The sequence below is a fragment of the Hyperoodon ampullatus genome, assembly GCF_949752795.1.
Source record: "Hyperoodon ampullatus genome assembly, chromosome: 2".
Lineage (NCBI taxonomy): Eukaryota > Metazoa > Chordata > Mammalia > Artiodactyla > Ziphiidae > Hyperoodon > Hyperoodon ampullatus.
The window spans coordinates 75,141,218-75,285,396 of NC_136915.1; the positions used below are offsets into that span (position 1 = coordinate 75,141,218).

General features: G+C 38.1%; 4 protein-coding genes and 1 pseudogene across 6 annotated transcripts; 3 read left to right on the forward strand and 2 right to left on the reverse strand.

Annotated features, from left to right (window-relative positions):
* Window positions 1-18,811: 18,811 nt before the first annotated feature.
* On the forward strand, window positions 18,812-37,529 carry RPF1 (ribosome production factor 1 homolog; the record flags this gene model as incomplete). 2 transcript variants are annotated; one of them, XM_079725321.1, is made up of 9 exons in its annotated part: window positions 18,812-19,039; window positions 19,855-19,911; window positions 21,988-22,068; window positions 29,979-30,074; window positions 30,656-30,809; window positions 35,656-35,738; window positions 36,121-36,302; window positions 36,476-36,602; window positions 37,297-37,529. In XM_079725321.1, the coding sequence occupies 9 exons, from the start codon at window positions 18,812-18,814 to the stop codon at window positions 37,336-37,338; spliced, it is 1,050 nt and encodes a 349-aa protein (XP_079581447.1). In that variant the 3' UTR covers window positions 37,339-37,529. The 2 variants fall into 2 exon arrangements, 1 of the variants encoding a protein (XP_079581447.1); XR_013811423.1 differs by lacking the exons at window positions 35,656-35,738; window positions 36,476-36,602; window positions 37,297-37,529 and having other exon boundaries at window positions 30,656-31,333; window positions 36,121-36,253.
* A 774-nt stretch (window positions 37,530-38,303) lies between these two features.
* Window positions 38,304-46,255, reverse strand: GNG5 (G protein subunit gamma 5). The gene is made up of 3 exons (XM_079696936.1): window positions 46,070-46,255; window positions 42,286-42,430; window positions 38,304-38,560 (listed from the first exon to the last, which is right to left on the reverse strand). The coding sequence occupies exons 1-2, from the start codon at window positions 46,148-46,150 to the stop codon at window positions 42,305-42,307; spliced, it is 207 nt and encodes a 68-aa protein (XP_079553062.1). The 5' UTR covers window positions 46,151-46,255; the 3' UTR covers window positions 38,304-38,560; window positions 42,286-42,304.
* Window positions 46,256-53,051: 6,796 nt separating this feature from the next.
* SPATA1 (spermatogenesis associated 1) lies at window positions 53,052-77,375 on the forward strand. The gene is given in 11 exon segments (XM_079721188.1): window positions 53,052-53,102; window positions 57,181-57,261; window positions 57,263-57,294; window positions 58,823-58,940; window positions 61,817-61,870; window positions 61,962-62,193; window positions 70,447-70,560; window positions 75,504-75,565; window positions 76,273-76,317; window positions 76,321-76,381; window positions 77,071-77,375. Coding segments are annotated over 11 exon segments (1,032 nt in total). The 5' UTR covers window positions 53,052-53,066; the 3' UTR covers window positions 77,268-77,375.
* Window positions 77,376-77,635: 260 nt separating this feature from the next.
* On the reverse strand, window positions 77,636-88,887 carry CTBS (chitobiase; the record flags this gene model as incomplete). Its single annotated transcript, XM_079721201.1, is given in 6 exon segments — window positions 77,636-77,664; window positions 80,723-80,894; window positions 82,205-82,278; window positions 85,756-85,933; window positions 88,707-88,724; window positions 88,726-88,887. Coding segments are annotated over 6 exon segments (633 nt in total).
* A 5,673-nt stretch (window positions 88,888-94,560) lies between these two features.
* LOC307048079 (dolichyl-diphosphooligosaccharide--protein glycosyltransferase subunit TMEM258-like) lies at window positions 94,561-95,361 on the forward strand (annotated as a pseudogene). Its single transcript has one exon. The product of its transcript is annotated as a dolichyl-diphosphooligosaccharide--protein glycosyltransferase subunit TMEM258-like (transcript).
* Window positions 95,362-144,179: the final 48,818 nt, after the last annotated feature.

The window sequence follows — 144,179 nt, forward strand, 5'->3', positions numbered from 1 at the left end:
TGTAAAGACAAGAAACGTGTGGAAGAAGGAAACACAAGCATCTTCTTGCTGGGTTGGACATCTACTTAGGCAGTGGACTCGTTAATTTGCTCTCAGCACCACCCTGAGCAGCAGAAAAACAAAACTGGAGAATAAAGGAAGGTGACATCAGTTCGAGTGGCACAGTGGTTGGATTTCCCAGAATACACTGAAGAAGAAAGCCACACTTGAAGGGAATTGCTGGTAGGTGTCCAAAAGGTCCACAGCCCAAGTGAGCGTGCCCCAACACCAAGAGGTTGTGGTGTACATTGCTAAAGTAGGGTGGCAAAAGAGGTGGCCCCTCCCACATCAGAGATCTATGCAGAGGACCTTGCAGAACCCTGTGAAGAATGCCTCATCAGACAGAGGCAGCATTGAATGCCTACCAAACAGAGTATATCATCAGCAGCTCCAATTAAGTGGGAGACATTTGCAACCTTTCCCCAGCTCTACACTCAGGCCCCATAGGCCAGGGAACAGAGAAAACCAATAATAGAGAAGGTAAGAAAACAGACCACATGGCAACACAACTTCCAGAGACATCTCTCAGCCCTTGGGTTATAACTGGACTGAGTGGGGGTGGGTGGAGAAAGGTTTGAATTGGGTATAAGATTGGACTAGGCCAGACAGGACTTTTTTTTATTTTTATTTTTTTTTTTTTTGCGGAACGCGGGCCTCTCACTGTTGTGGCCTCTCCCATTGCGGAGCACAGGCTCCGGACGCGCAGGCCCAGCAGCCATGGCTCACAGGCCTAGCTGCTCCGTGGCATATGGGATCTTCCCGGACTGGGGCACGAACCCGTGTCCCCTGCATCGGCGGGCAGACTCTCAACCACTGCACCACCAGGGAAGCCCCAGGACTTTTAATAACAGTAAATGATCTGCAAACTATGATAATCTGCTAGAGATGTCATTAAGGAATTTGAAAGGAAACGGGATCAGCACATGTGAAGACAGTGGTTAGCAACAAAAGTAGAATCTTTTCACATTTATATCCCACTGAATTCAGTCCCTTCAATCACCTGGTACACAAGCAATCATAGAGACTCCTCTCTGTTTCCAGCACTCTTGGCCCTCTCCACAGAGCAGCCACAGTGCTCTGCAAAACACAGATCTGGTCACATAACACTCCTGGTTAAACTCTTTAGTGGCTTATCATTAACACACTTGGGATAAAGATCTAACTAACTCCTTAACACTGCCCACAAAGCCCTGATTCCAGTCTCACCTGCCCCACCTCCCTGCTCTGTACTCCACCCACTCTGGTCTGTCCAGGCCTAAGGCACACCAAGATCAGCCTTCACATATGCTGTTCCTCTGGCCCAAACACCCTTCCCCACCCCTCCTTTCCCACTTGCCACTCGTCTAGAGTTCCATTCATTTGTCACTTCCTCAGGAAACTTTTCCTTAAACTAGGCAGGTATTCCCTTGTTACACATTCTCAGAGCACAGTATACATCTTCATAACACTTATTGTAATAATTATATATATTTATGTATTTGTTCAATGAAAAAAGAGACTGAGTAGTTTTATTTACCTTTGTACTCCTGACACTTAGCACAGTAGCTAGCAATGAGAAGGCACACAAGAAATATTTGATGAATAAATGAATGAATGAGTGAATGAATGAATGAATTTCCATGCATTTACCAATGTCATTGAGTACATCTCCAACTAGGCATCACTGATCATATTTTATCCTCAGTAACAGTAACAAATGAGGTGGGGCTTACCCTCAACACAAACATTGAGCAAGTCCACCTTAGCTCTTGTCCTCTCTGGGAAATCTTCTCTGATTACAATAATAGACTACTAGTAGTAATATGAGGTACTTAGTGAGAGCACACTGAGTGCCAGACAGATTGTGCTAAAGTTTCTTTATCGATCTTACCTAATCATCACAAAAATACCACAGGCTAGTTGCTTTTATTATCCACTTTTTTTAAAAAGAGAAGGAAATAGAGGCTTAGAGAAGTTAAGGGACTTGCCCCAAACCACACAGCTAATGTGCATTAAGATGGGACTGGAACCCAGATATGGCTGACTCTAAGACCTATGTTCCTCAATAGTCAAGATATGGAAACAATCCAAATGCCCACCAATAGATGAATGCATAAAAAAAAGATGCAGAAGGAGCTTCAAGATGGCAGAACAGCAAGGCGTGGAGATCACCTCTGCCCAACAAATACATCAGAAACACAACTACATGTGGAACAACTCCTACAGAATACCTACTGAACACTGGCAGAAGACCTCACACCTCCCAAAAGGCAAGAAACTCCCCCACGTACCTGGGTAGGGCAAAAGAAAAAAGAAAAAACACAGACAAAAGAATAGGGACAGGACCTGCACCAGTGGGAGGGAGCTTTTAAGGAGGAAAGGTTTCCACACACTAGGAGCCCCTTCGCGGGTGGAGACTGCGGGTGGCGGAGGGGGAAAGCTTCGGAGCCACAGAGGAGAGCAACAGGGGTGCGGAGGGCAAAGCGGAGAGATTCCCGCACAGAGGATCGGTGCTGACCAGCACTCACCAGCCCGAGAGGCATGTCTGCTCACCCGCCAGGGCGGGTGGGGGCTGGGAGCTGAGGCTCCGGGTTCGGCTTCCGTCGGATCCCAGGGAGAGGACTGGAGTTGGCTGCGTGAACACAGCCTGAAGGGGGCTAGTGCACCACGGCTAGCCGGGAGGGAGTCTGGGAGAAAGTCTGGAGCTGCCGAAGATGCAAGAGACTTCTTCTTGTCCCCTTGTTTTGCGGTGCGCGAGGAGGGGGGTTTAAGGGCGCCACTTAAAGGAGCTCCAGAGATGGGCGCGAGCCGTGGCTATCAGCGCAGACCGCAGAGACGGGCATGAGACACTAAGGCTGCTGCAGCAGCCACCAAGAAGCCTGTGTGCAAGCACAGGTCACTCTCCACACCGGCCCTCCTGGGAGCCTGTGCAGCCCGCCATTGCCAGGGTCCCGTGATCCAGGGACAACTTCCCCGGGAGAACGCACGGTGCGCCTCAGGCTGGTGCAACGTCATGCCAACCTCTGCTGCCGCAGGCTCGCCCCGCACTCCGTACCCCTCCCTCCCTCCAGCCTGAGTGAGCCAGAGAACCCGAATCAGCTGCTCCTTTAACCCCGTCCTGTCTGAGCAAAGAACAGACACCCTCAGGCGACCTACACGCAGAGGCGGGGCCAAATGCAAAGCTAAACCCCAAGAGCTGTGCTAACAAAGAAGAGAAAGGGAAATCTCTCCCAGCAGCCTCAGGAGCAGTGGATTATATCTCCACAATCAATTTGATGTACCCTGCATCTGTTGAATGCCTTAATAGACAACAAACCATCCCAATTTGAGGAGGTGCACTTTGGGAGCAACAATATATATATATATATTTTTTCCCTTTTTCTCTTTTTATGATTGTGTATGTGTATGTTTCTGTGTGTGACTTTGTCTGTATAGCTTTGCTTTTGCCATTTGTCCTAGGGTACGATCTGTCCTTTTCTTTGTTTTTCATTTTTTTTAGTATACCTTCTGGCGCTTGTTATCATTGGTGGATTTGTTTTTTGGTTTGGTTGCTTTCTTCTTTCTTTCCTTCTTTTTTTATTACTTAAAATTTTTTTTAATAATTATTGTTTATTTTAAATAACTTTATTTTATTTTCTTGTATCCCTTTCTTTCTTTCTTTCTTTCTTTTTTTCTCCCTTTTATTCTGAGCCATGTGGATGACAGGCTCTTGGTGCTCTGGCCAGGCATCAGGGAAGTACCTCTGAGGTGGGAGAGCCAAGTTCAGGAAATTTGTCCACCAGAGACCTCCCAACTCCACATAATATCAAACAGTGAAAATCTCCCAAAGATATCCATCTCAATGCCAAGACACAGCTCCACTCAGTGACCAGCAAGCTACACCCTATGCCAAACAACTGGCAAGACAGGAACACAACCCCACCCATTAGCAGAGAGGCTGCCTAAAAGCATAATAAGGTCACAGACACCCCAAAACACAGCACCAGACATGGACCTGCCTACCAGAAAGACAAGATGCAGCCTCATCCACCAAACACAGGCACTAGTCCCCTCCACCAGGAAGCCTACACAACCCACTGCACCAACCTTAGCCACTGGGGAGAGACACCAAAAAAAACGGGAACTATGAACATGCAGCCTGCGAAAAAGAGACCCCAAACACAGTAAGTTAAGCAAAATAAGAAGACAGAGAAACACACAGCACATGAAGGAGCAAGGTAAAAACCCACCAGACCTAACAAATGAAGAAGAACTAGGCAGTTTACCTGAAAAAGAATTCAGAATAATGATAGTAAAGATGATCCAAAATCTTGGAAATAAAATGGAGAAAATACAAGAAACGTTTAACAAGGACCTAGAAGAACTAAAGAGCAAACAAACAATGATGAACAACACAATAAATGAAATTAAAAATTCTCCAGAAGGGATCAATAGCAGAATAACTCAGGCAGAAAAATGGATAACTGACTGGAAGATAAAATAGTGGAAATAACTACTGCAGAGCAGAATAAAGAAAAAACAATGAAAAGAATTGAGGACAGTCTCGGAGACCTCTGGGACAATATTAACTACACCAACATTCAAATTGTAGGGGTCCCAGAAGAAGAAGAGAAAAAAAAAGGGGCTGAGGAAATATTTGAAGAGATTATAGTTGAAAACTTCCCTAATATGGGAAAGGAAACAGTTAATCAAGTCCAGGAAGGACAGAGCGTCCCATACAGGATAAATCCAAGGAGAAACACACCAAGACACATATTAATCAAACTATCAAAAATTAAATACAAAGAAAAAATATTAAAAGCAGTAAGGGAAAAACAGTACATAACATACAAGGGAATCCCCATAAGGTTAACAGTTGACCTTTCAGCAGAAACTCTGCAAGCCAGAAGGGAGTGGCAGGACATATTTAAAGTGATGAAAGGGAAAAACATAAAACCAAGATTACTCTACCCAGCAAGGATCTCATTCAGATTTGACAGATAAATTAAAACCTTTACAAATAAGCAAAAGCTAAGAGAATTCAGCACCACCAAACAACCTTTACAACAAACGCTAAAGGCATTTCTCTAGGCAGGCAACACAAGAGAAGGAAAAGACCTCCGATAACAAACCCAAAACAATTAAGAAAATGGTAATAGGAACATACATATCGATAATTACCTTAAATGTAAATGGATTAAAGGCTCCAAACAAAAGACATAGACTGGCTGAATGGATACAAAAACAAGACACGTATATATGCTATCTACAAGAGACTCATTTCAGCCATAGGGACACATACAAACTGAAAGTGAAAGGATGGAAAAAGATATTCCATGCAAACGGAAATCAAAAGATAGCTAGAGTAGCAATTCTCATATCAGACAAAATAGACTTTAAAATAAAGACTATTACAAGAGACAAAGAAGGGCACTACATAATGACCAAGGGATCAATCCAAGAAGAAGATATAACAATGGTAAATATTTATGCACCCAATATAGGAGCACCTCACTATGTAAGGCAAATACTAAGAGCCAAAAGGGGAAATCGACAGTAACACAATCATAGTAGGGGACTTTAACACCCCACTTTCACCAATGGACAGATCATCCCAAATGAAAATAAATAAGGAAACACAAGCTTTAAATGATATATTAAACAAGATAGACTTAATTGATATTTATAGGACATTCCATCCAAAAACTACAGAATACACTTTCTTCTCAAGTGCTTATGGAACATTCTCCAGGATAGATCATATCTTGGGTCACAAATCTAGCCTTGGAAAATTTAAGAAAATTGAGATCGTATCAAGTATCTTTTCTGACCACAATGCTATGAGACTAGATATCAATTACAGGAAAAGATCTGTAAAAAATACAAACACATTGAGGCTGAACAATACAATACTTAATAACCAAGAGATCACTGAAAGACTCAAAGAGGAAATGATAAAATACCTAGGAACAAATGACAATGAAAATACGATGACACAAAACCTATGGGATGCAGCAAAAGCAGTTCTAAGGTGGAAGTTTATAGCAGTACAATCCTACCTTAAGAAACAAGAAACATCTCAAATAAACAACCTAACCTTACACCTAAAGCAATTAGAGAGAGAAGAACAAAAGAGGCCCAAAGTTAGCAGAGGGAAAGAAATCATAAAGATCATATCAGAAATAAATGAAAAAGAAATGAAGGAAATGATAGCAAAGATCAATAAAACTAAAAGCTGGTTCTTTGAGAAGATAAACAAAACTGATAAACCATTAGCCAGACTCATCAAGAAAAAAAGGGAGAAGACTCAAATTAATAGAATTAGAAATGAAAAACGTGAAGTAACAACTGACACTACAGAAATACAAAAGATCATGAGAGATTACTACAAGCAACTCTATGCCAATAAAATGGACAACCTGGAAGAAATGGACAAATTCTTAAAAATGCACAACATTCCGAAACTGAACCAGGAAGAAATAGAAAATATAAACAGACCGATCACAAGCACTGAAATTGAAACTGTGATTAAAAATCTTCCAACAGGGCCTCCCTGGTGGTGCAGTGGTTGAGAGTCCGCCTGTTGATGCAGGGGACATGGGTTCGTGCCCAGGTCCGGGAAGATCCCACATGCCATGGAGCAACTGGGCCCATGCGCCATGGCCGCTGATCCTGCGTGTCCGGAGCCTGTGCTCCGCAACGGGAGAGGCCACAACAGTGAGAGGCCCATGTACCGCAAAAAAAAAAAAAAAAAAAAATCTTCCAACAAACAAAAGCCCAAGACCAGATGGCTTCACAGGCGAATTCTATCAAACATTTAGAGAAGAGCTAACACCTATCCTTCTCAAACTCTTCCAAAATATAGCAGAGGGAGGAACACTCCCAAACTCATTCTACAAGGCCACCATCACCCTGGCTACCAAACAGACAAAAATTTCACAAAGAAAGATAACTACAGGCCTACATTACTGAGGAACACAGACGCAAAAATCCTTAACAAAATACTAGCAAACAGAATCCAACAGCACATTAAAAGGATCATACACCATGATCAAGTGGGGTTTATCCCAGATTGCAAGGATTCTTCAATATACACAAATCAATCAATGTGATACACCATATTAACAAATTGAAGGAGAAAAACCATATGATCATCTCAACAGATGCAGAGAAAGCTTTTGACAAAATTCAACACTTATTTATGATAAAAACCCTCCAGAAAGTAGGCATAGAGGGAACTTACCTCAACATAATAAAGGCCATATATGACAAACCCACAGCCAACATCATCCTCAATGGTGAAAAACTGAAACCATTTCCACTAAGATCAGGAACAAGACAAGGTTGCCCACTCTCACCACTATTATTCAACATAGTTTTGGAATTTTTAGCCACACCAATCAGAGAAGAAAAAGAAATAAAAGGAATCCAAATTGGAAAATTAGAAGTAAAGTTGTCACTGTTTGCAGATGACATACTATATACAGAGAATCCTAAAGATGCTACCAGAAAACTACTAGAGCTAATCAATGAATCTGGTAAAGTAGCAGGATACAAAATTAATGCACAGAAATCTCTTGCATTCCTGTACACTAATGATGAAAAATCTGAAAGTGAAGTTACGGAAACATTCCCATTTACCATTGCAACAAAAAGAATAAAATACCTAGGAATAAACCTACCTAAGGAGACAAAAGACCTGTATGCATAAAATTATGAGACACTGATGAAAGAAATCAAAGATGATACAAATAGATGGAGAGATATACCATGTTCTTGGATTGGAAGAATCAACATTGGGAAAATGACTATACTATCCAAAGCAATCTACAGATTCAATGCAATCCCTATCAAACTACCACTAGCATTTTTCACAGAACTAGAACAAAAAAATTCACAATTTGTATGGAAACAGAAAAGACCCCGAATAGCCAAAGCAATCTTGAGAAAGAAAAATGGAGCTGGAGGAATCAGGTTCCCTGACTTCAGACTATACTACAAAGCTACAGTAATCAAGACAGTATTGTACTGGCACAAAAACAGAAAGATAGATCAATGGAACAGGATAGAAAGCCCAGAGATAAACCCATGCACCTATGGTCACCTTATCTTTGATAAAGGAGGCAAGAATATGCAGTGGAGAAAAGACAGCCTCTTAAGTAAGTGGTGCTGGGAAAACTGGACAGCTACATGTAAAAGAATGAAATTAGAACACTCCCTAACACCATACACAAAAATAAACTCAAATTGGATTAAAGATCTAAATGTAAGGCCAGAAACTATCAATCTCTTAGAGGAAAACATAGGCAGAGCACTCTATGACATAAATCACAGCAAGATGCTTTTTGACCCACCTCCTAGAGAAATGGAAATAAAAACAAAGATAAACAAATGGGACCTAATAAAACTTAAAAGCTTTTGCACAGCAAAGGAAACCATAAACAAGATGAAAAGACGACCCTCAGAATGGGAGAAAATATTTGCAAATGAAGCAGGCGACAAAGGATTAATCTGCAAAATTTACAAGCAGCTCATGCAGCTCAATATCAGAAAAACAAACAACCCAATCCAAAAATGGGTAGAAGACTAAATAGACATTTCTCCAAAGAAGATACACAGATTGCCAACAAACACATGAAAGAATGCTCAACATCATTAATCATTAGAGAAATGCAAATCAAAACTACAATGAGATATCATCCCACACCAGTCAGAATGGCCAACGTCAAAAAATCTACAAACAATAAATGCTGGAGAGGGTGTGGAGAAAAGGGAACCCTCTTGCACTGTTGGTGGGAATGTAAATTGATACAGCCGCTATGGAGAACAGTATGGAGGTTCCTTAAAAAACTTCAAATAGAACTACCATATGACCCAGCAATCCCACTACTAGGCATATACCCTGAGAAAACCATAATTCAAAAAGAGACATGTACCAAAATGTTCATTGCAGCTCTATTCACAATAGCCCGGAGCTGGAAACAACCTAAGTGTCCATCATCGGATGAATGGATAAAGAAGATGTGGCACATATATACAATGGAATATTACTCAGCCATAAAAAGAAATGAAATTTAGTTATTTGTAGTGAGGTGGATGGACATAGAGTCTGTCATACAGAGTGAAGTAAGTTGGAAAGAGAAAAACAAATACCATATGCTAACACATATATATGGAATCTAAAAAAAAAAAAAAAATGGTCATGAAGAACCTAGGGGCACGATAGGAATAAAGACACAGACGTACTAGAGAATGGACTTGAGGATATGTTAAGGGGGAAGAGTAAGCTGGGAGAAAGTAAGAGAGTAGCATGGACATATATACACTACCAAACGTAAAATAGATAGCTAGTGGGAAGCAGCCGCATAGCACAGGGAGATCAGTTTGGTGCTTTGTGACCAACTAGAGGGGTGGGATAGGGAGGATGGGAGGGAGGGAGATGCAAGAGGGAAGAGATATGGGGATATATATATATATATATATATATATATATATATATATGTATAGCTGATTCACTTTGTTATAAAGCAGAAACTAACACACCATTGTAAAGCAATTATACTCCAATAAAGATATTAAAAAAAAAGGTGTGGTACATATACACAATGGAATATTATTCAGCCATGAGAAAGGAGGATATCCTCCCATTTATGACAACATGGATAGACCTTGAGCACATTATGCTATGGGAGATAAGTCAGAAAGAAAGACAAGTACTGTATGGTACCACTTGTTTGTGGAATCTAAAAAAGTTACACCTATTAAAAACAGAGAGTAAAATGGTGGTTACCAGGGCATGGGGGGAGGAGCTGCTGTTAAGAGAGATGGTGTTCAAGGGTACAAACTTACAATGAGTAGTAAATAAGCCTCAGAGATCTAAGCACAGTAGAATGATTTTAGGTAATAATGTTTTCCAAAAAATTTTTTTAGAAATTTATGTTCCTAACCACTGTAATACATTGTTTCCAAAGCACAGGGCTTTCCCCTCATTTAATATTTGAGAATGTATCTGGAGATATAATCTTCTAATCCTTACAGTACTGTTCTTTTCCAGTGCTATTTAACACCTGGATTGAGATATAAGACTTCATGTTTCTATGTTTTGATTTTTCATTAAATTTTAAGTTACTGGCAGAGAGGGGCCTTTTATTGTGTTTTGCTTCTCTGCCTTCCTCATATGGCCCATGCTTGGTTGTGAGGGCTGAGAAATATTTATATAGAATGAATGAATAAATGAGTACTGGAACCACCTTACTTAATAGTTTATATGGACTAAATGTGCTATGTTCATTAAACACAATTCCAAGTTTTGGGAGACATATTTTTAATAAAGATGCCTATGGATCAATGCCATGACTCCTATTTAAGTGTTTGATATAACAATATAATGTTCCTCTGGAAAAGTTAACACACCGTATTTTCTTATCTAGAATATCAAACCTGACCACTTTGTTAGATGTTAGTTTCAAAACAATTGCAGAAATGTTTATGTTAATTTGAGATAAAAATATTAAATAGACAATACCTTTTTATCACCTATGTAAAGTACATTAGGTGCATCTTCATTTTGTATGAGGCTAGAAGGCACCATTCAGATAGTAAACCTCAATTTACCTGCTCAAATATTAAATCTCCCCATGAATGGTGTGAATGTAAAATCTTATTCAGGTATTTGAAAACTATTTTGTTACTGAGAAAGAAACCTGGAAGAGAAATCAACAATTCTCCTGGCTTCTGACCAACAATTCTGTAATTGTGTCAACCAAATAATTTTCAATTTATTACCTCACATCAGGAAATCATAAAGATAATTCTTTCCCACTTACTACAACTGGGAACCCCTGAGGTAAATCTCCCTATTTAGTCATAGATATGGGAAACTATACATCAAATATATATATTCTTGCTTAAATTCATTTTGCCAAAATTGTATGAAGCTCTATCATCTCCACAATAGGGAACATGGGTTGAAATAATTAAATGAAAAACAAATACTGCTCTCACATTCACTGCTTCAAACTTCATGCATCTGCTTCTTTTAAAGGATCCACACTTTACTTCATCAAGTGCTTTGCTCCTGAACATTCACTGCAGAGTCAAGAAAAGAAAATGAGTTATATGCAGCTATATGAGGTTGTGTTCACTTAGTCATTTACTCTAAGTAATATGGACCTAAGGGCATGACACATTGTAAGTTAAACGAGCAATGGCCTAAGAACTACGATTTGTAGTTTAATCTGGATGCTGTTCTAAGACTCTTTGAATTTCCGTTTTCCCACTGGAAAAATGGTGAAATTCCTGCCTTGCATCTACTTATAGGAATTTTAGGAGGACTGAAATGATATATCAGAAACACTTTGAGAATATCTAAGGTTAGCTGTATCATAATTCTTGGTATTTTTAAGTAGCTTTGGCTTTATTTTACATAGATACTACTGAGGAAGACTGGAGAGATAAATGGTTCCTTCTATTTCAAGCCTTTTTCAGAATTTCTCAACACATATCAACAACCAGAGCAAAATAATATTTGTGATCCTTGATTACTTTAAAAAACAAAATACAGTTTTTAAAAAGCACGAAAGAAGTAAGACTGGTAACTTTCTATTCAGCTCAAAATTTATTTTAGAAATGTTAACTTCACCATGAACTATTCACCTTCAGTCTTAAGTGTATTTCATAGGGATGATTTAAATTTCTGATATTCTGGTTTCCACTGATGAATTCTGCATTTTGACAAGTTTTGATGAAGTCTATTCACTCTAGACAATTAATACAAACCTAACTTGAATAGTTGATTCTGACTTTATCCCCTTGAGTTCCTAGAACTGCCTTGATTAAATTTTAAAATATAATTACAGGTAGCACATTGAGTCAGTCAGTTAGTCAGAGAAATCTGAGCTCTGAATGCCGACTTCCTGCAGCACATTGCATTAAGTGCTCTGGAGGAGGGTGGCGGTAGATGGGAACAGTCATCATGAAATGATTTAAGGATTATTATTAACACAACATATCACCAAGTACAAAGTACTCAAGTGGAAACTGTATACACAAAAGTTCAAGAAATGGAGAATAAAGGAAGCACCTTTCCTGCTTTAACTGCCTGTCCTATATATTTAGTAAATGTGTTTTGTGACTGCTAGTAGATTTGCTGGCATCCCAAGAAAACAAATTAAACAGTGTTGGTCTACTTACAAATGGGCAGCCTGGGTTGGTGCAGAGCAGTTCTTTAATTTATTTAACCTGGTAATACTGCAACAGTTTTGTTAAGTGAAGGGTCAGGGAGAGATTTTTTAAAGAAACTTTTTGTTTTGGAATAATTTTAGATTTACAGAAATGTTGCAAAAATAATACAGAGTTCCTATATACCCTTACCCAGTTTCCCCTAATGTTAACATTTTGTATTGCCATAGTACATTTTTCAAAACTTAGAACCAACATTGGTACATTACTATTGACTAAACTTTGGAATTTATTCTAATTTCATTCATTTTCCACTAATGTCTTTTTCTGTTTCAGGATTCAATCCATATATCGCATTGCATTTAGCAGGAGTGTCTAATGTCTTGCTGCTGCGATTTAAAAAATCAGCCATTTCTGGACAATGAGGCTAATCAGTCAAAATATTAATGTGAGCATTAATAAAAATGAATTGAGTGTCCAAGAGCCACCTAGGCACACCATAGTATCAGATTCTTAAATAACTTTGGAAAAAAATAAATATGATTTTGTAGGCAGTCATTAATCTCTTTTATTTACCTAAAGGTGTTGATTGTATCAATACAAGCTCTATCTTCATTTCTAGAGAGGTTTTTTTTGTTTGTTTTTTGTTCTGGGGGCTTTTTTTTTCTTTTTTTTTATATCCATGAGAACATTTTGATGTGATCATTCTTTTGGTATCACCTAGTGTAGGCACCTAGATTTTCCAAACGAAGACATGGGAAGAGGCTGATCTGGTTCTCAGTTAAGGAAGCTTACCTTAGACACTAGAGAAAAAAAACATTAAATGGTCGGCTTATATGTATCAGAAGATAATTATGGATCAAGACCAGTGGGTCTCCAGTTTGGGCATGCACCAGGATCACCTAGAGGGCTTATTAAAATACAGATTTCTGAGTTCCATCCCCAGAGCCTGACTCAGAGGGTCTTGGCTAGCCCAGGCATCTGCACTTCTAACAAGTTCCCAGGTGATGTGATGCTGCTGGTCCTGGTACTAAACTTTGGGAATCACATTTGTTGATAGTTGCATGAAAGAAAAATAAAGCAATTTTGTTCTGACGAGGTATAATCATAGGTCCCTGGATTTATCTGTTGCCTACCAGTCAGATAAGGGGTCTGTTAAATCTCATTTCATGTCTGTGCAAGGACTAAGTTAGAAAAATAAAACAAATATATTAGCTTTCCACAGTAGTTCCACCAGTCTGTCTTCCTTTCAAGCAATGTAATCATTTAAAAAATAATATTGTTTTTAACAATAATATTATAAACCAACCATAAATTTTTGGCCTGAAACAAGGCCTCTGACTGATCAATGGAAATTAATATGGGTGGGGGATGTAACGCACATCTTCTCAGTGTTTCTAAAGTGTTTCTCAGACTTTAATGTGTTTACGGATCACCTGGGGATCTTTCGGTTGGCCTGGGTGTGGACCCCGAGATTCTGCATTTCTGTCGAGCTTCCAGATAATGCCACTGCTACCGGGCCATGGATCATACTTCAAGTTAGCTCTATATGCCTTCTGAAGGTTTTAGCAAATACAAGATATTCTAGCATCTAGTGCTCCCTGGAGAACCCTGGAACTTCCTAGCATGTCTCTGTCATAGGAATAGTGCCTTTGACTAAGGCAAATTTTGGAATATGCTAATCTGCCTCTGAACTCTAGACTTTAAAATAATGAAGGGATAACTGTAGGGAAACTAAATCAACAAAATCTTCCTGGAGGGTACTGGTACATGGTGGAAACTTTTGGAACCTGGTCACTTACTGAGGGGTCCTTTATCTCTAATCTCCACTTTTTTACCCTAGTTAATCTAGTAAGTAGGAGTGACCTAGTGAAAATATAGAGAAGAGTATAATCCAGTTCTGCAGTTTCTGCCCACGTCACTGCTGTGAATGCTGATCTCATGAACACGTCTTCAGTTCCTCAAACTGTTCTTCCATCTCCTTACCTCTCTGTCCCAGAGGTCCTACTGGCTCTTATGATAGAAATTCCAGGAAAGCTACCGACTTTTGTTATTTCCCCTAAATGAAGCTTAGCTTTCTTTCAATTTTTGTGGAGCCAAAGGCCAACATTATGTAAGACCTTATCATCCCTATTAGAGTGTAAAGGGATAAAAGATAAGGAGTCTTTTATCTCTATTTCAACTGGTTGCTATAAGAAAAAAAAAAGGAAACTTCAGAAAAATTGAAAAGGTTTGTTGATTGCCTCAAGAAGAAGAGTGGCTATGAGAATGCATTCTTTTCCATCGTGGGTTGGAAAAGAAGAAAAACCTTAGTCAGAAACCACTAATAGTATAAACTTTGGCTCTCCCAAGATGCTGCCTAATGATGCATCATAGGGTGGGATGGTGGCGTGCATCTTGCACAAATGAACAGGGTAAAAGGACCCCCACAAAGCACCCTTCAGACTGTCTCTATAAGTAGACTCCCAAAATATTTTCAAGTTAATGATAAGGTGGCTCTAGCTAACTAATGGTGGCAATGGAAAAGTCAGGCAATTTTCAGGGGTCCATAGATGAAAAAGGTAACAGTGAGATGGCCTAGCCTGAGAAATAGCCATGGGAAATATATACCAACAAGAGGCCCTCACTACTCACAAATCTCCTAATTCCCTGCTTCCATCCCCTGAATTGCATTATAGGTACTACCATCAGTGACCTGGAGCCAAAGGAAGTCACTATTCAAGAAAATCAGAATTTCAGAAAACTTCTATCCCCCATTGTAAGCTTGGCAGCTTACTAGTACCTGAAGACTTTTCTGATGAGACTAGTAGTGATTTTAACAAATGTGATTTTTTGATATTGTAAAATATAGTGTGTCAACTTTTAGAAGAAATGCATAACTCAGTGAAACAATATTTTCCAGATGACCAATGAATGCATGATATTACAAAAATCATGCGTGGGTAAAAGATCCATTAAAAATGCAAAATGGACTATTAGATTTTAATGTAACAGAGCATAAAGAGCTGCTTAATATGAACTCAGATTGTACATTGCAACTAATCTTTAAAAAACTTACAACTAGTCAAATTTTAATGTAATATCAAAGACGAACATCCATGGCTATCTGAAGAAGTTCTTAAATACTCCTCCCTTTTCCAACCACGTACCTGTTTGAGGCCAGATTTTTCTTTATATACTTCAACCAAAATGGTATGTCACAACAGGTTAAACACAGAAGTAGATATAAACCCAGCTATCTCCTATTAAGCCAGACATAAAAGGGATTTGCAAAGCATGTAAAATAATGTCACTCTTCTCATTAGCTTTTTTGTTTGGAAAATTACAGTCATTTTCATAAAGTGTGTATGTTATCACATAATGGGTTTATTGTGATTATTTTTAAGTAAAATATATTTTTTCTCAGTTTTAATTTCTACATGGTAAATATTGATAGATAGAAACCACATAAATGAAAGTTCTTTGGGGTCCCCAATAATTTTTTTTTTTTTTTTTTTTTTTTTTTGCGGTACGCGGGCCTCTCACTGCTGTGGCCTCTCCCGTTGCAGAGCACAGGCTCCAGACACGCAGGCTCAGCGGCCATGGCTCACGGGCCTAGCCGCTCTGCGGCATGTGGGATCTTCCCGGACTGGGGCACGAACCCATGTCCCCTGGATCGGCAGGCGGACTCTCAACCACTGCGGCACCAGGGAAGCCCCCCAATAATTTTTAAGGACATAAAGTTCTAAAACAAAGTTTGAAAACTGCTAGCCTAAGCTAAGGACTATGCTTCATTAGCTTTCATTTTTAATATTGTGTCTCTGATAATTGTACAGAATGTTTGCTATATTTTATGCTCATGAAATGATATGGTAGAGAATATTTTATTTCGCATAGTAATTCTTTCTATGATTATGGAAAATTAAGACAAATATGGGGAAAATAAACAGTATCGGTTGAAAACAAATAAATGAATGAGTATCTGTGTCTCTGGTCTGAGTGATCTAATCACTACATGCAGGTTAATATCGATGGAAAATACATCCTGAGCTACCAACAAGGGACTTACAAACACACGTAATCTGGCTCTTTGAAGAAGACATGAGAAGAAACTTGGTCTTCATTATAAAACAAGATAGTGGTTATAGAACCTCTCATACTTTTGGGATTTGCTTCCTTACTTGGGCTCTCCCCACTGGAGTTCTTGGAAGGCAGGGAGTTAGGTTTGTTTGTTTTTTAATTCTATAGCCAGAGGTGTGTGTATTTCTTTAATGTACATTATCTCAACAACCTATGTGGTAATATAGTTAGCCCAGTTTACAGATGAAGAAAATGAGGCTCACAGAGATTATGTGATTTAACTGAGATTTTATAGCATCTGAGTCAAAATCTGAACACAGATCTGAATATAGAGCCCACTGTTTCCATCATACTTACTCACCCTATTCATTTATTGAGTAGCATTAAATACACATTTGCTGAATTGATCAATGCTTTTGTGATTTCTTCTGAATAAGAATTTTATTCTGATCATAGAAATCATCTTATTCAACCCACACAACTATTATTACCAGTAAGCCATGAAGGCGGTCTCTATAAACAGTTTTTGGTCTCATTTGTATGGCACCACTGAATAAATTTAAGACAGTTATCTAGTTCAGGATTATTTTCTATTCTTATAAGGAAAGAATGTATTATATGTAGGGAGATAAAATATTAAGGCTAGAAGAGACTTCCAAAATATTTTTTCAGTCTATGTTTTTTAGATAAAGGTTGGTTTGTCTCCTCCTGCTGCCCCTCCTCCTCCTCCTCCGCCTCCTCCTCCTCCTCCAACTCCTTGCTTTTGATCTGATTTTTCCTCTTTAAATAAACTGCATAATATTTTATAAATTATTGCAGCCAAACCTGTATGTCAGTGATTTTTTAGCTCAACACTATTTGTTCCTTTCTATTGTATTGTACAATTCAAATCCAGTTTTGGATCTAAACATGATAGGTTTTGTCTTCTAATCACAATTTTGCAGTTGTGGCTTGGTAGTAAGTTTTGATGGGACTCGTATTCTAAAAGACAGTTTTGATGTTTTTAATGTCCTGTTTAAAAGAATTTAAAAAGATGAAAATGCAGTATAGACACCAAAATGTTGGATTATCAAAACACCCAATGTCAATATTGAAATATATAACTTGGAATTAAGACAATTTCTGGAAAATCAAGTGCTGACCGTAAACCAAAAGGAATTCTGTTTGGAGGGCATTTTCATAAAAAATTAAAATGAGAAATACAGCAAAATTTAACCACTGGGGAAACACTTTCTTCACTTGGCTTCCATGACACTCTACTCTCTTGTTTTTCCCTTCTCATTCTCCTTTACTAGGTTCTCCTTTTCTCTCCAGCTCTTCATGTGGGACTGCTCCAGGGTTCAGTCCTTCATCCTCTTCTATTTTTCAGTTCTTTATCTACACTCATTATAATGGTTTGAAATACTATCCGTTTGCTGATGACTTCCTAGTTTTGCTCTCTAGCCCACAGCTCTCTCTCCTGCTGCAGAATCACACATCCCAACTGAAACATGATGACGAGTAAGCATCTCAAACTTAACATTCCGTTACTGAAGTCTTGATCTTACCCTTCAAACTTGCTCCACCTGATGTCTCTCCCATCTCAACCGATGGTAACTCCATCCTTCCAGTCACTCGGTTAAAAAATCTTGGAATCATCCAAGATTCTTCTCTTTCTCTCATGCCTTTTATTCAATCGTAGGAAGAATCTGATCACTTCTTACCACCTCCACTAGAATCACCCTGGTTCATGACATTCATTTCGCCCCTCCTTTCCCTCCCCTACAGTCCTTTCTCAAGAGAAGAGTCTGAGTGATGCTTTTAAAATGCGTCAGGTCACGCCATTCCTTTTCTCAAAACCCTCCAAGAAATCTTCACGTCACATAAAAGCCAAAGTCCTTACAAAACCCTACACAATCTGGTACCCTAACCCCCACCCCACCCCCGCCAGCACTTACTCTCCTCCTTTCTCTTTTGACTCCTGCCTTCCTTGGTGTTTCCTGAACAAGCTAGGCTTGCTACTGACTAGGAGCCTTGGAGCTGTAAGTTTCTTTTGCCTGGACAGCTTTTCTCAGATTAACAGATCTTCTCCCAGTTAACTGCATAGTATGCCCCCTTACCTCTTTCAAATCTCTGCTCAATAATGAAGCCCACTCTGAGAATCCTATTTAAGAGTTGTAATCTGCCCCTCTATCCCCTCATCTTCTTTTATCCTGTTCTAGTCTTTCCACACCGTGCACTACTTAATATTAATAGCTTACCACACTAATTATTTGGGTGCTCATTTTAGTCTCTAGTAGAATGTAAACTCTATATACTTCAAATATTGTTTTGTTCTTAGGTTTTAGGGGCTCAGCACATGGAAAACGCTCAATAACGGATTCCACCAACTCATAATTTCATTGTTCACACGGTTGGGCAAGCTCCCTAAACTCTCCTTAACCCTAAATTTCAGCACCTTCTTAAGCCGCTAAACTCACGAAACTATACATTTTCCTTTAAGAACTTTCCGACCCCGGAAGTAATACCTTAAGGACGGGGGTCGGAGGAGAAAGCTACTTCCGTTTCCGTACAGACCACAAGGAGCAGAAATACCATGGCGAAGGCCGGGCATAAGAGCGGCGGCAGCGGAAACAAAGGCTTGAAACGCAAAGCCGCCACTGAAGAACCTCAGGAGGCTGCAGTCGCTGAGGATGGGACGACGGAAAGTGGGGTCCAACCCTCGAAGGCGGCTGCCTTTCCTCCAGGTTTCAGCGTTTCGGAGATTAAGAACAAACAGCGGCGACACTTAATGTTCACGCGGTGGAAACAGCAGCAGCGGAAGGTATGAGGCGCGGAGGCGCCAGAGCGCATGAGCGATGTCCCTTTAGCTCCCCTGGGGTGGAAGTTGGGGGGTGGAGGGGATGTAGAAGGAGCATCTAACCCATTCTGGTGTGCAAGTATGGGGGAAGGGTGTCCTAGAAGACTTTTTGGGACTATAATTTCTAATCCGAGATCTGATGGATTGAGGATCAACAGGCGCTGGGGGGAAAAAAGCTATTTTATATTGTGTGTTAAGCATTCTGTTCAGAAGTCGCCAGAAGTTACAGATTTGAGGTACATCTTGCCGGTTCTTGATCATTTTAAAAGCATATTTTGTTTATAAAATATTTGAGTAACTAGTGATGGTTTTATTGGAAACAACCTGAAAACTCCTCTCTCATTACCATTTATTTTTAGTACTTTTCAAAACAAGCAACCAGCATGGCCACGGTTTTCTTTAGGATGCAACTTGCTAGGAATGCAAAACAAAACAACAAAAACTATTTAACTTGTTTAGATGTACATTTTGCACTTTCACTTAATTTGAGGCTTTATAGTAAAAGATAAAGCTAGTGAAATTTGAAACATTTAAACTTGTCAATTTAGATTAGTGTTTCAAAGGAGCAGAATCTTTGTTAGAGAAATCTTATTGATTGGCTAGCTCATTTGGTTTACAATAACAGCTATGAAAATCTAAGTCAGGATGTTTATTTTAATATATTTCTAAGATTGCTCAGTTTAAATATTCATAGCATTAGTAATTTGTAGCTTCAGTATGTGTTTGTGATATAACTGGTGGTTTCTCAATATTGTTCTTTTCTTTTTCAAATCCTTTAGGAAAAGTTGGCAGCTAAGAAGAAACTTAAAAAAGAGAGAGAGGCTCTTGGTGATAAGGTAAATGAGACTTTTAGTCCTCTGCTTTCTGTCTGGTATTAAGGAGTGCTCCGTGATACTTACATTGAATCACTTTCTTTTAAAATTTATTATGAAATATTTTGAATATATAAAATGCTATAAAAATAATGCAGCATACCCCTTTCTATCTTTTATTCAGCTTAAGAAATTATGCATTAGTAGATAGTGTTCAAGTTCTTGTGTACTTTTTTCTGATTGCTTTCCCCTCCAAAGAAACACTCATTGGGACTTCCCTGGTGGTCCAGTGGTTAAGAGGGTTAAGACACCGTGCTTCCACTGCAGGGGGCACCGGTTTCGAACTTAGATCCCTCTTGACATGTAGTATGGCCAAAAAAAAAGATAAGCACTCATGAAATTTCTCTTTATTGTTCCCATGCACTTCCTTTATTACCTTTACTATGTTTGTGTCCCTAAACAGTAAACCCAGTAGTGGTGTTTTGCATGTTTTCAAAATTTCAAAATGGTGTGTCTACTTCAACTTGCTTATTTTACTAAACTTTATGTGTTTGAGAGGCAGAGACACATCTCCCTGACTGGGAATGGGGAGCTCTTCTGACTTGATGCACTTTGTTATAGAAGGCTGGGGAATGGCTGGGCACAGCCTCTTCTGTTGTAGGGTTGGGGCCTGTAAGAATGAGAGCTGACTCTGAGGTTAGGAACCTGCGAAGAGTGAGAATGGGGAGTGGGAGGAAGGTGAGATACCTGAGTGGATTATGGCAAAGAAGAGAGCAGAGATAATGCATCAAGAAAGGATTTGGCTATTTTTGTGATATTAACAAAAAGTGAAATCTTTCTATTGAAAACTTTTAAAAGAACTACTAAATACTTCTGCATTATTGCACAGCTAAGTTATTTTCATTTTAGTTTCATTTTATTTGTAGTTAGTTCTAGGTTACAATTTATACTTGCAAAATTTTAAAAATGTTCAACTTTTCCCCCCTCCCATCTCTTTAAGATGAGGGACCAAGAAATGATAAGCATTTTTGAGAAAGGGAAAAATAATAGACTATATATATATATATATATATATACACACACAAACTAAATACTTCTTTTTCATGAATTCTCTTTATAGTATTAGGTTAAATCACAGGAAGTTGCCAATATTAGACTGTTTTGACCTGCGAAATCCTACAAGCAATGTTAGTCTTTTTTAAACTCTCAATAATCAGTCAGGTATAGCAAATTAATATGCTGATCACCATTTGAAAATATCACCTTTCTTGTTTTTTGGATTGAAAGATGACTTCCTAGAACTGCCTCTTTTAAAAAAATTACTTAAAATTTAATATTCATTTCATAGAATAATAATAAAATCCTAGTTTGTCAGTTCATATTCATCTCTGTTAGTGTACATATATTTTGGATTAGTTTTAGTCAGTATATGGTTACAGTTCTGTGTTCCTGCTCCTTAAAATTCCATTTACACAATATTTTGGTCTAAGCAAACAATATTGTGCATGATTGCTGATTCTCATGGTATTCCATTATGCTGGAAATGCTGTAGTCATTATCCTGTTGTTGGACATCTGCCCTATTTATCGTTCATTTTCACTAACCATACTGATAATACATATTTCTTTGTATAAATTGCTCCCCCTTTTCATTCCTTACCATAAATCCCCCAAACTAGAATTACTAGTTCAGCAGATGGAAACAGATTTATAGCTTTTCTTATATATTTCTGAATAGCTTTCTGAAAGTATTGAAACAAAGCTACATATATATGTACCTTTGTAATTTTTTCCCATTTGATATTTTTCTTCTTCATGAATAATGATTTTGATTCCAGTTTCTTCTCTCTGCTACTTCTGCCTGGTTTTAAGCCATTTTATTTAGTGTCAGCAATTCTTCCAGTATGTGCGTGTGTCTGCTCAGAGAATTAAAAAGCCTCTTACTCAATATTGTTATTAGGATTGATGTAGCAGTGGGTTGAAATGAGGAACAGATTGAGTTTTTGGATTATTTGCAGATTTCTGTTATTCTTCCCCAATCATAATTCAAAATTATTAATGTAAAATGCTCCTAAGACTTAACCCTTTTTCTTTTATTTAGGCTCCACCAAAGCCTATACCGAAGACCATTGACAACCAGCGAGTGTATGATGAAACCACAGTAGACCCTAATGATGAAGAGGTAATGTTAGAAGTCTTAAATGAATTTGGATGACCACACTTGATAAATTGTCTATTCGTATGTCAATGTTTAAATTAAAGTACTAGCTGGTGAAGATGTATAATGGACTGATTCAACTGTAATGTTGGCATATTATCATTATTTATTGTAGATTATTTCATAATTGAGTTTCCCAACAATGCTGTAGAAAAAGGGAGTAATTATTTATTTTCTAGAAAGGTATTGTATTTTATGCCTAGGTAAACTTATTTGTCATTTAATCTCTATAATAGTTCCAGTGTTTTTTAATGTCATTTGAAAAGCATTCCTCATACTATAGATTTTTGTAGTATTTGTTATACATTTTGACACCTAAGGATAACATTTGATGGTATTTTTGGGTCCTCATAAAACTCTTGGTTTCAAGATAATCTTCCACTTTTCACATTTTCCCTTTAAATAGTTTGCAACAGTACAGTGAGAGAATCAAGGTTTTAAAACTTTGTATATATATGTATTCTTTGATTTGTGTATGGGAAACTTGTTTTTGTTATATTTATTTGCTTTCAAACAATGCTGTTACCAACATTCTTTCACATATTTCCTGGTATAGCCATTCATTCATTCAGTTTGTCAGTCAGTTTTCCAGCAAATGCTTCTTGATTGCCTGCTATGTATGAAGATCTGTTTTAGGGACATGGGATTTATCAGTGCACAAAATACACATATACACACAAAATTTCTGCCCACCCAGAGCTTACTTTCTAGGAAGAGAGACAAACAATGAACATAATAAAATAAATTATCATAGGTTAGCAGATGGTAGGTTACTAAAGTTAAATAGGGTAAAGGAGATTCAGGACAACTTGGTGTAGAGCAAGTTTGCAATTTTACATATGGGGGTGTACATGAGAGAGAGTATCTCTGTGTGTGTGTGTGCCTGCATTTTATTTATTGTGACATAATTTCAGACTTAATAGAAAAGTAAGAATTCATGTATACACTTCACCTGGATTTCCTAAATGTTATATTGTATCACACTTCATTTTCATTTATGTTCTCTCTGAAATGCTTGAGAGTAAGTGGCAGACATAAGCCCCTTTACTCATACATGCTTAGTGTATTTTACCTATAAACTGTTCTTTTTAATAAGCACAGTGTAGTTTCCAAAATTAGACAATTAACATTGATATACATTATTATCTGATCTGTACAGCTTACTCAAGATGTCACAATGATGTCATTTTTCATAAAAGAAAAATCCCAGTTCTTGCATTTCATCCCATTACAATGACTCTAACCTTCTTTAGTTTGGAACAGTTCCTCAGAATTTGCTTTAAATGACATTGACATTTTTGAAGAGTACAGACCAGGTATACTTGTAGAATGTCACTTAATATGAGTTTGATGTTTGCTCATGATTATATTCAGCTTATGTACTTTTGACAGGAGTACCACAGTTGTGACGTTATGTTCTTTTCAGTGCTCTTAGCAGGAGTCACATATTGTTGATTTTCCCATTACTGGTTATATTAACTTTCATCACATGATTAAAATGCTGTCTGTCAGGTTTCTCTACTATAACTACTATTTTCCCCTTTGAATTTAATAAATATTTTGGGAGGGAGATACTTTGAGATTATATAAATAAATATATGTTACTCTTTAAACTCTCACTCAAGGTTTTGCAATTATAAATAATTTTTTCCAGTCTGATAGGTGAGAAATTGTATTTCCATGTAGTTTTAATTTGCTGTTCTTTCGTTATGAATGAGGTTGGACATCTTTTCATGTTTTCTTCCTAATCAATTGTTTGTTCATGTCTCTTGCCCAGTTTTCTGTTGGTTAGGGTTGCAATTTTTATACAATGGTTAGGGTAGGCTTCATTGAGGAGATGACCTTTTAGCAAAGACTTGAAGGATGTGAAGAAATTAGCCATCTTTGGGCAGAAAGTAATCCAGGATAAGGGGACACGGCCAGTGCAAAAGCTCTAAGGCAGGAACATGCTTAGTTTATTTTTGAGAATCAATAAGGAAGCCAGTATGCTGAAATTAAGTGAGCAAGAGGGAGGGTTGTAGAAGAGGTGCCAGGAAAATACAGGGAAGGGAAGAGGCCAGATCAGTGACTTTGCTGGCCATTGTGAGGACTTTGGCTTTTATACTTAGTGAAATGAAGAGCCATTGGATGGTTTTGAACCATGAACAATGATGGGGAATGATGTGATTTTTTTTAAGTAATTGGTTGCTTTACTGAGATAGCAGTCAGAGAGGTAAACAGACTAGTTAGGAAGCTAATCTAGGAAAGATGATGATAATGATGGTGTTGGTGGTGATGATGATGATGATGATTGGGACCACAGTGGTTACAGTGAATGTTGAGAATCAGTCTGATTCTGAGGTTTGAGTTTTTGGCTTTGGTGTATTTTGAAATTAGAGCCACTAAGAATTTCTTGATATGATGTGTTAGAGAAAGAGTATTCAAAGATGGCATTGAGGTTTTTAGCCTGAGCAATTAGAAGGATAGAATGATGGAATTATCATTGACAAGGTATGGAACAGGCCTTGGCTGGAGATAAATTGGGGATTAAAGACATGTAATGTAAAAGTTTCCCTAAATATTTACATGGGGGAGAATTTGTTAGGTCATGGGGTGTATAAATGTTCAACTTTACATGAAAGTGCCAAAATGTTTTCCAAAGTAGTGGTTGTATCATTTTGCACTCCCATGGTGTAAGAGCAATATTCCTGGTCATCCACGTTCTGACTATTGCTTGGTATATTCAGGTTAGTGATAAAGGGCTATCTCATTGTGGCTTGAGTTTGCACTTCCCTGATTCCTAAAGTGGTTGAGCATCTTTTTGTGCATGTCCTGTGGTTTTGGTAGAGATAAGCCAGCTCATGTCTTTTGCCCTATTTTCTTACCTGTAGTGTATTTTACTGATTTGTAGAATTTCTCTAATTTCTACTAATCCTTTACATGTATTACAAGTATCTTCCAATTTATGGATTCTCTTTTTACTTTCTTCTTTGGTGTCTTTTGATGAACAAAAGTCCTTAATATAGTTGGGTTTAATTTTTTTTTGTAGTGAATGCTTTTTTGTCATTTTTAAGAAATCTGTCTCTATCCTGTAATCATATGATACCATTTTTTTTTCCTAAAAGAACTGGAGAGCTACTTTTCACATTTATGTACTTAATTATCAGGAATGGATTTCTCTGTTTGGTGTGAGAAAGGAAAACAATTTCTTTCTTCCACTGCTCCTTCCTTCCCCCTCATACGTAACCAGTTTCCCCAGCACCATTTTTGGAGCAGTACAACCTTTTCCCATAGTAAATTGTAGTGCTGTGTCATATATTAGGTATCCATATATGCTTAGTCTTTTTCTGGGCTATTTTTTTGATGGTTTGTTGCTGGATCAGTTCTTTACTTTCCTAATTATTTAGCTTCATGATAAGTTTTGATACCTGTTAGGGCAAGATGCCCCTCCCCATTACCATCCTCAAATCCCTCTGTTCAGGAGTGTTCTCTTCCTGGACCTTTGGTCTTCCATATAAAATTATAAATTGTATTAAATCAGATCATTTTGAGGATATATATATATATATATATATATATATTGCTTAATTAGGTCTTGTTTAAATACTGAAAATGTATTTCAGTGAATTTAATTGTTTTCTTAATACAAGTTGTACACATGAATCTTGTTAGAGCTATTCCTGGGTATCTTACATTTTTTCTTATTAGTGTAAAGCACGTCTCTTTGAAAACTGTTTAAATTGCTGATTTACAAAAATGCAGTTGATTTTTTTAATACATTAAAAAAAATATCTATCTATCTTTGGCTCCGTTGGGTCTTTGTTGTTGCGTGTGGGCTTTCTCTAGTTGCTGTGCATGGGCTTTCTCTAGTTGCTGCAAGCGGAGGCTACTCTTCGTTGTAGTGCACAGGCTTCTCATCACGGTGGCTTCTCTTGCTGTGGAGCACAGGTTCTAGGCCTGCAGGCTTTAGTAGTTGTGGCACGCAGGCTCAGTAATTGTGGCTTGTGGGCTCCAGAGTGCAGGCTCAGTAGTTGTGGCGCACGAACTTAGTTGCTCCACGGCATGCGGGATCTTCCTGGACCAGGGATTGAACCTATGTCCCCTGCATTGGCAGGCGGATTCTTAACCACTGCACCATCAGGGAAGTCCCTGCAATTGATTTTTGGATCGTGATCTTCTAACAAGTAGTTTACCTAAATTCATTTCTAATAATGTCTGAATGTTGTTTTCATTTCATGTTTAATCATTTCTGCAAATAAGTTTTTGTTTCTTACTTTCAATCCATTAACAGTTTCTTTTGTTCTTACTTACTCCAGCATGTCAAATAAATTGAAAAAGCAATATTAGCATCTGTGCCATGTTACTGATTTTAAAGAGAATACTTCGTGTGTCGTTATTAATGTTTGTGTCATTAATGGTAGATTCTCCTTATGAGTTATGGAAATTCCATTTATTCTTTTTTTGCTGGGTTTTTTGTTTAATGAATGAATGTAGAAAGTTAGATGCTTTTCCTGCAAATATTAAGATAATTTATGCACTTTTTCTGCAGATATTGAGATGAATGTGCAGTTTTCTCCTTTATTGCACTAATGTAGTAAATGAAATAGATTTTCTAATCTTAAACCTCTTGTGTTCATGGGGTAAATCCGGTTTAGTTAAGATGACACAGACCTACTAGAGAATGGACTTGAGGATACGGGGAGGGGGAAGGGGAAGCTGGGACAAAGTGAGAGAGTGGCATGGACATGTTTACACAACCAAACATAAAATAGATAGCTAGTGGGAAGCAGCCACATAGCACAGGGAGATCTGTGACCACCTCGAGGGGTCGGATCGGGAGGGTGGGAGGGAGGGAGACGCAAGAGGGAAGAGATATGGGGACATATGTATATGTATAACTGATTCACTTTGTTATAAAGCAGAAACTAACACACCATTGTAAAGCAATTATACTCCAATAAAGATGTTTTAAAAAAAAAAGATGTTTTATCTTCTTAACATATTGTTTTGGTTTGTTAATACTTTGTTTAGAACATGTATATATGTGTTCATGAGTGAGACTACAGTAATGTCCTATTTTCATTTCTAATTTTATTTATTTGGACTTTTCACCAGAGATGTATCTGTTTTGTTTTTCTTTTCAAACTACTGTTTTCTTTAATCTTCTCTATTGAATCTTTGTTTTCTAATTCATTTATATCTCCTCTTACCTTTCTTTCTTTTACACTCTGAGTTTATTGTTTTTATTTTTTTGATTAGCTTATTTTCATCTTTTTTATTATGAGCAACTAAGGTCATAAAATTCACTTTTGCTATAGCCCCCAAGTTTTAAGATGCATTTCTTTCATTATTGTTTAAATCTGAGTACCTCTTTTAATGAAAGATGATTTCTTCTTGCTTGCTGTATTTTTAAATTTCATTAGTTTTCCCCTGATCCTTGTTATTTCTTTCCTTCTGCTTACCTGGAAGAGCAAATGAAAGCTCTTCCATTTGCTCTTTTTCTAGCTTCCTAAGATGGAAGCTTAGATTATTGATTTTATAGTTTTTTCCTAGTATAAGCATACAAAGCTCTGGTTTTCCCCTAAGTACTGCTTTAGCCACATCCCGTACATTTTGGTATGCTTGTTGTGTTTTCATTTTCATTCTGTTCAAGATATTTTCTAATTTCTCTTGTGATTTCTCCTTTGGCTTATGATTTTCAGGAAGTGTCCTGTTTAATTTCCAAATACTTGAGGATTTCCCAGATTCCTTTCTGCTGTTGATTTCTAATTCAATTTTATTGTGGTTTGGGACATATTTTGTTTGATTTCAGTCCTCTTCAATTAAAGAAATGTCCTAGCATTTATGTCCTAGCATAAATAAGATCTATTCTGAAGAATGATTTATCACAATCTACTTCAAGTAAATACTGACACGATTCTGGTAAAATACAGCAAGTTTGCACCAGTATAGCTTCATGACCCTCCACTCTTACTCATGCTATTATTGTCAGTACATGTTGTTATATATTACATCTGTCTGTGTTGTAAACCCAGTGTTGTAATTACTGCTTTAAACATCCTCATTTTTTTTTAAAGAAATTAAGAGCATACACACACAGCACACCCACAAAGTCTTTTATGTTTACCTTCATCGTTACCTATTTACAGTGCTCTTCTTTCCTGCCTCTGGATCAGAGTTACCATCTGGTATCATTCTCTTTCAGCTTCTAGGACTTTCTTAAGCCTTTGTTTTTATAGCGGTCTGATGGCTAATTATCTCAGTTTTTGTTTACCTGAAAGTGTGCTTATTTTGCCTTCATTTTTGAAAGAATTTTATGGGACGTAGAATCCTTGGTTGACTTTTTCTTTCTTCTGGTACTTTGAACTTGTTCCATTGCATTTTGACCTTCATTATTTCTCTTGAGAAAGCAGCCATTAATAATCATTGTTCCCATGTACATGATTTATTTTTTTCTTCTTTCAAAATTTTCTGTTTTTTGGCTCTTACCAGTTTGACACTGATGTGTTTAGGTGTTCTTTCTTTTTATTCTACTTAAGGTTTTCTGAGTTTGGACCTTAAGTTAGAGTTTTTCATCCTTTATTTCTTCGAGTATTTTTTTTCTGCGCTCTTCTCTCCTTCAGGGACTTCCTTTTCACACACACTGTTGAAATGGTTAAGAGTGTTCTAAAAGTTTCTGCAGCTTTGCTCCTTTTGCGATGATTGTGTTCTCCATTCTTCGGATTGGATACTTATTAATCTATTTTCAAGTTTGTTGATTATTCTGTATCTTAGATCTGCTATTAAGCCTGTATTTTTCCTTAATTCCTTGAGTATATCTGTTATAGCTGCTTTGAAATTTTCACTAAATTCAACATCTGGGCCCACTCAGTCAGTTTTTATTGACTTCTCTTTTCCTGATTATAAGTCATACTTTTCTGTTTCTTTGTATATCTGATATTTTGGTTGAAAATTGGACATTTTAGAAAACATTGCAATAACTCTGGATTGTTTTATTTTTTTAAGGGTTATTGATTCTTTTTGTTTTAGTAACTTGTCTGGACTTAAACTGGAATCTGTCTGACAGCATTATGTTACTACTCAGTTTGTTATTTTTAACATGCCTCCCTAGGGACTGTCCCTGTGTTTGTGTGGCTTAATGGTCAGCCAGTGATTTGGGTAGAGGTTGTGGTGTGACACCATGAACCCCTAAGACATACATACCCTCTGCCAGCTGAGCTGTGTGTGGATTGAGGAATGCATTCAGAGTTGCAGCCATTTCTCAAGTCTCCCTTGCCTTTCAGGTGCACTGGATTCTCAGGTCTCTCTCATGTGTAGTTTAGCTGTCAGTCAGAGATTTTGGGAGAGATTATGTCACTCCCTCTATGATTTTTACTTCCAGAGCTCTCATTAAATTTTTGGCTGGTCCACATCTACCCTGAACTGGGCCTGTAACCTTGGGTTGGCAAAGCTAGGGTCTTCACACCTGCCCCTCCTTGAATCTGGTCCACCACCTCTGGATTCAGGATTGCTGGTTCTCGCCTACTATCAGTCCTGAAGTTGGCAAAGTTACTGTTTTCACCAACCAGGTTGATAGAGGAAATGGAATAGCTCTAGGCAAGATTCTTGATGTTCTTGCCCACAGATGTATCCATTTTTCAAGAATAAATCCATCTCAGTGTGTGTCTTGAAATTGTTTTTGACAGTTTTTTTTCCAGTTTTATATTAGTATTCTTCAGATAGAAAATTACCCAACCTCTTCATGTTGCCATTAATTAACCTAAGTCCCTCCTGGGCCTTCTTTAAATCACCAGTCAGCTAGGTAGTCAGTGTTATGGAATCCCTACTGTAACTACTTTTAAAATGCTGGCCCAGTAGAATGTTTGATGTAAAATTCTCTCTCTTTCTGTTTTCAGGTTGCTTATGATGAAGCTACGGATGAATTTGCTTCTTACTTCAACAGACAAACTTCTCCCAAGATTCTCATCACTACATCAGATAGACCTCATGGGGTAAACATATCAATTAGTTTAGCTCTTGGATTCTTAATTTTCTTACATTACTTAGAGTATTTAAAAGAACTGTGTTCAGAAGAGTTAAATTATTAGTAATTGCCTTAGATTATGCCTGTAAATAAGCTAAATAAAATGTAATGGTGATGTGATATAGGTTCACTAAGCATGATTCTTCAGAATAGGCTTTCTCAGCCTCAGCACTGTTAGTATTTTAGGCTGGATAATTTTTTATTATGCAGATTGTCCTGTTCATTATAGGATGTTCAGCAGCATCTCTGGTCTCTATGCACTAGGTATCAGTAGCAGCCAGACCCCACACTACCACCAGTCATAACCACCAAGAATGCTTCCAGATGTTGCCAAACATCCCTTGATGGCAAAATTGTCCCTAGTTGAGAACCACTGCTTTAGGTTGATCAGCCTTTGATGGATGAAACATTGTTTAGGTTTCACTCTTTCCCTAGCCTTGCTCTCTTTTAATAACATTATCTTATAATAATTACTTCTTTGCTTATAAATATATGCTACACAGATTTGTATTCTTTTTCACTTTTGAGGATTTTTGTTTTGTTTTATAGAGAACAGTACGACTCTGTGAACAGCTCTCCACAGTTATACCAAACTCACATGTTTATTACAGAAGAGGACTGGCTCTGAAAAAAATTATTCCACAGTGCATCTCAAGAGATTTCACAGACCTGATTGTTATTAATGAAGATCGTAAAATGCCAAGTATCCTTTGTTTTTTATGGAAGTTTTCCTGTCTAAACAAGAGACAGCTTCAGGGAATTCATAATCTAGTAGGAGAAAAGAAACATGTAAACAAACAAAAATATAGTGTGGATAGTACAATTAAAAGAGAAATACAGGAGACAGTGCAAACTCTGGTAAAATCTGCCCTGGGGATATCAGGGAGGAAGTACTTGATAGAAAAAAATGCTTAAACCCCATCAGGGTGGATATGGGTGAATGAGGTAAGGAAGAGGAAGAGTACCCACTGCAGAAATAACCATTTGGAAAGATAGAGGCGTGAAGGTGCTGACCCAGTTGGGGATCTGCAACTGTCATTTGATATGACTAGATTTTATGGTGCCAGAGGTGGTATCACAGGATTGCATTTTTGAAGTAGGTATTTGGGCCCATGTTATGTATTAACTAGTATATCAGATGCCAAGAATAATCTATCCTTTTACCATGAATCACAGATCTGAGGTGAATGTGTTCCCTAAACCCTAGGTGTTTCTTCCTGTTGTGAGGTAAGAGATCATATAAAGGATGCCTAGATTTTTTGTCATTGCTGTTGTTTTACTTACTCACCTCATGGTGGCCTGTGAACTCAGTAACTTTAAAGATGGCCAGTTGAATGAGTCAAAATTATTAAAACAAGATTATTGAGGACTTATAAACAATGGGGACAGTACTTCTCTGCTGCCAGGGTAACATTTTTTTTTCTTAAATCAATGAACACTTTTTAAAAAATAATGGTTTACAAGCTTTTTTTTTTATCTAAATAATTTTTATGGCTTTTATTGTTTTCAATATAAGTTAAAGACTTTACCCACTTGTACAGGTTGCTTTTCAGAGACTTTTAAGACTAAAACTAGCTTTGTATTGTGGTACATTGTTGGTCATTTTATAATTTGGCCGGATCGTGAGTTACTGTAACAAAGTAACAAAAATCTCTTGACTACTTAACTATTCCAGAAGAGATCTGTTTTAAGCTAGTTGTTGCCTTTTTAAAACTACCCTCCCAGCATAAGGTGGCAAGGTCTGCGTTCCTATATTTTTGGCAGTTAAAAACCCATCATCATTTCATTACTAGCAAGCCTGCTAGTAACTCTTTGCTAAGAAGCAAGCATTTATCAATTCAATAAACATTCCATCCATCTCTTGCCTTTAGAAAGCTTATATTCTCTTTATAATACTGTGTTGTCTTTTTACCCAAAATGTATTAATATTTTTCTGTTTACCATATTGGACACCCTAGAGGGTAAGTTAACCATCAGGTAATTAAGGTACCATCAGTACACAGACCTGATTTAAGGAAATAATTAGGCTACTTAAGTAATCCAAATGTGAAACTGCTTACTCCTATTCATATAAACATATATATACAGTCTGCCCTCCCTGTCCACGGGTTCTGCATCTGCGGATTCAACCAACCGTATTGAAAGTTGGAGGGCTTACTCTACTATGCCAATTTATATAAGGGACTTGAGCATCTTTGGATCTGCCCTCCATGGTGGGTCCCAGAACCAGTTCCCCACAGATACTGAGGGAAAATTACCCAAGACTTTAATTTTTAGATACAGAATCATGCAGCAGTTTCTAAAAGTCCTCATGATTGGAAGTTTTATAAGTATAATCCTGCCTGGATGTTAATTTTTATAATTTCAAAGATGTTTCATTTTCTTGTCTGATTAACATCTAGTAATGCGGCTGATGTCAGAGTATCAGTGAAAGACACTAGGAAAACAAATCTCTTGATTTGCTTGATCACATAGAATGATCTTCAGACTAATGCACATTGGTAAGCCGGACTGGAAGTCTATCTTGGATAAGAGATTGTAAGATAAGGCAAAGAATATCTGCAGAAACTTGTAAATGAGACTGTTGCTCTGAGGAAGATATGAGACAGGTAAATGGAGGAAGAACAGTGGCTAATCTTTGCCATGATCCCCCCCCCCCAAAATGTAGAATTAAAGGGAGAATAATTTGTAAGCACCTAATAGAAATGGTGATTCCTGGAGACTTAACATGGGCTCACAAATAACAAATCATGACTCCTAATGATGGCACTTGGAGAAAAGTTGAAAGAATTGAAGATATCCAGCCTGGAAATAAGAAAGTGGGAACATGACAGCTGTCTAAAAATATATTGACAGTAGGAAGGGCTGCTGTGTGCCATGTGGTGGAAATTTATAGGGGTATACATTTTTGACTTATTCTAGAAAAAAACTTTGTTATCCTACCAGTAGCCTTGTGGCTTTGGGTCAGGCAGATGTGATATCAAATTCAGAGTTCATTACTTGCTATTTTTGTGAATTTAGTCAAGTTTCTTAGTCAGTTTCCTCATATTTTAAATGTAGGAAATAATACCTATCTTTGGGGTTCCCACAAGGATCACATTAAATGTATTATGTTTCAGAGGCATAGTGCCTGGCCTGTACTAGGCATTTTACTAATTGTGGTGAAGTGGGAAGCATGAAGGCTTTTTCTGGAGAGAGACAGACTTCCTCTGTTCATTATTTCTAAATGGAAATTTGAGGTAGGATAAGTCTTTGTGCTTTTGGCAGCTTATAGGGTGTTTTACATTCTTAGCCTTTGTATCAATCGTAACAAAATGCCTCTATACATTTCTAAATGGAAATTACCAGTCAAGAGTTTGGGCTCAGGTGTAACACCACCCCAGTTGAGATCCACTGCCATGTAGCACTGAAACTTGGGTTGAATCTACCTGACCCTTCTCAAACTCTTCCTCATTGCTAAAATCAGTATGACTCCTATTTTACATGGTTTGGGTTGGAGATTAGCAATAACATAAATAAAGCCTTTTGTACAATGCAGGTACTCAGGAATTGAAACGTCTGGATTCTGTAGTTTCTTTTGACACAAACCACAATTTAGTGGGAATGTTCTGGAAAGGATTCAAGCCTTGATTTAGGTTGAAAGAAATGACTTCTACCTCTCTTAACCCCCTCAAGATTTTATGATTTTTTCAATGTGCAAATGATACAGAAATACTTTTGCCTGTACCTCGTGAGGTTGAACTTTTGGTGAGTCCTTGAAGGGAAGGAAAGAATTCAAACATTTACTGATAATCTGCTATGCAGTAGGCATTAGTATCTGTCAGAAATTAGTTATTAGATTTGTTGGGAAGAAAGGCATTTTACATGACTGTTAACTCAAATGACAAGTGCTGTAGTAAGTAACAGTGAGATCGAGACTATTTAGAGCTTAATTTTGACTGTAAAGAGGTGGCATTTGAAGTGGATCTTAATGGATGAGTAAAATATTGTAGATATTTGAAATAGCATGAGCAAAAATCCCATGATAGGATTAATGTGTATGGTGTGTGAGAGACTGTGTCAGTGTCTACCAGCTGGGAAGCAATATGGGGAGACAACAGGTTAGAAAGGTAGTTTGGAGCCACAGTATGACTGCTATGACGCTGTCTTAAATCTATAGATGAGTCTGGGGTGAGAGTAGTTTGAAATTAGCTACAGCTGTCAAACTCTCAACAGTATCCAGTTTTTCACATAGCACACGAGGAGCTATGGTACAGATACAGTGACACAGCCGAGTCCCATAGCTTAGTAACTGTAGAACCAAGGCCTGAATCCATCTTGATTTAGTCTATATTAGAAGATGTACTTGAAATGGTGAGAGAGGTCAAACCAAGCAAAATACTGTTTTCCTAATCTGGGTGGAAAATCTCAAGGACCTCAGTTAAGACAGTAACAATTGGGGTAAAGAGGAAGCTATAGAAGTGAGGAATTTAGGAAGGTAAAAGCAGTAGATAGGATTTGATGGGAGGAGGAAGGTGATGATGATAACCACCATAGTTTTTCAGTAGATGAATGGGATAATGTCGATGGCTTTTTTTTTAATCTTGAATTATTTTTATACAGCAGGTTCTTATTAGTCATCCATTTTATACACATCAGTGTATACATGTCAATCCCAGTCTCCCAATTCATCATGTTGATGGCTTTTAAATATGGCAACATGTTTTATAAAACTCATATTGTGTGCAGATAGACTTAAAACAGTTTAATTCTGACCTCCTTTTAAGGTTAAGTATTTGAAAGAATCAAGTTGTGCTACAAAGACTTGAGGTGTGTTGTGTAGTTTAGCCACATTCCAAACTTTTAAAGCTCTTGGGCTGCTAATCCTGCTGATTGTAGGTAGTTGTCTTATACTTCATTTGTAGTTTAGAGTGTCTAGCCTAATTCTGTTTGTGGTAGGGTCAGTAAGTGGTTAATTAATTGGTTGATTTTAAATTGTGGTACAGTAATCCCAAGAATTAAGACCATGTCTCTTGAGAACACTAATAACCTTGATTTCCAGAAGACAGTTTGTCTCTGGTCTTGTAGGATGATATTCAAAACTGCATATCCTGACCTTAACAAATGTGTAAGACATATATATATGTATGAAAGTGTGCCTTTTAAGGGTTATAAAGCCTCTGAACATAGAGGTAAACTTATATTCCATTTGCAGTGCTACAATTATGCTAGAATCTTATCCTTTTAGAGTATTAGAGTAGTGGATTTTAGCTCTTTTCACCTACTTCAGTTGAATGCCGAACATATCCTATAGCTATTTACCATATTGTGAAAAGAAAAAGTAGGACTGCTATAGGTTAGTCTATTTTTCTGAAAGATTTAGGTTGACTTCTGTGTCTTGAGTTTTGGGTATGGTAAGAAAATGTTAAGCCAGAGGAATACATGCACCCACCTGTTTACCTAGCTACAGATTTTAGGAGGCTTTGGGCATACAAAGGACTAGTTATTTAAACAATTTAAGACTTAGATTACAGAATGTAATCTAAATGTGTTCTTAGCTTTGTGAACAGATGGATTAATTCTGAGTCACTTGCCAAATGGCCCAACTGCTCATTTTAAAATGAGCAGTGTTCGTCTGCGTAAAGAAATTAAGGTAAGTTTTATGCATTCCTTGTTTGGCATTCGTCTCCTCACAGTATTTGATCAGTAAATGCTATAACCTATATAGATCTAATTGATTTTAATAATGGTATTTGCTCTTCTGGTTAAAGGGATAGTTTTGTGTACTGACCGTTTTCTTGTGAGATTATAACTGAGTTACGGCAGACAAGCAATAGCCTTCGTTACTATGAAACATGTCACTTTTTAGTAGAACTTTCTTTTTGGTGCATTCACTGCATATTAAATAATTTTAGATAAATCTTATTTCATGGGTTTGACTAAGCCATTAAGGTAACTAGAATGTTTCAACGTCATGTAAATTCCAAAACTTGAAATTGCAGTGAGATCGTTATTGTGACTTTTCATTTTTCTAGAGAAGAGGCAAGGACCCCACAGAACACATACCTGAAATAATTTTAAACAATTTTACAACACGGCTGGGTCATTCTGTTGGACGTATGTTTGCATCTCTCTTTCCCCATAATCCTCAATTCATTGGAAGGCAGGTTGCCACATTCCACAATCAACGGGATTATATCTTCTTCAGATTTCACAGGTGAGAAACTCCTTGGACTTCAATGATGAAATACATTTTACACACAAACCTGTTTTCTAATGTATTGTGACAAGTATTGTAGATGAGAAATTATCTTCCAAACTGTCATATTAAAGAAATAACAGTTTGGGTTCATTCACAGTAATTTCCTTAACTCTATTTTATCTTTGAAGATACATATTCAAGAGTGAAAAGAAAGTGGGAATTCAGGAACTTGGACCACGTTTTACCTTAAAATTAAGATCTCTTCAGAAAGGAACCTTTGATTCTAAATATGGAGAATATGAATGGGTCCATAAGGTATGTGCTTACTCTATGAAAAGCCATTTAGATAATTTTAAAAGGATGGAATGAGAATAAAACCACGTACTTTAAGCTTTGGGTGTTTACACCTTAAGTTAGGCTTCTGAATTTCTTCCCAGGAGCTAGCAATAACCAATCTCTGATACAGTGTTCTGGTCTAGAGATTAACCCTGGTTCATCTGAAATATCCCTAAAGATCAGTGGTTCTCAAAGTGGGACCAGTAGCATCACCTAAGAACCTGTTACGAAGGCAGACTGTTGGGCTACAGACCTGCTGAATCAGTAACTTAGGGAGTGGGCCAGCAGTCTGTTTATGAGCCTGTGTTATAATGACTCTGCAGCATGCTTGAAAATTATTTTATAGAAGTTATATAAAAGTTATATAGAAGTTCTATTAAAGTTAAAATTATTTTATAGAGGGTTTTATAGAAGTTTGGAGATGATTTTAAATCATAAATGAAAACTTTAATACTTTAAAACACATAATTTTTCAACCTAATAAGAAATATTTCACTTAAGTATGACTAAAATTTTATATATATTATACACACACATACTGGAGCAGTAATTTCCAATACTTTTTATATTAGAGCTAAAGACTTAAATTGTCTCAGAGACAAACCTAGAGGTCCTTTTTTTATAGCACTGTTACAGATTGTTTACTTTTGTTGTTGTTTTTTCTAATTTTCAGCCCCGGGAAATGGATACAAGTAGAAGAAAATTCCATTTATAAAGTACTGAGGGGATAGTATTGGATTGTGCTGAACAGGATTGAATTTATGAAAGAAGACCCTTTTCAAAATGGCATTTACTGATTTCATAAGCCTTCTGTCATGTCTGGATAAAGTACCAAGTGCCATGAACTGCCACTCACTATTTATGTAGCAAATAAAAGGTCATTTTGGTAAGAGTTTATAAATTCAAGTTTCCTAAAGCTTAATTCTCTTATTTTTAGGTAATTGTTAATAGTTGAAATTGGGATCAGCATTCAAACTAACATTCCTGTTTGTACTTTCATGGAACCTGTGGGCTGGAGAGAAATACAGTGCTTGGTAGATACTGTGTAGCCCACTGTTTTCTATCAGACTGATCTTCATAGTTTTAATTGTTTCCCGAAAATACATATATTTGGGGGTGAGGTTTCTAGGATGTTTTAACATTTCCTTAAGCCTTTCAAGAAGGGTAGAAATTTTTAAAACAAAGTGGTTTGCCAAGGACTTAAAGCAGAAGTTGCAAATTATTGATGCTAATCTTTGGTTCCCTTTTCCTTGGTACTTCTTTACCTCATTACATTGTACTGTAGTGCTCCACTCAGGAATTACCTCGGGCTCTGAAATTTTTCTCTTCCATCTTGTAATGGAATTCTTATATATCTAGTCTTTACTATCCTTACGTAAGGAGAGCCATCTGTTATGAAGTAAATAACTTCTAGGTGTAATGGTAATACCCCACAAAGTAATTCATTAGAAAACAAAGTTAACCCTGTAAATACCTCATCAATAGAAACTAGTATTATTAGCAGCCTCCTCCTGACCTTAAAAGAACAAATTTGCAACTTACCTTTAATTCTCTAACAGTCTTGCAAATGTATGGCCTAAAGTTATGTGAGATGAGTTGCTGGAACAAACACTAAAAATTTTAACCCCTTAAAGATGATGGGAAGATTGTCATTTTGTTCTTAGATGTTCAAAACAAATTAATATTATACACAGTATATTTAATACCAGTAATTAATCAAAAAACTTTTATACTAAGTATTTTATTGTATGCTGCCACCAGTGTATATAAAATAATTACCCTTGTGAAATAGAAATTCATGAATATTCAGAGAGGTAGACTGACAAAAGTAGAAGTTTGTATAGTATGGCACATGTTATAGAGACAGGCTTTTGTACAGGCTTCAGATTTAGCTTTCCTTTGAATATTCACCGGTTTATGAAAAGTGGTTTAAAAACCTGAAATGAAAAAAAACAAACAAACAGTAAATTAGGGTAAAGTATCATAAGAACAATAGCTTTCTTTCCGAATAGCAGTACATCTTACATTACATTTAAGGCATTCATCTGAGTGTCAGCTTATAAAATGCTTTCAATTAAACTAAGCCTGTTTAAAAAAGAAAAAAAAAAAAAAAAACAGACATCACAGGGTTTCTAGGGAAAAAAATGAGAAACAGGATAGAAAATGCCTGTGGTGTAAAATGTAACTTTCTCTTAACCACTCTCAAGTATATATAACTTATGATTTATAACCACTCTCAAGTATATATAACTTAGGGTTTAGAAATAAACAGACTTAAAGTTTGACTTGCCAATATCATTGCCAAAATACACTCTGGATCCTAACGTTAAAAAAGGTTAATATAAAAATCTCTTAAGTTGAGGAAAATCTGAACACCTCTAGGAAATGAGCAATAGTATCAAGGAGAGCAAGATGCAATCCCTTCTATTTACCCACATAAGCCTATATACAAAGAGAAATGTGTACATGGATATTGACTGTACTAATAGTTTAACAGCAGAGGACTGGAAGTAGCCTAAATGCAACTCAATAAGGCAATGGATAAATAAACTAAGGTTCATACACATGACAGAATACTATACAGCAATTAAAATGACTAAACAATCTGTGGATTAACACAAATCTTAAAAGTAATGCAGTAATAGTTGTTCCTTAAAAATAATAGCTATGTTTTAAAACTATAAAACAATAAATATATATAAAAAGTAAAAACAGGGGCATAATAATTTCAGGATAAGTCATCTATATGGAAAGGTAGGAAAAGTATCTTTTATTTCTTGAAAGTTGGGAATTCCCTGGCAGTCCAGTGGTTAGGACGTGGCACTTTCACTGCCAAGGGCCAGGGTTCAATCCCTGATCTGGGAACTAAGATCCCACAAGCCACACAGTGCAACCAAAAAAAAAAAAAAAAAAAAAAGGTAAATAAACCATTTAATTCAGGAGAGTAGACACCTGGTTTTTTATACTTATTTAAAAATTTGTTACTTCATTACAAAAATGTTCAAGAAGCATAAACAAAATCAGTGGTGAAAAAAACAATGTTTAGCCTTAGTTAATCAGTGCAAATTACAAAAATGAGATAAGCAGAAGAAAGTAGCAAAGAATTTGAGATCTGTTTGGCAAGGGCTCAGCAAAAAAGTACTCTTAAGCTCCAGGTGGAATAGCAAAGTTTAATTTGGGAGTTTTCAAGGTTATTACATTTTAAATGTCATTCCTTATTGTTACTTCTGGGAATTTATCTTAAAGAAATGGGTAAAGTATACAATGGGTACCAAGATCTTCACCTCAGTGTATCCTCAAATTTGGAAACCTCAATATTCGATGAAGTATAATTTAAGTTATAGTACAACCACATTTACAAGGACTATTAAATGAGAGCACCAAATCCTAACCTCTAGACCACCAGGGAACTTACAAAGACTATTAAATGAAATAAGAAAATTCAAGTGTAGAAAAAAACTGTGCATACTATGATCACTATTTTTCAATGATTGTTTTTTCTCTTAAAAGGAAGTATCTGTTAACAGTGGCTATATCTAGGTATGTGGATCATGGTAACTTCTATTTTAATACCTTGTACTATCTGTTGCTAAATTATCTATGCTTTTAAAAAAATTATATAAATATATATATATATTTAAAAGCTATGAGTATAAAGACTTAAATACAGACTCTTTGCATCCATGCCACTCAGTGTGCCTAGAACAACCAACATCAGCATAACATCCCAGACCTACTTTCAAGTTTAAGAAGAAATGCTTTTACATCCAAATATTCTTTTCCTAGCCAAAAGTGTTTCAAATCATAATATCCACAAAGCTAAGGGCTTATTATACTGCCAGAATTAACAGCCATTATTTTACTTTGAAATCTGGATTCTTATCCCAACCATATTTTAACCTTGAGCAACTCATTAAACACTTGTCTGCAGACTCCTATGAAATGAAACTATTAACAGCCAATTAAGAAGCTAGGCTTAACAGTATTTTAAATGAAAATAAACACTTTGTGAAGAGAATACAAGAGGAACCGTAAAAATATGAAATTTCCCAAAACTGCCATGAAGAATTAATACTGCCAGGAGCGAACGACTTTTAACCTGTTAAATATGAAGGTGCTAGACTCTTAAAAAGAATTACTTCCCTTAAACTCAAAGGCGGGTTTTTTTTTTTTCTCCTGTGTTTCGAAAATCTTAACCAATTCAACCAATCATTGTATTTACTGGAAACATGTACTTACAGGAACTTCCTGGACACTCCCAAGTCTACAAAGTTTAATTAGGGAGGGCACAACTATGTAACATGGTATTTTAGGAAGCAGCTTCCTGCACTTGGAGGAGTCAGAATGTCTGTAGATGGTGTGTGCCATACACAGTCTTTTTTTTTTTTTGAAGCACTATTTAAGTTTGCTTCTCATAGGTCAATATGAATAAATGCTCTGACAAAAGTCCCATGGATTTATGAAGGGAGTACCCTTGGATTACATTTTCAGTTATCCACATCATGTTTTCTTGTCACATCTCTTTTGGATTAACTTATGTTTTTGCATACACTGACATTTGTTCTGTAAGTTACAAGTTAACATATAAAAGTATGCTTTAAACCAGCCCAAAATTTAGTTTCTTAATCCTCTGAAAACCAATCCACTGTCTGCCACCATGAACATATTTACTTCATTTCTCTCATTTTATCTTTACCTAACAACAATAAAATTAAAACCTGTTGTTCCCCATTCCAAACGCCAACACCGTGTCAGCTTATTCGGCTATCTCTTCAGTTTCTCTTGCATTCACAACTCCCAATTATTTTCTATGCTGTTCTATTAGATCATCATTAATCCAAATCAGTTGATAGTACTTCAAAAGCCACCACCATGAACACTGCAGATTTTTTTTTAATGTCTAAATTTTTTTTTTTAATAATGTGCTGTTATTTACTGATTTATCCTCTTTTTTGTTTTTTGCCCGCACAGCATGTGGGATCTTAGTTTCCAGACCAGGGATCAAACCAGTGCCCCCTGCGTTGGAAGCACAGAGTCTTAACCACTGGACCAGCCAGGGTAGTCCAATGTCTAAATATTTGCTAGATACACAAAAATAAAACTAAACTAGTGTTTGGGGACACCAGAATACACCATTAGGCCAATGCTATAAAAGGTAACATGACTTGTCACAGTAGTGAAATTTTCTAGTAACTCCTATATCCTGTTTATGGTTATTAAATCCTCTACTTAACCCTCTACGGTAAAATAGAAACAACTAGTCTTTATGACTACTAAATCAGCAAATTTCATCAATCCTCACAAAACAAAGGCTGGAAACTCTTAAGTGCCAAACAAAAGTGTATGGGATGGGGGCTTCCCTGGTGGCGCAGTGGTTGAGAGTCCGCCTGCCGATGCAGGGGACACGGGTTCGTGCCCCGGTCTGGGAAGATCCCACATGCCGCGGAGCGGCTGGACCCCTGAGCCATGGCCTTTGAGCCTGCGCATCCGGAGCCTAGTGCCCCACAATAGAGGCCACAACAGTGAGAGGCCCACATACCGCAAACAAACAAAAAAAGTGTATGGCATGATTTTGCTCAACTTATAAGTGCTGCAAAGAAAGAAACTTGACTAGTTATCCCTACTGTGTGGGGCTTTGTTGTTTTAATTTAAGGAAACTTACCTTGCAAAGATTCATTTTACTACAAAAAGGAACAGACTTTCTGAGGTCTGAAGGGATTTGTACTTGAAGATACTCCAGTCAGCAGGGGGTCATGTTGAGCATTCTGCAGACAGAATTGTTTCAAGTCTGCAGCTGCCTGGGAAACCTGTATATAACAAAGGGTGGGGGAAGTGGGTGGGAGGTGGTGACAATGTTTTAATGAAGTTTTTCTCAAATCTTCAAAAATACCTGCCAATAAACACTTCTCTTAACTCAAAAAAGATACATACTAATGGAAGCTCAACAGTCATATACTGAGCTTTTATACTTAAAACACTGCATGTAAATAAGTATGAACAGTACAGTTCTGTTTATTTGTAAAGCATAGCACATCCTGCTAGTTTATTAATAAATAGGTTGTTCTAGTGCAACCTTGAGGGTACTCAACATCTTGTCTTTTATTAAAAGCAGTACACAGGATATTATAGGTTAAAAAGTGTTAAATGCTAGTAAACTATCACTCTGTCTTGAAAGCAGTATGGGAAATGGGAAAATGCTACTCTGAGTGAAGATCATGTTCAAAATCTGAACCATTCAGTTTATTATTTTGGTATATGTACCATCAGCTGTTTAATGTTACAAAACTGGACAGTGACAGTTTCTGCTCAGTGTCATGTGACTGAAAGGCTGATTAGCAAACTTCAGTTTATTTTAACAACTTTACCAAGCAGCCTGCCTTTAAGAAACTGTGTATGCCTTAAATGTGATTTAATAATTTTCATATATGTATGCAAAGCCATTTAAACAGGACTTAAGGAACTTCTGTGGCTTCATAGTTAAAATAACTTTATTATATCATGTATCACTTAAACATCTACTATTTGTATATATTCTGGTAAGGTGTGACACAGGACACCAAAACAATAAATTGAATAGTTCAGATATATAACATGAATGACTAAAGGATGCCTCAAATACATACAATATCCTAACTCTTGAATTGAGGTTTAAGAAGATGGAGAAGATAATCATTTATTTTATTGTTTTAACTTCCCTTAAGGAGGGTGAGAACAGGTGTCCAGTCTGGCTGGGTAATATTTAGCCTTTGAAAGGGAGCTTAGGGCATCACAAATGCTCTCTACAAAGAATTTCTGCACATGACAGCTGTACCCCAGACATTAACCTGATAAAAGGATCCATCATCATGAGATAAATCTAAACTCTTCTTGGAATCTAATTTATATGTTTGGCTTATATACCAATCCAGGGTAATGAGTTACATAAATTTATTTAGCAACTGTGTGAGTAAACAGTTTATAAATACCTGGTACCAAGTACTATAACAAATGGGTACCCTGCTCCACTAAAAGGTGTAGCTACAGTGGGGGAATGGTGGTATAATTTTTCACTGTCGTATAACATGGTTTCATTCATTCACATTAACCAGCAGTAAAGAATGTGTTAATTATCTGCCTAAAGTGTAGGTAGGCTCCAGCTTAACTCCCTTTCACAGACTTCTCATCACCTCTATGTGCCAAATATAATTTTAGGCACTGAGAATATGTAAGAACAGCCAGATCCCTGCTGTTATGGAGCTAACAGTTCAGATGAAAAGAGACAAGGTGCTCTGCAGAAAAAAAGAGTGGTTTTTTTAGATCAGGACCTAAGAGAAAGTGTCTTTGAGAAGGTGACATTTAAATTGAGATCTCAGTGACAAGAGATCCAGCCAAGTGACCATCAGTGAGAAAATGATCAGTGAGAATTCCAGTCAGTGGGGAAAATGGACACAAAGGCTTAAAACTCTAACAAGCTTCTAGCCCCTATGGCGCTGTAATAATCACCATCCAGGAGGCCGAAACCCTATAATCCTGGCATAATAAGCGCCCTCTTTCAAAAGTGCCCTGGGTTAAGTGTATGGTTACCCAACAGTGGGAGAGTCTGTCAAGCATTTGTGATAATTTCTATCAACTACTCAAACATAAAGGTTTAAAAAGTAAAGCTGTGGTAATTCAAAAGTAAAATATCACTACAAAAACATCTAGCATAGAGTCATGGGTAAAACAGAAGCACAAAATGAAATCGAACTAACCACATTTTGCAACATGTCTAATGAAAAGCTCATTTAAAGTCCCAAGGTGTGATGCCTCCTCTCCTTGCTACACACAGCCCTGGCATCAGACAAACTGAGATTTCTAAAACCAAATCACTTGTGGTGCCTTTAATGATTCCGACGAAAACCCTCCTAAGAATAGGAGGAAGGCATCATGGTGGGGAGTTATTGGAGGGGCTAGAGTTTTCATGGTAAAGCCCTCAGAGTACTTGAGCCTGAGGACTTCAACTCATTTTCTTTGGCGATTAGGGCTAAATACCCCTACTTAACACTTTCTGCTTTCAACCAGCATTTTTTCCCCTCCCCCAATTTTTTTCTTTCCCGGGCCACTCCAATCTATGATAAAGACACGCCTGAATGATAAGATAGTGATTTCAAAGTTAAATCCAGCCAAGACTAACTATAAATCACTGGGATGAGGTAAGAATCTGGAGATTAGAGAAATGGATTCGAAACAGCAATGGAGTTTACAACACTTAAAGGACAGGAAGAGAGGAGAATCCCACCCCAAGACTGATGGGAATTTCCCTTCCCTCCCGAGATGACCACAACTGAGTAAACTAGGTCCCTGACATTTCTACTTAAGGAAATGGGTAAATAGGAGACCATCTTACTCCACAAAACATTTCAGGGGGAAGTAAAAACTAGCCTAATGAGTACAGAATCAAATCATCTTGGAAACTGGCTTTTTCTTTCAACAGAGTGCATGCTTTATACTCTTCTCTGTTTCTTTTTTAATTACAAGTGTTTCACACGTAAACTGACCTGCACCAGAAAAAAGCCAATCCACGCAGGATTTAAAAAATCAGGAAACTCGAAATAGCACTTGAACGTCAGGCTGTCATATCATCACACACAAAAGGCTTTTTCCCCAAAGTAAATACCCCAGGACAAGATCAATGCTAACCAGATGCCAAAATAAACAACACTGGTCAACCCTAATTACTTTTTCGGGTACGCGCGGACCGGTAGATATACCCAAAGTCACAACACAGCAAACGGTGCCAAACAGATACGAAATGCACGCTTTGTACGAGGTTGTACAGGGCACCAGTGGTAACCTTAGACATTGCGAACGTTTCCAAAACAGGCTTCTTGAACCTACAGTTAAAGTTACGCAAGAATTCGTTTTCAAGTGTGTGTTCGGTGAATGAGAGGAGCTGGAAGTAAGACTCTACTACTAAAGGGAGTGGATTTGGGAAAGTTCTGAAATGCAAAGACAAAATACTTCTGAATCAAAAGTCGGATAAAACCCCGTCGGGTGACAAAAAACAGAGGAACTGGTCGAGAGGGCCGGGAAGGGTGCGGACTGGTCGAGAGGGCCGGGAAGGGTGCGGACTGCGCGCGGAGGAACAGCTGTTAGCGAGCACGGCCGCGGAGTCACTACGGAGGGAGGGAGATGGGGAGGAGGACCGGAATGCGGAAAGCCGCTGTTCAAGCCAGGGCCAGCTCGCCTTGGAAAGTCTTGGGGCGGAAGGGCACACTAACCTGCCCCCCAAACCACAGCGCCGACCCGCGCCGCTACTTTTCTAAAGCTGGCCGCCGAGATCGCCGCCGCCGACGCCGAGAGCGCGTCCTCCCTAGGGGTGGCGAGAGCCGGACGCGAGCCTCGCCCGCCGCGCCAGCTCGCCTGCCGGATCCCCCCCGCCACCTACCCCGCCCTCCCCTCCCCCTCAGCCGCCCGCCCCCGCTCACCTTCACGCGGTTGAGCCCGGCCTCCAGCCGGAGTTGTTGAACCACTTTCTTCATAGCGGCGACGCTGGAGGAACCAGACATGGCGCACGCGAGAGCTGGGCAGATCGGCAATCCGTCGGTGGATCGGTGGTGGGTCCGCAGAGCCAGACGGCGGGACGGCGGAGCGGCGGGTCTGCGGAGCGGGGGGCGGGGCTCGGAACTTTGTCTCTAAGTTTCCGGTTCTTTGCCCCGTGGCTCCACCCGCGGCGCGCATGCGCGCCCTCCTCCGCCTTCTGTTTCAGCTCCTCATTCGGGCGAGAGCCCGAGCCTCAGGGGGGTGAGGGGAGAGCTGGGAGCGAGAAGGGGCGGAGCGGATGGTGGGCGCGCCAGCTGCGGGATGCTAACGCGACCAGACACCCATCCTCTCCGCTCTCCCTCTGTGGAGAGGATGATTTGGGAGAGGTAAGGAAAGAGCTTGTCGTTATCCTCCAAGACCCGAGGGGACCGGTGAGAGAAGTCAGATATTGAGGGACTTTGTAAAAGGCCTGGTGGCGGGACGACGAGGCGGTTCCTGTTTTCCTGACGGAGTTGGCGGCAGAGGTTGAGGGAAGGGAAGGGGAGATCCTTACCGAGGCGTAAGAGCTAGAAATACGGGCTTGAGTCACTGGTACCCTGTCCCCTTAGAGACGCATCCCTAAGTGACCCGAGTTTGTCCAACGGGCGGCCCATCCGCAGCCCGCTTCCCCATCGTCGGACCCCAATAGGAGTAGATGCAAGGTTAGGGACCTCAACAGCAAAAAAATTTTGACTCTTCTCTCTAGTGCTTAGCTATAAACATGAATTACCTATGTATCTCCTCAGCTGGCATCTCACTACTGGTTCAATCAGTCATTCTCTCTAGTCTTTATCTCTTTTTCTATTGTGGTTTACAAATAATTACAGCTTTCTCATAACATGGGCTTGCTTCATGGATATGATACTGCTTCATGACTTCCCTTTATACATTCATTTTGCTTCAGTCTCTACTAACTACATACTTGAATCTTGAGTTCTTCTCCCAATTCTAATTCCTAAAGGCTCATCTTTTCATGCCAGGCCACTTTGTCTCTGGCCAGCCAGGATTTGGTCTTTAGTATTGACACAGTCGGTAATGACAGAGGGAATTTTAGCTCAAAACACAGCTTGTTTGCTGTTCCTTTAGAAGGAATACTATAGGCGGGGCAGTTTAACTCAGGGTAATAGTAAAGCAGGTCTTGATTGCTCTATCTTGAGTTCACTTAATGAAAAATTTGTTCTCAGTTAGAATATCCAGTTTTTAATGCATCCAGAAAAATTGAAAGTTGTAGTCTCCCAGTTGGCATACTAGTTAATGAATGCCATTATGCTGTATTTAATATAGATTATTACCATTAATTCTTATCTAATAAAGAAGTTGAGTTGTGCTTTGTTAGGTTCATAATTGAGACTAATAGTAGTACAATGTCAGAAAGAGCCTTTGGATAGATACAGAAATAGAAATATCTTAATGTTTCCTTAAAGTACTAATGTATTTAAAATAGCGTTTGAGATGGTTAAAATGACAAATCATTTTGTTTTAATTGTTGTAAAAAATTTATATAGAAAGTAATATGTGGAAATAATTTGATTTGAAAGATTGTGTGTCCCAGAATATAATCTTTTAATTTTGATACCATTAGAACAATTAGTGGAGTCTGATAGGATTTCATAGAGATATAATCAGTACTAGATCACAGACATTTTAAGTTCTGTCAGATTTAAATCACTATCTTAACATAAAGCAAAGCTTTGGAATCTTTTTTTTTTTTTTAAGAGAAAGAAGGTTTATTCATGGAGATAAAACACTCTGTAGACAGTGTGGGCCATCTCAGAAGGTGAAAGGCACCAGGGTATGGGGCTTGTCAGTTTTTATAGGGGTGGGTAATTTCATAGGCTAATGAGTGGGAGGAGTATTCTAGCTGTTTTGGGGGAGGGGTGAGGATTTCCAGGAATTGGGCCATGGCCCACTTTTTGACCTTTATGGTCAGCCTAGGAACTGTCATGGCGCCTGTGGGTGTGTCATTTAGCTTGCTGATGTGTTACACTGGAAGTCAACTCATCCACCATCTTGGACCTATTTGGTTCTAATGAGTTTATGTCGTGTCCTCCAGTTATGTCATTATTTTTAAACGTTGTGCCCTGCCCCCTTCCTGTCTCATTCCCCCGCTCAGAGATTTTACTCCCATAATCTTATGGGAAGCAGATGGGTGATGGTCTGTCTTCTGTAGCTGCTTCAGGGCTGAGTAGGGGCGTCAACCCTGCCTGTCAGGGAGTAAAAAATCTCTGGATGCCTGATCTAGAGACCTCAGGGAGCAGGACAGCTTTTTGTTTTGAGTTGGTATGGACTGGAATCCTTTCATAGTCATCTTATGTGGGACTATTGTAACTACTTCTGTAGCCTTCCTGTGAATCTTCTTCTTTTTTTGAATTTTTGAATTTTATTTTATTTATTTTTTCATACAGCAGGTTCTTATTAGTCATCCATTTTATACACATCAGTGTATACATGTCAATCCCAATCTCCCAATTCATCACAACCCCCACCCCCTGCCGCTTTCCCCCCTTGGTGTCCATACGTTTGTTCTCTACATCTGTGTCTCAATTTCTGCCCTGCAAACTGGTTCCTCTGTACCATTTTTCTAGGTTCCACATATATGCGTTAATATACAGTATTTGTTTTTCTCTTTCTGACTTACTTCACTCTGTATGACAGTCTCTAGATTCATCCACGTCTCTACAAATGACCCAATCTTCTTTTTTTTTTTTTTGCGGTACGCAGGCCTCTCACTCTTGTTGCCTCTCCCGTTGCGGAGCACAGGCTCCGGACGTGCAGGCTCAGCGGCCATGGCTCACGGGCCCAGCCGCTCCACGGCATGTGGGATCTTCCCGGACCGGGGCACGAACCCGTGTCCTCTGCATCGGCAGGCGGACTCTCAACCACTGCGCCACCAGGGAAGCCTGACCCAATCTTCTTGAACAGGAAGTACTTTTGTAACAGCGTCAGAGTACAAGGATAACTGTCTATAAATGACAAGACTTAAAAGGCATGGTTAAACATCTGATTACAGTGTAATCCATAAAGAAGTGACAGACAACATTTTAATATGACAACTAGAACTATAGCATTATACCAGGACATATCCAAATTCCAGAAACTATATAATTTTTAGAATGTCGATGTTAATAACATTCATCTATACAGTATATCTTAAGTAGGTTAATCGTTCGTGTGATAATGCTCTCTATGTAATTTAACATACCAAATAATACTGGTTAAATATTTCTCTCTGAGATGCCTCAGGGGCCCTCCAAAACATCCCAAAGTTAGCTGAAAGTCAAAAGAACTTTGATTAAAATTTGATATTTGGGAAGTTTCTCAAAAAGTTTCAACACTTGATGAAATAAGGTCATTGGTCACTGTGAGACAATACTTATTTGTTAACCAAAGTTACAAGAGATCTCAAAAGCAAATACAGATCACATAAAGGCAAAGAAACTCACACAATATGTTATCAGAAACGGCATACCAGGGACTTCCCTGGTGGCACAGTGGTTAAGAATCCGTCTGCCAATGCAGGGGACACGAGTTTGAGCCCTGGTTCGGGAAGATCCCACATGCTGCGGACCAACTAAGCTCATGCGCCACAACTACTGAGCCTGCGCTCTAGAGCCCACGAGCCACAACTATTGAGTCCATACACTGCAACTACTAAAGCCCGCGCACCCAGAGCCCGTACTCCGCAACAAGAGAAGCCACCGCAATGAGAAGCCTGCGCACTGCAACAAAGACTAGCCCCCGCTCTCTGCAACTAGAGAAAGCCCGCGCGCAGCAACGAAGACCCAATGCAGCCAAAAATAAATACATAAAATAAATAAATTTATTTAAAAAAAAACCAGTATTCCAAGAAAACCTTGTTCTTGGGACTTCCCTGGTGGCTCAGTTGTTGAGAATCCGCCTGCCAACGCAGGGGACATGGGTCCAATTCCCTGGTCTAAGAAGATCCTACATGCCGCGGAGCAACTAAGCCACAACTACTGAGCCCGTGTGCCTAGAGCCCATGCTCCGCAGCAAGAGAAGCCCGTGCACCACAACAAAAAGTAGCCGCGGCTCAATGCAACTAGAGAAAGCCCACGTGCAGCAATGAAGACCCAATGCAACCCAAAATAAATAAATAAATAAATAAAATTATTTTAAAAAGGAAAACCTTGTTCTCTTAACGGAAAGAGAAACCAAATTCAAGTCTTACCTTAGCTTACTCCCAACAAAATCCATTTACCCACCTAAATTCAATCCAATCTTAGAAAATCCTGATCATGCATAACTCTTCAGTATTTTTTCATCCTCACGCCTTTTTTAAAAAATTTATTTTATTTATTTTTGCTGTGTTGGGTCTTCGTTTCTGTGCGAGGGCTTTCTCTAGTTGTGGCAAGCGGGGCCACAGTGTGTGGGCCTCTAACTATCGCGGCCTCTCTTGTTGTGGAGCACAGGCTCCAGACGCGCAGGCTCAGTAGTTGTGGCTCACTGGCCTAGTTGCTCAGCGGCATGTGGGGTCCTCCCAGACCAGGGCTGGAACCCGTGTCCCCTGCATTAGCAGGCAGATTCTCAACCACTGCGCCACCAGGGAAGCCCCCTCATGCCTTCTTTTACTGAAGACACATATCTAACTTTGCTTTAAAAATTTTCCACATTGGATTACTTTTCTTACTGACAAATTTGCAATAGATATAATAAAGTCTAGTAAACCTAAGTACAACAGAAATATTGTACAATATTATACTTAACACTGATGACTCTAAAGACGTGTCCATATTAATGAAGCCAACAAGCTTAAGCCACCTTCAATACCAGATATCAGTTTAGCACTGAATATTTTCCAGTACTACTGGGGCTACTCTTTGTTGCAGTGCGCGGGCTTCTCATTGTGGTGGCTTTTCTTGTTGCAGAGCACGGGCTCTAGGTGCGCGGGCTTCAGTAGTTGCGGCGTGTGGGCTCTAGAGTGCAGGCTTAGTAGTTGTGGCGCACGGGCTTAGTTGCTCCTCGGCGTGTGGTATCTTCCCAGACCAGGGCTCAAACTTGTGTTCCCTGCATTGGCAGACGGATTCATAACCACTGCCCCACCAGGTGAGATTCATTCTGGCCAGATTATTTTCTATTTCTGAGTATATAAGCGCTAATTTCCCTGAAGTCAGTGAAATAGAGCTCTTTTACTAATTACTTTTCGGCAATACCATACATCTACGACACACATAGATACGTACGAACACACAAACAAACACAGAGGCCTTATTGTTCCCATTCCACAATTTCAGCCATGAGCCAGGTACAGCAATGTAAAACCCATCAGTCTGCAAAAGAGGTTGGATTAAAATTGGGTTTCTGGCAGATGTAACAAATCAAGCTCACTTGTCTAGATGGCTAAACCCTTGTTAATAATATTTATGGAAAAGATGCTTAAGGTTTTTATTTGTCCTTGATAAGTTCTAATTTACCCCCTTTTTCAAAATCTGCATTTTAAAACGATGGCGGAGATTAGGGTTCCTGGAGAAAACCAGGTCAGATATTTGCATCTCAAAGGCACAGGCAAATTCCTCCTAGGATGACTCTGTTTCCCCTTTAATACTTACAAGTCTCTTAAGATAAATAGGGAAGCTTTGGGGAGTGATAAAAGGATTGGTGGGTTTTGGATTATTTTTGGAGCCATACCTCTGATCCTGTAGAGACCAGATTTGTAAAACAAGGATAGTTTTGGGGTTTTTTTTTCTTTTTTTAAATAATTGGGTGGCTACCTCAATGATACTGAAGGACTGATACACCTATTAACCTATGTTGGAATGTTTTACTTTCCTCATTTAGCTTAGGGGAGAACGCCTCCCCCAAAATTTCTGTCAGGTATGGTTAGCTTAGACCAGTGGCTTCCCATTTTGGTATGCTATTTACAACACTTTTGGGGATTCTCCCTAGGTTTTAGAAAATTTTTAATTATAGCCCTCAGTCAGGCCTTTGAGGGAGGAGGCTTGCCTACAGCCTTATGTGATCTCATTTTTTAAAGGTAGCCAGACAATTTTCTTTTTTTTCTCCATTCCATTCCTATCCTGCAGGCACCCTCAGCTTGAATTTTAAGTTTTGTCAGATTTAAATCACTATCTTAATATAAAGCAAAGCTTTGGAATCTTGAAAAAACTTCTCTACTATTGGTATTATAGTATATCCCTAAGGATTGTGTCACTTTGATAATTCTTTTTTAGAGTAATAATTCTGCTACCTTATTTTTTAACTTTTATTGTATATTTATATACTTTAAATTTTATTGTGTATTCTTGTAAACTGTCATACATTTTCTGAGGGAAAACACAAGAAATAATACACAAACATAGGTACACAAACCTGATATACTTAAAGACTGATATTTTCATCTGGAATAATTGTTCACATTTATTATTATTGAGTATCCAAGGCCAGGAAGAAATGTAAAGGGTAAAACAATTTTCATCATTCTACAGCCTTTTGTATAAGTTTGGTCTTTCTACTTCCAAAAGTATATTTCTACTTTGTGTAAAATACTATATATATTTAACCTTAATTTTTGACCAAGAGAAAATGAATTGTTTAGAATAGTAAAAAATGTTCTAGTCACAAGTCTATTATAATTTACCACTTTACTTAGTTGTATGGGATATATGTTCATTTCATTGCAGTTACCAGCCCTACTTGCTATAGTATATCTTTTTGAATTATTATAATAAGATTGTATACTTATCAAGCTTTCATTTTGAGTCTAAAGCCTTTTGTGTTTTTCTGTTTATTTTTTGAATGAATCAAAGACCAGAAATGAGTGGAATACTATCTTAAACAAGCCAAAAATCTGTTATAACCTTTATTAAATACTACTTCAATGAAGAAAGATTAAAAAAACCCTACAAAATTCCAACTGACAATTACCCCATTCAAACGTTGGTGAATATGTCCCTCAGTCCAAGTCGACCTTCCTCATCAGAGGTAAGAAAATCTTTTTTACACTAAAATATAAGAAAAACCTGCTTATCATTGGTTTTGAAAAGTTATGATAAAGCAAAACTATGGATTATATAAAGTATTAGATACCAACTCCACTGTGAGCCCAACTTTGTGTATCCCAGTACTTGATTACAGTTCTTGTATCTCTAAGGACCCCAATTATACTGGGACCTCCAATGCATTGATCCTATCACCTTTTTTTGTTTGTTTGTTTATTCCTTTTCTCAGGATGCCTTCCATGGCTGGCTTAAATATCACGGAGCACTCTTTTTATTTTGAATTTTTGAATTTTATTTTATTTTTTTATACAGCAGGTTCTTATTAGTTATCTATTTTATACATATTAGTGTATACATGTCAATCCCAATCTCCCAGTTCATCCCACCCCCACTCCCACCCCCTGCCACTTTCCCCGCTTGGTGTCCATACGTTTGTTCTCTACATCTTTGTCTCTATTTCTGCCCTGCAAACTCATGGAGCATTCTTGATCACTGTCTTGCACATACTTTTAACTCCTTGCCCTCTCTCATTTCATTGTTCTCCTTGACAAAACAAAAACCCTGCTTAATTTTCTTCACCTGTTCTTCACATATACCTACAGTGGAGCATGGCTGGAGAAAAATATACCAGTATAGGACTATTCTCATTTTAAATTAATGACCATGAATCTCAAGTGGAACTTTTTGCTAGTAGGCAATAAGACTGTCTCCCACTCACTCGTTCACTCTTCCACTATTCTAGATATCTATTTCATACCTTCTCAAACCCCCAATACCTTCTTCTCATTTTCACTTTAAATCAACTCCAGTCAAGCTTTCACTCTACTATTCCACCAAAACTGCTCTGTTAAATTCACCTTTACATTACTAAATCTATTGCTTAATTCTTATTCCACATATGCTTGATCTGTGTGTGCACAGTAGTTGACACTGTTGATCACTCTGTCTTCCTTGACATAATTCCTTCACTTGGCTTTTAGCATACACATTATCTTGGTTTTCCTTCTACATTCCTTGTTATTCATTTTCAGTCTTATTTTTTGTGTCTTTTTCTTGATCTCTTGATATTGGGGAATTTCACGGGTCAGCTCTTTGTTCTCTTCTCTATTTGCACTCATTGTGATCTCATCCAGTCTAGGAGCTTTAAATACCAACTTTATGCTAAGTATTCTCAAATTTATATCCCCATCCCAGCCCTCTTTCCCAAACTCCAGATTGATATTTTCAGCTGCCTACTTGAAATCTCTGCTTGGATAACCAATAGACAGCTGAAACTCAGTATGTCTGAAACTGAACTATAGTTCTCCCCCCAGCCCAAACCCGTACTAACCATGACCTTACCCATCTCAGTTGATGGCAAATCCATCCTTTCGATATCTAAGGCCAAACACATCACACCTTACTCAAACTTCACTTCTTGGACTCTAGCTTCAAATTATATACAAAATCTGACCACTTCCCATCACCTATATTGCTAGCATGTTAGTCTGAGCCACTATCACCTCACACTTTAATTATTCAAATAACTCTATAACAGGTTCCATTTTCTTGTCCCTTATAGTCTGTTCTATTATCCCTTTAATAATTATTAAATATACAAATATTTGGAAGTAGAGCATTATATATGCCCAAATGTGAAGTAATATGTAATACAGGGTATTATGAAGTGTTCTTACCCCAGTTGATTAACACGTGTCAATTGAGGGCTATAAAGTCAACTGTTTACAAGAGAGAGAAGGATTGGAGAAATAAGTTAAATGACACCTTAGGAGTTAATAAGGTAAATTCAGAATGCAGAACAGCCTGTTAAACAGTTGGTCCAGTCTCTTTAAAAAGTGCCATGAAGAGAAAAAAAAAGCAAGTCTGGAAAACTCTTCCAAATTAAGCTTTTTAAAAGTTGTGACAAAGGGGAGAAGGAGAGAGGGAAGGACAAATTAGGAGTACGGGATTAATAGATACACACTAGTATACATAAGATAAATAAGCAACAAGGATTACTGTATAGCACAGGGAATTATATTCAATGTCTTATAATAACCTATAATGGAATATAATCTGAAAAAAAATAACTGAATCACTTTGCTGTATACCTGAAACTAACACAAATTGTAAATCAACTATACTTCAGTTAAAAAAAAGACATAACAACCAAATGCAATATGTTATCCTTGATTGAATTCTAGATTGAAAAAACATTCTGAGGACAGTTGGACAGTTGGCAAAATTTGTATATGGACTAGATATTAGTTGACATTAAGGAATTGTTAATTTTCTTAGATTTGTATCCAGACTATTCCATTTAAAACTGAAAACTACTCCCTCTTTTATCTTCCCGATTTCCTTGCTCTGCTCTATTTATTCTCTTTTCCCAGTACTGCCCACTTTCTGATTTGCTATATCACTTACCAGTGTTTTATATTTAATGTTTATTGTCTATGTCCCTCACAGGACTGAGAATAGTCTGAGGAAAATGAGTCACTTGCCTTTGGTGCAAAACTTAAGCAGGCACCAAAAAATTAAGTAATTAAGATAAATATTTTAATAAAAGATTTTTAAACTGAAAAATTAATGCAAAAACCTGTGACAAACAAGATATCAGCATTTTAAATAGAAACAGGATCTAATAATGCTATGCCTAGCCATTTTGGAGCCTGAGGCAAAAGGCAAAATATGTGCCCGTCTGTATACCTTTTAATGTATTTTTATTATTTATTTATTGTAAAATAGTTATTTTTATTTTTACTTATTTAAAAAAATTTTTTTAATCAAAGTATAGTTAATTTACAATATCATGTAAGTTTCAGGTATACAGCACAGCGATTCAGAGATATATATATATTCTTTTTCAGATTCTTTTCTCTTATAGGTTATTGCATAATATTGACTATAGTTCCCTGTCCTGTTTAATGTATTTTTAAAATAATAGTTTTAATAAGAATATTATTAATGGATTTACTTCCATTAAAGCCAGGATAAAGTTGGGTTTTGATATAAATAGAATGTTTAACCTTAAAATGATGTTGTGAGTTTTAATACAGGCTTTCAGAATTTTCAATATTTTTTCAACTATGTTGTTCTGGAAAAGTTAACCATTAAGAAATGTATTTTTTAAAAAAACATGTATATAGCCTGTGCTCCGCAACGGGAGAGGCCACAACAGTGAGAGGCCCACCCACGTACCGCAAAAAAAAAAAAAAAAAAAAAAAGATGTTAAGAGCCATTGTCATTTCCTATAAAAATTACTAATATTAATATAAGGTCATATTTACTTAAAATTTAAAAAATTTTTCTCACTTAATATCATAGAGTATAATCATTTCAATGCTTTGACTTTTAATATACATGAATAGCAAACTTTCATTAGACTAAAAGATAAGCCTTTATTTGCTGTAATTGTTCTGTTGTAGTAATCTAAATATTCTTCTCAATAGATGAATTCTAATTGAGGTCATAAAACACTAATAGGAAAAAAAGATAGTACATATAAGCACAGACAAGCTAAGCTTACAGACATGCCCTATGTGAAAACAACCATTCCTTTCCCCATCACTGGTCAGGAATAGGTTCTTCCTTGAATTCTGGGAAACAGAAATATTCCCCAAGCCCTAGTATTCACACTTTAGCAGGTGCTGAGAACTAGCACTCATCACAGCTGTGTTAGGGGGACAATATGTAAAGGATAAGGATTCCACAAGATAACACCAATGAAACTGTATAGGTAGAGGTCAGGGAAGAGGGAAAGGTTGGTAATAAGAAAACTGATCTTGGCAATCTGGTATCCTTACTGCAAGCCACAAAACAAGCATTGTATGTCAGTATGTTAAGGAACTCTAGAACCACAGCTATGACATTGTTTCCAAGGGAAAATGTGCTCCAAGTGCCAAGTAGCCAACCTAACAAATTTTTGGCTCTTCATTTTGTTTTTTTGTGTTTGTTCAGAAGGATACATGTATTCCATGTTTATTTCAAGTATGTTTATTAAACTTAAAATTCTAGAGGACATCAGTTGATTTTTTTCACTTTAAAAATATTTTAACTGATTTTATTCTCAATTTATTCAGTTGGTGGAACTTCATGTTTTTTATGTCCCTGAAGGATCTTGGAACTATCAGTTAAATACCATTTCAATAGAAGTTGTTAACTAATTTTAGCTGGATTTATAAGGCAAATATTTTGTAGTCATGTTACAATGTGCCTGAAAAAGCAATCTTTTTTTTTTTTCTGCAGAGAAAAATGCTTTCTGGAAATTCAAAAATTCTAAGTGAAAAATATCTTATTCATATGATGGATCCAGTCCCTGACTTAATGAATACTATAAATAGGTAGTGCTATATAACAGTTAAAAAGTACTATAGGAACAGATGTCACTTAGCCATAGTACTGCCACCTAGAAAACAGAGTATAACCTGTGTATTACTATGGCTATACCCAAAGAGAATTAAGAGAGAAATTATCTGAAATTAGAAACCTGTTGAAGAGCTGTGAATAGCGATTAAACCAGTATATCTACAATGACTGTTTCACTGAACTATTTAAAAATAGAAACAGAATACACACACACACACACGTGTGTGTATATATATATATATATATATATATATATACACATTTTTTTTTCACATTCACAGAAACACACATGACACTGTGTGATCTAACTGCCTGTTGTTATTTTTCTTGAGGACACCTCAATCTTCCTAATTTTCTCCATCATTTTCTTCAAGCACACTAACCTCCTTTCTGTTCTGGAACACATTAGACATGATCCTACCTCAGAACCCTTGTACTTCCTGTTTATTTAGTCTAAAATGCTTTTTTGCCTTTACATATGCTATCTCATCTCCTTCACGTCTTTGCTCCAATATTACTTTTTTGTGTATATCTTCTTTGATCAGTGTATTTTAAATTGCGGGTACTCTCCCTTCCCTGCTTTATGTTTCTCTATAGTACTTAGCAGTGTCTTATGAATTAAATTTTTTCTTACTTATTTTGTTAATTTTTCACTCCCACCATTAGATTGTACGGTCTGTAAGGGCAAAGATATTTGTTTTGTTGATTGCCTTATCCCCAGCCCTTAGAACAATGTCTGACACAAAGAGGGGCTCAATATATATTTGTTAATTGAATGAATTAATTATATAATATTCCCATAAGATCCTAGAAAAATAAGAACTCATAACAAGAGCATAAGTGATGGCTTTAAATTTTAGATGTTGAGGAATGACGTATCCCCAGTGAGCAAAGATGTGGAATCTGACAACATTTGATCATCAAAGAAAATTTTAAGCACTAGCTAATCCTGTCAAACTTCCAAAATATCTGTGGCTAAATCCTTCTTTAATATATGTATAAAATTATGTAAATTTTATTGCCAAGTTTTATTTTAACAAAAAATATGAAGGTAGATGAGAAAAGTAGACAAGCATTTTCCTTTTTAGTACAAAAAGGACTTTTATAAACTGTTCATTTGCATAATTTTAAAACAATGATTTTATTGATTAAATGACTTTTAGTCATTTATTTAAAAAAATATTTACAGGCTTCAGGCCTACAAAGTACCAGGCAATGTAGAAACACAATATATTAAGTTATATATGATACATAAAATTAGTCTTAGTTCACAATAAGTGACTAAAGTTATTAAATCTTTAGTACAGCTGAAATATATTTCATTTTACATTATAAGGCAATGTCATGATATTTCAGAGTATCTCCTCACCTTACTTTACAAGCGCTGAGTGAGCAACTTGGTGAGTTCCTTGGTGAAGATCCTGTTACAGAAAAATTTTTATTTCTGAAATGCATTGGAAATAATCTAGCTGTAGTAAGTTTTCTTAATTTTTTTCCTTTTGATTAAAGAAAAGCATACCTTAAATTTTATTTCTTAAATGCTTATCAACTCAACTCTTTAACATACTGTGCAATATGTGATCTCAATCATAATGAAATGGAAATATCATTAAGCACACAGGTCATCAAAGAAAAGATGGTCCTTTCTGGCATATTATGGGGCACTAAAATATGGGAGTATTTTTTTGTGTGAATTTCCTTGGGAAGAAAAGAAAGACTAATTTTAAATGTGATCATGTATTTTTAAATTTAAATAATAGCGTTTAAAAACTTTTTAAACAAGTACTTAGGTTGTGGAAAAAAATGGATTCTCATTGAGGTCACAACTAGCCTTATTTGATATGAAATGATATGACTCCAACATACTGTATTTGAGGGGGTGGGAACCAGCTATTCTCTATTGAATACTCCTATTTGTAGCTTGAGTGGCAGGATTCTCTAAATAGAGAGTTTTCCAAGCTGAAATTCTCAATCCAGCAAACCATTAGATCTCAAAGCTTCTGGTTTTTCATATTTATGTAAGGTTTATTTCTTTAATCAAGATTTTTCCATATTTAAACCCTTTAAAATGCAGTATGTTCCTATTCTATGCTACTTAACATATCATTATTAGGTGTTTGCTTATGCGATTATTTGTTTAACATAACTCTGCCATTAGACTGTAGCTCCCTGTGAGCAGGCACTTTATGTTATTCACTACTGTATTTACAACCAGTGCCTAACAAGGTGTTTAGCACTTAGAGACATTTAAATGTTTATTGAAAAAATTAAATAATAAATGACAATGGGAAAAAAAAATTTCCCCCCAAAGTAGAACTATAAAGGAATTTGCTATGTGGAATTCTTGGGCTCAGTAGGTGGATTTAAAGTTTTTGTCGTTAGAGTTCTGTTTAGTATAGCAGAATATTAATTTACTGATCATTAAGTTAGTTTTCCTTAATCAGGGAAGGAAAGGAACAACCCTCATAACTTTTTGTTCTTTTTCATGATAAGTAAAATTGCAAAATACCAATCACAGAATTCTAGATTGGAAGGGAACTAATGGCAATTTAAGCCAACTTCTAAAATGTTTCTAATATCAATATTTTATTATAATATTTTCAACAAATATTTATTGATGTTTTTCTGTATACAAAATGAGAAAAAAGAATTGACTATGGATCCTGCTCTTAATATTCAGTATAGTGGTGAAGATAAAATACATAAATAATTAAAATAGCATATTCTGTATATTTAGAAGAAAAAGAGACTGCTTCCAGCAGGACAAGAAGGGAGATGGAGAACTTTAAGGAAAGAGTGATCATCAGTTTAGATTTTGACAGATAAATGTTTGATCTTGCAAAGATGTTGGGTGGGAGAAGCTTTCTGAGCAGAGAAAATAGAATGAGCACAGAAGTCGCAAAGGAGGCAACTCTAGGGAAAAGTGAGTGGTTCGGTTTTTACTAGAGCATTGACTGTGTGAAAGGGAATAGTAGACAACAAGTTGTAAAAGTTGTTTATTGAAGGTCTTGAATGCCAGATTAATGAATTTGGTTTTTTTTTTTTTTTTCTGAAGCTTTGGAGTTTTTGAGCAAAAGATGACATGATAAGAGCCTTAAGAAACTAGAGACAGAAATTGTAACCAGGAGACTTTTGCAGTGGTTAGGCAAGAGATAAGGAGAGTCTCAGGAACAGGCTGCCTCTCAGATTTCATCTACTACTATTTTCTCCTTGGTTCTACACTTTAGCCACAAAAATCTTCCTTTGGTCCTCACATACAGCAAACTCATTTCTATTTTATCATCTTTGTACTTGCCTGGAAATCACTTCCCCCGATTTTCAAATAGCTTGCTTCTTGTTTTCATAATTCAGTTCTCAGCCCAATTACTATCTTTCAAAAATGGCCTTCTCTGACCACCTAGTTTTCAGATATTCTTTCTCTGAATTCCTCTCTATTACATCACTCTCTTTTATTTTCATAAATCATATATCACTATTTTTTTTTTTTTTTTTTTTTTTTTTGCTTTTTTTTGTGGTATGCGGGCCTCTCACTGTTGTGGCCTCTCCCGTTGCGGAGCACAGGCTCCGGACGCGCAGGCTCAGCAGCCATGGCTCACGGGCCCAGCCGCTCCGCGGCATGTGGGATCTTCCCGAACCGGGGCATGAACCCATGTCCCCTGCATCGGAGACGGACTCTCAACCACTGCACCACCAGGGAAGCCCACATATCACTATCTTAAATCACATTTATTTAACATCTGCTCTCCCAAGTAGAATATAAGCTACATGAGAGCAGGGACTTTGCATTGTTTACAGTTGTATCCCCACCATGTAGAACACTACCTGACACATAGTATACCTCAATATTTGTTGAAAGAATGAATGAATAACAAATTACCTCTGTGGGCTGAATATTTAGGAAATAAAGTTTACAAAGTTGGATTCTAGAACCAGATTACCTGGTTTTGAATCCCAACTTGAAAACTTCCTATTTATAAAATCTTGGGCAAGATGCTTAACCTCTCTTTGCCTCATTCTTGTCTGTGAACTACGGACAATATGTGTGCCTATCACATGGAATTGTGAGGATTAACTGAGCTTTATATGTAAAGCATTTAGAATAATGCCTGGCACATAGTAAGTCCATGCAAGTGATAGCCATAATTATTATTATTAAATGACATAGAATTTCTATTATGTTTAGTACAGTGAATAGAAATAGGATTATATTCTACGTTTTCTAGAATATAGCCTTAGTTACTAGCTTTTTAATTGGATTTTTATGTCACAGAAGTATGCCGTCTGCAAAAAAGTGAGGGTAAAAGTAATTGAAAAACGTTACAGAAGCTTTATCTCCTCATTTATTTCCAGGTGAAGGCAAAGCAAGAATCAGAACTGAAACTCAAATCATTTGCTCTTCCATGTGTATGTAATGTGACATTTTAAACTTATACTAATTTTTTAACTTATTTTTTAAAGTATAAACTAATTTTTTTAAATTTCCTGTATGTTTTAGGCTCTTCAATCAGAATTATATTTGCTTCCTATAATGGATCATTTAGGAAATATTTATTCAGCATCATCAGCAGTTTCTTTAGATGTGCAGCAGACTAATAATGGTGTTGCTGAGGCTGATGGAATAATACACAGACCACTTAGTGTAACTTTGTCAAAGGAAGAACCTGGAACAGATCCCAGTTGTTTAGAAAACACTTTGAAAAAGCTTCTTAACAAGGATCAGGAAGAAGGTGATTTCAACTGGAATGGGAAAGACAAAGAGGTTGTTATAGTACATTTTAACAGTCAGTTCTGGGCAAATTCTGGGCAAATCTAGCCTTACGAATATAGGCAGTATAAAAGGAAAGCTACAATTCAATATGGGGATTTTAAAAAATAGTTTCACCAGTTGGGAGGAAAAAAAGACAATTTAAGTATTGTTTGAAAATAAAAATAAAATCAGGGCTTCCCTAGTGGTGCAGTGGTTAAGAATCCGCCTGCCAATGCAGGGGACACGGGTTCAAGCCCTGTTCTGGGAAGATCCCACATGCCGCGGAGCAACTAAGCCCATGCGCCACAACTACTGACCCTGTGCTCTAGAGCCTGCAAAAAAAAATAAATAAAATTTAAAAATCAAGTAAAGTCAAAATACTTACAGCACTTAAATAAAGTCTACCACCTTTTATAATAGTTTCAGATAAACTTAAGGCTAAAGGAGAGAAGAAGTTATTGTTTCATAAAATCTTGGTATTATTATAGTTCAGAAGTATCTTAGCCAGGAAAACAGTATCAAACCAAAGCAAAACAACTTTAATGTTGGGAGACATTTGTATTTCAAAGACTTTAAAATTTTTTATATGGTTACACCCACCAATTTACTGATAATTCAGTTCTTAAAAAGTGGTAAGTAATTAAAGAAATCAAAATTAAACTTATAAACATATAAATAAAGCTGGAACTACACTCTAAGAATCGATTGAAAAAAAGTTAGTTGAATTTTTTTACCTTACTGCATACAGCAAATAAATTGTGATGGAAAAGCAAATATACTAAACATTTATGAATTAAATGAATTCTCCCCCAAAATAATGACAACATTCATTACAGATGCAAACTACACTTATTCTTAACCAGTTGCATTTTTCTTCATCTTCAATTATAAATTATTACATTCTAAGTTTATACTATACCTAGTGATATTCCAAACCTACCCCTTCTTTAACCTTATGTACATTTAATATGCTCAGTGAGAGTCTTTACCTCCTTCTTTATCTAGGTATGTCCCTGCAATGTTAAATATGGCTTTCTAGTCATGGTATCAATTAGAGATTAAATGAAAAAACACATGGGAAAAAATTCAGAGTAGAATCCCACTAGTCCTGAAAAGTACAAGATGAGGTAGCTAATGAAGTAGGCAATTACCCTACATAAAGTTGTGAGTAGTATCATATTTTATACCCGGGGCTACTGGCCAAGTCCTTGAACTATGCTACTGATACTTGCACAAAACCCAAAAAAATATTTGGTTGAGCGTATTTAATCCTATGAATTTTGTGTAAGTGTAATTTTTAAATAGTATTAATTTCTTGGTGCTTCACACCAAAAAAAAGTATAATTTAAGTGAGAGCCTAGTGTATGCTCATTTTTAAAAGTTCTAGAATGATCAATGAGTATTAAGAAGAAAGTAAGGATTAACAATAATTCCACCATCCAGAGATAGCTGTTAGTATCTGTTAGTATTTTGGTGTATATTTTTCCAATTTTTTTCAGTTCTTGCTCATATAACTATTTTTTAATTTTTAAAAAATGGGAACACAGGGCTTCCCTGGTGGCGCAGTGGTTGAGAGTCCGCCTGCCGATGCAGGGGACACGGGTTCGTGCCCCGGTCCGGGAAGATCCCACATGCCGCGGAGCAGCTGGGTCCATGAGCCATGGCCGCTGAGCCTGCGCTCCGCAACGGGAGAGGCCACAACAGTGAGAGGCCCGTGTACCGCAAAAAAAAAAAAAAAAAAAAAAAAATGGGGACACATACAAACTCTTTTAAATCCTCTTATTTTAGAATATATCATAAACATTTCATACCAATAAATATAGATCTACATCATTATAGAATTCCCTTGTGGTATATTTGTTTATATAACCTTGTATTAATGTTCTTACTATTATGAATAGTGCTGCAGCAACATTTTTCTAAATACAGCTTCATGCATTTATCCTGTTATTTTTTTTAGAAGTTTAGTGGCTGTTTCTAATGTAATGTGTTTGTTTGTTTGTTATTCTTATATTCATTGGTTTTATTTTTTAAATTCCACATATAAATGACAACATACAGTATTTGTCTTTCTCTGACTGGCATATTTCACTATGCTTCTTATAAGAACTTTCCAACCTTGTGTGTCTCCTTCTGGTCACATCTTCCTCCTTCCCCAATAGAGATAACTACCACTTTGATTCACTGAGATAATTATTTTCTTACTTTTCTTTATAGTTTTAAAACCTGGATATGTATTCCTTAACAATAATTTAGTTTTGTCTCTTTTGAATTTTATTTAGACAGAATCATATTGAAAACATTTTATTTGAGACTTGTTTCTTTTACTTGATACTGTAATTGTAAGATTCAATCATGTTGTCATGTATAATACTATTTCATTTCTTTTTACTGTTGTATAACATTTTATTGTATGACTGTATCATAATTTATTTACCTATTTTTCTAATGGACAGTTGGTTTCCAATTTGGGGATATTACAAATACGCTATTTACTACATTCTTATACATGACTCCTAAATGTACACGTGCAAGAGGGTCTCAAGAGAGTGTACCTAGGATTAGCATTGTATGCACATGTATAATTTCCATGTGTTTTCCAAAGTGGTTGTACCCAGCAGCAATGTCTGAATGTTCCTGTTGAACCATAATCTCGCCATTGTATCAGACTACATTCTGGATAATTTGTTCATATCTTTCTTCCAAACCTACCTTACTCATTCTCTCTTTAGCTGTGTCTAATCTGCTATTAAACGCTTACACTGAATTTTTAATTCCAAATATTTTATTTTTCTTTTCTAGTGGTTCTCTTTGCTGGAACATTTTTTCATACATTTCATGGCCATTTGGATTTATTTCATTCATGTGTTTTGCCCATTTTATATTCTTTTAAATATTGATTCATTTTATGTACAGATGTTTTTTCTAGTGTGTGTGTGTGTGTGTATTTGTTTATAATTCACTCTAGATTTTAGTTTGTGGGTTGTCTTTTTTTTTAATTGGGGTATAGTTTTTTATAATGTTGTGTTAGTTTCTATGTGGCTTGTCTTTTTATTCTCATTATGATTATTTTGATGAAAGGAATTCTTTTTTTTTTTTTTTTTTTTTGCGGTAGGCGGGCCTCTCACTGTTGTGGCCTCTCCCATTGTGGAGCACAGGCTCTGGACGCGCAGGCCCAGCGGCCATGGCTCACGGGCCCAGCCGCTCTGCGGCATGTGGGATCCTCCCGGACCAGGGCATGAACCCGTATCCCCTGCATCGGCAGGCGGACTCTCAACCACTGCACCACCAGGGAAGCCCTGAAAGGAATTCTTAAATTTTGTCAACATGCTCTAACACTTACAGAGATAAGAGTGTTGACATTTTCAACTATCAGTTTTGTTTTATGTATTTTGAAGATCTGTTATGAGATGTATGCACATTTAGGATTATTATGTTTTCTTGATGAATTGACCCCTATATTGTTATGTAATGTTTCTCTTTATCTTTGGTAATGGTCTTTATTTTGAAGTTCACTTAGTCTGATATTAATATAGTCATTCTAGTTTTCTTTTGATTGGTGTTTGCATGGTATATCTTTCTCCATTCTTTCACTTTTGTCTGACTTTATATTCAAAATGGGTTTCCTGTAGACAGCATGTTTTTAGATCTTAATTTTTAATCCAGTTTGACAATCTATGCCTTTTAATAGGGGTCTTTAGACCATTTACATTTAACGTAATTATTGGTTTTAAATCTACCATTTTATTATTTGTTTTCTATTTGTCTCATCTCTTCTATTTTCTCTGTTTTTCTTGTTTTCTTGGCTTTTTTTTTGATTGAGTAGTTTTTTATGATTCAATTTTATCTCCCCCATTGGCTCATTAGTTATTCCTCATTTTAAAAAGCATTTAGTGGTTACCATAGGGCGGAGGTCAGCAAACACCTATTTTTTTTTTTTTTTGCTTTATTTTAATCCATACCCTATGGCTTTTTTTTATAAATAAACTTTTACTGGAACACAGCCATGCATGCACTTTCACTTACATATTGTCAGTGACTGCTTTTGCACTACAATGGCAGAGTTGAGTAGTTGTGACAAAGACTGTAATGGTCTACAAGCCTGAAATATTTACTGTCTAGCCCTTTAAGAAAAAGTTTCTCCAGGATATACATTATACAACTTTAATTTGAAGTACACTTTCAAATTATATACAACTTCATATATAGTATAAGAACATTACAGCAGTATACTTCTAATTTCTCCTCAAATCTTTTGTGCTACTGTTGTTCTACATCTTACCTCTATATATGTTATAAACTCCATAATACATTTTTACCATTTTTACTTTATACTGTGAGTTATCTTTTAAAGGAATTAAAAATAAGGGAAACATGGACTTCCCTGGTGACACAGTGGTTAAGAATCCACCTGCCAATGCAGGGGACATGGGTTCGATCCCTGGTCTGGGAAGATCCCACATGCCATGGAGCAATTAAGCCCGTGTGCCACAACTACTGAGCCTGCTCTCTAGGGCCCATGTGCCACAACTACTGAGCCTGCGTGCTGCAACTACTGAAGCCTGCATACCTAGAGCCCATGCTCCACAACGAGAAGCCATTGCAATGAGAAGCCTGTGCCCTGCAACGAAGAGTAGCCCCTGCTTACTGCAGCTAGAGAAAGCCCACGTGCAGCAATGAAGACCCAACGCAGCCAAAAAAAAATTTTAATTAAAAGTTTAAAAAATAAGGGAAAAATGACTTTTTTATATTTAGGAGAGAATTTCTTTCCCCTAACCCAATGGTTGTAAACCCATGATTTATACGTTTGTGATCCTGGGCTCACAATGATCCTGCCAGCTTTTGTTTCTACCCTTCCTTAGCCTTTGCCTAAGACTGGCGGTGGGAGGGTTTCCTAACCCCCTCCTCAATAGTAAGACTTTACAAGGCTAAGATTGGTGGGAGGGGAGTTACCTGCTTTTTTGATGGCTTTTGCTTCTATTCCTCCTTCAAAGCCAGTGGATTTTTGTCTGGGCCCTGCAATGGGAGAGTTTCCTGCTCCTTCCCCATTGGCTTAAAACTCTTGCTTTGTGTGAGAGAGTGTTAAGAAGGATGGGGTTTCATACCTGTGTGTCATTGATGGTTCTTTTGAGTCTCCTGCCCTGTCCCCAGTCTTTCTTGAGAGCATATGATACAGGTACATGGAAAGGAGCTTGCTGTTAAGTATTGACTGCCTTTTGTGTCTGGGGATCCTAGAGATTCCAGACTATCTTGGTAGCCCACATTAGCCTTTAGAATTCCTTAAACTTTTAGGTGTTTTCTTCTTACTTCTTTTAATGGAGTTACCTCTTCCTCCTATGCTCTGCCGAAGATGAAACAATTAATTTATTTTCTCCTTGAAGGGAATTGGTATCTGATTCCTTGTAACCTCAACTCTCTGATGAGTTCAAGAATTATTATTATTTTATAGAATATTTATGTTTTTCTCTTTGTTTGGGTGGGTGCACTGTTTTGTCTTTCTACATCCTCAGCAAAAGTAGGACTGCAATTCTTTAATATTGTCAAGTTTGCTGGCATTTTCTTTTATGGTTAGTGCTATTTATGTCTTCTTTAAAAATCCCTTTTCTACCCTGAGATCATGAAAATGGGGCCCTGTATTATATTAAAAATATGTTATGGTTAGCTTTTCACATTTAGTTCATTAATATACCAGGAATTAATTTTTATGTGTGATGTGAGATAGAGTTACTTAATTTTTTCCATATGTACACTACCATTTATTGATGACAGTTGTGCAGTTTCTTTAAATTGTCAGATTGCTCTTTAGTAGTGCATGAAAATACAAAATATCTGAGCTCTAACATTGTGGTATTATCAAATATGACTGGTAAAAATATGCACAATATGTTTTACAGGTCCTTTAATGAAGAAGAAAAGAAGTATTGTGTTACTTATTTTTATGTATTAAAATTGATAGTCCCTTTCATTAGTTATCTTTTGTTCTTTCCCAGTGCTACGCATCTCTACATTTTTGACATGCCTCAACTTTAACATGTTTAATCCTTGACTCTGTTGTTGCCTCCAAACCAGTATACTTTCTTGACTTATTTCTTTGGTTTCATCATTCTTCCAGGTGTTCAGACTTCAAGCTTTGAAACTTTCCTTATTGTATAATAGAATGATAGATTCTTAGGTTAAAAGAACCTTAAAAACCACCTCAAGTAGCCTCCTTGCTTATGTTTTTTCTAATCTGTCCTCTAGAATGCCGTCAGCATCATTCTTCTTGTTACGAGTTAGATTATTTATCTCCCTACTTAAAAACCCTTGAAAGATTCACTGATTACTACTTAAAGCCCACATCCTTAAGATGGCATAGAGAGCTCTTCATACTCTGACTTCAAACCCAGAGTTGCAAATGTTGGGACATGTATGTTGTTCACTGCCTAACTCCAGAAGACTTTCTTCACGTAGATTATGATATGAATGGAGCTTTCAGGATTTGCTCAATGTGGTAGCTGGTTCAATAATTTCTAGCTGTTATTAGTAAGAGTACTATTATTATTATAGTTTGGTGGTAGGAGGGGGAGGAAGAAGTACCAGGTAGTACAACTGGAGGTAGGTAGGGATTTAACTGCAAGATCCTTGTTTGCAAAGCTAAAATGTAGGCAGTGGGAAGCCATCTGAAGTTTTTAACAGGAGTGGCTTGATTGGATTTCAGTTCTAGAGAAACAATGTAGGTGACAATATGGAGACTAGACTGAGGTAATAAAGACCTGAATTAGGAAATGCAATGGAATGGAAATCAGAACTTGAAGTCTAGAGACTTCTAAGGATTGGGTACTGTGCTGAAAGCGTTTTACATGCACTATGCCATTTTAGAGATAAGGAAACTGAAGCGAGAGAAATAACTTACCTGAGATCACACCCACTGTGATAATGCCAGGACCTGAACTCTTGTGTGTTTGACTGAAGCCCATACTTTACAACACTGTTCTAGAGTAATACTGAACTTTTCACTATTGTCAAAAATGCTATATACATTAGTACAATACTTTGTCTTGCAAGTGCCATTTTCTTTGCTTAAATTCCTCTTTCTTCTTTGCCAGGCAAACATCTCACAGTTAAAAACATAGTTTCACAGTTATCACTCCTTCTTCTGTGAATCTATAACATTTTATATGTATATCTACTCTAGCTCTCAAAACACTGTATTTTTTTCAAAAGTAAATAGACCTGCTTTCTCATTAAGTTGCATAGGTATTGAATGGTGCATTGCATCATTCTCTAAACTTATTAGGAATAAGAGATACATGTCATATATTCCTATCAAAATGTCACTCAGAATCTACTGAGTTTTCCGTTGTTGCTTCTTTTTGGGGGCAGGTCGGGGAGTGGTATTTTACTATCAGTTTTAAACAGCTGATATATCTATTTTTTGTTCCTTTGCCTTGAATATATCTTTTAGAAAATCCCTATTTGTTGTCTTTATATGACTAAGTCCAGTGCCAGATAGGAAATAAGTGGTAGCAACCTGACTAAAACTAAACCAATATGGGCTTCAGGTTGCAAAATACTGTGGCAACTCTTGTAAAATGACTTTTCAGACACTAATATGACTCCAATTTTTTCTAAATTAAAAAAAATTGATTTCCCCAAGGGAAAAAATCTGCATTAATACTACCAGGTTCACGGATCTCTTGTTCATGTAGATCATGTGGAACATTAGTGTTAATGTTTTAAAGACATTGTGTGGCTTTCTTATATGGAGAAATTCTGTTAAAATGAAGGGAGATTTTATAAATGAAAATGTATGTGAAATAACAAATGGCATTATATGCTCTGTATTTATACCCAGCACTTTCCAGAGAAGGATCCTCAGAATACTCTTAAAGGATGCTTTTGGCAAAAGCTTTATGAAGACAACAAAGTTTGAATAAAACCCAACTTACCCCCTCTTGCAGATTCATATTGTACATAAAAACAGAGAAGTCCTGCCATAGGGGTGTGTGTGTGTGGTGGGGGGGAATTTGTGTTCTGTTAGGATTGCTTAATCCAATTTTTCCCAAACTGAATTTACCAAAGAATTCTCCTTTTGCATAAACTAAAGTTTCATGAAATTCAGTTTGGAAGAGTAAAGTTCATAGAGATTCTGAAACATGGGACAAGAGTATATAGTACGTACATAAAAAAACAAAATTTTATTCTAGTATTAATATTATGAACTTTCTTTGCTATGGATGGGCATCAACATCAGCTGGGGGAAAAGCCACTCCAAATGAAAATCAGACTGGAAATAATCAAATTGGAAATTCTGAATTGTCAGGATCACAGGAAGATTCAGATAATGATTATTTTAGTGGCAAAAAAGGTAATTAATATGGATGTTGATTCTACGTGTCATAATCTACACTATAAGAAAAAGAGTGAGATATCCAGGGTACTATTATAAAGACTTCTAATTAGAACAAAGACATGAGTGAAGTTAGTGACATTTTTAATTAAAATTACCTTGATTCTGATGTTTACTGTTATATACTAATATTCCCTTCCAACATAATGAGGGATAATTTATTGCTTAAATTTATTCTGTTATAATCCTTTTGTCATCAGGGGCAACCTAATGACAGAAAAATTTCTGTCTTCATTTGCCTTTCTTAGAATTAATTTTTCTGCCTCTTTTATATTCCTGGTTTTGAGTAAACTAATCATGCTTGAGTTTCACATTGGTATCATTTCATTCAAAATTATAGTACTTAGACAACAGTTTTGCATATAGTCTTCTGAAATTAAGATAATGAATTTTATAAACAATTATTCACAAAAGAACTATAAGCAAAGTATATTTACAAAATTTCCAGTTATTTTACCTTGCTATAGACATTGGACTATGATTTGAATTTAGCTATAATATAATGAAATATTATTTTATAACTCATGCTAAATGTAGTTTATGTTGATCATTAACAAGTTTGAAAGATAATATAATGGTTTCAAGCAGACTTTTAAAATTTTTAATGTTATATTTGTGTTTATAGAATATCAAATAAAAAATAAGAAAAGTTAATATTCATGGAATCATTTTTTAATATGACTTTCAAATCTGTCATTCCCCTTTAAGTCAGTTTCTTTGGAAAAATGAAGATGATAGAACTAATATCATTAGAAGAGAGGACAATCAGGTATGATTTTTAAATTTTAAAAAAAATTTTTATTTTTTTATACAGCAGGTTCTTATTAGTTAGCTATTTTATACATGTTAGTGTATATATGTCAATCCCAATCTCCCAATTCATCCCACCACCACCACCACCCCTGCCACTTTCCTCCTTTTGTGTCCATACGTTTGTTCTCTACATCTATGTCTCTATTTCTGCCTTACAAACCAGTTCATCTGTACCATTTTTCTAGATTCCACATATATGCATTAATATATGGTATTTGTTTTTTTTCTCTTTCTGACTTACTTCACTCTGTATGACAGTCTCTACGTCCATCCATATCTCTACAAATGATCCAATTTTCATTCCTTTTTATGGCTGAGTAATATTCCATTGTATACATGTACCACATCTTCTTTATCCATTCGTCTGTTGATGGGCATTTAGGTTGCTTCCATGACCTGGCTATTGTAAATAGTGCTGAATTTTTTTAGATGTGGTATTGCACCATAATATTTATACTGAAATTGAAATGGAACTGCAGATTAAAATGTCTTGAATTTTCTAACCTTAAATGTTAGAGTAGGGGAGATAAACCTCAAAATTCAGGACCCTGCCAATTCAGTGAAATTTCTGGGAGTTTCATGATCTGGGACATGTTGAGGTATGCCCTTTAAAGTAAAAAACAGGTTTTTGTATCTTGCCCCAGCTACCATGAAGAATGAGTCACTTGATGGACCTGTTTGGAATTTGGAGATTTACTGCATTCGGATGCATGGCTCCAATCTTTTTTTTTTTTTTTTTAATCAAGTAATCTAAAAGACTGCCAACTTTGAGTGGGCCCAGAGCAAGAGAAGGCTCACAAGGTGATCCAAGAGGCACAGCAAGCAGTGCTGCCAGTTGCGTGCTAATATCCATCTGGTCCAGTGATGCTTGATATGTTAGAATACATATGTTGGTTGTTGGTTATATATGATATGTTGGTTGGAATGCTGAATGGAGTCTGAGACAAGTCCTGAGAGGAGAATCACAGCTCAGAGCCTTTGAGTTTTGGAGCAGAAGCATGCCATATTCAGCAAATAATTGTTTTATTGATGCTAGATATTAATAAAATATGCTGTCTTCACACTTTAAAAATTTTCCAGCTGGTGGGTGCTTAATGCTATTTCACTGTGGCTTGAATTTTCATTTCCCAGATTACCCATACAGTTGATCATATTTTTATATTTTATAGACTCGATTTTGATAACTTTTTTGGAGAACTACCTTTTCAAGTATTTCTATTGTGTTGCCTGCCATATATTTCTGATTAGTAGGAGTTTTTAATACACTTTGGAGGGTAGTCCTTTGATGCTTATGTGCATTGCAAATATCTTCCCCTACTCTGTGCCTTGTCTATAATCTACATTGTTTAATATGTTGTTTAAGTGTTCCATATCCTTATTTTTTTTCTACATTTTTCTTTCTATGTCTTGGACTGAGAATAGTATATTAGAATCTTCTGTTATTAGTATGTTACTGTTTATCCTTACGTCTCCTGTGGTTTTTTATTTATTTAGATTTCTATGTATTATTTGGCACAAAGTTGTTCTCATGCAAATAGTAATATTATCACTTTTGCATTATGAAGTGCCCTTCTTTGACTCATTAAATGCTTTTTTGACCTGAATTCTCCCTTACTGCATATCAAGATACTAACCTCTACTTTCTTTTTGTTTACATTTATTTGGTATACCCCTATACTCCTCCCCTACTTTTTTTCCCAACTTTTCTGAATTGCTTTGTTTTAGGTATGTCTTTAACAGACACGCTAGAGTTGGGTTTCCCTTTGTAAGCCAGTCTGAAAGTCGTTTTCATTTAGTAGATGAGTTATGTCCACTTATGTTTTTGATAGGACTGATATATTTGACCTCAGATTTCTCATTTTACTTTATGTTATAGTTACTATGTGTTACTATGTGGTTTATTTGCACTCCCCCCCCCACTCCTGGTATTTAGGAAATCTGAATCTCATTCTAGTGTTTACCTTTATACTGATACAAATTTATGCTAGTATTCCTAACCCTCCTTTTTCCTTTTTTAAAAATTTATGCTTCTGATTTTGATTTGTTACCTCTAAAATTATCCTCTGACTCCTATCTTTAAATTCAAGGCAATTAAAAAGTCATCTTTCCCCCTCCTTTCTCCTCTCATATACTTTTAGTTGTGTTATTTCTACTTTGTTAAAGAACAGAACATTTATGGGCTGTGCTTCTTGTCTTATCCTCCTCACCATTGTTTTAGTCTTAGATCTGTAATTAAATATGTTCAACACTTACTGCCAGTTCTTTTACACAAGATTTTTCAATCATTTCTTCGTTGGGTAAAGCTCTACTTATAAAAAAAAAAGCTCCCAGGTACGATATTCCCTTACATCTTACATATTTAAAATTTTGTCTAGAGCAGGAATAGGCAGACAAGGCCCACAGCTTGTTTTGTGAAGCATGGGACCTAAAAATGTTTTTTACATTTTTAAAAAGTTGAAAAAAAGAATTATGACAAATACCATATGTGGCCCACAAAACCTCAATTATTTACTCAGGCCTTTTACAGAAGAAGTTTGCTCATCCCTGCTTTAGAGCCTTGATACTTGAAGGATAGCTTGATTGGCTGTAACATCCTTGGCTTACACAATTTTTCCTTGAGTTTATTAAAATGTTGCTCTACTGATGTTTTGTTTTATATGTTACTGTTAAGAAGTATGATGCCAAACTGATTTTCTTTTCTTTGTAAATTGGCTTGGTTATTTTTGTCTGGAAGGCCAGAGGATTCCTTTAATATGTAGTAGTTTTATCAGGCTATATTTCAGTTGAGAGTTCTAGGTCTGGTTTTTATGGGTACCCAGTGGGCCCTTTCAGTATGGAAATCAGGACTTCTTTTATTTCAAGAAATTATAACTCTAGAAAACAATATAAATAGCAGATCCATTCCATGGTTTTTTTTTTTTGTTGTTTTTTTTCAAAGACCTCAACTGATCTTATCCTAGTTCTTCTTTACCTTTTATCTCTACTACTTTCTCTCTGATCTAGTTTACTATTTTATTTATCTTTAATTTTCTTTACTCCTTTTATTTCTGTTCTCTATTATGCTTACTATATTTTTGGTCATATCTGTTCCTTTGTGGATACCTGTTGTTCATTTCTGAGACAGTTTTGTTTTTTCTTTAATTTCTTTCTTCAGTTTGGTCAATTTCCATTTTACATCTTCCTGTTATTTTTCCATTTTTATTCTGAGTTTCTTAATTTGTGATTTGTGGTGTTCATTAATACCTAAAATGATATGATTTAATTTAATTTAATCTATGTTGGGAATATTGTTAATTTTTTCTCTGCTTCTTGGCTGCTGGTTTTGTTTTGTTTTAGTTCTCAGTTATGAGGGTTTTCAAAAAGTAACTTTGTATGGATGCTATATTATGTTGTAGATTTTGTGTATGTTTATTTGTGTTGGATTTTTCTGAATCAGTAACAGGTGTTCTTGTAGAGAAACAGGTGTTCTGGTGGTTTATTTTAGCTTGTATCAATAGATTAGGAAAGCTATCTCCTGTTGTTATAGTGAAATGCAGTTATTTATTTATGTATTTTAAAATAAATGGGGCCTTAAGGGAAGTGGTCTTTTTTCTTTGTATTCTTTCCTGCTAATTTAATTCAGCAGAGCTCTTAACTTGACCACCTTCTTTTCTCTTACCACCTAGCCCTGACGAACATCTCTTGCTTCCAAAGAATTTTCCTCTCACCCAGTAGCTATGTTTTCCCATAATTACCACCTCTGGCCCCCTACATTTTAAAAGCCCCTTTCTTTTAGATTCCTCATAGAAAGAGCTTTGATTTACCATTTGGTACACTTACTCAGTATTCTTCCACCACATGCAGGACCTTCTCCTTTAAGACTAAATTGTGGTTGATGTTTACTGTGTTATCTGTGTATTGTGCTCTTTAATGCATAGTTCCCATCAGACTCTGCTCAGGTGTGAGCTCCTAAGCACACTCTGCTGGTCTAGGGTGTTTATTTCCCCCACTTACATGTAAATTAAAGTATATGTAAATTAGAAGATTCTGTGTCCTAGTTATTCTACAGACATAAATTATGGGTAATTGTATTTGCTTTCTTTTTATAGTAGTTGAGAGCATGCGTGGAGAGATTTTAGTGGCTGCCATTATCCTGTGGGAACCTGACCTTGTAAGTTAAGGTCAATGCAATAAAATAGAAAAAGAATAATAAAACAAAGTAGGGGTAAGGGATTAATGAAGATAAAAGTAGAAGCTAATAAGTTACAGAAGTTATAAGCCTAGTAGAATTGAAAACAATTCAAGGTCTATAAAGTGGTAGTGGCAGAAACATTAACATTGGTAAGGCTTGAGGTAGTTCATCAAAAAAGGGTAGAAACACAAAAACTAGGTGAGATGAAGGCAATATAACACAAATACAGAGGTGATAAAATTTATCAGAATAAAATGTATGCTAAAGTTTAAAAATGTGCTAGGATCTCCAATTTTCTAAGCAAATATACATGATCAAAATTGGCTCAAAATGAAAAAAATTCAATAGCCATCTTACAAACATTTCAAAGTTGCCATAACAAGTAACTGAAATCAGAAATCTTGGAAGAAAATCATGTTTAGAAAGGAATATGGATTCTTTTTTTTTCTTCTTTTTGAATTTTAAGTTTGAAGCTCCTGTGGTATAATGTCCAAGTAATGTCCAGTGGAATGGAGAAGCTAGAGCACAAGAGAGGGTCTATAGTTATAAAGACAGATTTGGGAGTTCATCACCATACAAGTAAAAAAATGCATTACTGTTGTGCATTACCAGATGTTTACAAATAGGTGAAAAACAATGTGTAACCCTACCAGATCTTACTGATTATCATGTTTGCTTACAGCTAGCTAAAAAAGGAGTACATCAGCCTACCAGACCTTATTGATTTTCCTTGAGTTCCTTGTCAACCTGCTCTTTCTCCAGGAATAACTGATATATCGTTATTACAGATTGAGAGTAAGTATGATGATACCATAATTACAGATGTAAGTACAGATGATTCTGTGAGGTAAAGTTAAATAATGTTAATGAGGAGTTAATTGTTTAATGCATACAGAGTTTCAGTTTGGGAAGATAAAGTTTTGGCGATAAAGGGGTGGTGGTTGTTGTGGAACATTATGAATGCATGCAGCGCCATTGAACTGTATATTTAAATATGGTTAAAATGGTCAATTATGTATGTTTTGCCACAAGAAGTTAAAGTATTTTAAAGTCTACGACTGTTATGTTGATTAGTGCATATGTGTGTCACTAATATTATTTCTGCTTTTTAAATATGTACTCTAAAATATACATTTTTCCATGTAAGATTTAAGTACAATAACTTCGGTCCCAAGATAAATTTACTTAAAGAATTAAAACAAGAGGTATAACTACATGAGCTTTGCCTAGTTTCCATACATGTATATAAATGCAGAAGAGACATACTGTATTGTTTACATATATATAAATCCCCTATAGATACTGAAATGACTCCTCAGTGTTTTCCATCGTGGCACATGCTGTACTGCAGCCAGAAAACCAGAGTTTGGGGTAAAATTCATACTTGCTGTTGTAAGCATTTTTTAGTTTTATACTCTATATTTTAGGATATGAGCCGTCTTTTAGCTTTTAGACATTGATGAGTATGGGTTATAATCTTCTAGGAGAGAATATTATTGAAAAAATGAAACAAGTAAAGGAAGAAAGAAGATATCTGGAAAGAATTAGAGAAGAACTAATAAAAAAGGTTGAAAGGCTATTGGAACAAGGCAAATTAAAGCGATATCATGGTAAAGTTTATTACATATCTTTTATCACTATGAAGGAAACTCGCTTTACAGAATTTATGCCTTTGGAATAAATGATAAAATGATAATATTTACTATTTTACTGTTGTAGTTTAAGTGGTACATTACTTATATAAATTCACTATAGGAAAGATGAAATCATTGTTCAACTCTATACAATAAATGCACCATGCTTTTTATTAAAATTCAATTATTTTTTTAAATGGACATTTGTTTATTCATTTCAACATTCATTTATTAAATAAGTATTTATTAAGGGCCTACTGATCTTAGTCACTGTTCCAGGGGCTGAGGTGATACTATAGGCCAACATGATCTTGTCTCTGCCTTCAAAGTGCTTATGGTCCAGTGGGGAAATGATGATCAAGTTAAGCAGTAGTGATACGTACTGATGACTGCTATGATAAAGGAATTACAAATTCTATGCATAGGAGTACAGAGGAAGAACACCTAAATTAGATGGAAGAGGTCAAGAAAGGCTTGCAGGAAAAGTGGTAGATGAACTAGAATCTGAAGTGTGCCTCCTCTTGGCTGTAGGCCTTCAGGCATTCTTTCCCCTCTGCCACCTAAATCTTCTTTTCCTATCTTCTCCTTCTACCCCCTTCTTCCCAGTTCCTGGTTATTTCCTACCAGTCATTCAATCTCAGCTAAGATACCACTCTTGAAGCCTTCTTTGTGTCCCTTAGTGTCCCCTGGGTGCTCAATTTTTGTGGTATGTGTGTGTGTCTGCTTTGCTAAACTGACTGGATGAGTGAATGAATGAGAGAAATGAGGTAGGAAAAATAGACAGTTTCCTTGCAATAGAATTAGAAACAATGTTGTTAGAACTGGTAGAAATGGAAAAATGAGCCAGGGTGGAGAAAGTATAGGATAATGGTTTGAGCGATGTTAAATAATTTGAGAGGCCTGCATTTTGGGTTGTATTTGAGGATAAAAAGGGTAAAAGGTATATATGGAATTAACTGCTTTTAGGATTCTCAATTTACAGCAAAATTATTGCTTCAATACTAGATCTGACTAGAGGTTACAGACAGCGTCAGGAGGTATTTCTTAATGTTCTACCTCATAATATTAGTGTTGTCCCAGAAGTGGTGGCAATGATTTGGCCTTGTTGTGCTGTTTAAAAGAACAATTTTATCAGACAGATTTGAGCAATGGATTAGAAATCACAGGACAAGGATTCTAATACTAGAATAATCTTATACTTAGGCAAGTTATTTCTCCTCTTTTTGCCTCACTCCTTCTATTTATAAAATGAGAATCATCGGTCACTTTCTATTTCAACAGGAATGTTTCATGATAAAAGGTATGTATCAGCCGTCAAATATTTATTGAGCCTACTATATACCTCAGTTCTCAGCATTGTTTTAAATGCTGAGGATACAGCAGTAAACAAGACAAACATAGCCCTGCCCTTAAGGAGCTTGCCTCTAATGGGAGGAGACCAACAATAAATAAGTAAGACAATGTCAGCTACTGATTAGAGCTGAAAAGTCAATTAAAAGAGTACAGTAAAGAGTGGTGGGGCAGGAGAGATGGTTTAGCTGCGGTTTTCAAGGAAGGCTTCTTTGAGGAGATATCACTAAGATTTGATTAATAAAATGGTAAGCATGTGAAGAGACAGGGTAAAAAGAGTCCAAACAGGAGGAACACTAAAAATCAAGGTACAGAGATAGAAATAAGCTTGCAGAATTAAGGACCTGAACTAAGACTAGTACGGCTGGAGTGTGATAAATAAGGAGGAATGTAGAGGGAGAAAATCAAAAGATCAGCAAGGAACAGATAGGCCAAGTCAAGGAGTTTGGGTTTTATTATCAATACAAGTAATATCGGAAGACATCAGAGGATTTTTAAACTAAGGATTTATGTGATTTTTAAAATATCTTAGATCAGGATGACTGCGGTATGGAATAGCCTGTAGAGGGGCAAGAATGGAAGCAGAGAGACCGTTAGAAAGATAATACAGCTTTCAAAAGATGATAGTGGATTGCCTAGGAATGTAGCATTGAAGAAGGGAGAATGTGGTAGATGCTCAAAGTATTTTGGCAGTGGTACCAGTAAAACTTGCAGAGGGATTGGATATAGGGCTGAGGAAAATAGTTAAAATCTTGAGTTAAAAGTTCCATATAGTTTTATATTTTTAATTAAATCACTTTATAATATAGAATTTTAAAATTTGGTGTTTTCATTTCTTCAATAATCTTAAAAAAAGAAATAAAAGCATATTCTGGTATACTAGCATGCAGTTTGTGTTTATATTTAGTTTAAGTTTATATTTAGTTTATATTTAGAACCTCATTGGTGTCAAAGTGATTCCCTAAACTGGCAGAGTTTAATTTCTAATTTTCTAAACCAGAAGTCTCAGGTTTAAGAAATTCTGCCCTACAGAAGTTTGGGGGTATACCTGGAATAATGTTGATAAATGATGAATCAGAATCAGCTGATTTCACAAAACAAGTCATTTTGGGGCTGAAAAATAAGGAAAATCTGAAAAAATATATTTTGCCTTTTCTTTCATAGCTTTAATTATATAAATAGTGGATTCAAATCAGATTATAGATAAAAGTAATTGAAATAAAAAATATACACTTCTTGCTGTAGGTAGTATTTTGAAGAAAGATTTTCTAAACAAATTACAAGCTTACAGAAGAACTTGATTTTGGTTCCTGGATTTATCAGTATTTTACTATATTTATAAGCAAGTCCTTTTATTATCCAATAAACATTTTACTCTTTTTTTTTTTTTTTTTTTTTTTTGCAGTACGCAGGCCTCTCACTGCTGCGGCCTCTCCCGCTGCGGAGCACAGGCTCCAGACGCGCAGGCTCAGCGGCCGTGGCCCACGGGCCCAGCCGCTCCGTGGCATGTGGGATCTTCCTGGACCGGGGCACGAACCTGCGTCCCCTGCATCGGCAGGCGGGCTCTCAACCACTGCGCCACCAGGGAAGCCCCAGAAGTACTCTTAATTCTAATAGGAATATAATTTTTAATGTAGCATGGGTACTAATAGTAAATGCCAAATAAGATAAAGCCAATCCTATCAATCATGTATAATAGGTACTCACATTATAGCTACCTTTACTATTAAATTATTTAACATTGGTTATTTCAACAAAAATATTCCATCAAATTCTAAGTAAGCAAATATCTTCTTTGTGTAACTTTCTGACAAGTGTTGACTTGAAGTTAGAACACCTGCTTGAGTTCCAACCATATAATACTTAATAGCTGTGCAATCATGAGAACTTAACACCCTTCATCTTATCTATAATAGAGGGTTAATATAATACACCTACCTCCCAAGATTTTTTAGAGGTAATTGAAAACTTCAGAACTTTAAAACTTTTTGTAAACTTTAAAGCTCTCAAATTAAGAGGTTTTTATATGTTTCAAGAAAGCATTACAAATGGAAAAGGTATACAAATGACTTAGAAATACTAAAATATTATCTTAATGTTTGAGGTTATAGAATTAATATTGCTGATAAATGATTGTTTTGTGAATTCTTACCAGTTAATGTCTTAGTATAGGGAGAATTGGCTCCTGCAATACATTGTGACCAGACCAGACTTCGTTCACCATAAGACATCACAAAGAGAAAGTCACAAGCATCTGCAATTCCAGTATAATTATAGCACCTCCTACCTACGCAGTTTGGAGACCAAGATACATCAAAGGTTACCTGTGGGAAAACCATTTTATGTAACATGATCAAATATGCATATTATGGCAGATGTTTTGTTGATTATATATTCTCTTGCCTCATATTACTTCCCCCCCTCAAAAAGAACCACTTATGTGTCTGACATAAGTTTTGACATGTATGGAACTAAAACAATTCTAAGAAATATATTTTTTGCCTACACAGACTGACCCAGACATATATTTTGGACAATGTTTTGGACATATATTTAGATAATGGACATATATTTGGACCCAGGCATATTTGGACATATACAATGACCAGGAGAAGGCACTGTGTAGAAGAGGAATTTTAAAGTCACATGACTTCAAAGGACAGACTAGCAATTCGACTGATTGAAGGAAACTGGTATAATCACAGTAGGGTGTGGTAGGGCCCATAAGCAACTAGAGAGTAAAAGCACACTAAAAGAATTCAAATACAAAAGTTTTTTTAAAATATTGTGCAAGCTAAATAGGTCATCTCTTGGCACAAGCTTACTGGACTGTGTTGGCAGTTTGAGCCCTTGATTTACAATTACTTTACATGGTAAGTTTAGTCCAACATTACAGTTAAAGAGTAGTGGTGTTTTATGGCTACAGGTATAAATTAATCAACTCAAAATGTTGAACAAATCACTTAAATGGTCTTATTTTATGGAAATATTCAAAGAAAACTTGAGTGTTAAATTATCTTTCATTTTGAATAGTGAGCCAGTCCTCAATAAGGATGAATCTCTTTAAAAGATTTATTGCCGGGCTTCCCTGGTGGCGCAGTGGTAAAGAGTCCGCCTGCCAATGCAGGGGACACGGGTTCGTGCCCCGGTCTGGGAAGATCCCACATGCCGCGGAGCGGCTGGGCCCGTGAGCCATGGCCGCTGAGCCTGCGCGTCCGGAGCCTGTGCTCCGCAGCGGGAGAGGCCGCAACAATGAGAGGTCCGCGTACCGCAAAAAAAAAAAGATTTATTGCCTTAAGATGTTGGTCAAAGGGTCAGACTTTCAGTTATAAAATAAATAAGTTCCGACACCTAATGTAAAAGAAAAAAGATTTATTGCCTTAACTGAATATTAATTAGCTTTATTTTATTAATATAGGTCTGCAAACATTCTAAAGCTTCATTAAAAGCTCTGCTTTGTAAGTATAGGCTTTCCCCAAAGCTCTCCAGCAAAATAGGTTATAAAGTGAAATTTTTACATATTGGACTTCATTTTATCGCTGTGCCCTCTTACAAAATGGAAGTATAATAAGGTAATAGAGAAAGTGATTCCGTCTAAGCAGGTAAATTTCAAATCCATTTTGTAAGTCCTTACCTCTCTCCTGAGCAGTGAGAATATTTTCACCTGGGTTCCCTCCTGAGTAGTGAGAATATTTTCATCTAGGTTTCCTGTCATGGTTAATCTCATATTTTTGAGAAGGCAGCATTAGTATATTAGAAAAGAAATCAAAAGACTTTGGTTCTTATCTTGGCTCTCTTATAACTAGGTTATTTCATTTTAAATATCTGATCTGTTTTCCCACATGTAACAATGAAGGTGTAGAAAGAATTCTTCAAGAGCACTTCTAGCTCTTTAATTCTGTGATCACAAATTCTATAATCCTAAATTATAATCTTTTCCCAAAAACTCATTTCTCCTTCCTGGGGCTCTATATTAGTCATTTTTTTCTGGTCACCAGTTTAAGAACCTTTGGGCCATTTTCTGACTCTTCTTCCCTCACACCCCATAACTAATCTCACATTTTCCTTTGGGTGGCCTCTCACAGTTGTTCTGCCCATTCCTTTCCGTTAATTAATTAATTCAGTGAATACTGAACACTTGCTGAGTGTTAGGGTTATGCCATCATCCCAATTCAAACCATAAATTCCAAGTTATTGGATTACTGGGTTAGTCCTTACAGGTTTCTCTTTCTCCTCTAGACTTTTTTACGTACTACCATAAATAATCTTCCCCAAATACTTTCTATACACATTACCCATTACATACAGAATAAAATGCATACTCTTCAGTGTCACATCCTGGATCTTCCACAATCTGGTTCATCTTGGCAACTGTACTTCCCACTAACTTAACTAACATGAACTTGACATAGTAGCCCATATTGCTCTACTTGCCCCATAAACATGGAAATAGACATTCCTACTGCAAAGTCTTTGCTCAGTCTCTTCCCCCTTGCTCTTTCACTATAGCTTAATCAGGACTAGCAAGTAAGTTCCCATACATTAATTCTGCCCTATTAACAACAGCAATCTAGAGAATGAAGGAAAAGTTTCTGAGACCAAAATGTGTGAGGAGAGGAGTATGGTGGCTTGCATACCAGGTATTTGCTATTCTTGATCTAGATTGTACTCATCTGAAAAGCTGAATTCCACACTGACAAACCTACCCTACTTGTATAAAGCCACAGAGATGTTGATCGTTACATCATTTATTATTTTTCCAGTGATTCTCAAGCTCATGTTGACCAACTACACCAGAATCACCTATCACAGTTGGTAAAAATACAGTTCCTAGAATCTATGCCAGAATCAACTTCTGGGCATATTTTTAACAAGCACTCCCAGGTGATTCTGAGATAGATTTAGAGTCATTAGTTTATATTATATATATCCTACTTAACTAGATTTAAAATTTTGAAAGGCAGGTATCATTCATATATTCAATAAGTAATTTTTAAACATTGTGTTAGACATCAAGGAACTGGTCCCTGCCTTCAAAAAACTCACTGTCTAGCCTAGCATTTTTTTCTCAGCTTTACTGAGGTATAATAGACAAGTAAAATTGTAATATATTTTAAGTGTACAATATGATGATATTCATATATATGCAAAAGTATTCCCATCAAGTTAATTAACATAGCCGTCACCTTATTTATTTATTTATTTTGGTGATAACACTAAAATTCTACTCTTAGCAAATTTCAAATTATACAATACAGTACAATCAACTATAGTCATCATGTTATGCACTAAATCCTCAGACCTTATTCATCTCACAATAAAGTTTATACCTTTTACCAGCCTAACTGTATCTAGCTACAGTTTCCTTATTGATGTTTCCCTATTGATTATGTCTGAATAATCTGTCCATTGCTGAAAGTGGAGTATTAAAGTCCTCTACTAATTATATTGCTGTCCGTTTCTCCCTTCAGATATCTTAGTGTTTATTTAATACATTTGGGTGCTCTGATGTGGAGCACCCACAATAAATATTTGAAATTGTTACATCTTCTTGGTGAACTGACCCTTTTATAATTATATAATGAACTTTGTCTCTTGTTACCATTTTTTGCTTAAAGTCTATTTTGTCTGATATAAATATAGCTACCCCTGCTCACTTTCGGTTTCCATTTGCCTGGAACTAGTTTTTTTTTTGTTTTTTTGTTTTTTTTTTTTTTTGCGGTACGCGGGCCTCTTACTGTTGTGGCCTCTCCCGTTGCGGAGCACAGGCTCTGGACGCGCAGGCTCAGTGGCCATGGCTCACGGGCCCGGCCGCTCCGCGGCATGTGGGATCTTCCCAGACCGGGGCACGAACCCGACCCCCTGCATCGGCAGGCGGACTCTCAACCACTGCGCCACCAGGGAAGCCCTGGAACTAGTTTTTCAATCCTTTCATTTTTAGTCTATTTGTGTCCTTAAAGCTGAAGTGAGTCTCTTATAGGCGGCGTATAGTTGGATCTTGTTTTTTTTAATCCATTCAGCCACTCTGTGTCTTTTGATTCAAGAATTTAGTCCATTTCCATTTAAAGTAATTACTGATAGGTTTCTATGTAATATTGCCATTTTGTTAATTGTTTTCTGGCTATTTTCTAATTCCTTTTTTCCTTTCTTCTTTTCTTGCTCTCTTCCTTTGGGATTTGTGATTCCCTGTAGTGGCATGCTTGATTCCTTTCTGATTTTCTTTTGTATATCTAATGTAGGTTTTTGCTTTGTGGTTATCATGTGGCTTACATTAAAAAAAAATTTTGTAACTATGTATGGTGATGGATGTTAACTAGACTTATTGTGGTGATCATTTTGCAATATATACAAATATCAAATCATTATGTTGTACACCTGAAAAAATAATTTTTTAAAACATCTTATAGTTACAACAGTCTATTTTAAACTGTTAACAACTTAGACCACATACAAAAGCTCTACATTTTTATACTCCACCACCCGACATCTTATGTTTTGGATGTCAAAATTTACATCATTTTTTATGTGTCCACTAACAAATTATTGTATAGTTTTTTTTTAAGAAGGAAACATCCTAATGTGTTCCATTATAATTTCTATAATACACTTTTTTATTGACGTATAGTTAATTTACAGTGTTGTGTTAGTTTCAGGTGTACAGTGAAGTGATTCAGTTGTACATATATATATACCTATTCTTTTTCAGATTCTTTTCCATTATAGGTTATTACAAGATATTGAATATAGTTCCCTGTGCCATACAGTAGGTCCTTTTTGTTTATCTGTTTTGTATATAGTAGTGTGTATATGTTAATCCCAAACTACTAATTTATCTCCCCCCTACCTTAATTTGGAAAAATTTAAGTTTTCCAAATGAAGAAATAATATATCAAGATCACAGAAAATCATTAGTCCTTAATCTTCTAAATAACCATTACGAATAATTAGTAATATTCTCAAATTAAAAGAAGAAATCATGGACTATGGCTAGCTAAGGGTCATCATGCTAATTAGGATTCATATTTTGCTCAAAACCATACAGTAGTTTACTTAATTCTTTAAAAATATCTCTACCCAAGAAATGAATTAAACAGTATCTAAGATTAATTTTAGGATGCTAAAAATATAAACATGAAAAGAATTTTTTGGAAATTCAAGATAACAGATGATGTAAGTATAACTTACCAATTGGCTTAGACACATCTGGTAAAAACTGTAACTCACCTTTTAGCACTACCCTGGCTCCTTTTGAATGAGCATAGCACATAAGTTCTGAGTCATAATTTGAAAAAAGTACCACAGTTGTAGTCTGTGACCAGTCATAATATTTCCAAGTTTTATGTCCAATATCAAACACAAAGACCTGCCAAAACAACAGGGATAAGCACCCTCACTTAAACCAAGAAGAATATCATGCTGACCACCCAAAGTAACAATTAAACGTTGATCATATGCCAGGCACTGAGAGTACAACAGTGAATAAGACATAGGGGTCCCAATTAATTGGTGGCAGAGGAAATTAGTGGGGCCTGGAAAGTAGGAGAGGGTAGGCTAGGAAGAAATAGGGGCAAGTGTCAAGGCCTGGAGGCAGAGCATGGAGGTTTGTATGGCTGATGCCTAAAATTTGGAGGGAGACAACAGTGAAGAACCTGAGGGTGGTAGGCAGGGTTAAATCATGAAAGGACTTGAAGCCTTCTTGAGAAATTATCCCAAGGGAAAGGGTTTTAAAAAGAGAATATACATATTTTAGGTATGCATTTTAGAAAAATCCCTTCAGCTGAAGTGGGAAATGGTTTAAAGAGACAAAACTGGAGGCAGAATATCTAATAGGAAAGCTTTGGAAGAATGCAGGCAAGAGATGATGGTGACCTCAACTAAAGTTGTGGAGCAGCGGAGACTATGAGATAAATGAATAAATCTGGAAGATCCTAAGAAGGCAAAATTAACAGGACTCTGACCCACTGAGTGAGTAAGGTAAGAGAAAGGGAGGAGGTTGAAAATACTCAAGTTTCTGGCCGCTGCAGATGGGCTCATAGGTACTGCATTTACTATGAATGATTTCTGGTGAACCTTACTTCTTAGACTAGTACTCAAGTTAAATACTAAGGTGGTTGATGTTATGTTTCTCCTGTATTTTTTTCTCCACATGATATTAGAAGCACTGATCATTTTTACTTTATCCCAAATAAGGTGTTAATTCATTGATTTAGCAAATATTTTTGAATCCCAATAAGGTATAGGCAGGGTATATTGTTAGGCATTAGTGACACAGACCAGGTCCATTGGTTATTTAATGCAATAGTGTTAAGGGCTACATGGAAATGCAGGGCGCCATGACAGCATATAAAGGGGACCTGCGACCCTGGTAGGGCAGAAAAACTTCCCTGAGGACTACACTCTTTAGGGGAGGACTGAAATCTGGGCAATGACCTAGACAGGACAGAGGGGTACCAATGCACAAAAAAGAGCATTCTCAGAAGAGGGAACGAAAAAGGGCAAAGGTCTCAATAGCTCAGGAGAATTCTGAATTTCTGGAGCCAAAAGAAGGTCAGTGAGGCTGGAGCACAGAAATCCTGAAAGTACATGGAAACAGATGAAACTGATGAAACTACTGAGGTAGGTGGTGGCAGGATCAAGTAGGGCTTTGTAGACCACTGAGGAGTCTCTGTTTTCTCCTGAGATGAATGGGAAGCATTAAGCAGAGGATCATAAGATTTGCATTAAAAAATGAGAGAGACAGACAGACACACAGGGAGAGGGGGAGAGAGAAAGGGAGAGTGATATCTATGATCACTGGGCCACTGTGAGAAGAACAGATGGGTGAGGGTGGGGAGAGCTAGCTATAAAAATTAAACCAGGCTTTTCCTAATTTTCTGTCTCCTTTTTGGTTTTTTGTTTATTGTTCAGAATTAACTATGCATAACCCATTTTTCTACTAGGCAGTTACCCACTGAAATAACAAAAATTACAAAATGTGAAACTGAACAACCCATTGTTTTTAGACTTCTTAGAATCATATTTATGTCACAAACCTTACCCCTATTTCAATTCTGATAACAAAGATTTAATATGTTAAAAATATACAGAGAGCTTGTGATATAAAAGAAATACTAAAAAATAGCTTGATGAACCAATTGAATATATAAGGGAAAAAGTAATGCAGTCTAGTCTTTGTCTTTGAAAAATATAGGTCAGTAGAGAGAAAAGACCATTAACCACCAGCATACAAATGAACAAAATTTGGCTTCTTTGCATAATTGGTTTTCTAAATGCCCCCAGATGCCACCTAACCGACTAAGAGCTATTGGGTGCTACAGAAAGTCTTTCAGATGTTAGGCTTACACACTAGGCATGTTCTCCATAAACACTTCCACCATTTTTACTCCTTCTAAGCAATTTATATTACTTTTTTTAACTGACATTTAAATGTCCCTGCCTCAAACGTAATCTGCGTGATTAAGAACTGGCAATTGTCGCTATGTTTATACAAGAATTTCTCTTTTGGACTGAACTTTTCCACCTGCCTGATGTGTCCAGTTCCCGGTGCAGTCATCAAACTCTAGGCAGACAAGTGGTCTTCATATTACCTCCGAAAGGGTGTTTGCTTAAAGCTGCCCAAGGCCTTATAAATTCTTAGGTGGGTAGATGGAATTTTTACTTAAAGACCTATTTTTATCCCCTTCTTGTGTGGCAGGTATAGAAAAGCAAAGTAAGCAGAACATTCAGTCTTCCACTGGACCGTGGGAGTGCTGAGATTCTTTCAAACTCATCTTCGATTCTCTTGGAAAGCAACGGGTGTTGCTACTTAGGGAGTATCTCCTTACCAGCCTCCTTGCTTGTCTGGTCAGACTGCCTGGGGAGAGGCACAGCAGGGCAATGCAAGGAACTTGCACTTGGAGTCAGATCTGGGTTGGAATACTGTGAGACCTGGGAGGAGTTACTCAATCTCTCTGAGCCAAAATGTCCTCATCTTTAAGGCTGAAGGAAATCCGTGGACAGAAAGGCCCCTCCGCGAGTGGTCAAAGCTGGTTTTGCGCCCCCAACACCTCTTTCTCGGGCTCGGTTATTCTACTGTAACTCCTCTTAGGGCCTTGAGGACCAGACCCGGAGCGTCAGGGGAGAGAGAGGCCACTGACCTCGAAGTCGGGGCGATGGGCGATGGGTGATGGGACGGCACAGCGCTGGGGCCTGGCACTGGCAGTCGGCCCCGAGCCAGACGCGCACTGCCAGGAGCAGCGGCAGCAGCAGAGGAGCGAGCCCCGGGGCCCCGTGCAGTGTGGGAACGAGGCGCCGGCTCCGGAGCTGCGGCCAGGCCATGCCAGCGGCTCACCAATCAGCAGAGCTGTCCAGGATTCCTGGGCGGCGCCTGCTTTATGGAGGGGAGATGTAGGGGAGGGGAGGGGCCGGGCCGAGCTCCCCGGCTGGGCAGGGGAGGAGCTGGGCGGTCGCCAAGTCCGGGGGATCTGGGGCTGCGGGAGAGAGGGACAGAGGCCGCGGTGCCCCTAGCACGTCAAGCCCAGGGAGCCGGGGCCTCGGTGCCCGGCAGACAGTTGACTCAAGTGTATATCGCCTACCATCTATGTGCCTCTCTTTGGCTCTGTGTCATAGTTGTTTGTGTCCTCCTTGTGGAGTCTGAAACTGGAGGGAGTCCTCAAAATGGAGAAGTAGGATGCCTTGGAAGGGATGACTGTGCTACATGGTTGGAATGGCCCAAAGATTTTGAAGACACAGGTATCTGCTGAATTAAGACAGCGGTTCGAATACGGCCTCTAATTTCGCCTCCTCCCATGCTTAAACTCCAGTGAAAACGTCAACCCACAAGGGAAGGGAGATGACAGCAACATTTTGGAAGCTTGAAAGCACAAGTATGAGGGGTAAGTGCCCCAGGCCCCAACAGTGCGGAAACTTGAGAAACAACGCAATTTAAACCTCAGAATCTTCAAAAGGTTCCGGAACTACAAGAGGTGCCTCAGGAATTAGGGGTGAAGGGGAGATGGAGGTTAAGATGTCCGAAAATAAAGGGGAATAGGTGAAAGCTGCTTGAGAAGCAGTGAAATCTCTAGATCCTTTCTCCAGCCTTATGTCTCTGGGCAGCTGCCCCTCTCCCACCCAGGCTGAAGTTTGGAGGTTTAATGCTCTGGGGAGGGTGAATTATCTGGTACTTGCCCAGGTACCATACCTAAAATAGGATATAACTGACTTTGTGCCTGACCAAAGATATTGACAACATGCCCGCAGTTCACCCTATAGCAAAATTTAGTCAGAAACACCAGGCACCCACTCAGAGCTCCCTCTTTACTTTTTATCTCTTACTTTTAATCATGGACAACAAACAAGACAATTGAATAGTATAAAAGGAATAACAGAAAAAGGAATATGGAGGAAACAAACATTGTAGGGAGGACATTAAAAAAAAAAAAAAAAACTCTCAGTAATATCCCCAGAAAGGCAAGAGAAGATGAAGCCACAACAGGATGAAATTTTTTAAAAAGCGGGGTGGGACTAGAAAGAGTTCTTGGAAATTAGAAAGAAGATCACAGAAATGAGGAAAAAATCACAGAAGATTTGAGCAAAGTAACACAAAAATACTCTTCAAAAAGAAAGAAAATCAGGGCTTCCCTGGTGGCACAGTGGTTGAGAGTCCGCCTGCTGATGCAGGGGACACGGGTATGTGCCCCGGTCCGGGAAGATCCCACATGCCGCGGAGTGGCTGGGCCCGTGAGCCATGGCCGCTGAGCCTGCGCGTCTGGAGCCTGTGCTCCGCACCGGGAAGAAAATTGGAAGAGCAGTCCAGATGGGAAGAAATCATCAATTAAGTAATTCAAGAAAAATTCCAGGAATGAAGGACAGGAGTTTTCAGAAGGAAAGGGCAAAGAATAGATGCTGAGAGCTTCCAGAGAGAAAAAAAATCACAAAGTATTAAGAATCAGAATGTCATCAGATTTCTCAACAGCAACATCTAAAGCTCAAAGACAATGAAACAATGTGTTTGAAATTCTGAAAGAATATGCTTTCCACATAAAATTCTGCAGAATTATCAATCAAGTGGGAAAGTCATGTAAAATTTCAAAATATTGACCTATCATATACTCCAAATGGAGTGTTCTAGGCCCTGCCCCCAGAGATTCTGGTTCACTGAGTCTGGATGGGGGCTATGAATGTGAATTTGAAACAAGAGCCCCAGGTGACTGTGATGCAGGTGGTTGTGGTATGTAATCTGAGAGTCACTGCCATAATTAGTGATTTTATAATCTCTCTAAAGTACAGCTTTTCGATTTTACATTTCACCACTATTTCAGAAGCCTTCCCCATTTAGTAGGGCAGTATTTCTTATTATGGGAACTCACAGTTTTGTTTTGTTTTGTTTTTGAGGATCTGTGAATAGCTATGAACTCTCTCCAGAAAACAGCATATACATATTCATACAAATTTTGTGAACCAGTTTTTAGTTTATCTGTGGACCACTAGATTGCTCTTAGGTATAAGGCTAAGAAGTGATGTTTTACATTTACATTCCTGGAGTGGCATTCATATTTCTTTTACTGCCACAATTCACTCATGCCCCATTTTTAAAACCTCCTCAGTTCAGCTCCTTCCCATTCTCCTTACCTACTGCTATCTTGTCACTCCTGCTGCTAACTCTGCATATAAAAGTATCGAATTTTCCTGAACCAAATCAGGATGACACTTGATACCAATGACAGAAAACTCGACTTGAGCAATAAAAGTGGGAATTTATTATCTTAAGGAACTGAACTTTCATGGGTAAATCTTCAGGACCCGGAGACATTAATCATATCACTAGTTCTCAGCCTCATTCTCCAGTTCTTCAGTTCTTGGCTCTGCTTTTCTCTGAGTTGGCTCTGTTGTCGGGTAGATTTTCTCCTTATGGTGCCAAGATGGTTTCCAACATCACAGGCTTAATTTTTTTTTCCCTAGAGATTTTACTTTTCAACAGGAAGCCAAAGTGAAATGAGTGCAAAACTGAGACTAGAAGTCTCAGCATAGTTTTCCAGTGATTAGTATCTCATTTTCTGCCTACAAATCGGTTTAAGAACACTAAGTTTTAACTCACGAAGTTGCTGGGAGGATACAATCTGACAGTTAATATCAACATCTTTGGGTAGTGTTTGTAAATGCTTGGCATTCTCGTTATTAGTAATGCAATGTTTTTGCATTCTTATTAGTAACATGTTTGTCATAGAATATTGTAGAGTTAACATTCTGAGAAGATCAAACAATATTCAAATTTTTTATTATGTGCTGGTGAAAAATTAAAGAACACATTGCTTAGTGTTACACATAATTTTTGAGAGGGGGCCTATGCTTTCAACTAATTAACAACTTCCATATCACGTCAGGTTATTTGGGTACACAGAAGTGATTTTTTTTTAACCCACAGAAATTGTGGTAAATTGACTCCCAAACTGATCATGAGAGACTTCATTTATTCTTGTGTTGTATTATTTAACAAATATATATTGAGTGTCTTCCACTTTCCAGGCACTCTGCTAGGCAGGGATGTAACAGTAAACAAAGCCAGTCCATCTATTATGGAGGTTGATCCAACAAGGGCTGGAAAGGGAGCCAGTACAACAGAGTCAGGGAGGTACCACAGGAGAAGCACAGCAGACTGGGCACTCAGAAGAACACCTAATTCAGTCTTAGGTGGTCAGTGAAGGAAAAGAATATTAATAAACATCTCTTAAATAGTGTTCACTGTATGCCAGACATCATTCCAATTGCTTTATACCACTGTTTAATTCATTTAAGGATTCCAGTGATGCTAAGTGAAGAGCCAATTTGCAAAGTGAGGAGAGAGGTCACTGGAGCATTCCAGGCAAAAAGAACAGCAGGTGCAAAGGCCCAGAGGTAAAAGAGCATGAAAGAGAAATAGATACAGTGGTGCCCCAGAAGCAGCTCATGCCAGCTCACCAGATCTAACTGTTAAGTATTCAGGAATTTTGTAAGCTAGTAACTGTTGGTAGCTCAAAATTGGCCACAACAGAAGTATTTATATTATGGAAGATGACAAATATTACAAATCAATCAGCATTGTTTTCGTGTTTTGTTTTATGTATTTTTTGAGAACCATTTATCAGTGCATCACTGATCCTGAGGTACAGGAAGTTATAACCTGAAATTCTTTGTTTGCATGTTTATCTTGGCATCAAATTCTATGCGCAAAATTATTTGCATTTTTTAATGGAGTTCAAGGTCATTTTGTTGACAGACATGATTACAATGGTGTGCCAATATCATCTTCAAAAGAGAAAAAAGATGGCATGTTAAAATATCATATGAACATCATTTACATTTCACTGGCATTTTGACCCAATTTAAACTGAACAACTAGATCCCTATGTTGTATCTCAAATATACATAACATCTATCTCAGTAGCTTAAGCTAATCTAACCCTCTCAAATTATAAAAAACCCTCTTGTTGTCATGATGCATAGGTAATAGCAATTTTTACATCCAGATTAGATGTAGAGTCTATGCATAAAGCACAATGATCTTAAAACTCTTAGGAAATCATTTAGGACAAGGAAGAAAATGCCCCCAATTCTCCTCACCATCAAGTAACATTAAAATGCACATCCAAGGCAGATGCAAGCAGCCCTGAGAGGAAGAAGCTTTCGCTGGTCAAGAGCAATGTTTTAAGTTTAACAGAGGAAAAAAAACACTGTCCAAAAGTGGCAACATTCAGTAGCAAAGAAATGCTATGTTTCTCGTGAATATCTCTGTTCACCCGTTGCTGAGACCTAGAATATGACGAGGGCGTGTAAGCTTTGCTGCAGGGGAAACCCTGAAATGTAGAAATCATATGGTCGAGCATGAAGAATGGCTGGGTCCAGAGCAAGGAGAAGCTTCTACCGAGAAGGGAGATCACTTTTTTCTGCTTTTCTGTGGCTTCCATGCTTTTCCCCGGATCTGCAGTGAGTTCATACACCAGATTATTTGTATGTTCATATATTTATTCAGATTTTTAAAAATTGCTGAGCAAATCCTCCACTCAAAGTTCCCAGAAATACATTTATAGATTTTAAAAACAACTCACTGAAAGACAACATTTTTTGGCGATATAGTTGATTTACAACATTATATTAGTTTTAGGTATACAACATAGTAATTCAGCATTTTTATAGATTATACTTCATTTATAATTATTATAAAATATTGGCTGTATTTCCTGTGCTATACATTATCCTTGTAGTTTATTTATTTTATACATATTAGCTGTACCTCTTAACCCTCTACCTCTATCTTGCCCCTCCCCCTTGCCCCTCCCCCTTACCTCTTCTCTCTAGTAACCACTAGTGAGTTACTAGTTATAAGTCTGTCTGACTTATTTCACTTAGCATAATACTCTCCAGGTCTATCCATGTTGTTACAAATGGCAAAATTTCATTCTTTTATATGGCTGAGTAGTATTCCATTGTGTGTGTGTGTGTGTGTGTGTGTGTGTGAGTGTGTGTGTGTATACCATGTCTTCTTTATCCATTCATCTGTTGATAGACACTTGGGTTGCTTCCATATCTTGGCTGTCATAAATAGTGCTGCTGTGAACATTGGGGTGCCTATACCTTTTGGAATTAGTGTTTTTGTTTTCTTCAGATATATACCCAAGAGTGGAATTGCTGGATCACATGGTAGGTCTATATTTAGTTGTTTGAGGAACCTCCATACTGTTTTCCATAGTGGCTGTACCAATTTACATTCCCTCCAACAATGTACAAGGGTTCCCTTTTCTCTACCTCCTTGCCAACATTTGTTATTTATGGTCTTTTTGGTGATGGCCATTCTGACATGTGCGAGGTGATATCATCATTTTGATTTGCATTTCTCTGATGATTAGTGATGTTCAGTATCTTTTCAAGTGCCTGTTGGCCATCTGTATGCTGAAAGACAACTTTTGTCTTGTCTATCATCTTTCCCATTCAGAGCTCACTTTTTTTTTTTACAGGATCATTCTGGGCAGTCTTCCTGATGCCATCACAGCCTCTGCCTGAACCCCAACAGGAAGGCCCAAAGCAGCAGATGCAAACCCAGACGGGGCAAACTGGTGGATTACTCTGTGTCCAGAAAAATGGAGCTCAAGGCCACGAACAGATACACCATCCCAGGGAACCTGGCTGTCTTCCCCTATCTGACCATGGGGTTGCTGGCTATTGGCTGGTTCTTCACTCGCTGGTACTTTGTTTATGAAGCCACCTCCACCAAGCACACTCATGATATGTAAAAAAGCTTCTCATCTCCTTGGTGGCCTTGCTATTCACTGACTTTGGAGTTCTCTTCCTGTTACTCTGGGTTGGCATCTACATATGAGCTCCTAAGGGATCCAACCAGGTAGAATCATTGAATCTTGGTTTTTGTAAATTAACTTTTTTAACTGTTGCTGTAAGTGTCCCACCTGCTGCTCACAGTAAAGGCAGATGTGGAAAGAGAAAGAAAGAAGAAAGGAAGAAGAAGAAGAAGAAGAAGGAGAAGGAGAAGAAAGAAGAAAGAAAGAAAGAGAGAGAGAGAGAAAGAAAGAAAGAGGAGGAAGGGAGGGAGGGAAGGAGGAAGGAAAGAAGGAAGGAAGAAGGAAGGAAAGAGAGAAATCCTGAATAGGAACTTCAGAATAAGTTTGATGCTGGTAAACTGCTCAGCATTGCCCCTGACCTTCAGAACTAGGACCATGTCATCCTCATAGCATTTACTCAGGGCCACAGCTGCAAAGTCATGGAAACCTGCAAAGCAAGCCCATCATCAGGCAATAAAAATCATAATAGCACTTACTATGTGCCAGGCACTGTTGATTTAGTCATTAAAAAAAAAAACAAAAACAGGGCTTCCCTGGTGGCACAGTGGTTGAGAGTCCGCCTGCCGATGCAGGGGACACGGGTTCGTGCCCCAGTCCGGGAAGATCCCACATGCCGCGGAGTGGCTAGGCCCGTGAGCCATGGCCGCTGAGCCAGCGCATCCGGAGCCTGTGCTCCGCAACGGGAGAGGCCACAACAGTGAGAGGCCCGCGTACCACACAAAAACAAACAAACAAAAAACAAAAGCAAAACTACCTTTTGTGGTAATGCTATTATTATCCCCCATTAGAATTCTCTAAAAAGGCCCCCCAAATACCCATAAGTAATACATGGATCAGAGTTTATCCAAAATAAATGTCATAAGCTTCCGGCTAGCCCTAATCTGCACTCCATTAAATATGGCTTTGCCTGTGCTGATGACACTAGTTGTTAGTTAATTCTAAGGGAAGGAAACCAAGTCAGTGTTTAGGGTGTGAACTGACAGATGGGTTAGCAATTCAAATCTTTCTCAAGTCAGGGGTTTTTATTTTATCTCCATAGCCACAGCCTCGGTACAGCACCCCACCTCTCAGTCCCCCATTTCTAGAGCTCTTCTGTGGCTTAATTTTGAATGACTTGTCTTGGGTCATCTGTCTTGAGTAGTATTTGTATATTATCAGCATCTACCAGCAGGTGTCTCTAGGTCGCTGAAGGAGCTTGATTAGATTTTGGAGAAGGAAAGAATAAAAACGGTATTTGGGATACAACGAGGCATGAAGCAAATACCAAGTGGTGCCCTACTCCAGGACCAACCCCAAACCTCCAGGTGGCAATTATAAGTGAGTGAGTGAGTGTGTGTGTGTGTGTGTGTGTGTACACACACACATCCACCCTTCCCCTTCAATGCACATATAAGGAAAAAATATAACTTGGAACGTTAGGAAACATTTAGAGCAGCCATAGAACAAATTGCAGAAATATGGATAGATGCAATACAAATCATCTTAAAGCCTTCAAATGTCCTGCTTTTGTTTGATGTCTGTAGAAATTTGCATTTATAAACAAGAGAGTCTGAATGAGTATGTTAGGCTAATCTCTGCTTTCTCTGATCTTGGCATGGACAGCTAAAGACAGACTCCAAAATTAGTTAAAAATCAGGGACTGTGCCTTGGCTACACTGGGTGAGCACTGTAGAGATTTGGTAGTACAGAGATCATTATGTGAGCTTCCAGTTTCTGGAAACTCAGAGTAAAGACCCTGAAGATGAAGCAATTTCTGGACTCTACATCTGGATTTCTGAAGACTCACAACCACTTTTAAAAATCTATGATTGATATCTGAATGATACCAATCAACCAAAGAATAGTGTTAGGACAGGATGAAGTCACCTTACAATACTTGAATATAGAGGATCCATATCCTACAAGAGCCAGTGGAGTCTTTCCAAATTAGTGGGGTAGTCGCCAGTCCCCATCAAAGAGAGAGTCGGGTGGTGGAAAGAAGGGCCTTAAGTGGCTCACTCATGGTCACTCTTAACTAGATAACACAGATAATTTGATTGAAACAGTAGCTTTTCCGACCAATACTTAACAATGATGGCTATGAACTGATACTATTTTATTGTTTCATGGTAGTTAGCAATGTACAGTCAGAACCAGAAGGACTCGGTTGAATTGCAGATGGCTCATTTGGTAAAGCACGAATGACAAGGTGGATCTGAGAAGACAACTGAATGGACGTGTTTCTAAGGAAATTCACTGGTACATCCATCAGGAAGGCTCCACACCGAACTTCAGGTGGAGGGAAAGAAAGCTGGACAAGCAGGTACAATGGAGGAGGTGATATGACAGAGGTCAAGGGCCAAACAACTGCCCCAGGTTTCTGAACAGAGACGGTGTAGTGTAAAGGCTCACCTTATAGGATCCAGCACCAGATTGCCTGGGTTCAAACATTTGCTTTACTTATTATTGATACCTGTGTGCCTTTGGGCAAGTTTTATATACTATGTGCTTCATACACTACGTGACTCATCTATAAAATGGGGACAATAATAGTACCTAGTTCACAGGGTTGAATATGTTAATAGTGTATTAAGTTTTTAAAACAGTACTCGGCTTCTATTAAGAACTCAATATGCGCTAAGCTATTGTTAGTGATCTTATGTAAAGGATGACGAACCACTGTTGGTGAGCTTTTAAGAAATCACGGGAGCATAAGCTGTGCCAGAGGCAGCAAATATCACAAATATTTTTAAGTAATAAAAGATAGAGTTTGGGAGATTTAACAGATCAATGAAAAATTAATCAACAATCTAAAAAACAAATGGAAAATTTTATTCACATCAACCTGAGGATTATAACCAAGGAGACAATCTTTCAGAAAGCTCTGAGGACTGTTCCAAAGATGTAAAGGGCGAGGCCAGTATATATGTGATTTCAGAGAAGGGGTATGTACGATCAAGCACACGTCTTGGTAGAAGGTTACTGCTATTCGCAAGGAACAGATACCTTCTTTAAAGGTTTTAGTGCTTATCTAAGTATGGGAAGATGCAAGAAACTGGGTTCATAAAATTTTCTCCTGAATATATCTATGTGAGGGCCAGTTCTTCCATTTTTCCCAGAACACAAATTGCCTCGTCCTGATCTTCGCTCTGAATTCTTTCAGGGTATACTGTAGGTCAGTGACTGCAGTGGCTAATGACTTGATTCTTGTAGAACTGGATGGTGGACAATAGTCTTTATTTTACAGTTTCTTCCTTTTTGGTCTTAATTTCAATCAAGGTTTGGGAAACATTTTATGACAGGTTTGTCCCACGGTGCTAAGAATGCTTATTCCCAGGTCAGGCGAGGATTTCATTGATAGGTCATTCAATGTGCTGTTACTGGACTAGGCCCTATTAACAGTAACTAAAAGCCCCTGGACAGCCTGTTTTCCTAGCCTGTTTTGGTCCAGGAAATGTTTCTCTCTTGTTGCTTATTCCCATGTCAGGCGAGGATTTCATTGATAGGTCATTCAATGTGCTGTTACTGGACTAGGCCCTATTAACAGTAGCTAAAAGCCCCTGGACAGCCTGTTTTCCTAGCCTGTTTTGGTCCAGGAAATGTTTCTCTCTTGTTGCTTCTTCCCGTAACTAGAGGTACACTGTTAAGATCATTGATCTTATAGAACTCTATATTTGGTCAATCGTTTCAAGTCCTCTAGTCATTACTTTTTTTATCGGTGGTTCAGTCACACAGCTGATAATGCAAGGAGCAATAATCTTGCAAAATAGGCAGAATACAAGTAATATAGCTAGTGACATCAATAAGGTCATAAATAAGTATTTAAGCTAAGACCATCCAAAAGATGTGGCCCTGTGTCTCCCCAGGTCATCTGACCCGTCTGTTCTGCACCAGTCACTATCTTTAAGGGAAGTGAGATGTTGGCATTGTACATAAAGTTCACCAAAGAGTCTGCATGCACAAGGTGAGTGGTGGGTCATCGTGACCCCTTACAGGATTGAGAAAGGAATGTTATCGTCTAAGGAGTTACATGGCTGGCGAAAGGAGAAAGTTGATCTTTGTGGCAGAGCAGGTATTTCTGCCATTGGGGAAGTCTGGTTAATGAATAATGCAGATGAACAATGCACACTGTAGGGAAGGGAGGAGGCCCAAATGGGCAGAGAAAAAAATTCTGTTTAGATTTCTCATCTTGTTTTAAAATATGAATTTATTTCATCAAGCACAACATCCATCCCTCACAAAAAATCTGGGGTAGATTTTGAAGCTGATGGTTTCAGAGCATTTCAGAGATAATCACTCAAAACCAGCAAGGGTCCACTGGCTGCAGTTCATAGGCAGTCTGCTCATTTCCACTTCTCATGGGGTTTCTAAGTCAGGAGGATGAAGCACACAGGGTGCATCTGGCTCTCAGCAAGGCACTTGACAGTCTTTATATTCACAGGGACAATCTGGAAAGACATTAGCACAATTAGGTAAATGTGTCAGAGAAAGGTTGGTCTGAACAACTCTATAGCTGTCCCCTCTCTTTAGTTCTTCGTAAAATTTTTCAAACAATAATCTTCTCCCAACGTTGCAACCTCAATACCTCCAAAATTCGAAGCACAGCATAACTTATCCTCATAAAGATGTAGTGTCCTTTGGAATAGAGCATGATTTTAAAGAGTTAGCTAGAAAACATATTTTGTCCACTTGGCTTTGAACTCTCATTTAAAAACCATTTCAAAGCTAAAAGAACTATTGGGTTCCCTGTTAGCCTATACTTTTTTGAAAAGGTGCCTAATTAGGATTTATCCACTGTGGCCACTTTTAGCAGTTGATCATCAGCCTTGACAAGATCGTAGGTCATGGAGAAGAGCAAACTTGTTTCCATGTTGTTAAGTTTACCACCATGTAGCTTAACTTTCAAAGCTTTGAATGGGTCCCAAATTCCTGCTATTAGCTGTGCACTCGGCTGTCAATGCCTCTACATCTGTAGAATTCTGTTAATTTATCTCATCATGGTCCATTACAAGAATCCCTGATCAAGTGATATAACCCTAATCTAGTTTTACCTATATTGAATCTTATCCCCAAACTGCTTCTAAATATTATCTAAGGTCTCCCAGGTAGATCTGTGAGTGAGAAGTACCAATTCTAGGTAATTATGTACAACATCTTTATGGATTCCATGGTTATTCTCATCTAAATGTTGTAAGGTTTCCACCATCTATTTTTTTAAATGAAGAAAAGTAATTAAATTTCTTTATTGTTGTGGTATCACATGATAACTTTCCATCATCAAAGTAATCACTCAAAGATCTTACGTAACCCAAACTTGTACAGTATTTCAGTATATTTATTAGTTACATTGGCATCTGGCCAAGTTCTGCATGGACAGAAATCTGAAGGCTAGGCCTCCTACCCTGTTTATGGAAATCAGATGTGATTGGTCCATCAATTATTTCCATCAGATTAAGTGATTTCCTGGCAGGAAAAGTGGGTCAAAGAGAATAAGGTCGGGGCTTCCTTGGTGGCGCAGTGGTTGAGAGTCCGCCTGCCGATGCAGGGGACACGGTTTCGTGCCCCGGTCCGGGAAGATCCCACATGCCGCAGAGCGGCTGGGCCCATGAGCCATGGCCGCTGAGCCTGCGAGTCCGGAGCCTGTGCTCCGCAACGGGAGAGGCCACAGCAGTGAGAGGCCCGCGTACGGCAAAAAAAAAAAAAGAGCGAGAATAAGGTTTACTGTTTACATGAAGGGGAAGAGAATAAAGTGAATATTTGTTGATCCTACTATGTGATAAACAATTTACCCATCCTTTTTCATTATATCTTCACCATACACTGCAAAAAAAGGTGGATTTAGGCTCATTTTACAGTTGAGGGCAAGTAACTTGTGCAGGATCACACATCATTCAGTCATTTATCCATTCAACAACATGCATTGAGTGCTTACTATAAGCTAGGTGTTTGGTAAACAACAGGTGATGATTTGGGTAAACAACAGCAGATAGACATGGTTGACTTCAGGTTCTTTTCAGTTTTCCTACAGTGAGTCACAGGAATGGAAACTCAGTCCCAAATGTTTCAATTTGGAAATGAAGTTCAGAGAAGGCAGTGCCTCTTCAATTGAATGAGCATGTGTTAAGTGCCTATAGGAAGGAGAGTCCCATGTTAGAACCATTAGAACCCTAATCTTTGGCCTCATGAGCTATCATTGTTGTTTGAAGAATGGAGCATTACCTTCCCATAAAAGAGTAGAAAGCTAACATACAAAATCAATTAAAAAACAAAAAGTAGGGCTGTTCAATTTAGAAGAGGGAATGCTTGAATTTTTGCTCACACACCATCCTTCACCATGGTTCCTGGGCAGAACATCTCAGATTGTGTAGGACAGAGTTTGAAAACCACTGATCAAATCAGTACAACATTGATTAAGGAGAGTGGGCACTGAGTGCCATGCCCCCTGGGGTGCTGGTCCAGAGAAGGTGCTGGGAAGCTCTTGTCCTGGGACCCCCGGAGTGTAGACTGAGAAGCCATTCATGTTCCAGTCCCACTGGTCTTCACAACCTTCTGTTGGCAAAGGCTGAGGTCCTGTCATCTGATCATCTCCATCTCACAGCTGGGAGGAAGGTCAGCAAGTACAGGGGAAGCATTCACACCCACCTCTGTAGTTCATAGACTGTTTTCTTGGTGGTCACATGCAGCAGGTAGAGAGCCCTGAGGATATTATAGTGTTCGACATATTTTCAGGGGCATAAATATTTCCAACCTTCCCACTGGTGTGCTCAAAGTTAACAGGGGCAGAGAGACGGGATGCCATCATAGCAGTCAGCTTTGATGGTATGAAGCTTTGATGGTATGAAGGGGTCTTTGGGCCAGTAACCGTCATGTTCAACTTGGGGAGATTGAATCTGGAAACAAGATGGGGGAAATGGCTAAGAAATTTTTCAAATCAAAACATTTGAAAGAAAATATAAAGAACATCCCTAGTATTTATGTTTAGTTCATTCTAGCAGTGTGTCTATTCATTCATCCTATAAGTATTTATCAGTATCTGTCTGGTACCAGGCCCTAATGTGCTAACCTTGGGATAGCTCTCAGAGAGCTGGAGAACATTTCCATGTTATACCTGAGGACATTCAGGTCATTTTAGGTCTTCACTTACCATAGTTTCCTCCCCAATTCCCTACCACTGAAGTTCTGAAAAACTATGAGCTTCAGGAACCACCAGGCCCCGGGCAGCAGCCTAATTGCTCTTTGGGATCATCCCCGTGTTACCGTAGTCACCCTTGCTTTCAGCCAGCCTCCCAACCTGGACTAGGAGGACAGATCTGGTGTGGACATGGAGCAGGGTTTTATCATCTGTAGGCAGAAATCCGACTGGGTTCCTCCCAGATGAAAAAGAGAGAACTGAGAAAGCCAATTTCAAGTTGGCAGGAACCAGTGTTAAGGAGAAAATATTCCAGTGGCTTTTAAATGACCACTAAAGATTCTGCACTTGAGAAAGCAATGAAACCGGTAAGACAAAGGCCTGGAGTTCACTGAATTGCCTCAAGTGTAAAAATAACACAGCCAATTTTCTCTTTTGGTTTAGGGGTGATTGCTGGAGTTGGGGGCACAGAGAGGCCTCCTCCTCTCCTTTTCCTGCCCCTCCCGCAGCTCCATCTCACTGGACATTTTGGGCTCCTTCAGGAATGGGGCACAGAGAGGCCTCCTCCTCTCCTTTTCCTGCCCCTCCCGCAGCTCCATCTCACTGGACATTTTGGGCTCCTTCAGGAATGTGGCACAGGCTCAGCTCTACCTGCACACTGGGGGTTAGTCTCCGGGGGGTCCGGGGAAGGGGAGCATGGGAGTTAAGATCACAGGCTTTCTGCTCTGTGCCCCTAATCAAATCAAGTAAATGGACCTGGAACTATGTTTAGTCAGTACTTTTTTTTTTTTTTTTTTTTGCGGTACGCGGGCCTCTCACTGTTGTGGCCTCTCCTGTTGTGGTGCACAGGCTCCGGACGCACAGGCTCAGCGGCCATGGCTCACGGGCCCAGCCTCTCCGCGGCATGTGGGATCTTCCCGGACCGGGGCACGAGCCCGTGTCCCCTGCATCGGCAGGCGGACCCTCAACCACTGCACCACCAGGGAAGCCTGTGTACTCTTCTCTTTAAGTATTGTTGTCATTGTTTATAAAATCTACACGCCTGAGCTAGCTTGTGAAGCCCAGTTCTCCTTTTCACTATACCCTGCTCCCCACTCCCCCATCATGCTCTGGCCCCCCAGTGCTCTCAGAATGTGGTCCTGGACCAGCAACGTGAATACCACCTGGGAACTTGCTAGACATGCAAGACCTCAGGCCCAACCCCAGATTTAGTGAAGCAGAAACTCTGTGAGAGGAGCCCAGCAATCTGCATATTATCCAGGCTTCCTGGGGATTCCGATGGAAGCTCAAGTGTGAGAACCATTGGTCTAGTTTTACTGGTAGTCCTCTAAGCCACACTGTGTGTTGGACATCTCCCTGCCTTTACACACGCTATTCTCTCTGCCCAGAAGTCTCCTCTTCCTCCCATGCCTCTTTTAAAAGCCATCGCAAGAATCACCATCCCCCTCTGTAAATCATTTCCTGACCAGTCCTCCCCCCACCCCGACCCCCTATCGACAGTGGCGACTGCCTCTCTCCCCTGCGCTTCCATGGAAACTGGTGAAAACTCCTCTCATTCAAGTGCCATGCTTTGCTGGGGCTCATGGTTTGTGTCTGCCTCCCTAAAAGCCAGCAAGCTCCCCAAGGCTGTGTTTGTCCTGGCACAGTGCTGGGGCTCTGAAAATATTCGTTGTGGCGAAATGTTACTGATAAGCAAAGTACAGAGAGAGGAGAAAAAAAGGGAAAGTGAAGAGCATGCAAGAGAGAGACACCCACAAAATGATACTAGCTGATGTTTGAGTTCCATGTGTGTGCTGGGTGCTTCACAGGCGCCGTCGTGCTTCACAGGTGCCGTCGTTTAATCCTCCCAACAACCCTGTGGGTGTTATTGAACTCATGTCACAGAGAAGGAAACTAATGCACAGAGATGTCACATAGTGTGCCCGGGATGCCCCAGCTGGGACCCGGCAGAGCCGAGATTCACACACAGCTGGTTCTACTCTGGAGTCCACTTTTTTTTTTTTAACATTTTATTTTATATTGGAGTATAGCTGATTAACAATGCTGTGATAGTTTCAGGTGCACAGCAAAATGACTCAGCCATACATATACATGTTCTGGAATCTACTCTGAACCCTGCAGTCTGAGGGAGGAGGTAGCTTAGTTTGGAGCCATTGTCAATGTTCACTAGTTCAACAAACATTTCCTCAGTGCGTCTGCCAGACTGGGATAGAAGTAGGAGGCAGAAGAGGGCACAGATGCGACAGTCGCTTATCATTCAGTCCTTGAGAAGCTCACGTTTTAGTGGAGAAGAGGGATCTGTGAGCCAATAATATATTTCACTTAAGGACAGTGACTGGATTATTCCAAGCGCTGCACAGATCCCAAAGCAGGCAGGATGGATCTGCTCTGCCAGGGGTTGAGAGATAAGCATAAACTCACAGGGGCAGAGGAGTGAGGGAGGGGGAAAGGCAAGATTCAAGGCAGAAGGAATTGCAGAAATGATGGAAAGAAGGCAAGCACGTCCTGGCAAGTCTGCTGAAGAAGAGCTGTCAAGCGGGGCTGGATTGAGGGACAATGCAGAATGAACAGTCTGGACTGATGCACTCCACATGCCTTCCCAGGGTGCTGGCTGCTCTGCAGAACTGGAAATAAAGCCATATTTCCAGAATGCCTTGAAGGTATGGTTCTGGATGTGATTCTGCCAAATAGATGCACTTGCAAAACCTACCAGTGTGTGGTATACAGCAGCGGAACAGTTATGGAAATTATCACTGTGCTCGCCTGGGGAAAAAAGTATCTATGCAACCAGAATGTTGGAAGGCCAAGCGGCTATGGTAATAAGAGAGTGAAGACTTTAAACACTGGGGTGTTGGCTGGCTCCTTGAGTCCCTCTGGAGCATAAAAAAAGAAAAAGATAAGCATGGGGTTACCTGCAGCATCCCCTATCAGGTACCAAATTCTAGGTCAGCTATGTTTAGTTTCAGCAGCAAAGGACAGAGACTCAAAGTGACAATGGCTTAACCACGTTAGAAGTTTATTTCTGGCAGAAAATTCCAGAGGTTGGTAGTCAGGGCTCTGGCATGGGCACATGTCACTCTAATTTCCCATCAGGAAGAAGAATTAAACAAAGGCTCAGCCTGCCGCCCCGGAACCAGAGTAAGGCCGGAAGCAATCCTGCGGTTTTGCGGCCAGCTCACAAAAATGCGAGTTGAAAAATGGAGCTCAGGGGCACTGCAATTCACAAACCTGCAGGGTTATAAATGATTACTATCATCCAAAAATATATTGAGGTAAGGCAACAAAGAGGATTTGAACGCAATGCAGAATTGCAGGAATCAGTTTTCAAGAGGTAGATTGGACTCGCCTTTAAATCACATGAAAAGCGGTAGAACTTCAACAATGATGCAGTTGGCCAAATTTGCATATGCATTTTTTCCTGAATATATTCAGAAAAAAAATGCATACGTTCTTTTTGGACAACCAAATAAGTGGGCACTGCAAATCAGCACTAAAAGAAGTCTCACTTCGCATGGGTCAAAAGGCCCATCCTGAAAAAGTGTAAAAACCAGAAATGCAGGACAGGCCATGGAGAAAAGGGAGCCTTGTTAGGCTTACGGGCGGGATGTAAATTGCCAGCGGCCACTCTGGAGAACTGTATAATGTTTCCTAAAACATCTAAAAAAACAGACCTACAGCGCATAGGGGGGCACTTCCACTCATGGGCGTATATCTTCCGAAAACCAAAAATGGAGAGGACTCAGGCACCCCAAAATTTATGGCTGCTCTGTTTACAAGAACCTCGACATCTCTACACCTTACATATCCCAGGAAAGAGAAAAATGGATAAAGAAGTTGTGGTACTTATGTACAATGGAATATCACTCAGCCATGAAATCAATGTCATAAGGCTAGTAGCATCATAATGACTGGATTTATGTGTGATGATTCTAAGTGAAATGAGTCACACAGAAAAAGAAACTTATCATAAGATATCACTTATAGAAGGAACGTAAAAATCGCTACACATGAACTGAATTACAAAACAGAACAGATTCACACATTTAGAAAACACACTTATGCCTGCTTAAGGGGAAAGGTGATGTGGGGTGATGCATAAAATTAGAGTTTGAAATTAGCACAGATACCGTTCCATAAACCAAATATATAAGAGTGAAGAGCTACTCATTGCTCAATGAACTGGACTCAACACACCGTATTCACCGCAGAAGAGTATATCTGACTACTAAGAATCTTAAAATGTATTTATTGATATCTCTCTTAAGTGAATCAAGTGGGTGTAAAGCGGCATAAACACAGCAGTGGAAATCAGCTAAACCTCATCATAAAAATAAATATATTCAGGAAAAACGCATACGCCCTTTTGGCCATCCAAACAAGCGCGAAATGCAAATCAGCACTACAAAGAATTCTCTCTTCACATTCGACAAAGGGGCCATCCTCGAAAAGTGTAAAACCAGAAATGCAGCACAGGACATGGAGAAAAAGGAGCCTTGTTACGCTGATGGGGGGGTGGGGGTATGTAAATAGCCAACGGCCACTCTGGAGAATTGTATGGTGTTTCCTAAAATATCTAAAAAACAGAGCTACAGAGCATATGGCACTTCCACTCTTGGCCGTATATCATGGGAAAACCAAAAATCGACAGGACACAGGCACCCCTACGTTTCGTGCTGCTCTGTTTAGAAATGCCTCGACTTGGGTACAACTTACATGTCCTTGGAAGTAAAAAATTTATAAAAAAGATGTGGTATTTATGTACAATGGAATATTACTGAGCAATTAAATCAGTGAAATAAGGCCAGTTGCAGCAACTCGTGGAAACTGAGGTACGATCATTCTAAGTGACATAAGTCAGACATAAAAAAGAGACTTATCATGAGGTACCACTTATAGATGGTATCTAAAAATGGCTATACATGAACTCAATTACAAAACAGAAACAGAGTCACACATTTAGAAAACACACTTATGGCTGCTAAAGGAGAATCATGGGGTGGGGATGCATAAACCAGGAGGTTGGAATTAGCATAGATACGGTTCCAGAAACAAAATAGGTAATCGACAGGACCTACTATATAGCTCAAACAGCTGGACTCAGCACACTGTTGTCACCAGAAAAGGATATATAAGACTGGTAAGAATCTGTAAAAGAATTTATTGATGTCTCTCTTTAAGTGAATCAAGTGGATAGATGTAGAGCAGGAAGAAACACAGTATTGAAAATCAGCTATACCCCATTATAAAATTAAATAACAAGAACAACAACAAAAAAAAAGACAGTGAGAGAGAGAGAAATTCTTAAAAATTTGTTCAAGGGCTGTGATGCAACCTGGACTGAACACATCTAGACACACAGCTGGATGGGACCTAAGGCTCTACACTCATGGGTCTGAGAGGCTTGGTGAGGATGGGACAGCAAATGCTGCACTTTTAGAGTAATACTGCCTGGCCCCCATTCCATGGGTCCCATATCACCAGGTGCAGGGGACCCTTCCTACAGCTAAAATATGAATGGGACATCCAGAGGATGGTACACCTTCTGTTCGGGAAGAGTTCAGGAAAGTCACCTCATCTCCACTTCTCCTGGTATTCGGGTTCCCCAGCTCCTTTCCTTAGAGTCTCCTCACTTTGGGAAGGCAGCACACTCAACAGCCGGTTTTGCACACCTTGGAATTTTCCGTGTGAAGGGGAATGGGGGGATGGACTGAGACACAAGCCCTAGATGTTTGGACAGGCATATGCCACTCTAGTTTCCTAATCTGGAAGAAGAATTCCCCTATCCTTCAGGTGACCCAGTAACTGGAATGGGTCTGGAGAAATCCTGCCCCTTTGTGGCTGCTTCCCTAAACAAGTTGAAAACTGGTGCTCAGGGGCACTGCAATTCAAAAACATGCAGGGTTGTAATTGACAACTCTAACGGAGTCATTTCTTGAGCCAAATATTCGTAAAGGCCTTGTAAGCAAGGCCGAATTGCAGGAAAGGGATTTCAAGAGGTAGTTTGCACTCGCCATTAAAGCACATACAAAGCTGCTGAGCATCGCCAATGATGCAGTTTGCCAAAAAGGCCGTATGCGTTATTCCTTAATATATTCAGAAAAAAACGCTTACTCCATTTTTGGCCAACAAAACAGGCGGCAATGTAAATTAATACTACAAAGAGGTATCACTTCGCACCAGTCAGAATGGCCAAGCTCACAAAGTGTAAAACCTGAATTGCAGGACAGGGCGTGGAGAAAAGGGAACCCTGACAAGCTGATGGTGGGAATGTAAATTTCTAACAGCCACTGTGGAGAAGTGGGTGGTGATTCCTTAAAAATCTAAAAAACAGAGCTTCAGAGCATATGCTGCTTCCACTCCTGGGCCTGTATCTTGGAAAAAAACGTAAATTGATAGAACCCAGGCACTCCAAAATGTATGCAGCCCTGTTTACAAGAGCCTCTACTTGGAAGCTACCTAAACGTCCTTGGAAGGAAGACTGGATAAAGAAATTATGGTAGACATGTACAATGGAACATTACTCAGCCATGAAATGAATGGAATAAGGCCATTTGCAGCCACTTGGAAGGACACAGATACATTCATACTAAGTGTCATAAATCAGACAATGATAAATATCATATAATATTACTTATTGGTGTAATCTAACAATTGATACAAAGGTACTATCTTACAACACAGAAACAGAGTCCCAGACTTAGAATACAAACTTATGGTTACCAAAGTGGAAAGGTGTGTTGGAGGCATAAATCATGAGGTTGGAGTTAGTATATACATATTTACAGAGAGAAAACTTGTAATCAACATGGACCTGCTGTAGAGCACTTGGAACTCTTCTCAACACACTTTACTAACCTCAATGGGAAAATAATTCCAAAAAGAATATATAGTCATCTCTGTATAAATGAATCATGTTGGTGTATATCAAAAATGAACACAACATGGTAAATCAACTATACTCCATTATAAATTTAAAATTAAATTATAGAAATGAAAACTGATCACTAAATTTGTTTAGTCGCAGTGAATGTGCTAGTGTCACAGCAAATTGGGACACAGACCCAATTTGGTCCCAAGGCTGGACTGCTGTGGGCCTGAGGACCTTGGGAGGATATGACAGCTAATTCCACCCCTTGAACATGTAGTACCTGGTCCCCTCTGCATGGGATCACAATCTCCAGATCTAAGTGTGCCCTCATACTACTAAACCAACCCTCTGACACCCAAAGGATGGTGGACTCTCTGGGCTGGATAACATTTGGAAAATCACCTGGTCTCAACATATCCTGATGTTTGGGTTCGGACCTCCCGACTCCTTCGTTAGGGTCATCCCACTCTACAAGACAGCACCCTCAACAGGTGATTTTGCAGGGGTTTATACTTGTTCGGGGGATGAAGGGTAAGGGGGAAGAAGGAATGGGACAGAAGCCCTTACATGTTTGGTCAGGCACATTCCACTCTAATTTAAAACCCAGGAACAGGACTTTCCCTACATCTAAGGTTGTGTCAGTAACCAGAGAGGGACAGCAGAAATCCTGCAGCCTTCTGTTTCCCATAACAACAATTCTAAAACTGGACCTTATAGGCACTTCATATTCACAATGCCTGGGGAGCTGTAAATGACAACAGCCCTCAAAAAATGTCTTGGCATAGGTAATCGAAATAGACTTCAAAACAAGGCAACCTTTCAATAACCCTTTTTCAAGGGGTAAATTTTACTCACACTGTTCAAAAAAAAAAGCACATATGAAGATGCTCACCATTGCTTTATGTTAGACAAACGCAAATCAGATGTACAAAGATGTATCACCTGGAACCACTCAGAATAGCCATCCTCAGAATGTCTAGAAACAATAAATGCTTCAGAGGGTGTGGAAAAAAGAGAAACCTACTACTTATTATTATGTTTTTTTTTTAATCTGCGTTGGGTCTTCGTTGCTGCGTGCGGCTTTTCTATAGTTGCAGCAAGCGGGGGCTACTCATCGTTGTGGTACACAGCCTTCTGTTTGTGGTGGCTTCTCTTGTTGTGGAGCACAGGCTCTAGGCACACAGGCTTCAGTAGTTGTGGCTCGTGAGCTCAGTAGTTGTGGCTTGTGGGCTCTAGAGCACAGACTCAGTAGTTGTGGTGCACGGGCTTAGTTGCTCTGCGGCGTGTGGGATCTTCCTGGGCCAGGGCTCGAACCTGTGTCCCCTGCACTGGCAGGCGGATTCTTAACCACTGCGCCACCAATACTACATTACTGGTGGCAATGCCAATTGGTAACAGCCACTGTGGAGCACAGAATGGAGGTTACCAGAGTAAGTGGAGGTGGGAGGGATAAACTGGAAATTGGAATTGACATATACATACCACTATATATAAAAGAGATAACAAATAATGGCCTACTGTATAGCACAGGGAACTCAACTCAATACTCTGTAATGACCTGTATGGGAAAGGAATCCAAAAAGGATTGGGTATATGTACAGCTGCTTCACTCTGCTATGCAGCAGAAAGTAACACACCATTGTAAATCAACTATACTCCAAAAAAATTGAAATTGAAATGAAATAAAATAAAAGAAAATAGAGCTACCAGATGATGCAGCAAGTTCACTCCTGTGTGCATATCTGGAGGAAAGCATAAATCGAAAAGACACATCTTCCCCAGTGTTCACTGCAACACTCTTTACAATAGCAAAGACATGGAAGCAACCAAAATGTCCATCAACATATGAATATAGGTAAAGAATATGTGATACATATATATATATATATTATGGAATATGACTCAGCCATAAAATAGAAGAAAATAATGCCAATTGCAGTAACATGGATGGACCTAGAGATGATTGTACTAAGTGAAGTAAGTCAGACAAAGTAAGACAAATATTGTACGATATCACTTCTAGGTGGAAACTAAAAATTGATACAAATGAACTAACTTACAAAACAGAGGCAGACTCACAGACTTGGAAAACAAACTTATGGTTACCAAAGGGGAAAGGTGGGGGTAGGGAAAAATCAGGAACTTGAGGTAAGCATACGAATACTACTCTATATAACATAGATAAGCAACAAGGACCTACTGTATAGCACAGTGAACTCTACTCAATATTCTGGGAATACCTTTATCAGAAAAGAATCTGAAAAAGAATGAATATATGCATATGTGTAACTGAATCACTTGCTGTGCAGCTGAAATGAACACAACATTGTAAATCAACTATACTCCAATAAAATTTAAATTACAAACTAAAGAAAATCACCTATATTTCAAAAGAAAAAAAGAATTCCCATATATTTTTATGGCTTGATAGCTTACATTTTTAGTGCTCAATATTATCCCATTCCCAGAATATATTAATACTATATCATTTCATTCACCTATTGGAGGACACCTTAGTTTCATTCACATTTTGGCAATATTGAATTAGGTGCTATAAATATCCATATGCAAGTTTTCGTCTGGAAGTATGTTTTAAACTACTTTCAGTAAATATCCATGAGAACACTTGCCGGATTGTACAGTAACGGAATGTTCAATATTATAGCATGTGTCAATCAGATTACCAAAGTAGCTGTATTATTTTTCATTTCCACCAATAACAAATGACATTTCCTATTGTGCCAGATCCCCCACAGAATTTGTTCTTGTCATTGTTCACATTTTAGCTATTCTAATGGCTAAAATCATATGTAATTGTATTGTTAATTTGATTTTTCATGGCAGCATGTAATCTGGATTATTCTTCTGTATACTTATATGCATAGTGTCTATTTCCTTTGGTAAGGTGTCCTTAAAGTATATTGGTCCACATTTTATTTAGGCTGCTTTCATTTTTTTCTACCCAATCTGTATTTGTTTTATTTATTTTTGTGCCTTATTGCATTAGCAAGGACTTAGAGTAAAATATGGAAAAGGAGTCATGAAAGGGGACATCCTTGCTTTTACCTGAACTTAGTGGAAAAGCTTCATGTTTTTGACTATTAATCATGATGTAAGATAAAGTTTCCTGTAGATCTTTGTTATCAACTTGAGAAAGTTCCAGTCTATTTCTTTAACTGAGAGCTTTTATGAAGAATGAGTGTTAGATTTTTTTCAAAGGTCTTCTGAATCTATTGATATGCTAATGATTGTCTTTAGGGTGTTGATATGATGGATATAATTATTTGATTTTAGAATGTTGAATCAGCCTTGCATTCCTGGGATTATTCCCTCTCATTCATGATATAAAATTCTCTCAAAATATTGTTGGATTCGATTTGTTAATATTTTGTTGAGGATTTTTGCATTGATGTTCCTGAGAGATATTGGTCAGTTTTCTTTACTATTCATATGTTCCTCTAAGTTGGGATGTTGTGGATTTAGTGTCAGACATTCATTTGGGGAGATTCTCAGTCATTTTTAAAAAAATATTTTCTGTTCTTTGTTATCTTTATTCTCCTTCTGCTATACCCATTATATATAGGTCACAGCATTTTCATTGTTCCACAATTATTGACTACTCTGTTCTGTTGATTTCTTTCCTGCCCATTTTCTCTTTTCTTTTGAGATTTAAAGGTTTCTCTTGATATGTCTTCAAGCTCACAGATATTTCTCCTCAGCCAGCTCTTTGACTGCTAAAACAAAATACGAGAGACTTGGTATTTTATAAACAACAGAATATTTTTTGCTTTCTCATAATTGCTGAGGCTGAAAGGTTCAAGAACAAGTTACCAGGGGCTTCCCTGGTGGCACAGTGGTTAAGAATCTGCCTACCAATAAAGGGGACACGGGTTCGAGCCCTGGTCCAGGAAGATCCCACATGCCAAGGAACAACTAAGCCCGTGCACCACAAATACTGAGCCTGTACTCTAGAGCTCACAGGCCACAACTACTGAGCCCATGTGCCACAACTACTGAAAACCGCATGCCTAGAGCCCATGCTCCGCAACAACAGAAGCCACCCAATGAGAATCCCGCACACTGCAACAAAGAGCCAATGCAGTCAAAAATTAATTAATTAATTAATTAGTTAGTTAATTTTTTAAAAAAAGAACAAGTTGCCAGCTGACTTAGTGTCTGGTGAGGGAACAATATCTGGTTCATAATGTGGGTCTTCTCGCTCAGCAATGAAATCATGTGATGGGCATGAGATCTTCTGTGTGCTACATTTATTAGGTCACTAATCCCATGTTTCAGGAATCTGGCCTTATGACCTAATCACCTCCCAAAAGCCCCACCTCCTAATACTATCAACATGGGAGCTTTCTTTCAAAATTTTAAAATGAGAGGTACAAAATGTTTACACCATAACAGGGACCACAGAGTTAACTGATTTTCCTTTCATGTTAAAGGTTTGCACATTTATATTTATTTTATAATCCCAAAACCCTTGTTGTTGTTTTTTTAAGATTCTTTTCCCATATATGCCAGTACACACCACTGAGTAGAGTTCCCTGTGCTATAAAGCAGGTCCTTACCAATACTTATCTATTTTATATATACTAGTGTGTATAGGTCAGTCCCAATCTCCCAATTTATCCCTTCCCCACTTATCCCCTGGTAACCATAAGTTTGTTTTCTATATCCATGACTCTATTTCTGTTGTGTAAATTAGTTCATTTTTACCTTTTTTTTTCTTTTTTAGATTCTCCATATAAGCACTATCAAATGATACCTATCTTTCTGTGCCTGACTTGCTTCATTCAGTATAACAATCTCTAGGTCCATCCATGTTGCTACAAAACCCTTAATTGTTAAGGCTAACTCTCAATTTTTTCCAGTATCATCAGCAATTCTTTCTGGCAGACATGTGATAACACTTTTTAAACAGGGATATTGAGACCAAGTCTCCTGGCCTGCAAACAAACAAAACATCATTCATATAGTGAAAACTTTGCACATCAAAGGATGAAAGCACTTGGTCTAAATCCCTTTGCATCCACTGCTGACAGAGGGCAGAGGAGTTTGACTCACTAATCTTCCTTACATGCACTTCTTCCTAATGAGGTATTCCATCTAAAACTTATAAGAAGCGGGAATGCATCATGGAACACACCAATCTCTACTACAGATTCTGAAGCAGCAAAAAAACAAACAAAAAAAACATGATGAATCCATCCAAAGATTCGGTCCACATTGTTGCAATAGTTTCCCTCGCACTGTGAACCCTTTTCAAACCCTATCACTTGAAGCTACTTTTATTTTTTTCAACAAAAATAATGTTAATCTGCAGTCACACGCTCCAGTAATATTACACTATCCCTCGTGCAAGTATGTAGGGATTCGAGGAGCTATGGGATGCTATCATGAGAGGTTGCCTAGAGTAATTAGGACATTTCATTTAATGTTGGCTTTTCTCTCTAAGATGTAGCTGTCCTATTCTTTTTGTAGCTACTAGCATTGAGAAAGTGACCAAGATAAGGCCCTTCTCTTTTACTGCCCATGAATGCAGCTGTGATTAACCCCACAGACGTTGGTGCTTCCAGAAACCCCTGAACCTACTGACCCCCTATGCATGGCATGACATAGATAAGGATGGTGACATGTAGACCTGCATAGAGCATGCTATAAAATTTTCCAGTCTTCCCTTCCTCATAATTCCAAAGAATAGATTTATTTGGATTTCTGCTTAATGATGATGGAGTTGGTACATAAGTTGAGGGAGGTATCAGGGCACACCAAAAGAGAGGGTAACTGCACAGAAAATACAAGCAGGTATATTTCTGTGTACTTTCAAGCAGCTTATTTGCTATATCAACCATGATGACATGTTGACCCTTCCTCTTTCTACTAGTACTACAACATACATAAAGGATATTTAGGCTGCTTGTTTTATCCCAACCACTCTCAATTGATCTGCATTCACACAAAGGACAATGAAGGGCCCTTTCTACCATCTTAACCAATACTTGAGAAATAGAAAATGTCCAGATTTTTCCGGGGATTATTTTCATATTCCCCAATCAGGCCTATGAAGGAATTTTACCTATTTTGTTTAATGAAGTCATATCTCTGACGGCATCCCATCATCAACCAAACTGGAAAGAAATTTGAAGGGTCTTAGATTTTACCATATTTGAAATTCCAATATTTTAGCCTGACACGTTTTTGGATTTTAGAAAAAAAAATATTTTAAATGAGACAAAAAATCATTTTTATGACACAAAAAGACAGCAAGAGTTTTATATTTTTATCTGTTCCACTTGCACACAAAAGTCTAATGGGGTTATGTAAAGCAGTCCTGTTGTGTGCTGTGCATGGTGGAAGTATGGATTAAAGCTTAGGAATCTTAAGCTTCAGTCACCTGAAACTTTTAAATTAGGATGCAAGCAATCCTGTCCAACATTTGAACAGAGCAAGACACTGTCTTTATTTTATTTGTCAGGTAATTAATCTGTCTTTTGCCCCAAGGACAGAAACAACTGGCATCTTCCATTGATGTGTTGTACAAAAATCTTTGGACACAGAGTACAAGCAGAGGCTGATACAAGATGTGAAAAAAAAAATGAGAGACCCCTGTGGCATTTTCTCTTAACTTATTGCAATCTCCCATTTAAAATGTGGGAATAGTCAATCTTCTGAGAGAAAAGGCCCAAGGAAGGTTTTTGCTTCTGTGGAATAATGGGATTGCTAAAGATTTCAGGAGGCAAGACGAATTAGTGAGAATGACCATGAGAAATCAAAGAAAACTCAGATCCATGGATGAAGTGATGTTTACCTCTGTGAATCAATGAGAAGTAGGAGCAAATTAAAAGAATGCTGAAATGCACACTGTAGTCACCCCCAAGCCTGGCTTAGAGGAAGGATACAAGGTAAGGGGATGGGCGTTCACTCATGGTGATGAGAGTGTACTTCATGTACCAGAAGGGTCTAGGCACTCTGGGGTACACCAAGCAGTGCACGATACAGCAGCTCCCTGGCAAAGCTGGTGATTCACAGGGGGAGCAGGCACACCCATGCATGCAGAGGCTCCAGGACGGGAGCTGGGGTACAGCCAGCCGGGAGGGTGTGAAAGCGGAGGATCTGAGCCTTCGTGAGAAAGGCAGACACAGAGGATGGATGAGAAACAAAGACCAGATGAAATATGGATTTGAAAAACACACCCTGCTCTTGAAATTGGGGTGGGAGTCACCCCAGATTTGAGTCTTCTTACTCCCCAGTACCTAGTGCTTTGGCATTTGCCCAATTACTTATAAAATTTACTGATAATATCTAACCCATAGAATACTGCATTTGTAGTGGCATTGCGTGTTAATGCTTCTATAGTGGAAAACTCTTTTCTACAAGAAAAATGTACACTATCTGAAATAAATTAAAACCCCTCTTTATAATGTACTATATCGGACTTCCCTGGTGGCGCAGTGGTTAAGAATATGCCTGCCAACGCAGGGGACATGGGTTTGAGGCCTGGTCAGGGAAGATCCCACATGTCGCAGTGTAGCTATGCCCATGCGCCACAGCTACTGAGCCTGCAGGCCACAACTACTGAAGCCCGCGCACCTAGAGCCGGTGCTCCACAACAAGCGCAGCAAGAGAAGCCACCGCAATGAGAAGCCCGCACACCGCAACAAAGAGTAGACCCCGCTCACCACAGCTAGAGAAAGCCCGCGCATAGCAACGAAGACCCAACGCAGCCACAATTAAATTAATTAATTAATTAATTATTTTTAAAAAATACTATATCCTTCTGTACAACTTTTCTGAGAAGAACAGAGAGATGGCATGAGAGAGTGAGAAAGACCAATATTTAGTGCACATCTCTCATGCAGGTGCTCTGCTGGCTCAGATACATTTATCCTCACTTTACAAAGGAGGAAATAAGCTCAGAGAGGTTTAGTAATTTCCCCAAAGCCAAACAGCTATTGAGTGGCAGAACCAAGATCTGAACCAAGTCTGTTACCTTCAAAGCCTAAGTCCTCATCACAACAAAACTCAATTAATATTTACATTTATCGAATTACATTGCAAACTGGGGAATTCTTGGCACAATCCTGAATAAGAGTGAAAAAGAAAGAAATAGCATTGTTCCTACAGTCAACCAAAAATTTTGGAGCAGCTGCTAGATGCCTGGCCCTTTTTGGGGTTCAGCAGTGATCAAGACAGGAAGAGTCCTGCTTTCATGAACCATGTAGTGGGGAGGAGAAACGGGTGCAACTTGGGTGAGGGATTTCACCTTGCTGGGCCTCTGTTTTCTCATCTGGAAAATGGGATGGGTGTTCCTCATTTTCTGGGATTGTCCGACTGGACATTGTCTGATTCCATAAGAAGCATTTGTTTTCCTGTTTCTTTAAAATTCATTCAGTCCATGAGCCGTGGTGAATGTTGTTAGCTGCTCCCCAAATCACTCTATTCCCACCCTTTTCCTGTGATCAGGTCTTTCCCGAAACATGACTCACAATCAGTCAAGTCACAGAACCTAAGGGGCACCCAGCAGAAACATCCCAACCCTTGCTTCTGAGGAGCTCTGCGGTCTACCTGCCAGGTAAACTTAACTCACCTGGGACAAGGTGGCCATCCCTGGTTTCACATCAACATGGTCTCAGGCACAAACCTCCTTTTTTTTCCATTTTGTCTTTAAGTTACTTGTTGAAACAACTGTACAAATATGACAAAGGTATAAAGTCACGCATCTTCTGCCCCCAGTGCCTACTAATACATGATTTTCTGCCACTTTAATGATAAAGATAGAACATTTCAACATTCTGCTGCCCTTATTATTTGTCATTTTTGTTGATATTTCTATTGAATACATCTTTCAATATTTTAACAATGGAACATTTATTTAGGTTGTTCCAGACCCAGCCTTTAGTGGTAAAGGATGTGTTGTTATATTTCTATTATGTTGCCCTTAAAAATCATTATCCTATTTAAATGGATTAAGTCAATTCTATAGGCATTTATCTTATGATATTGATGAAATTAATACAGAGGGCAGTAGTACAAGTTGATTGTACTTGAGAACCTCTATTAGCACAGTGAAGTATAAATATTACCTTTATGTAAACCAAAGTATATGCTGCGTGAGTTTCTCCGACTCTTTTTCACTGTCTGCCCCTCAAGCCTGTGAGAAATGGAATATTTCTTGCCATCTCAGTAAACAAAGGATGTCACAGTCATCAGCACTTGCAGCCTTCCAGTGGGAGCCACGGGCCCTGAGGAACTCAGGATATGCAAATACAGAATGCAGGCCCCAGAGCGCTGAGGTGCATATGAAAGGAAGGAATTCAGTGAGCCCAGACTCTGGCATCTTCGCAGACAAAGAAAAGCGCTACATTCCTCAGGTCTGAGAGCTGGTTTTCCTTAGTTAACAATCACCTGTTGATGTTCCCCATTACCTGCGCCAGTCCCCTGCCCTGTCCCCTCCCCCCGGTACTCTAGCTCAGGGAGGAAGGCGAGCAGAGGGACTCGGCTGAATAAGGGGCCTGCGAGCCTCGGGAGGAGTTTTCAGCCGCTTTCCCCGCAGTCGGGAGGAGGGGCGCTGACGCTGCAGCCGGACTCTGCGCCTCCCTTGCCCCGTTTCCCCTCAGGACGCTCAGGCCGACCCCCTCCCCACGCCCCCCAGGCCCCGCGAGCCAGGCCGAGGGCAGGGGCGAGAGGAGGGACCGAAGTTCCCCGGGGCCAGACGCTGGGGGCCGCTCTTTCTGCACAGCAGCGGTGGGTGGCAGCGAACCCCTGCTCCTCAGAAGCTGGTCTTGCGCTGCCGCCCGCCCACCGGACCAGGCGGAGGGTCGGCACCCACTTACCCGGCCCACCGTCCGCACGACTGTCGCGGCTTCGGCCGCCGGGGCCCCTCCACAGCCGGCAGCCTCAGTGAGGCCGCCCTCCCTTCGGGCTCCGGGGCAGGTCCGTGAGGGCGGAGGGAAGAGACCCCGAGCCGGGAGTTGCAGCTCTGCGGAAACGCGGGCTGCGTTCTGGGCGCAAGGGGCTGGGACCGCTCTGCACCGAGGCCTTCCGGGAGGGAGGGGGCGCCGGGGGAAGGAGCCGCCGGGAGCGCAGGGCCCCAGCGGGGGTCCTGGAGGGGCGGCCCGGCCTGGGGGCCCCGCCCACTGTAAGCGCAGCCCAGGCCTGTTTCCTGGAATCCTACACAAAAATGTTAGAAAGATACACGGTCTATAGTAAATATTCACAAATGATTGTTGCTGCTGTGTTTACTATCCTATTAAAGGTGTAAAATCCATAAAACACTTTAAGTTCAAAAGTAAATATGAATTTTTACCTTTCTAATTATGTCTCTGCTATTCACAGTTGTCGTTAATGAATCAGAGACTGTGGCATCACTAGTTTAAAATGAGTTGTTAAAAAAATAGAACTCCGGCCCACAGGACCTACTGAATCACAATCTGCACTTTTACAATCTTCCCAGTGTACTTGTGTACCCATGAAGAGTTGAAAGGTACATTTCTACCTCGACATGTATTTTCTGTCTGAGCCATACGCACATTTTATCCAATTTGATATAAATAAAACACTCAAAAATTCATATGCCTGTGTTGAAACCATCATTTTACCATTTCTTTTCCAGATAAGTATAGTCTCTATACTGGTTTTGTGGATCACATGCCACACTCTTTTCTTGTAGTTAGAAATAAGGTAGAGAAAGTTACTTTGTAATATTTATTTATTTATTTATTTATTTATTTATTTATTAGTGGATAATTGAAGACACTTTTCTAAATTAAAACCAGTTCTCTTAACTTGCTGTTTTCTTCTTGGGTCACATTATGAACTCTTCCCGTGGCCACATGGCATGTGTACTTTTAATTTCAGGGACTGCTGACATTCCAGGATATGGCTGTAGACTTCTCTCAAGAGGAGTGAGAATGCCTGGACCAAGATCAGTGTAAATTGTACAGGAATGTGATGTTAGAGAAGTTATTGATTTCATGTATCATGTAAATGATTCACAATGATGATAGAGCAGCTAAGATTACAATAATGGCTAGTAAATTTTTCACATTTTCTCTACCTGTGCATGTATTGTATATATATGAATTAGTTTAGATGTCAGTATTAGTGAAAATATAGAGGACTAGAGAACTTATTTTAAAAATCACTATTGTGTGCTGATGAAAATGTACAAGTTCTTCCACAATCGTTGATGTTGTGTCTTGAGAGCCTAGATGAAATTGATATACCTTAGTGATATACAGGATTTTAGCCTGTGATTTAACTTTGACAAAGCTACATCACTTTTAACTTTTATCTCATTTATTGAGAAAGACATAATTGTTATGCTGTTGGCTTGAAACTGGTTGAAAAGGACTTGAGTCCTTCCTTATTTTACATTTACATAGGTAGGATCTTGAAACATAGGATATGGTGGAGGGCATCCGTGTAAGCATTCTAGGTTAGGAGTAGCAGTTTCCACTGCTAAGACTTCTTGTTTAGACGCAAATGGTTTTCAAAGTATGAAGATTAATAGCATGACTGCTGCTACTGAGATGAATGAGCCTAAAGACAAAACACTTCATGTTGTGTGTGCCTCAGGGTACTCAGACTAATGTAGTGACATCCCTGAGAGGCCAAGAAAGTGCTGCAGGAAGTCATATTTACTACTACAAATATACCTGTGAAGTGAATTTTTGCTCATGCTGAGTTAACTGTATAAGCCGAGAATTGTGGGAATCGGTGTAGGAAGCCTCCTATAATAGTGAAGACTGCTCCCATGGACATTAGGTCATGGAAGTGTGCTACTACATAGTATGTATCCTGGAGGACAATGTCTGGGGATGAGTTGGCTAAGATGATTCCTGTCAAATCACCTACTATAAAAAAGAAAAACTAAAGCCTAAAACTCATAATATAGTGGGAGGTCATATAATATTACCTCCATGAACAGTTGCTAACCAGGGACTTCCCTTGTGACACAGTGGTTAAGATTTCACCTGCCAATGCAGGGGACACGTGTTCGAGCCCTCGTCTGGGAAGATTCCACATGCCGTGGAGCAAAAAGCCCATGCGATGCAACTACTGAGCCTGCCCTCTAGAGCCCACAACCCACAACTACTGAAGCCCACGCGCCTAGAGGACGTGCTCTGCAACAAGAGAAGCCACTGCAATGAAAAGGCCGTGCACCACAATGAAGAGTAGCTTCAAGTCATCGCAAGCAGAGAAAGCCCACGTGCAGCAACCAAGACACAACGCAGCCAGAAAAAAAAATTAAAAATAAAAAATTAAAGAAAGAGTCGCTAATCAGCTAGATACTTTTACTCCTGTAGGGATAGAAGTAATTACGGTAGCTGATGCAAAGTATGCTCCTGAGTTGACAGCTATCCCTATGGTAAATATATGATGGGCCAACAAGAGAAATCCGAAAAAGCCAGTAGACATGACTCATACTATTCCCAAATAGCTGAAAGGCAATTTTTGTCCTAAATAGTATGTAATGATATGCGAGTTTATAACAAACCCTTGTAGGCCATGAATACAGACTTCAGGGCGACCAAAGAATCAAAATAGGTGTTGGTATAGGATTCTGTGTCCTCCTGAAGGGTCAAAGAAAGTAATGTTTAGATTTCTATCTCTTAACAGTATGGCAATTCTGGCTGCTCGGACTGACATTGGTAATTATAGTAATATGGCTATAGTTGGGGAAGATTAAACTAATAGTGGTGTTTGGTATTGGGATATGACTGCTGGTTTTGTATGAAAGACTATAGTAATAAAAGTAATAATACCAAGAATTGAAGAGACACCTGCTAAATGTAAGGAGAAAACGGTTAGGTCGAAAGAGGCTCCTGCGTGGGCCAGATTGCAGGCTAGAGCTGAATATACGGTTCCACTGGTACCAGAACCAACTTCTACTATTGGTGATATGAGTAGGAGTAAGAATGATGGGGGAAGTAGTCAAAAGTTTACATGATCTTTTTGGGGAAATGCTACCTCAGGTGTCCGATTATTAGTGGCCCAAGTCAGTTTTCAAACCCTGCAATCATAATAGATACAACTATAAAGAAAATTATTACAAGTACAGAGACTGTTATGACTACATTACAGATTTGGACATCTACAAGTAGTGCTCCAGGTTAGCATAGCTCAGCCTGGATTAATATACTTAAGGTGCTGTCTGCTACTCCAGCTCAAGCACCAAATAGTAAACATAAAATGCCAATAACTTTGTGATTTGTTGAAAATAATCAGCAGTGTATGAACAGAGGTAAAATGACTGAGTTAGCATTCGACTGTAAATCTAAAGACAGAGATTGAGCCCTCTTTCTGGCAAACCCTGTGGTGAATCAACAAATTGAATTGTAACTTCAGAGAAGCAGCTTCAATTATGCCGGTGATTTTCCTGCCTCTTTTTTTCTTTCTCAAATGAAGGAGAAGTAGACTGAAGCCAGTTGACTAGAGGATTTGCCTGTTAACTAAAGTTTCCTGGGGTTAAAACTCATCAATCTTGTAAAGATTTGGCTTAATTACAATGTTTGCTTTACATTCAATTGATGTAGGATAAAGTCTTGCAATCGTTATTTTTAGGAATTAAGTAAATTTTACTTGTTTAGGGTTATGAAAGCTCTTGGTCTGAACTAACCTAAATTCCTAGTCCAGCACGGATAGAATGGGTGTTATGTGTAGTAATCATGTGGGTATTATCATTGGCAATGATAGGAAGGTTATTTCTTTGTATGTTCAAATTGTTTGTTTTTGTGTTGTTTCATGAAGAGAATATAGTTAGTGATGTGGAGTATGTTAGCTGCAAGTAGAAATATATGTTGAGGACTGCTATGATGGCTATTAGTGTTGGTAGAATGATGTTGTCATTTTTGTTATCTCTTGGATAATTATTCATTTGGGTAAAAGCCCTGAGAGTGATGGGTGAAGTCCTAATGATACTATAATGGTGAGGAAAAGGATTGTGATGGCAGGTGTCTTATCTCATGTGTGCGATAATGATACTATTGTAGTACATGATCTGGGCATAAATAATAAGAAGAGAGTGTTGTTATGATACAAATTAGTATGTTTAGGATTGTTATAATAGGAATATACATTATAATAGCTGTTATTCATCCTATATGGGCAATTGATGAGGAGGGTGTAATTTTTTCCAGGTGAGTATGACTAAGTCGGCCTCAGCCTCCAGCTATGATTTATAATATCACTATGATTAATAGTATATTTAGCTTGATGGATGGTGACATGTGATATAAAACTGATAGGGGTACAATTTTGTCAGGCTGATAGCATAAGGCCTGCTGTTCATGGGATACCTTGTGTGACTTCAGCCACTCAGAAGTGAAATGGGGAAAGTCCTACTTTTGTGACAAGGGCGATTGTCACGAGGGTGGATGCTGCTGGATTAAAGATTGTTGTTATTCATTGTGTGCTTTGACCAGAGTATATTAGATTAATGATAATAGCCATTATAAGTAGTATTGATGTGGTGGATTGTTTTAGGAAATATTTGTTGGATGCTTCTGTAGCTTATGGGTTCGTGTTTTTTATTAGAATGGGGATACCATTAACCAGTGTGACCTTGTTATACAATTATATTTCCTGAGAAAATGGTCAGTAGAATGATAGTAAAAACAATGAGAGTTTATTAGTACAGGAAGAATATACGACAACATTTTGGGGGTATGGGACTGAAGCTTACTTAGAGAACCTTACTATATAGCATGTGGTATAATGTGGTAGCATGGAGAATGTAAAATTCTTAGGAAGAATTCAATTCCAGGAAGAAGAGCATTGAAACCTCTATGATTTACACTATCAAAGTAACTCTTTTTTCAGACATATTTCTTAAGTTTGCAGTGGGTTGCCTGGTATGATGACGGGTAGTGAAAACTCTCATATACATTGGGTTAATGATAGTAGTAAAAAAATTTTTTATAAGAGATGTATATATTGATCATATCAAACTTCTGGGTAGGATGCTCAAATTCATAGAAAGGAGATTGTTAGATGTGTTTTAATGATGATTTGGGTTGTATATAATTCTGGCACCTAGGGACTGTCGAATGCTCCTAAAAATAGATTGTTGTGGAAATGTTTATTATGAGGAAATTGACATATTCCCTAGGAAGGATGGGGTGAATGGGCCTGCTACATTTTCTATATTGAAGACATATACAGGTTTTGATTCTACTTCTGTTAAATCAAGTGGGGTTTCATTGGATTTCTGCTACTGCGGAGATCATCATATTCTGGGTAGGGGTCCGGAGAAAATTAATCATAGGTGTTCTCGTGTAATAATTACAGTTGAAAGTGTAAATGATCCATTTATCAGTAAGACAGAGAATAGAATAACTGCTACATTACTTCATATGAGATTGTGTGTGTTACTGTCTCTAGAGCTCCAGTGAGTGAGTATTTTGAATGTGAAGCTCATTCAGATCTGAGGATGGAATAAATGGCTAGGTGTGATATGGCTAATATAAATAATATGCCTACATTTGTATTAATTAGTGGATAAGTTATGGGAAGAGGAATTCATGTTGTGAGAGCCAGGGTTAAGGCTAGCATTGGGGCAATAATATATAAATTGATGATGTTGATGGACATAGTGGTTCTTTAATAAGAAATTTAAATGCCTCAGCAATGGGTTGTAGTCATCCATGGGGGCTGATGATTTTTGGCCCTTTCTGGATTTGTATATAGCCTAGGATTTTCCATTTAGTTAATATGAGGAACGCTATGGTGAATTAAATTGGGTCACTTGTGAAAGAATGTTGATTATAAACATATTCTTAGGAAGAGGACTTGAACCAGTGCAGATAAAGGTTTCAGTTTTACATAATTACCGGGCTCTGCCAGCGTAACAAACTCGGTTCTACAGTAGCGTATGTATAAATTAATTGAATGTAGATTATACCATCATTTAGTTTGCAGACATTTTGTAAAGTAAGCCATATTGCTCTTGTTCTTTCATACTGGAAGAAATCTGCAATAGACAGTAAGCAACAAGGATGACTCCAGTCTGAACTCAGATCACGTGAGACTTTAATCGTTGAACAAACAGAGAATTAATAGCAGTTATACCATTGAAACGTCGTGATCCAGCATCAAGGTCATAAACCATATTGCCAATATGAACTCCAGAATACAATTACACTGTTATCCCTAGTAAAACTTGTTCCGTTGATCAGTGTTTTAGAAGAACAGGTGATAAAGCATTTTGACTAGCTGGTCTAAATTTTGATCACTCAGAGGTGGTTTTATTCTCCAAAAAATAAATGGCACACGAGCTCAAGGCGCACCGGCTTCAGTAGTTGTGGCGCACAGGCTCAGTAGTTGTGGCCCACTGGCTTAGTTGCTCCGTGGCACGTGGGATCTTCCCGGACCAGGGATCGAACCTGTGTCCCCGGCATTGGCAGGCGAATTCTTAACCAGTGCATCACCAGAGAAGTCCCAGAATCGCAGTCTCTCTTATAATATACCTTAAGCCCAAAGAATCCATGGAAAATTATTACAGAAAATAACACAGTAATATATTGTAAGGACTATAACAGAAGCATATAGTACACAGTTCATATAGACACATCCCAAGCAGTTACAAAGTATATTAAAATGGAGGCTGCAATTTTATTATTTTTTAAAATTATTTTTTTAACATCTTTATTGGAGTATAATTGCTTTACAATGATGTGTTATTTTCTGCTTTTTAACAAAGTGAATCAGTTATACATATGCATATGTTCCCATATTTCTTCCCTCTTGCATCTCCTTTCCTCCCACCCTCCCTATCCCCCCCTCTAGGTGGTGACAAAGCACCAAGCTGCTCTCCCTGTGCTATGCGGCTGAGGGAGGTTGCAATTTTAAAAGAATACAATAAATTATACCCACAAACTCCCAATCTTTCCTGAAACATTGCAATCTGGAACCCTATTGTAGGAAGCAGAAGATTCCAGGAGACATTCTACAAATGAAGGACTCTAAACCCTGTGGTTGGATAAGGAATTCTGGAAGGAAGGTATCCTCACCCAAGGAGAGTAGGTTCCTATACTTCTCCTTTTTTTTTTTTTTTTTTTTTTTTGGTGGTACGCGGGCCTCTCACTGTTGTGGCCTCTCCCGTTGCGGAGCACAGGCTCCGGACGTGCAGGCTCAGCGGCCATGGCTCACGGGCCCAGTCGCTCCGCGGCATGTGGGATCTTCCCGGACCGGGGCACGAACCCGCGTCCCCTGCATTGGCAGGCGGACTCTCAACCACTGCGCCACCAGGAAAGCCCAAGATATAATGAGAGGATGGAGGTGGAAAGTAGGGAGGCCCAGAGAAAAGTGGGAAGTTCATATTGGACCAAGATGGTGGTAATATCCAGCAGAACGGATGGTAGGGCAGACTATAGACTCATCTTTTTTATTTTGGCTCCCCACCTCATCCTTAATAATTATTTGGGAATATTTCATTGCTCTGTGATGCAGGTACAGAATTCGAGTGAGGAGACTACACCCTCAGTGTCCAGCTGTCTGAGTCCTCAGTGTGCTTCAAATGATGGAGAGCTCTTGCTTCTTTATGAGAAGAGTTAGTACCTCGTAGCTAAGCTTAAGCTGGAGCTTATGCACTATTGATTCCATTTTATATATACTGTTGACATGGAGGTTCCTCCTCCTCTTTTCTTGACCATTATGAAATGAATCTATATTTCTCAATATTTGGGTATATCAGATAAATACATTACGTAATCTTATATATTTCTCCCTGCATAGTTTGCTCTTTCTTGTTTCTCTTTTACCTTTAGTAAATTAGCACAGGGAGAGACCTTGAAATGTTCTAATCAGGAGAGATTAGAACATCATATTTCTAGAGAGGTTGGTTGGACAGAGCAGGGGTCCCAGTGAGAATCAAAGCTTCTGTTTCTACTTGGAAGTGTACCTGTATAGAGTAGAGGGCTCCAGGAAATATCCTAGAATATTGCAATGTCCCTGCGGGAGATCATTAAGAGAGGCAGAATCTGGTACCAGATCAGTGCACTATGACATGTTTGTCAGTCATCTGATGTGAGATTCTCAGAGCCAATCCCATATGGTAGGGCTGAGTGCAGAGTGACGAAGAACCTGTGAACGCCTTTGATTGAATGTTAAAGATGAAGCTCTGATTTTGGGGAGAATTTTCTTACCTGACTGAATGTCACCCTTCTGTGGGGATGAGAGTCTGTGCTTTTCCTCTCTTGATGACCACTGACTGAAAATCATTAGAGGATCATGTCTAGACAGCATTCTTTATTTAATTTCTTAAAGAAGAAAACATGGAAAACATTTTTATCCACTTTCACATTGAGGATCAAGGGGAATGACATCAGTGAAAATGTCAGAGTAGGGAGCTCTAGCTTGTGTCCATTACCAGAAACACTGACATACGTGGTAAAACCTGTCAGAATGATCTTATCAACACATGTAAGTTTTCTTTTCTTTTCACCCTGTAGATTTTTCTTTCACTGAAACTTAACTTACTACAGGATGTGGAGAATAAGCAGGGAAGTAGAAACTATTTCCTGATGAGAGAATCACTAAGTCACATTAGCTGTTCTGAGCTATGCCTTACTCACCGTGACTGTAATTAAAACAAACAAACACTTTTTTTTTTGTAAGTCAGTTCTGACATTTCCTCATTAAAGACAAGGTAACAGATACAGATTTAGATCTACCAGAATTGAGCAAAATTTTAACTGTACCTGTGCTGAATATATGAGCATGACCTGCTACAAATCTTCATTATACTTATTGCCACAGCTGACAAATTCCCTTTTGCCACTCCTGATATGTTGCATGTAAGGAATGCACAGGTCACTAACCCCAGCAGGTCACAGGTAAACTGTAACATGGATTACTGCATGTTTTCCTGCTGGAAGACCACAAATTCTCGAGTATCATGCCTGCAGAGTATCTGGGGTCTTCTTTTTTCTGGATAAAGGTTAGATAATCACCTAACTTTATGAGAAATATATAAATTGTATTTGCATATTCTTCAGGTTTTTATTTATCCATTCTCTTTCAAGTCCTAAGTGCACATATTAAAGTGATTTCCAAGAGGGTGGTAAACAAGACAGCTACGTTTACGCTCCAAAATTAGCAATAAAGCATAATGCAATTGCAAATGCATTAATGTGTGATTAACATGTAGATACTTATGTAAATGCAATTTTAGTAATGCTTTGTGGAGAGCTTCAGAATCTAGGTATTTAAAAGAAAAGAAGAAGAAGGAGTTCTTGAAACTCTCAGGGAATTATATAGAAGTCTTTGTGTCTATAAATTTCAATCTGGAATAATGCATTTTCTCAGAAAAAAACTAGGCATAAAATTGTAGGAAAAAACTTCATGAAATGAAAGAGCATGTGAGATGGCCATACAAGAAAAAGAATATTCTCAGAGAATAATGAACAGTGTGGAGTTCAGCAGAAGGGTAATACAGATTCAGAGAGTAATACTTCGGAGAGCCTAATTATGAGTTCCTCATATTGCATCTTTGGAGAGACGGTAGTCATTTGAAATATGATGTTATAAGATGACGTTAACGTACTTAAATACTTTCGTTTAGAAATGACCACTTAGAACCAGAATAAATGAAAGAGAGCACAAAATTATGTTTTTGTTGACTTTTAAAGACCTCAGGTGAGTGCTGATAATTTAAAAATACATGATGTCTTTCACTGCAAAGTAAAGGAGCTGTTACAGTGGAGGATTCCTGGACTGAATGCCAATATTATGACATAGTATGAGTGTGTTTCGTGTTTGGTAATTGCAATCATTGTTACTTTTGTTGTGGTCATCCATTTACAATGCTTGGTGTCAGTTTATTAATCTCTTGTAAAAATAAAATACAGTGTCTGTGTGAAAAAAATACATGATGTCTTGAGTAAAGTTGTATGGAATTTGAGATCTGGTAAAAGAATTTCTTTTCTGTAATGCTAGGATGCTAATTGGACATTTTTGCAAGAAAGAGATTTCAGGATGCAAATCTCATGTCTCTAAGGTGGGAAGTCAGTTCATGGCAGAACATTCTATTAAACTTGTGTGAGTGGAGAAATATTTCTTTGGAAGGAAGAGGTCACAAATCCGTTTTTAATAAAGTTAGTGGTTTATAGTATACCAAATGAGCAAAATGGCTATTTCTGAACTTTAGAAAAAAATAATATAGTTTTTCTGCCTTTATGTTATGAAGCTGATGTAAAATATAAAAAATTATTTATTTTGAAAAACAATGTAATCGATTTGACATAATTCATATATATTGAACCTGTGGTACACACACACAGTAAAACTTACATTCAAAAAATTTTTTGCACTAAAGAAATATTTTCAAGTGTAGTTGATTTACAATGCTGTGGGTTTTTAAAATACATGTTTATTGGAGTATAATTGCTTTATAACATTTATTAGTTTCTGCTTTACAACAAGGTGAATCAGCTATATGTATACATATAACCCCATATCACCCCCCACCTTGAGCCTCCCTCCTACACTCCCTATCCAACCCCTGTGGGGAACATAAAGCACCGAGCTGATCTCCCTGTGCTATGCTGCAGCTTACCACTAGCTATTTTACATTTGGTAGTGTATATATGTCAGTGCTACTCTCTCACTATGTCCCTGTCTCACCTTCCACCCTGTGTCCTGAAGTCCGTTCTTTACATCTGTGTCTTTATTCCTGCCCTGTCACTAGGTTTGTCAGTACCATTTTTCTAGATTCCATATATATGTGTTAGCATACGGTATTTGTTTTTCTCTTTCTGACTTACTTCACTCTGTATGACAGACTCTAGTTCCAACCACCTCACTACAAATAACTCAATTTTGTTCCTTTTTTATGGCTAATACTCCATTGTATATATGTGCCACATCTTCTTTATATATTCATCTGTGGATGGACATTTAAGTTGCTTCTATGTCCTGGCTATTGTAAATAGTGCTACAGTGAACATTGTGGTACATGTATCTTTTTGAATTATGGTTTTCTCTGGGTATATGCCCAGTAGTGGGATTGCTGTGTCATATGGTAGTTCTATTTTTAGTTTTTAAGGAACCTCCATACTGTTCTCCATAGTGGCTGTATCAGTTTACATTCCCCCCAACAGTGCAGGAGGGTTCCCTTTTCTCCACACCCTCTCCAGCCTTTATGCATTGTTGTATTCATTTCTGCTGTTCAGCAAAGTGATTCAGTTATATATATATATGTATATATATATATATATATACATATATATATATATGTGTATATATATATATATATACACATATATATATATATATATATTCTTTTCCATTATGGTTTATCACAGGATATTGAATATAGTTTCCTCTGCTATACGGTAGGGCTTTGTGGTTTGTCCAGCCTATGTAGAATAGTTTGTTTCTGCTATTCCAAAACTCCCAATCTTTCTTTCACTCTCTCCTTGGCAACCACAACTCTGTTTTTTATATCTGTGTGTTTGTTTCTGTTTCGCTGACATGTTCATTTGTGTCCTGTTTTCGATTCCACATGTGTTATTATATGCTATTTGTCTTTCTCCTTCTGACTTACTTCACTTAGTATCACTATATCTAGGTCTATCCATGTTGCTGCAAGTGGCATTATTTCATTTTTTTAATGTCTGGGTAATATCTATTGTATACGTATACCACACCTTCTTTATACATTCATTTTTCAATGAACATTTAGGTTGTTTCCATGTCTTGGCTATTATAAAGTGTGCTTCTATGAACATAGGGTTTCATGTATCTTTTTGAATTATAGATTTGTCTAGATATATGTCCACAAGTGGGATTGCTAGATCATATGACAACTGTCTTTATAGTTTTTTTGAGGAACCTCCGTACGGTTTTCCGTATTGGCTGCACTAACTTACATGGCCCCAACAGTGTAGAAGGGTTCCCTTTTCTCCATAACCCCTCCAGCATTTGTAAATTGTAGATTTTTTTAATGATGGCCATTCTGATCAGTGTGAAATTGTACCTCATTGTAATTTGGTTTTGCATTTCTCTAATAATTAGTGATGATGAGCATCTTTTCATGTGCCTATTGCCTATCTGTATGTCTTCTTTAGAGAAATGTTTATTTAGGTCTTCTACCCATTTTTCCATTGAGGTATTTGTTATACTGTTATTGAGTTTTATGAGCTGTTTGTATAGTTTGTAAATTAAGGCATTGTCAGTCTCATCATTTGCTAATATTTTCTCCTAGCCCATAGGTTGTATTTTCATTTTGATTATGGTTTCCTTTGCTTGCAAAACCTTATAAGTTTGATTAGTTCCTGTTTCTTTTTTGCTTTTACAGTAAGTCCCCTACATATGAACACGTTCTGTTCCAAAAGTGCGTTTGTGAGTCCAATTTGTTTGTAAGTCCAACAAAGTTAGCCTAGGTACCCAGCTTACACAGTCGGCTATATGGTATTGTACCATAATAGGGATATAATACTTTTCACACAAACAATACATAAAAAACAAACACAAAAACAAAGAAAGCATTTTTAGTCTTACAGTACAGTAACTTGAAAAGTACAGTAATACAGTACAACAGCTGGGATACTCGGGCTGGCATCAAGGGAACAGGCGAGAAGAGTTACTGATTGGAGGAGGAAGAGGAGGTGGTAGATGGTAGAGGTGAAGGATTATCAGCAGTAGGAGACAGAGGGCAAGCTCCAATTTCACTCATACCTGACATTGATGGCACAGGTTCTGGTTCCTTGCTGGATTTAATTCTGTCTACCCTCTTGAAAAAATGATCCATTGATGTCTGGGTAGTAGCTCGTTTTTTCTCATCATAGATGACGTCATGGTAGCACTGGATTGCATTCTGAATGGCTGCTGCCACCTTTGGGTACCATTGTAGGTTCCAGCCCTGTGCCTAAAAAATTAACAGTGCCTCCTCAAATAAAGAAGTTTCCCTTGACATTTTCTGTGTCGTGAATCTCTTCAGTTCTTCAGGTACTTTTTCTTCCTCCTGTCCCTCTTCATCCTTTCTCTGCGCCTCCAATTAAATCAGTAAGCTCCTCATGTTGCACAGTAAGGAGTTCAATGAAATCGTCCTCTTGCAGATCTAGCTCCAGCTTCTCGCTGAGGGTCACTAAGTTGCTGAAGACCTCTTCAGACTTCTGATCTACCTTCTCAAATCCACAAAAATCATGAACAAACTGTGGGCAAAGATTCTTCCAAACCCCATTCATGGTGACCACCATACACTCAGACCATGCAAAGTCAATATTTTTTTATGGCCTTGTAGATGTTATAGTCCTTGAAAATTGTCCCTAGGTTCTTCCTGATTTGTCACCTACCTTTACTGCCTGACAAAAATTGTGACATAAATAATATTTATTGAAAGTCGCTATAACTCCCTGGTCCGTAGGATGGATGAGCAATGTAGTATTCAGTGACAGATGCACTACTTTGACGTTGGGAAATGTCATACGTGAATGGGGGGTGGCCCAGAGCATTGTCGAGCAGCAAAAGAATGTTTTCCTGGGATGTTCTTCTCCAAGCAATATTCCTCTACATCTGGGATAAAGTGGTGGCAAAACCAGTCCTGGAACATGACGTGTGTAATCCAGTATTTGGGGTTACACTCCAACACAACAGGAAGAGAGTCATTGGCTATGTTTTTAAGGGTTCTTGGGTTCTCTGAATGATAAACTAAGAGAGACTTCAGCTTCATATCACTGGAAGAATTGCCACCAAACAACAGTTAGCCTATCCTTTGCTGCTTACAGCCCAGCATCAACTTTTCCTCCTTACTGATGTAACTTCGGTCTGGCATCTTCTTCCAGTACAGTTGTGTCTCATCCACATTAAAAACCTGGTTGGGTAAATGCACACCATTATCAATAATGCTCAAAGTGTTTCAGGAAGTTCCCGGACAGCTACCCTATCTGCACCTGCTGCCTCTCCACTTACTTTTACCTTGTTGAGGTTGGCTCTACCCTTGAACTGATGAAGCCAGCCATGGCTGGCAGCAAAAAATGTGCCCTCTGATTCTTTCCCTTCTTTCTTCTTCAAGCCTTCATAAAGGCTTTTAGCTTTCTCTTGAATCAGCATTAAGCTGAGCATGAGTTAGTGCTGATGTTGATCCTGCATCCGCACACTGAGAATTTTCTCCATCTCCTCCATCACTTTTCCATGCTTCTTTGATATTTTGTCATGAACATTGAGTATTATATTGGCTGTGGGTTTCTCATAAATAGCTTTTATTATGTTGAGATATGTTTCCTTTATACCCATTTTGGTAAGCATTTTAAAAATTCTTTTATTAGTTTCTGCTTTATAACAAAGTGAATCAGTTATACATGTACATCTGTCCCCATATCCCTTCTCTCTTGTGTCCCCCTCCCTCCCACCCTCCCTATCCCACCCCTCCAGGCGGTCACAAAGCACCGAGCTGACCTCCCTGTGCGATGCGGCTGCTTCCCACTAGCTATCCACCTTACATTTCGTAGTGTATATATGTCCATGTCTCTCTCTCATTTGTCACAGCTTACCCTTCCCCCTCCCCATATCCTCAAGTCCATTCTCAAGTAGGTCTGTGTCTTTATTCCTGTTTTACCACTAGGTTCTTCATGACATTTTTTTTTAATTCCTTATATATGTGTTAGCATACGGTATTTGTCTTTCTCTTTCTGACTTACTTCACTCTGTATGACAGACTTTAGGTCTATCCACCTCATTACAAATAGCTCAATTTCGTTTCTTTTTATGGCTGAGTAATATTCCATTGTATATATGTGCCACATCTTCTTTATCCATTCATCCGATGATGGACACTTACGTTGTTTCCATCTCCAGGCTATTGTAAATAGGGCTGCTATGAAAATTTTGGTACATGACACTTTTTGAATTATGGTTTTCTCAGGGTATATGCCCAGTAGTGGGATTGCTGGGTCATATGGTAGTTCTATTTATAGGTTTTTAAGGAAGCTCCATACTGTTCTCCGTAGTGGCTGTACCAATTCACATTCCCACCAGCAGTGCAAGAGTGTTCCCTTTTTTCCACACCCTCTCCAGCATTTATTGTTTCTAGATTTTTTGATGATGGCCATTCTGACTGGTGTGAGATGATATCTCATTGCAGTTTTGATTTGCATTTCTCTAATGCGTAAAGATGTTGAGCATTCTTTCATGTGTTTGTTGGCAGTAAGTATATCTTCTGTAGAGAAATCTCTATTTAGGTCTTCTGCCCATTTTTGGATTGGGTTGCTTGTTTTTTTGTTATTGAGCTGCATGAGCTGCTTATAAATTTTGGAGATTAATCCTTTGTCAGTTGCTTCATTTGCAAATATTTTCTCCCATTCTGAGGATTGTCTTTTGGTCTTGTTTATGGTTTCCTTTGCTGTGCAAAAGCTTTGAAGTTTCATTAGGTCCCATGTGTTTATTTTTGTCTTTATTTCCATTTCTCCAGGAGGTGGGTCAAAAAGGATCTTGCTCTGATTTATGTCATAGAGTGTTCTGCCTATGTTTTCCTCTAAGAGTTTGATTGTTTCTGGCCTTACATTTAGGTCTTTAATCCATTTTGAGCTTATTGTTCTGTATGGTGTTAGGGAGTGATCTAATCTCATACTTTTACATGTCCCTGTCCAGTTGTCCCAACACCACTTAGTGAAGAGGCTGTCCTTTCTCCACTGTACATTCCTGCCTCCTTTATCAAAGATAAGGTGACCATAGGTGCATGGGTTTATCTCTGGGTTTTCTATCCTGTTCCATTGATCTATCTTTCTGTTTTTGTGCCAGTACCATACTGTCTTGATTACTGTAGCTTTGTAGTCTAGTCTGAAGTCAGGGAGCCTGATTCCTCCAGCTCCATTTTTCATTCTCAAGATTGCTTTGGCTATTTGGGGTCTTTTGTGTTTCCATACAAATTGTGAAATTTTTTGTTCTAGTTCTGTGAAAAATGCCAGAGGTAGTTTGATAGGGATTGCATTGAATCTGTAGATTGCTTTGGGTAGTAGAGTCATTTTCACAATGTTGATTCTTCCAATCCAAGAACATGGTATATCTCTCCATCGATTTGTATCATCTTTAATTTCTTTCATCACTGTCTTATAATTTTCTGCATACAGGTCTTTTGTCTCCTTAGGTAGGTTTATTCCTAGATATTTTATTCTTTTTGTTGCAGTGGTAAATGGGAGTGTTTTCTTGATTTCACTTTCAGATTTTTCATCATTAGTATATAGGAATGCCAGAGATTTCTGTGCTTTAATTTTGTATCCTGCTACTTTACCAGATTCATTGATTAGCTCTAGTAGTTTTCTGGTAGCATCTTTAGGATTCTCTATGTATAGTATCGTGTCATCTGCAAACAGTGACAGCTTTACTTCTTCTTTTCCAACTTGGATTCCTTTTATTTCCTTTTCTTCTCTGATTGCTGTGGCTAAAACTTCCACAACTATGTTGAGTAAGAGTGGTGAGAGTGGGCAACCCTGTCTTGTTCCTGATATTAGTGGAAATGGTTTCAGTTTTTCACCATTGAGGATGATGTTGGCTGTGGGTTTGTCATACATGGCCTTTATTATGTTGAGGAAAGTTCCCTCTATGCCTACTTTCTGGAGGGTTTTTATCATAAATGGGTGTTGAATTTTGTCAAAAGCTTTCTCTGCATCTATTGAGATGATCATATGGTTTTTCTCCTTCAACTTGTTAATATGGTGTATCACATTGATTGATTTGCGTATATTGAAGAATCCTTGCATTCCTGGTATAAACCCCACTTGATCATGGTGTATGATCCTTTTAATGTGCTGTTGGATTCTGTTTGCTAGTATTTTGTTGAGGATTTTTGCATCTATGTTCATCAGTGATATTGGCCTGTAGTTTTCTTTCTTTGTGACATCCTTGTCTGGTTTTGGTATCAAGGTGATGGTGGCCTCATAGAATGAGTTTGGGAGTGTTCCCTCCCTCCTCTGCTATATTTTGGAAGAGTTTGAGAAGGATAGGTGTTAGCTCTTTAAATGTTTGATAGAATTCGCCTGTGAAGCCATGTGGTCCTGGGCTTTTGTTTGTTGGAAGATTTTTTATCACAGTTTCAATTTCAGTGCTTGTGATTGGTCTGTTCATATTTTCTATTTCTTCCTGATTCAGTCTTGGCAGGTTGTGCATTTCTAAAAATTTGTCCATTTCTTCCAGGTTGTCCATTTTATTGGCATAGAGTTGCTTGTAGTAATCTCTCATGATCTTTTGTATTTCTGCAGTGTCAGTTGTTACTTCTTTTTCATTTCTAATTCTATTGATTTGAGTCTTCTCCCTTTTTCTCTTGATGAGTCTGGCTAATGGTTTATCAATTTTGTTTATCTTCGCAAAGAACCAGCGTTTAGTTTTATTGATCTTTGCTATTGTTTCCTTCATTTCTTTTTCATTAATTTCTGATCTGATTTTTATGATTTCTTTCCTTCTGCTAACTTTGGGGTGTTTTTGTTCTTCTTTCTCTAATTGCTTTAGGTGCAAGGTTAGGTTGTTTATTCGAGATGTTTTTTGTTTCTTAAGGTGGGATTGTATTGCTATAAACTTCCCTCTTAGAACTGTTTTTGTTGCATCCCATAGGTTTTGGGTCGTTGTGTCTCCGTTGTCATTTGTTTCTAGGTATTTTTTTATTTGCTCTTTGATTTCTTCAGTGATCACTTCGTTATTAAGTAGTGTATTGTTTAGCCTCCATGTGTTTGTATTTTTTACAGATCTTTTCCTGTAATTGATATCTAGTTTCATAGCGTTGTGGTCGGAAAAGACACTTGATACAATTTCAATTTCCTTAAATTTACCAAGGCTTGATTTGTGACCCAAGATATGATCTATCCTGGAGAATGTTCCATGAGCACTTGAGAAAAATGTGTGTTCTGTTGTTTTTGGATGGAATGTCCTATAAATATCAATTAAGTCGATCTTGTTTAATGTATCATTTAAAGCTTGTGTTTCCTTATTTATTTTCATTTTGGATGATCTGTCCATTGGTGAAAGTGGGGTGTTAAAGTCCCCGACTATGAGTGTGTTACTGTCGATTTCTCCTTTTATGGCTGTTAGTATTTGCCTTATGTATTGAGGTGCTCCTATGTTGGGTGCATAAATATTTACAATTTTTATGTCTTCTTCTTGGATCGATCCCTTGATCATTATGTAGTGTCCTTCTTTGTCTCTTCTAGTAGTCTTTATTTTAAAGTCTATTTTGTCTGATATGAGAATTGCTACTCCAGCTTTCTTTTGGTTTCCATTTGCATGGAATATCTTTTTCCAAAGCCTTACTTTCAGTCTGTATGTGTCTCTAGGTCTGAAGTGGGTCTCTTGTAGACAGCATATATATGGGTCTTGTGTTTGTATCCGTTCAGCCAATCTGTGTCTTTTGGTGGGAGCATTTAGTCCATTTACATTTAAGGTAATTATCGATATGTATATTCCTATTCCCATTTTCTTAATTGTTTTTGGTTCGTTATTGTAGGTCTTTTCCTTCTGTTTTGTTTCTTGCTTAGAGAAGTTCCTTTAGCATTTGTTGTAAAGCTGGTTTGGTGGTGCTGAACTCTCTCAGCTTTTGCTTGTCTGTAAAGGTTTTAATTTCTCCATCAAATCTGAATGAGATCTTTGCTGGGTAGTGTAATCTTGGTTGCAGGTTTTTCTCCTTCATCACTTTAAATATGTCCTGCCAGTCCCTTCTGGCTTGCAGAGTTTCTGCTGAAAGATCAGCTGTTAACCTTATTGGGATTCCCTTGTGTGTTATTTGTTGTTTTTCCCTTACTGCTTTTAATATGTTTTCTTTGTATTTAATTTTTGACAGTTTGATTAATGTATCTTGGCATATTTCTCCTTGGATTTATTCTGTATGGGACTCTCTGTGCCTCCTGGACTTGATTAACTATTTCCTTTCCCATATTAGGGAAGTTTTCAACTATAATCTCCTCAAGTATTTTCTTAGTCCCTTTCTTTTTCTCTTCTTCTTCTGGAACCCCTATAATTTGAATGTTGGTACATTTAATGTTGTCCCAGAGGTCTCTGACACTGTCCTCAGTTCTTTTCATCCTTTTGTCTTTCTTCTGCTCTGCAGTAGTTATTTCCACTATTTTATCTTCCACGCCACTTATCCGTTCTTCTGCCTCCATTATTCTGCTATTGATCCCATCTAGAGTATTTTTAATTTCATTTATTGTGTTTCTAATCATTGCTTGATTCATCTTTAGTTCTTCTAGGTCCTTGTTAACTGTTTCTTGCATTTTGTCTATTCTCTTTCCAAGATTTTGGATCATCTTTACAATCAGTATTCTGAATTCTTTTTCCTCTTCATTTGTTAGGTCTGGTGGGTTTTTATCTTACTCCTTCTCCTGCTGTGTGTCTTTCTGTCTTCTCATTTTGCTTATCTTACTGTGTTTGGGGTCTCCTTTTTGCAGGCTGCAGGTTCGTAGTTCCCGTTGTTTTTGGTGTCTGTCCCCAGTGGCTAAGGTTGGTTCAGTCGGTTGTGTAGGCTTCCTGGTGGAGGGGACTAGTGCCTGTGTTCTGGTGGACGAGGCTGGATCTTGTCTTTCTGGTGGGCAGGTCCACGTCTGGTGCTGTGTTTTGGGGTGTGTGTGGACTTCTTATGATTTTAGGCAGCCTCTCTGCTAATGGGTGGCATTGTGTTCCTGTCTTGCTAGTTGTTTGGCATAGGGTGTCCAGCACTGTAGCTTGCTAGTCATTGAGTGAAGCTGGGTGCTGTTGTTGAGATGGAGATCTCTGGAAGATTTTCGCCATTTGATATTATGTGGAGCTGGGAGGTCTCTTGTGGACCAGTGTCCTGAAGTTGGCTCTCCCACCTCAAAGGCACAGCACTGACTCCTGGCTGCAGCACCAAGAACCTCCTCAATTTGGGATGATTCGTTGTCTATTCATGTATTCCACAGATTCAGGATACATCAAGTTGATTGTGGAGCTTTTTTTTTTTTTTTTTTTTTTATTTATTTTTTTATTAGTTTCTGCTTTATAACAAAGTGAATCAGTCATACATATACATCTGTTCCCACATCCCCTCCCTCATGCATCTCCCTCCCTCCCACCCTCCCCATCCCACCCCTCCAGGCGGTCACAAAGCACCGAGCTGATCTCCCTGTGCTCTGCGGCTGCTTCCCACTATCTATCTACCTTACGTTTGGTAGTGTATATATGTCCATGCCTCTCTTTCCCTTTGTCACAGATTACCCTTCCCCTTCCCCATATCCTCAAGTCCATTCTCAAGTAGGTCTGTGTCTTTATTCCCGTTTTACCCCTAGGTTCTTCATGACTTTTTTTTTTTTTTAAATTCCATATATATGTGTTAGCATACGGTATTTGTCTTTCTCTTTCTGACTTACTTCACTCTGTATGACAGACTCTAGGTCTATCCACCTCATTACAAATAGCTCAGTTTCGTTTCTTTTTATGGCTGAGTAATATTCCATTGTATATATGTGCCACATCTTCTTTATCCATTCATCCGATGATGGACACTTAGGTTGTTTCCAGCTCCGGGCTATTGTGAATAGAGCTGCAATGAACATTTTGGTACATGTCTCTTTTTGAATTATGGTTTTCTCAGGGTATATGCCTAGTAGTGGGATTGCTGGGTCATATGGTAGTTCTATTTTTAGTTTTTTAAGGAACCTCCATACTGTTCTCCATAGTGGCTGTACCAATTCACATTCCCACCAGCAGTGCAAGAGTGTTCCCTTTTCTCCACACCCTCTCCAGCATTTATTGTTTCTAGATTTCTTGATGATGGCCATTCTGACTGGTGTGAGATGATATCTCATTGTAGTTTTGATTTGCATTTCTCTAATGATTAATGATGTTGAGCATTCTTTCATGTGTTTGTTGGCAGTCTGTATATCTTCTTTGGAGAAATGCCTATTTAAGTCTTCTGCCCATTTTTGGATTGGGTTGTTTGTTTTTTTGCTATTGAGCTGCATGAGCTGTTTATAAATTTTGGAGATTAATCCTTTGTCAGTTGCTTCATTTGCAAATATTTTCTCCCATTCTGAGGGTTGTCTTTTGGTCTTGTTTATGGTTTCCTTTGCTGTGCAAAAGCTTTGAAGTTTCATTAGGTCCCATTTGTTTATCTTTGTTTTTATTTCCATTTCTCTAGGAGGTGGGTCCAAAAGGATCTTGCTGTGATTTATGTCATAGAGTGTTCTACCTATGTTTTCCTCTAAGAGTTTGATAGTTTCTGGCCTTACATTTAGGTCTTTAATCCATTTTGAGCTTATTTTTGTGTATGGTGTTAGGGAATGATCTAATCTCATACTTTTACATGTCCCTGTCCAGTTTTCCCAGCACCACTTATTGAAGAGGCTGTCCTTTCTCCACTGTACATTCCTGCCTCCTTTATCAAAGATAAGTTGGCCATATGTGCGTGGGTTTATCTCTGGGCTTTCTATCCTGATCCACTGATCTATCTTTCTGTTTTTATGCCAGTACCACACTGTCTTAATTACTGTAGCTTTGTAGTATAGTCTGAAGTCAGGCAGCCTGATTCCTCCAGCTCCGTTTTTCGTTCTCAAGATTGCTTTGGCTATTCGGGGTCTTTTGTTTTTCCAAACAAATTTTGAAATTTTTTGTTCTACTTCTGTGAAAAATGCCAGTGGTAGTTTGATAGGGATTGCATTGAATCTGTAGATTGCTTTGGGTAGTAGAGTCATTTTCACAATATTGATTCTTCCAATCCAGGAGCATGGTATATCTCTCCATCTATTTATATCATCTTTAATTTCTTTCATCAGTGTCTTATAATTTTCTGCATACAGGTCTTTTGTCTCCTTAGGTAGGTTTATTCCTAGATATTTTATTCTTTTTGTTGCAATGGTAAATGGGAGTGTTTTCTTGATTTCATTTTCAGATTTTTCATCATTAGTGTACAGGAATGCCAGAGATTTCTGTGCATTAATTTTGTATCCTGCTACTTTACCAAATTCATTGATTAGCTCTAGTAGTTTTTCGGTAGCATCTTTAGGATTCTCTATGTATAGTATCATGTCATCTGCAAACAGTGACAGCTTTACTTCTTCTTTTCCAATTTGGATTCCTTTTATTTCCTTTTCTTCTCTGATTGCTGTGGCTAAAACTTCCAAAACTAGGTTGAGTAAGAGTGGTGAGAGTGGGCAGCCTTGTCTTGTTCCTGATCTTAGTGGAAATGGTTTCAGTTTTTCACCATTGAGGACAATGTTGGCTGTGGGTTTGTCATATATGGCCTTTATTATGTTGAGGAAAGTTCCCTCTATGCCTACTTTCTGCAGGGTTTTTATCATAAATGGGTGTTGAATTTTGTCGAAAGCTTTCTCTGCATCTATTGAGATGATCATATGGTTTTTCTCCTTCAACTTGTTAATATGGTGTATCACATTGATTGATTTGCGTATATTGAAGAATCCTTGCATTCTTGGAATAAACCCCACTTGATCATGGTGTATGATCCTTTTAATGTGCTGTTGGATTCTGTTTGCTAGTATTTTGTTGAGGATTTTTGCATCTATGTTCATCAGTGATATTGGCCTGTAGTTTTCTTTCTTTGTGACATCCTTGCCTGGTTTTGGTATCAAGGTGATGGTGGCCTCGTAGAATGAGTTTGGGAGTGTTCCTTCCTCTGATATTGTTTGGAAGAGTTTGAGAAGGATGGGTGTTAGCTCTTCTCTAAATGTTTGATAGAATTCGCCTGTGAAGCCATCTGGTCCTGGGCTTTTGTTTGATGGAAGATTTTTAATCACAGTTTCAATTTCAGTGCTTGTGATTGGTCTATTCATATTTTCTATTTCTTCCTGAGTCAGTCTTGGCAGGTTGTGCATTTCTAAGAATTTGTCCATTTCTTCCAGGTTGTCCATTTTATTGGCATAGAGTTGCTTATAGTAATCTCTCATGATCTTTTGTATTTCTGCAGTGTCAGTTGTTACTTCTCCTTTTTCATTTCTAATTCTACTGATTTGAGTCTTCTCCCTTCTTTTCTTGATGAGTCTGGCTAATGGTTTGTCAATTTTGTTTATCTTCTCAAAGAACCAGCTTTTAGTTTGGTTGATCTTTGCTATCGTTTCCTTCATTTCTTTTTCATTTATTTCTGATCTGATCTTTATGATTTCTTTCCTTCTGCTAACTTTGGGGGTTTTTTGTTCTTCTTTCTCTAATTGCTTTAGGTGCAGGGTCAGGTTGTTTACTCGAAATGTTTCCTGTTTCTTAAGGTGGGATTGTATTGCTATAAACTTCCCCCTTAGAACTGCTTTTGCTGCGTCCCATAGGTTTTGGGTCGTCGTGTCTCCATTGTCATTTGTTTCTAAGTATTTCTTAATTTCCTCTTTGATTTCTTCAGTGATTACTTCATTATTGAGTAGTGTATTGTTTAGCCTCCATGTGTTTGTATTTTTTACAGATCTTTTCCTGTAATTGATGTCTAGTCTCATAGCATTGTGGTCGGAAAAGATACTTGATACAATTTCAATTTTCTTAAATTTACCAAGGCTTGATTTGTGACCCAAGATATGATCTATCCTGGAGAATGTTCCATGAGCACTTGAGAAAAATGTGTATTCTGTTGTTTTTGGGTGGAATGTCCTATAAATATCAATTAAGTCCATCTTGTTTAAAGTATCATTTAAAGCTTGTGTTTCCTTATTTATTTTCATTTTGGATGATCTGTCCATTGGTGAAAGTGGGGTGTTAAAGTCCCCTACTATGATTGTGTTACTGTCGATTTCCCCTTTTATGGCTGTTAGTATTTGCCTTATGTATTGAGGTGCTCCTATGTTGGGTGCATAAATATTTACAATTGTTATATCTTCTTCTTGGATTGATCCCTTTATCGTTATGTAGTGTCCTTCTTTGTCTCTTCTAATAGTCTTTATTTTAAAGTCTATTTTGTCTGATATAAGAATTGCTACTCCGGCTTTCTTTTGATTTCCATTTGCATGGAATATCTTTTTCCATCCCCTTACTTTCAATCTGTATGTGTCTCTAGGTCTGAAGTGGGTCTCTTGTAGACAGCATATATATGGGTCTTGTTTTTGTATCCATTCAGCCACTCTGTGTCTTTTGGTGGGAGCATTTAGTCCATTTACATTTAAGGTAATTATTGATATGTATGTTCCTATTCCCATTTCCTTAATGGCTTTGGGTTCGTTATTGTAGGTATAGTCCTTCTGTTGTGTTTCTTGCCTAGAGAAGTTCCTTTAGCATTTGTTGTAAAGCTGGTTTGGTGGTGCTGAACTCTCTCAGCTTTTGCTTGTCTGTAAAGGTTTTAATTTCTCCATCAAATCTGAATGAGATCCTTGCTGGGTAGAGTAATCTTGGTTGCAGGTTTCTCTCCTTCATCACTTTAATTATGTCCTGCCACTCCCTTCTGGCTTGTAGAGTTTCTGCTGAGAGATCAGCTGTTAACCTGATGGGGATTCCCTTGTGTGTTATTTGTTGTTTTTGCCTTGCTGCTTTTAATATGATTTCTTTGTGTTTAATTTTTGACAGTTTGATTAATATGTGTCTTGGCGTATTTCTTCTTGGATTTATTCTGTATGGGACTCTCTGTGCCTCCTGGACTTGATTAACTATTTCCTTTCCCATATTAGGGAAGTTTTCAACTATAATCTCTTCAAATATTTTCTCAGTCCCTTTCTTTTTCTCTTCTTCTTCTGGAAGCCCTATAATTCGAATGTTGGTGCGTTTAATGTTGTCCCAGAGGTCTCTGAGACTGTCCTCTGTTCTTTTCATTCATTTTTCTTTATTTTTCTCTGCATCAGTTATTTCCACTATTTTATCTTCCACCTCACTTATCCGTTCTTCTGCCTCAGTTATTCTGCTATTGATCCCATCTAGAGTATTTTTCATTTCATTTATTGTGTTTTTAATCGATGCTTGATTCATCTTTAGTTCTTCTAGGTCCTTGTTAACTGTTTCTTGCATATTGTCTATTCTATTTCCAAGATTTTGGATCTGGGAAATAGAATCTTGGATCAGCTTTACTATCATTATTCTGAATTCTTTTTCAGGTAGACTGCCTATTACCTCTTCATTTGTTAGGTCTGGTAGGTTTTTATCTTGCTCCTTCACGTGCTGTGTGTTTTTCTGCTTTCTCATTTTGCTTATGTTACTGTGTTTGGGGTCTCCTTTTTGCAGGCTGCAGATTCGTAGTTCCCGTTGTTTTTGGTGTCTGTCCCCCGTGGCTAAGGTTGTTTCAGTAGGTTGTGTAGGCTTCCTGGTGGGGGGGACTAATGCCTGTGTTCTGGTGGTTGAAGCTCGATCTTGTCTTTCTGGTGGACAGGTCCACGTCTGGTGGTGTGTTTTGGGGTGCCTGTGGCCTTATTATGTTTTTAGGTAGCCTCTCTGCTAATGGGTGGGGTTGTGTTCCTGC

What these genes read in the sequence shown, in the direction of transcription:
- GNG5 (XM_079696936.1), bottom strand. Translation starts at nt 46,150, where the DNA reads ATGTCTGGTTCCTCCAGCGTCGCCGCTATGAAGAAAGTGGTTCAACAA. An exon ending in CCGGGCTCAACCGCGTGAAG is followed by an intron (nt 42,431 to 46,069) that starts GTGAGCGGGGGC and finishes TGTTATATACAG; the next exon opens with GTTTCCCAGGCAGCTGCAGA.